Raw genomic sequence first — 111,530 nt, forward strand, 5'->3', positions numbered from 1 at the left:
CAAGAAATGGTTCCATGCACACCCCTATTTTGTAGCTCTGTTTCATCTCAGTGAAATTTGTGTGAGAACTTCTCTGTGGATTGTGTCCCTGATTGTTTCAAGAGTATTCTCCAAGGAGAATTTAAAAATTAAAAAACTTTTCAAAATTATAAAAATAATTCTAATACTGTTTTTTCCTGAAATTTTGAATTAATGCATTTATTCATTTCAGCTCTAGTGCCAATTTTATTTTTTATTTGACACAGATCAAAATCTAATCAACTCTCTTTTATGCTTCAAGCTGCAAAGCCATTCTATCTATCAGTGGAACAAAAAAATAGAATATGCTTAATACCTCAACCCAGAAAAATCAGAGAGACGTGAAAACATGACACACAAAAACGCTTTTATACACACAAGTATAAAAGGGACTTTTATACCTTGAGGCATGCAGGAGGTCTTGGGCGTATCACATGGAGTTTGGGAAACATTACCACTTTGCCAGATGCAATCCATTTTCCTGCTTCCTCTTGGAACATTCTGCTGCTGCTGCTTTTTGCAATTCATACCCGCACATGCAAAGGGCAGCATGGAAATTACTTGTGGATAATCATCTGAGCCTGCTTTGTGATTTGAAGTGGAAGACTGGGGTGCTCATTCCTGAGTAAACCCATTGGCGAGAGGTGCTCCAGACTGCCACTGAAAACCAAATCCTCCTCAGCTAGCAGATCTACTCCCAGCGGAGTCCAGACATGCTGGGTAGGAAGGTTCCTTTTCCAGCAACAGGCCTGGTCTGCCAATGGATCAGCTCGAGAGTAGGGAGACTGTGGCATTTCCCTGCCTGGATATCTGCAATAAAAAGGTTGGACAGGCATGAATTGAAGGTACTTTTTAATATCAGATAGGAAAGGAAAGCAGACACCCTCTTAGCTTCAATCCAATCTTGATTACGGTCACAGACCAGCATAAAGTACAAGGGGTGATTACATATTACATACTACTGCCATGGAATTATTTTTAAAAAACTATAAGAGGCTATAAGGATAAGTAGTAATAGTAGAATTTAGAACTATAACTGTCCAATACAAAAAAGACAAGACCTCAAACCAGTGGCCCCTCTAATTTTTTTCATCTGTGTGGAATGAGTTTTGTTCTGGGCCGCAGTATCAAGGCAGTGTGCATGCACCTGCATTTAGAATGGGGCCTTCCTGATTTAACCTGAGTGGGTTCTAAATTGAACTGAGCGGACATCCAAAAACTTGTAAGCGTGCGCGCGCCTTAGTGGGAACAGTGCCTCAAACTATGTGGCCAAGATCAAAGAACTGCAGTTATCAAAAGTTAATAACGGTTATAAGGAGGTTCTAAAAGACATGAAAGACATAAGGGCACAATAATCACTAATAGACATAAAGGCATAAAAGAAGAAAGGGCGGAAAGCATTAAAATGATATAAAAGGCATAAGAAATACATAAAAGGGCATGTAAAATCATGCAGGTGTATCTATAGGCATAATAAGATTTTTGTCAATTTAAGGCGAAGTGAGGAGCCGAGAATCTGAAGAACTGCAAAACTGTAAGAGCACTGGGCTGCCATAAGGTGCTCTGTGCCCTTAGCTTTCCTTTCTATGTTGACCCTTCCTTTGAAGCTTCATAGCAGGAAGAAATTCAACAGGAATTGCTATCTCCCCAGCAGGAGGATCTTCATTGGTTGAATTCCTTTCTGCCATGCAGTTTGCTACCATTTTGTCCTGGCAGACTGCCACCACTCTGTCCTTTCTGCTGTGTGGATTGCTACCATTTTTTGTCCTGGCAGGACTCCAGTGCTTCAGAGCCCAGGAACCCTGTCATGGGAGAACAGTGGCAGTCCTTGTTTTGTAAGTTTACCACATCCTATAGAAAACACAGGCCACCTAATGGCACAGCGGGGAAATAACTTGCCTAGTGAGCAAGAGGTTGCCAGTTCGAATCCTCGCTGGTATGTTTCCCAGACTATAGGAAACACCTATATTGGGCACCAGCAATATAGGAAGATGCTGAAAGGCATCATCTCATATTGTGTGGGAGGTGACAATGGTACACCCTTCCTGTATTCTACCAAAGACAACCACAGGGCTCTGTGGACGGTCACCAGGAGTCAACACTGACCCGACGGCGTGACTTTCCCTTTACTTTATAGAAAATACACCCTACTGCTACCTAAACAGTTGTCCCAAGAAGCCTTTGCTAGTGCTAAGCATTGTGATGTCTCTGACAGTTCTTGTTTTTCTGTTGTTTGCTGAACCAGATCCATTTATTTCCTGTTATTCCACATAGCAATGCTAAAAACCTCCCCCAGTGCCACAGGGAAATGGGTGCTAAATTCAAAAATGGAAAATAAAGGGAGGGAGGAAGAAACTACATGCCCAGGTAGCAGGGTGTGAGAAGGGTAATTTTCATAACCAAGTTTCAGTTCTGCTTGCCACATCCCACTCCTGCATTTAACCCACTACCTGTCCCTGGCTTTGTGTCTCTTGGTGTACTATGCATTTATAGCAGTTCCAAGAATGTTGGCAGTATATCACCTTTCAACAGGCAGTGATCTGTTAGTGGCAAAACCAAAATTCACCCAAATATGCAATGCAAACAGGGAGGTCATTCACACAATCAAAAACCGTGTTCTACCCGGGTTCGGGAGCTGTGTGTACTCCCAATTTTTGATTGTGTGGAAGCAAGGTTAGAGGAAAACCTGGGTAGAAGTGATTGTGTGGAAGCAAGGTTAGAGGAAAACCTGGGTAGCTTTTTCTCCTACCTTGCTTCCACACAATCACTTCTACCCAGGTTTTCCTCTAACCTTGCTTCCACACAATCAAAAATTGGGAGTACACACAGTTCCCAAACCCGGGTAGAACACAGTTTTTGATTGTGTGAATGACCTCAATATCTTCCACTTCTTTTCAGTTTAGACAGGTTTAACTTGAGCTGGGCCAAACAGACCCCAGAACCTGCTCTCTGCAATCTTACAACCAGCAGACAGGTAACAAGAAGCATACTCAGCAAAGCTCACATTTATTAAAAAGTTGTGGAGGTAGAAAAGGCAACATATACATGCTGAAAGGTATTCTGCTGTGACTTCACAGTAGGGGCATAGCAAAGTGGGACAAAAAGTGAAAGTATGGACCCTTGCCTCTCTCAGGGGCCAAGAACATTTGCTCCCCTTGTTCAAATGTAGCTACAATGATGCTTCACACAGTCTGCTCTGCGGCTGAGTTCTGGCATTGAAAAGAGGTTCCTTCCAGGGGTTCAACATCCTCTTCCTGTTTTGAAATCCCTCCAGACATTGCTGCCTCTTTTTGCTGAGGGATGCAGACACCCCCCCCGCAAACACTTGAGGAGTTCCCTCAAATCTGAGGGGATTTGAGGGGATTTTACTGAACTCCTCTACAAAGTGTTAGCTTTTAATCTCCACGCAAAGTGTTTTTCCTCTCTCCCAAAGTGTTTTTCCTTTTGCCAACTGTTAAACAGCGTTTGTTCTCCCCCCATATTAAAAGCAGAGGTGCACCTAAGTAATTTTGGATCCTGGACCTAAAGGCCTTTGGAGCCCCTGCCCCCTGGCAAATTAAGCATCATCATGCTTGGTCAGGTGACCACACCACCTGGGACAGACTAAAGAGGATTTGGGGGTCCCCAGGGGCTGTGGAGGCCCTGAACTTCGGCCCCAAAGTCCAAGGGTAAGAGCACCTCTGATTAAAAGTGCTTTCTGGCCCCCAAATATAGTTGCTTCCCCCAAAAGTGTCTTTCTTCTCCCTCTCCCACCCCTCAAACAAATTGAAGTGAGGAGTTGTTCCTCAAGCTTCCCCTCAGTGCTCTGCATCCCTGCTGGGCAAGGAGTCTCCTCCTTCGCTTATGCCAATAATGATGAAAGATTCTTCCCCAGGCTTTGCTCAGCTAGGACAGTGAGCTCATGTTAACTCATTTCCCCCGACCCCACTACTGGTCACTGCCTCTTGCATATGAAGATGGTGTTACATGCACATGGGAGAAATTACAAATTGTTTTCTTAGGATTTACTCACCTGATAATTCCACCCACCCATCCTCCCCCTCTTACCTGTAATAAGATACAGATGTGAGTGCTGTATTTGGATACATCAAATGAAAAACATGCAAGGAAGCAGATGGATGGGGCCCCCAAGTGGATGGGGGGCAATGAATGGAGCCCACCCCGACCCACAGTGGACAAGCGGTTGATCAAGGCCACTTAAAAAAATAAAGCCTTTCTAACACTTGTGGGGTGCACTTACTTCTGCTAACAGGAAATTTTAGGGCTGAAGTGAAGGCAAGGCTCACACCTGAGTCGAACACTAGCACAAATTTTCAGTGCTGCCACAGGCTTGATTTTTAATGCTGGACCTGGAAGAGGTGAAAACAAGGATGTCTCTGAGCATGGGCAGAGTGTATGTTCATCTGCACTGAATAACCATAACCAGTGCCCCCCTCCTCACATTTATAACTGGATCAGTGTTTCCAAGGCAGAAGTTGTTGCTTCCAAAGAAGCTTGAGTTCCAGCCCCTTTTATTTTAGAAATTATGTGAGGCAGGAAACAGACAAAACACATTTCCCAGTTCCTTGGTAGGCCTTGAATTGGAGTTGGGTGCACTTCTGTGAAATGGACTGGATGATTTGGCTTTTTTTAAAAAATTGCCTTTTTATTGATCATGGTCAACATCCAGCCTAAATTACTCCTGATTCATCCTGTTGAAATTAATGGGACAAGTTAGTCATCACTAATTTGTCCAATGAATTTCAATGGGGCTACCCAGGATTAACTTTGGATGTTAACCATGTGCAGTAACAGGTTTACTTGCAGTTTTTCACTTGTATGATACTGGTATATATTTCATTTCATATCAGGCGGACCACATTATTCACGGGGGTTAGGTTCAGTTTTAGCCGTGGAACCTAACCAGCATTCCTTCTAACAGGGATTCCCAGATGTTGTTGACTACAGCTCCCATAATTCCCAGCCAAAGTCCATCATAGCTGGGGATGCTGGGAGGTGTAGTCAACAACATCGGGGATTCCTTGTTAGTGGGAATGCTGGTTAGGTTCCGTGCCTAAAACTGCAAATAACGAAACTGTGAATAACAAAGCATTTTGTCAATTGGAATTTGGGGGTTATGGTCTGAAAAAATGGCCTGAAAACCCCCCCAAACACAAGTGGGGGGGAGCTGAAAAAAAAGGCTAGTGCACCACAGTGTACCTTGGCCACCTTGGATATTATGCTCTCCCACTCTCTAGATGTCCTGTACCGCCAGGACTGCATAAAGTACAATATAGTGCAGTAATATAAGATCAAATAATTTTTCTTATTTTTATTGATTGCTTCGATTTGTTATGTTAGTTTGATCTTTGTTTGCTACCTTGGCTTCTATTTTCCTTGGGCATAATCTTGAAAGGAAAATAGGCTATAAATACAAGAACAACAACAACATTAATAAATAACAATGATAAATGTTTGATTGTGTCCAGTGGTAGCCACCAGTAGCCACCACTGTGCAAGTGTGTGCAATGCACTCAGACCATGAATGGCTGCAGATGTCCCAGGGTCCAAAGCACTTGCTGCCGCCTCTTCCCCTAGGGTGCTAGCCTCCACCTTTGCAGCCCTGCTCCACCACCACGCCACTGGAGGAATATTAATAGTTTAATGAAATACAGGAGAACCCCATTATTTGCGGGGGTTCTGTTCTGCAGGGGGCCCCGTGGATAGTGAATCTGAGAATAATAGATAATGAGGGCTAGGGGAACTGGGGGGTTCAGTTCCCGGATTGCACCAAATTGCTGAAAATCAGCCCAAAATAGGTGTTTCCCCCTCCCAAAATAACGCCCTACCATGCCCTACCCAATAAGGCCCTACCATGCTCTCCAGTAGTCCACCATTGTGAAAATCAGCCAAAAATTAGTCATTCTTGCCCCCCTTTTTTTGTTAAAGTGAGCCATACAATGGCTCCTGAAAACAAAATTGTGGCGGAAGTCACTTCCAGATTCACGGGTTTAACCCTCCACACACACCTCCCGTTTTTTCCCACATATACCGAGGTCGGGTGCTAATTACCCAACCGCGGATAAACAAAACTGTGAGTGCTGGACCTGCAAATAACAGGGCCCTCCTGTAGATATTATGTACAGAGAGGCAAGTGCAGACTGCTTTTTAATGCTCTTGCTACTGGCTGTTTGTTAGCCCCACCTCTACTCCAGGACTGGAATACAAGTAGCGAAAGCCCCATTCAAAAAGCTAGCCTGGATCAAGGAATGGATTGTTTGTTTATTTATTTCATTTATATCCTGCTCTTCCTTCAAAGAGCCCAGGTTAAAAAGGTTGTACACCTTTGGGCTATACATTGTGCATGTATAGAGGCTATTGTATAATGTGTGGCTGGTTCAAACTTTTCTGAAGTGTTCTGAATGTAGATTCTCTGGTAGCATATGAGATTTTCAATGACAAACCATGAATCTACTCTCACTATATGCAGAACACCTCAAAAACTGCAAAGCCCTGTACCCCATGGGGTACCACCCAATGGGGGTGGTTGGCACCCTATGTGAACTACACCACCACTTGCTCTGGGCCACCCCAGGGCCCCCCAAGAGGGATTATAGGGCTTCTGAAACCTCTATTATTCCCTATGGGGACAAATCTTAAAAATGCATACACTTCAAAAAACATTTAAAAATCAGCCCTTTGCCCAATTCCTTTGAAATATTTCTGGTAGCTTCCTTGCCCCCATTGGGCACTACCACTCACCACACTGAACTCTGGGCCACCCCTCCCCTCCCTGACACGAAGTGATACATTTGCTGGAATCCCCATTATCCCTTATGGGAAAATTTTAACGATGCGTGGATTAAAAAAATTCACAAAAAATCAGTCCTTTGCCCAATTCCTTTGAAATTTGGGTGGTAGCTTCCACCCATTGGGCACTATCACCCCCCCCACTCATTTGGCCACAGACCCTTTTTTAATATGGGGAAAAATAATAAAGATGCATAAACTTAAAAAAATTCACACAAAAAACCAGCCCTTTGCCCAATTCCTTTGAAATTTGGGTGGTAGCTTCCACCCACTGGGCATTACCACCCCCCACTCCTTTGGCCCCAGGACCCTTTTTAAAAAATCCAAATCAATTCAGATTTGGAAAATTCAGTTACAAAATGAAATGGGGGTGTTTCAATTTGGACCCGAGTCAAAATGAAACGCACACCCCTAGAGTGAACACTGTAAGATATTCCCCTTAGGGGATGGAGCCATTCTGCAAAGAGCACCTGCCTGCTTATATGCAGAAGGTTCCAAATTCCCTCTGTGGCATCTATAGATAGAGCTGGGAGAGATTCCTGCCTGTAGCTTTGGAGAAGCCACTGCCAGTCAGTGTAGCTAATACTGAGCTAGATGGACCAATGGCCTGACTTGGTATAAGGCAGCTTCCTATGTTGCTTCCTATGATGAGTGCCACAGTCATCCCCTGTAAGCCCTTTGTACTTGGCATTTAGGCATACAGCCTCTAAACATGGAGGTTGCATTTAGCCAACTATAGACCAATCCACTGCAAAGGTGTTTAATCTCTTTTTAAAGCTAGTGGGTATCGTCCAGACTTGTAACAACAAATTGCACCATGTTAAGTTTGCATTATGTGAAGAAGTGACTCTGTTTGCTTGTCCTGAACCTACTGCCAATGATGATCCTGTTTTAGTATGTTGAAAGAGAATAATCTTTTTCTGCTACCTTCACACCCTTGAGACTTGCATAAGCCTATGTCATACAGCCAAGTTCTTTAGAGGAACTTGCATCGACCTCCTGGTCATTTTGACTGTCTTTTCTGGTCCCTTCCTGAACGCCGATACTCTTTTGAGAGGTTAATGGCCAGCATTTCATAAGGTATCCGCAGTTTGGGCATTATCTGCCAATAGTGATGAACCTGAAAACAACCCAGAGTGAAAGGGGGAAAAACACACCCAGATGTTGCTGCCTCTTCGGTTACTCGATACCCTACCTGGGTGGGTTGTACTCTTCTCTTTCCCCCCACAACTATTTTCCTGGGAGATGACCTTTACATGATGATACCACTGTGCCCATATGTGGCAAAGCCCACAACTCACCTTCCCAAATCCTTGTCTATTAATGGGGTGACATCAAACCTTTCCCTGAAATGTCACGAATCGGAAGAATCTGCAGAGGGTTGTGCAAGTCCCTGTGGGTGTGTTATGGACCAAGATGTCCACAACGCATCCATTGTTGACAACACATACTTGGGATCCACTGGTTGGCACAGGTATCATCATGACACAGAGCAAAACATTACCTTGAAAGGCAGAATCTGTTAATTAGCCATGCAGTTCTGATGCTCTGAGCTCCTTTATTTCAATAAAGCAAGCCTCTAGCCCTCAGTGTGATGCTTTACTAGGTGCTTACAGGTTTCTTTTCTTTTCACTCAGGCTGCTCAATACCCTCAGAAGAAATCCTCAGAAGAGGCAGGATTTCCCCATCACAGCATCTCTGTTCCAAAAGTGTTGACCTAATTCTAGGGCCAAAGGAAAACTCTCTTTCTCAGTGTCCATAGAGCTATCTATCTTCAGCACCTTCAGGTCTCAACCACACTCCAGTTTCTAGTACTGTTGCCAGGTGTGAGCTATAGCTACAAGACAGGACCCAACTGTTTCCTCTGGCATGTGCAGCATTAGAGACAGTAGCTCAGCTCCCATGCTATGGGGGTCCTCACCCACAGCTGCCATCCCCATCTGGAGGTGAAATGTGGTACAGCCACCAAGTGCAAGTATTTACTCAATTAGAATTTCCATACCATTTTCCATTTATAAATATAAAAAATAGTTTCTGTAGTTTTATTATATATATATATTTGTTTGTTTAACACATTTTTAATACTGCCCCAAACCCAAGTCTCTGGGCGGTTTACAACAAAACAATAGAAACAACAGATAAAAAGATTAAAACATTTCAACAATTAAAATTTAAAATGTTAAAACTATTAAAACCACATTTAAAACAATATCTAATTAAAAGCCTGGGTGAACAAATGCATCTTGACTGCCCTTTTAAAAGTTGTAAGAGATGGGGAGGCTCTTATTTCAGCAGAAAGTGTGTTCCAAAGCCTCGGGGCAGCAATGGAGAAGGCCCGTCCCCGAGTAGCCACCAGATGAGCCGGTGGCAACTGCAGACGAACCTCTCCAGATGATCTCAATGGGTAGTGTGGTTCATAGCGAAGAAGGCGTTCTCTTAAATACCCAAGGCCCAAGCTGTTAAGGGCTTTAAAGGTTATAACCAAAACTTTGTGTTTTGCCCAGGAACTTACTGGCAACCAGTGTAGATCTTTTAAGAAAGGAGTGATATGGTCTCTCCGACATGACTCAGAGACCAACCTGGCTGCTGTATTCTGGACTAACTGCAGTTTCCGGACTATGTACAAAGGCAGCCTCACACAGAGTGCATTGCAGAAGTCAAGTCTGGAAATATTAATTTTTAGATTCTTGTAATGTTTTAACCTTTTTATTTGTTGTTTTTATCGTTTTGTTGTAAACGGCCCAGAGACTTGCATTTTGGGTGGTATACAAATGTGTTAAATAAATAAATAAATAAATAAATAAATAAATGAATGAATGAAGAAGGCATTCTCTTAAATACCCTGCATGCATGCATCACACACAGAGAGAGCAGAGTACTTCTTATAGGGATGTTTGTGCCTAAGAGCATAGTTGGGCTGATGATGAGTCTAGAAATAGATGCTAAAAATGGCTCTAAGGAAAGAGATTATAAAATTAGGGGAAGGATGGATGACCATTCAGATAGCATGGCTGACAATGGAGGTGCCTTCCTTCAATCTTGCATACTTAATGAATTGACCTGCTGTGATGATTAAATTAAGACATGTTTGCAGCACTTTAAAAATGGAGGAGGCTCATGTAGCTTTGAATAACTTCTTAAGTATCATTTCTTTTGCCCCATGGATTCCATGTTCTTCCCAGGCCAGAGGCAATGTAGCAGTGTTGAGAAACCTATGTCTTCAGATAGCTTCCTGTTAGAGAGTCTACAGCTTTTGGTCATTTCAGCCCAATGCAAACCCATTGGCTTTTTCGAAGGCACTAAGATGCCAAATCTCACTGCTTGTTCTGTTCCTATGTCATGAGCTCAGGTGTTGTGTTCCATGGACAAGAAGTCATGAAACAACCAAAAGAGGGGGAGGCAGGCTCTCTGCTAAAACTACATATATACATTAATGTGATGCTCATGAGCCGTACGCATGAAAGACATCCATAAACATTTCTTAGTGTATAAGAACAGCTCAGAGAGGAACATTGGGCAGCATAGATGAGAGGAAGACAACTATCTCCAAACAACATCCCGGTGATTTTCCAGCTGGACATGACCTCAGGTATGCTTTTTTGTGTTAAGAAAAAGGAAGGAGAAGGAGAAATCTCAAATGCTTCTGGGATGAACTTCATTACTGATGCGTTTCTACAAGGTCTTTCTCAAAGGCTCTTGTTCCAACATCTCAGTGGTCAGATGAGGCTCCTTGTAGTTAAACTCTATGGAACAGCAGGTGTCTTTTCTTAGCCTTTTCTGATCAATGAGATATATTGAAATAAGAGCACTTGATAGACCTTGCCAAAACATGTCAGGCCAGTAATGAAGCTCATCACAGAGGCATTTGAATTTTTCCCTCCTTTTTCATTTGGCTTGGTGCATCTCCCTTTCCTTTTCCGGTCTGTTAAGAAAAGTCTAAGCTTCCCTAAATATTTAACCTCTTTCCCACTCCAGCAGCTTCTTATTCTAGGTATTCACCTGTTATAAACAGCCAGTTCTGTAGGAACTGCACCGTGGCTCTTTTTCCCAGTTTGACAAACCTGTAGGGAAAGAAAACTGCTGCTGTCTGAACTGCTGCTAAGCCTGCAATCAACTTAAGAAACTGCCCTCTTGAGTTATGATACTCGGGGAACAAGAAGACGATTATTTTGAAGGGGCGGTGAGCATGCATATTGAGAAAATTCTTGCTTGTTTCCATCCCAGCATCTCTGGCTAAAGAATCTCTGACTGTAAGTCTAGGAAAGGCCATGAACAAATAAGGATAGACTGTAGTAGGTTAGTGGGACCATTAGTTTTACAGGTCTCCCATGTTTAACAGTTGTTGTTTGCATGCGCCTTGAGAACCTAAAACATAAGGAATCCATAGAAAAATTGTGTTGAAAAAGACAGTTCCAACCATATTGTAAGACCCCTGCTTATAATATCAGAGATCGGTGTGATTTGAAATTATATTATCCAGTGACTGCTACTACCAATCTTACCCCCCGAAAAGGTAAAATGATCTTCAGATCTGGGCATGTGCTGAAGTTGAACACAAACAAAGATTGGTTAAATACCATGGCTTCTTCCCAAGAAACTCTGGGAGGTATAACTGGCAAAAATATGGGTTTCATCTGAGTTTAAAAGATGGTTTTGTGACTCCATCCTGAAGCAACGTATCTCTGTGTTATAAAACAGAATTACCCACGGCAGTGAATCCCCCTTTAAGCTGAAACTGAGAGGGTTTCCAGAACTGTAACCCAAAGGTTCAACCAAAGTAAGGAGATTATCTTACTATCCTAACTTACCTCAACCAAACCGAAAATTAACTTCTGGTTAGTCCCTTTGGCTTGTTGTACCCAGCAGAAAGGAGATCAGTCAATCTGAAGGATAAACTTTCTTCCCCAAAGATATGGTCATAACTTCTCCAGGGCCCAAACAATGACCAAGCATTCCTTCTTGAATGTAACCAAGTTCACCTCTCTGCGAAAGAGCTTCCTCCTTAGGTATGCTATGGAATGGAGCTCCTGGTTTGCACCTCACTGCATCAAAACAGCCCCTACTCCTCTCTGAAGCATCAGTATTCAAAACAAAGGGTTGTTTGACATCCGGGGCCTGTATAACGGAATACGTTGTTATCTTAGCCTGTAGGGTCTCTAAGACTTGTTGACATGCTTCAATCCAAACTACCTTGACTGGTATCTGCTTTGGTACAGATCAGTGAGGGTGGCGGCAGCAGGAACATGACAAAACTGCTCAATACAGCATCAATAATATCCTGCTAACCCACAAAAGGATTGGACTTGTTTTGTAGTAGTAGGAGGAGCCCATTCATAATAGCTTCAGTTTTAGTTTCCTTCTTGAAACTAGGGTTGATATTACCACCACCGGCACAATGTCCCGAGTATATAACCTCCTTTCAGTTCACCTGACACTTGAAGGCCTTGATGGTTAGACCTGCACTTTGAATGTGTTGTAAAACTTTCTGTGCATGCTCAAGTTGTCGTGAATTCTGCTGCCTTTGTCAAGAATCTTTTGATTGTTCCTTAACCAAACACTCATGAAGCTCATTCACACAATCAAAAACTGGGTACTATCTGGGTTTGGGAGCTGTATGTGCTCCCAATTTTTGGTTGTGTGGAAACAAGATAAGAGGAAAAGCTGGGTAGAAGTGATTGTGTGGAAGCAAGGTAGGAGGAAAGGTACCCAGATTTTTTCCCCTTCTTGCTTCCACATAACCAAAAATTAGGAGCACACACAGATCCCAAACCTTGGTGGGATTAACAGTTTTTGGTTGTGTGAATGACCTCATAGTCAGCTGTTTCCCTGTCCATCAGTTTTCCCCCCTGTGGATCCTTCTTTGCCTGATTCAGCTCTTGCAAGACTTTCTGAAGATGCATCTTTCTCCCCTAAAGTTGTGACTGCAGTTCTTCACCTTCTTTTACAGCACTGCTATGGTCCTTTCTTTTTTGTCTTGTAGGAGTTTTTCAGTCTCAAGTTCCTTGTCAATTTTTAGTCTTCCAAGTTTCAGTACAAGTCAAGGGGTCTTCATTGGCAGAGTGCAGCTGCTTTTGTTGCTGAGCTGAAGACTCCAGTTGTCTTTTTAAAGTGACTGCACCACTTTTTTTTTTTTGCTAGAATCCAATTCTTTCCTTAATTTCACAGCAACAGCTTTTCTTTTCTTTTATCTTATTCCCTTTTCTTTTGGGTGGTTTGATACAAGGTTTGACCTCTGGGCTTAGCTTCCAGGAATCATCTCTGTTAAATCCACCAGATCATTCTGCAGCAAAACAGAAGCTCTGGTTTTGACTTGTACGCCTACAATCCACATTCCAACTCATCTTTTTTAGGAAATTTGGGCCCTAGTCGTTGGCAGACTAATTCTAGGGGATTCAAAAGGTTCCACCCAAACTGACTGTCCAGGAAGAAGTTGGTTTTCATTTCGCCAGTCCTGGTGGACCACTGTAATGCCCGAACCCAGATCTCTCTGAGCTTCCAACTCCCTTCCATTGATATAAATTACCTCTCGATGTTGGGGAGAGATCCAGCTAGGCCCTTCTGTGGCCACAGACTGTTTAGGAGGATTCTCCTCCCCTTTCACTGAGTCTGTCACTTGTAGTATTTCTACCACTCTGATAGCCATGGCTTCTCAATCTCAAGGGGTATGAAAAGAACTTTGGGAGTCAGTCTACACTGTTCTGGTTCAAATCCAGAGGGAGGGGCACTTTTTTGCCTGAGACTGGGGGGTTGGTCTGCCGCTGCTACAATGAATCTGGGCATCTCCGTGGTGTCTGCTGCTGCTGCCAGCTCTGCCATCTCTTTTCTTGTCAATTCCACATGTACTGATGGTACAATCCATTGTACTTTGTTGGGGTTTGAAGGTGTCCCGGGGGGACGTTGGGGACAATCCCTTTTCAAATCCCCCGCCTTTCCTCAGGAGAAACAGATAAAACATGGGATGGTTTGCCTGGAGGCTTTACACACAGGGCTTCTACCCTGAATCTCCTTCAGAAGAGAGTGTGTGCGTTCACACACCAGCCAAACCTACCCCGAAGTCCCTTCGAGATGCTTGGACCCACTCCACACACAAGTCGGGCTTTGTCTTGCAAATTCTAGCTTATCTCAAGGTATTTCCGGGTTTTTAAAATGCTGGTTTTAGCTACTTTTTCTGAAAACAAATTGGGAGAGGCATTGACATAGAATCATTAGCATGATCAGAGGGATACTCTCTACAAATGCAGATGTAGCTCTTTACTAATCTCTCCCCTACCCACTCATTGGCCAAAAGGAAAACACGGATGTCTGCCATGTGAACTTGCATCAAAAGCAAACTTGAGAGCAGAGGGGAGGGGCTGCTTCCCTCAATGCCGCTAGTGTACTCCGAAGTGGCTTCGCTCAACATTTACCCCTCATCATGAAGGATGGAGCAGATAACTCCCTGGTAGAGCATTAGGAGTAGTTTTGTGATCTGCCCTGCCTTTGTGAGTTTGCTCAGGTTACTGGGAATAGTGGTTCCCAAATAGTGGTTTGTATCCCCTCTGAAAAGATTTCTGGCTTCCCACCATTCTTTCCTGTCACAAGGAGATTTTGTCTGCCAGGACTGCAGCCTCGGCGGTTATTCAAGGTTCCTGGTCCAATACCATGTGTTTGTGGGAAGTATATCAAGGAACCACTCCAAGCCTATGAGATGCAGAACCATCTCTATTTGGCCTTTAGCACCATCCACCCATAAAAACAGCTGTGTGTCCAAATGGTTAGCCACTTGTGCATATCTTCTCCTCTTTTCTTAAGAGAGTGGAAAGCCCTTCTGCTGTGTTCAGGCGTGAGAGCATTGTGTTGTTTGACCTCTTTGTACTTACAGAAGCCATCCACACAACCAGGCAGGTGGGGGAGCGGGTGGGTGGAGGGAAGACTGCACAGAGCTTACCTCCCCCACCCCCAGGGATGATCCATCTATTGTTGCTAGGAATGCAAACCATGCTCCCAGATGATCCTCTGCTGCGCTAGGCAGTGCTGGAGTCCTAGCCTCCGGGAATCCCACAATGCACCACGCACCAAGAGCAGTGCATCAGGGGATTCCCCCAGGAGATGGGCACTCTAGGTGCGGCCAGACAGGAAGCAGCCCAAGCTTGCAGACAAACAGCAAACCCATGTTAAGGGAGTGCTCGCTCCCTTAACCCTGGCTAAAAGCCAGGCTGCAAAGCCGGGTTAGGTGGTGCTATCGAAAGTAGTCTGGTTGACTACAGTTGTGTTAGTGACAGCCAGGAGGCTCACAAAACCGCTGCCAGTCTGTGTAGACAATGCTGAGCTAGATGGACAAATGGTCTAACTCAGTAGAAGGCAGCTTCCTATGTCCCTAAAGCCAGCCAATTCATGAGTGTTTCTTAAATGCTCTGGTCGGGATCAACCATATGTGGTGAATTCGGGGTGAGTTCCTAACCTTTCACCTTTTATTTCACTTAAATCCTGCCACCACCTTCCTGTTTCCCTAAAGTTTAGGAGGAACTTTACCCAAATGTATATCAGGGAACCTGTTACCACCAATCTCCCCCTGTCCTCCTGGGACAAGATTCAGCCAGGTTCTCTTTCATTTGATAGTATGAACAACTATAACTGAATATCCTTGTCAAGTAGCAGGCCCATGGGTAGGGTAAATTCCCCTTTCAGAATATATCTGCCACCAGGAAGCCATATAGACTGGCAAAGTTATCTATATTATTAATTCTCCAAGACAGGCCATGCGTGGCAGAAAGGAGGTGAGCGAGAGAGATGTGTGTGTGTGTGTGGGGAGAGAGCGAGAAAGTTGTGGGGCAGGAGAGAGCGAGTGAGAGAGTTGTTTGTTGGGGAGAGTGAGAGAGAGAATTGTGGGGAGAGAGAGAGGGAGAGAGTTTGGGGGAGAGAGCGAGTGAGAGAGTTGTGGGGGGGAGAGCGAGTGAGAGAGTTGTGGGGGGGGGGAGAGCGAGTGAGAGAGTTGTGGGGGGATGCCACAGATGCTCTGTGCAGGATCAGCTAGTTTTATTACTAAAACAGGAAGAAGGGACTAACAAAGGTTTGAGCATAGAAAGGGAATAAATTATAATGAAAATAGGATGATAAAAACACTATCTCCCCTGTGATTACTAGATACTTGATAACATAACCAACTGTTCCTCAGATTCCAACTGAGCAGGATCTCTACAGTAAGGAATTTCCCCCCCGTCAGTACCTGATACACTACTGGATTTGGATTCACCCACTAAGGCTGTGGACTGTTGCACTTGGTTGCACCCCAAAATTCTGAAAGATATTAATCCCCTTCATGGCACAACAATACACAGTGGGTATAGCCACCTGAACAGCTACCAGAAAGCAGTTCAGGTTCAGTAAATCTGCAAAGAAGCTGAGTCTTTGCAAAGCATGCTTGCAAGGTATTACTTTTGGACTATCTCAGGTTTAGTAACATTTCATTTCACTAATGCACAAAAGAAATGAGGTCTTGTCGGGACTGGTTGCAAGATCTAAAACCTGAGCTATTCAACAGTTCCGATTAAGTAACATTCATTATTAATTTGAAAAGATGCTGAAAACTTTAAAGGTCTGATCTAGCTGCTCAACTACAGCAAACATGCCAATGTGCAAAGGCCTATTTTGCAGAACTTTGTTTTCACCTATTGTTTAAGTGTTGCTTTGCTTTCTTTGATTAGCTTAGCTTGCAGCCTGATCTCACCAGTTTAGCCCTCTTCGCTTTCCTTTGCAGGATCTTCGCCCTCTCTGTTCGCTATTGCTGTGGTTGTCCTGGCCCTGCAATGGCCTCAGGAAACAGTGGCCTTCCCCAGAATTCCCTTCCGCACCCTGATTACCAGACTATTACAAAGGCTCGATGGTCTTCACACATTTGCAACAGATACCTTGAGGGAGTATGTGAGTACTGGGCTATTGTTCAGGATTGCCAACCATTTGTGTCAATTCTTGGAAATCACACAAAGACTTGGAAACTCCCCCTGACCAGTGTTTCCTCTAACAGAGATTCTAAGATGTTGTTGACTACAACTCCCATAATGAGCCAGCGTGGTGTAGTGGTTCGAGTGCTGGACTAGGACCAGGGAGACCCGAGTTCAAACCCCCATTCAGCCATGAAACTAGCTGGGTGACTATGGGCCAGTCACTTCTCTCTCAGCCTAACCTACTTCACAGGGTGGTTGTGAGGAGAAATTCAAGTATGTAGTACACCGCTCTGGGCTCCTTGGAGAAAGAGCGGGATATAAATGTAAATAATAAATAAATAATCCCCAAGCCAAAGCCATTGCAGCTGGGGATTCTGGGAATTGTAGTCAACATCTGGGAATCCCTGTTAGAGAGAACAATGGCTTCACACCCATACCACAGTAGGATTCTATTGTCTAAGCCTGTACTAATCAATACTTTGTCCAGACTGACACCTGGGTCCTAGTGCAGGGGTTCCCCAACCGGTGTTACTCCAGATGTTGAACTACAACTTCCATCATCCCCAGCCACAATGTATGATGGGAGTTGTAGTTCAACAACATCTGGAGGACCACCAGTTGGGAACCCCTGTCTTAGTGTGATTTTTCTTAGCGCCACCTGCAGACCAGCTTTAGCCTTCCGTGAAGAACCACCATTCACTATGAAAAAGGAGCCATCAGTTCTTCACAGAATACAAAAGCTGCCCAGCAGGTGGAGCTAAGAAAAAAATCTCTTGAGGACCCTGCTGTCCACCTGGACAAAGCATCAACTAGCCCAGGTTTGGGCAACAGATGCCTACTGGCGTGAGTGAGGTGAGTAAAATCATGCTTGCAAAAGCAACGTTCCAGCATGGCTCTTACTTTTACTGCTGTCTAGAAACACCCTTAGAGTGTCATTCATGGTGGCAATGTGGAAGGGGGACAGATCTGACCCATGGGAAAATCTACTGGGAAGTTTTTTCATGCAAGTCCCACTGAAGTGAACTAGGGAAGTGCACAGGAGTGCACTTGTGCAATCCCCATTCATTTCAGTGAGGTTTGGCATGAGAACGTCCCCATGAGATCTTCCCCACGGAGTGTCCTGCCCCACCTCACTTATTGGCAGTCGGTACTGGGGTGGGTGGGGGTGGCTGCAATTTGGATGTCCTGCCCCATGGATCAGAGAGCCTTGGGTTGGCCCTGTGCCCAAACTAACTTGAGCCCCAGCCCCTCTCTTCTGAGGCACTTCTCCCTTTCCCCCCTCTCCAAACTAAGTTGCCCTTCTGGTTTACTGTGGAAGGAGAGATAGTCCTCATGGAGTTTTGCGGCATTCTTTATAGGAAGCTTCCCTCTTGCCAGATGACCTGCAGTACGCCATGCAACATGCTCATACCACCGAATGTTTCTCTGAAAGCATCCCTGCACCCTCAAGCAAGTATGAAATCCAGCAAGCACAGGTACGTTGTCTCCCATGCATTGTGGGCACATTGTGTCCCATGTGTTGTGAAAGAGCTGCATGGATTTCCAAAATCTAAGCTTGTGTTTCATGTGTGGAGGTTTCCTGGGTGGTGGGACAGTACAGCGGTGTCATTCCTTGTGAGGAGAGAGGGCTGAAAACGCCAGACATTTTTGTGACCTGTTTCTTTACAAATATACATGCTGGGAATGGGAGCAGACACCCTGTTTGCTAGTAAAGCAGCATCTATTTCCTCCAAACCAACATGGTACATTTGTAGGCTACCCCCCTCCCCCCGCCCAATGCTCCTCTTCCAGGCTGCTGCAAAAAGGAGATTCCCCTTTGCGGGACACAGTGCAGCCAGTGGTGCTCTTACCTCTGGACTTTGGGGCCGTAGTCTGAGGGCCTCCACACCTCCTGAGGGCTCCCGAATCCTCTTTAGACTGTCCCAGGTGGTGTGGTCACTGCTGGCCTGCATTGCGCCAGGGGGCCGAGTGTGATTGTGACCTGATCCGAGTCCTTTAGAGACAGCGGAGGGAATGGAGAAAGAAAATTGTGGGATGGGAATATTTTAAGTTGCCTGTTGAAATGTTTCTGCTACTGCATATTTGCATAAATACACTCCACGTGTTAAAAATACTGTGTTTGTCACGGTGTGTGTGTGTATGATGCTTAACTTGCAGTGGGAGGGGGGCCTCCAAAGGTCTTTAGGTCCAGGCTCCGAAATTACCCAAGTGCACCTCTGAGTGCAGCTCCACATTTCTGACTCCAGCCCCCAGCTAAGCATGCAGTATATCCCAGCTATCAACAGCCTAGTCACAGCCTTTGAAAGACCATCTTCTAGCCATTAGTGCCCATTGAGGAACAGTCTTCAGCTAATTGAAGAATTAGCAACGGACCACCACTGCTCACTAGCAAGTTACCCAATGAAGTTCCCTGTACTGAGCACGGTGCTTTATCCCATAAAGGGCCTCTGGGGTGCATATTCTGATCTCCTCTTCTGCTGTTCTGAAGAAGAGCAAGGCTCAGTAGTCAGTACCTTCAGAAAAGGTGGAAAGAGGCCATGACTCAGTGGTAGCAGAGCATCTATCTTGCATGCAGGAAGTCCCATTCTCACACCACTAGGAAAGGTCTCGCGTAGAAGGACTGTGAAAGACCTCTGCTTGAAGTCCGTAGCAGCTCATTGCCTTTTGCTGCTTGGGGTAAATGGCACTGAGCTGCCTTGGCCGCCACCCCACATTGCCTCCCTCACCAGCCCAGATGCTTCTCCTTTCCCCTTCTCCTGGCCTCACCTTCTGAGGTGTGCTGCACTGCTTGCAGACTAGGGGTGTGCAATTCGGGTATTCGGTGATTCGGTTCGGGACCCGAACCGAATCACCCCTGTTCTGTTTTGTGCCCGAATATGGGCCACCCGAATCACCCTTAATTCGGTTCGGATTTGGATTTAATCCAAATCCGAATCGATTCGGGGGGGAAAAAAGGGGCCCAGAGGCAAAATTTTGGGGTGGGATGGTAGTGCCCAATGGGTGGAGTCTACCACCCCAATTTCAGGGGGATTGGGCAAAGGGCTGATTTTTGGGGAATTTTTGAAGTTTTAGTGACTTTGGGGCAGTTCGGGGGCATAGCATGGGATCTGGGCAAAAGGAGTGGGGTGGGGTGGTAGTAACTAATGGGTGCAGGCTACCACCCAAATTTCAGGGGGATTGGGCAAAGGGCTGATTTTTGGGAAATTACTGAAGTTTTCATGTCTTTGGGGCAGAAAGTGGGGCCTGGGGCAGAATAGTGGGGTGGGGTGGTAGTGCCTAATGGGTGGAGGCTACCACCCCAATTTCAGGGGGATTGGACAAAGGGCTGATTTTTTGAGAATTTTTGAAGTTTTAGTGACTTTGGGGCAGTTTGGGGGCAGAAAGTGGATCTGCCCCAAAGGAGTGGGGTGGGCTGGTAGATAGTGCCTAATGGGTGGAGGCTACCACCCGTCCCCAATTTCAGAGTGATTGGGCAGAGGGGTGAATTTTGGTGAATTTCTGAGGTCTGTCTTCATAAGGTGAAGTGTGCTAAATTGATTACTTCCTCATATTCATAGTAATTGAGAGTGTGAAAAAGTGAAAGTGGGGTCATGAGAGTTGTTTAATTGAAAAAAATCTCATTTGCTATGATAGAATGAGAATTCACACCTCAGAAAAAACTTAGGCACTACCACCCCACCCCACTATTCTGCCCCAGGCCCCACTTTCTGCCCCCATCTGCCCCAAAGACATGAAAACTTCAGAAATTTCCAAAAATTCAGCCCTTTGCCCGATCCCCCTGAAATTGGGGTGGTAGCCTGCACCCATTAGGCACTACCACCCCACCCCACTCTTTTTGCCCAGATCCCATGCTATGCCCCCGAACTGCCCCAAAGTCACTAAAACTTCAAAAAATCCCCCAAAATCAACCATGAACCGAATCACCCAAATTTTTCGGGCCCGAAATTCGGGTGATTCAGCTCGGGCCCGAAAAATATCGGGGGACATCGGGGGTGATTCGGTTCGGACCCGAATCACCCGAAATTGCTCGTTTCGGGCACAGATCGTTCTGTGCCCGAAATATTTTGCACATCCCGATTGCAGACTGGTGGGAGAAAAGCACAGAGCATGCACCCAGCAGCCATTTCACCGCCTCGTCACCAGTGTTCCCTCTAACAGGGCTTCCCAGATGTTGTTGACTACAACTCCCAGAATCCCCAGCTTCAATGGCTTTTGCTTGGGGATTCTGGGGGTTGTAGTCAACATCTGGGAATCAGTGGCGGAGCGAGGATGCTGGCACAGACACAGGGGGCATGGCCACGTTAGCAAACGCATGGCTCCATGCAATGGCTCTCTAAGGTCTCCAGTGGGGTGGCTTTTCTCATGAGGCCATGTGAGGTGATGGCTGCATTTGGCAGCCAGTGCGGGCATCCCATTTTTGAGAAGTTTCAGCCAGTGCTGGGCTTCCAGCCCGGCCGAGAATGCCTCTCCCTGCCTTTGCAAGTAGGGAGAAGCCATCCCAGCCATGCTGCAAATGCGGTGCTGGCCAAATTTTGCTCTCAAACAGGGTGTGCGGCCCTGTTTGCTAACATGGCCATGCCCGCTGCGCCTGATGTCAGATGCAGGGGCATGGCTGGGACACCAGGCACGGCCCCTGGTGCATGGCGGCCCAGGTTCTTTGAACCCGTTCGCTCAATAGCTGCTACGCCCCTGCTGGGAATCCCTGTTAGAGGGAACACTGCTCATCACCACTGTGTTGCTGCTTCTCTCTCTCTCTCTCTCTCTCTCCTCCAACACCGAACCTGACCAGAGTCAAACCAGACAAGTTTGGTCCTGGAGTAGAGGGACAAGAGGAGAGAGTGGGAGAGCTGGTGCCGGCATAGCAGAGCAGCAATAACAAGGCGAGAACAGCAGGCAAAGCTGCCACTGGATGCATGCTCCACACTGCCTCGCAAACAACAAGCAGCAGCATCACAGCTAGGGGCAGAGCAAGGGGGGGAGTGAGTGGGCCCATATCCACATCGTGAACACAGGTGGCCTCCTCACTTGTGGTGCTGCCTCCCCCACTGCCATGAGTGGGAGTCTGGCCGATGGAAGGAGAAGGGCCAGGGCACTGAGCGAGTGGCCAAAGGAGGCAGCTGGCAGTGGGAGCCCTGGCAGGGGAAGGGAGGAGTTCGGCAGTTCCTCCCAGATGCTTGGTGGCTCTGGGATGCAGGGCACGGTGGGTTCTTTGAAGCGGTCTGCCTTATTATAGTTTCACCCCTGAGCACAGCTCAGAAAGTGAGGCCAGTGGCAAGGGAGAAGAGGCGCAGTGCCTGGGGAGCAGGATGGGGCCAGTGAAGGGGCAAGGTGGTGTGGGGGCAAAGTGAAAAGATGGGCAGTGGAGAGGAGGTGGGGCGGCGGCAGCAAGCAGGTAGGGTGGTGCCCAGGGCAGGGGGTGGGGTGCCTGCACTGGCTGCCCCATGGGGCCATCACCTCACATGGCCTCATGAGAAAAGCCGCCCCACCTGAGGCCTTAGAGAGCCATTGAATGTCAAGGGGCCAAACTGGGCATGGTGTCGGATCTATAAGTGGGTCTCTCACTGTTTCTTAAAAGCTCAATAGTAGCGCAGAGGGACATGGATCTGCTGGGAACCTCAGTGTGTGTGTGTGTGTGTGTGTGTGTGTGGTGGGGTTTGAAAGCTCCCCCCTGCAGTTTTCTGAATGAAAATTGTCTGCCTCTCCAACTATGAAACTTTTAAAAAACAGCAGGCGATCCAGTTATGGATCACCCAACATCACGTGCAGTTGTGCTCATATCAGACAGTGCTGGGTAAGATGGAACAGTGTTCAGATGCCCCCAGAAAACATGATCTTTTGGGACTGTGAACATGGCGGGAAGGAGGGCTCAGCCCATGCTCTCCTCCTTCCCTCCTACCCCCCCTACCCCCTCCCCATTTCCTCTTCTCCTGGAAAACAAACATCCAATTTAGTTAAGTCACAGTTCTGCGCGTTGTCTGAACTTGGGAGCTGTGGTTTGATTGCAAATCAGGTACATATGAAACTTGTACCTGATCCTCATTTTATATCTTGGCTTGTAAAATGCAATTAAACCTCAATTCCCAGGATGGCATACAGAACTGTGGCTTAGCTCAGGGATTCCCAGCCTTGGGTCCCAAGACATCATTGTTGTTGGACTACAACTCCCATGATCCCCAACCACAGTGTCTATTGACCCATTTTGACAGTTTCCAAAAACTGACTCTTCTTCTTCTCCTTCCCACCATGCTAGGACTTGCAGCTGCTCAGGTTTTCCCAGTCAATCATTCACTCCTGGATAGGCCCTGTGATGCCATCAAGCGGGGAGTTCACGAACAGACTGGCCTTTGGGCCAGGAGTGAATAAAAAACTCCGAGATTTGGAAGAAGGTATCCAGGCTCTAATTGGGGTAAGCTGTCCCCTCCCAGGGTAACAAGGGTATAAACTGTCAAACAGTTACATTTAGAACACAGCTGGAGTGCTGATGGTTCTACCAGAAAAATTATTGTGGAATTGGAAAAGGTACTAAAAAAAGCAACTAAACTTAATATGGGGTTGAATAATCTTCCTGACAAAGAGACACTTTAGAGTGTAGGGATTTTTAAGCTTTAGAAAACTGTAAGGCTGAATAGGTGTGTACTTATTCAGATATATAAACACACCCCTCAAATCCCTGAGGGAACAAAATAAGCATTGTGTTTTGAGGGGCAAGAAGAAGGGACCTGAAAACCAACCAACCAACCAACCAACCAAACCTGAAAGGCAGTGGAGCAGGGAGAACAAACCAAGGAAATGAGAAGGATTGGAGAGAGGAGTCGATTTATTGATTTAATTTAAAACTGTTTAAAAATGATACACCGCATGGCAAACAAGATAGAACCTTGCAGAACATCCTAATCCAATGGCCATGATATTGGACAGATGTTCCCCAGCAGCACTGCCTCATCCCCAGACAGGAGTAGAGGCACCAAAATGCCATGCCCCTGAGCCCTCTCTGAGCCAAGAAGTCCATCTTTGATGGTATCAAAAGCTGCTGAGAGGTGTAATGGAACCAAGGAAACATTCCCCTTGTCCAGTTCCCAGTGAAGATAATCTATCAAGGTGACCAGAGCTGTTTCAGTCCTGAATCCAGACTACAAACTAAACTGAATTTGACCCATATAATAAGTGGCATTCAGAAACCCCTGGAATCGAGTTGCCTTCTCTCTCACCTGAGTACCTTGTCAAGAAATGGTATATTGAAGATCAGAATACTGGCTGCCCTAGAAAGAGTGAGACAGAAGCAGCCTTAGTTTTGACCTCCCCTCACAGAATGTACTTAGGCCACAGTTCTGGGGGAAACAGCCACTACTGCTGCTGTGGCCCACATGACTGCCTCAGTTTCCCAGCTCCACCATTATAGCCACCACCGCCACCACCACCATGCCTCAGCCATCTGCTACAGCGCTGGCTTTCAAAGGCCTGACTTGTCTTCAGCAGGTTGTGAGGATACTGAGAATTAAACAGCTTGCCAGTACCCACATAATAAAACTACAAGCTGCTTCCACATTTCTCCCATCCCCAATGGCCAATGCAAGGCCAACTCCTATCCATATACAATATGGAGGGGCAGGGGGCATAGAATGGTAGCTATAATCAGCACTGATGCAAATACTGGGGAATTATCCAAATCTGCCAAATTTTGGATTTTCAGCAAAATGTCATTTTAGCATTTCCCGGTATTCTCTTCCCACTTGCAACAATATGTTTTCACAGGACATGGGAGGGAACTCACGAAGCCTTCAGATACCCACCAATGACAAGTTGGATGTCAACCTCCGGACTGACGATTCCGTGGTGAGAAACTACGGCCTCTTTTCCTGCTTAAAGACAGACCTGCACAAGGTGGAGATCTATGTTACAACGATAAAATGCCGGCGTTTGGGGGGAAACGACTGTAACATCTCTGCCTTCTGAGTGCAGGAAAATTCTGCTGATGCCTACTCTGTGACCTCCTGTGCAAGGGAAAAATCTGAGCCAAGCTGAGACCAAAATGTCCTGCATATAGTAGCTCTGCTCTTCGTGAGGCCCCTCTATATTCCTTTGTGCTTCTTAAGATAAAAGCAGTTTCACCTCCGAAGAATAAACATGCTTTGCTTTAAGCCTACTTGAGGAGTGTTTCTTTCGTGTTTCTACTTGTGGCGTGTTTCTATCCTGCAACTAAAAGCATCACACCCCCAGGCAGATGGGTTTGGGGAAATTAACTGCACCACCTGAAGGCAGAAGAGATCTCTCTTCCACCCTCACTTTTCAACCTTTTTCTAAGGGTTGGTGATGGCCACTGGCTTACAGCTTTAAAAACAATTTTTAAAAACTACCCAATAAAATATTCCATTTCTGTATTACCTAGGACAGGTAAAAATAGTGGGGAGTCACCTGCTGCATGCTGTCAACATGGGAGGGTGTTACAAAAGCTTAATTTGTAAGAAGATAATTGCCATTTGGGCGTCACACACTCCAACCTGGAAATGCTTACCACCTACTTTCGGATGTATGTGGGCAGGTATGCTGCAGTTGTGCAGCAGTGAAGGTCAGGCACTCTGCTGATGCCAAAAGATACTCTCCTCATCTACATCACAGCTATCACCTCTGGAATGGGGCAAACAACATGTCCAGAGTTAAGTCCTCTTTGAAAACAAGCCCTGGCACTCTGCACATGTTTTAAAGCATTTCTTACATTCCAATCACTGGGAATGAGCTCTGTCACTGAAAACAGACTCAAAATTGAGCCATGACTCAATCTGAAACCTACTTTTACACATGACTTTTAGCTTGCAGCCCCTCCAGAACGGAGGGTGCGAGTCCACATATCAGCTGGATTTACCCTGAAGTCCCTGCGAGCTATCAGGGACCAGTACACACACAATTCTGCTTTTCCCCGAATTACTGCTGTGCATTCTAGCTTGGCCTGAATTATGTCTGGGGTAAAAAAAGCACCTCTGTTTGCAGCAGCTTTTTTTTTTTTTTAAACCAAACTTTCTGGTATGCCCTGCCACTTATCCCATGATGTGTGTAGGAGCCATTGCCAGTAATTCAAATCTTTTCAAAACTCACACTGGTCACCACAGAAGGGCAGCATGAGGTGATGAAGGCAGTCACAAAGTCAAGTTCATTTAAAAAATCAACAAAGACTTGGGTCAGATTTGTCAGGTTCGGGTTAAGTGTTCTGTGGTTTGATCCAGCTGCTTGACAACTTATCTCGCTGGTCTTCCGCAACTAGCTGTCAAACTAACAACAACAAAAACAGAAGGTATCAAAAAGGTATCGTGCCTCCTCCTCTGGGATGTGATTGGTTAGAGACAAAAATCCAGAGCAAGCTGTGGGAACGCACACAGGAAAAGGATCCGCAGGGAATGCTGACAAGAACCGACCCTATGTGAACGGCCCATCTAAACACCCAAATAAAACAGCTGCGAATCTGCTCCGAAGCAGATTCGCTCTTTGGATACCCCGAAGCATGAAGCCACGTCTGGATAACTCCCTGGAAGGCAGAACACAGGCTTCGCTTGCACTGATCCCCTCCCACTCCATGCTTCCTTCCTTGTGGCCGGGGTGCAGCTTGGTTGTTTTCCATCATGTTCATAATCCATTGTCTTCTCTTCATTAACATTTCTTCAACATGCCCACCCTGAGCCCCAAATTCTCCTTCAGGTACACAATTCCCTTCCAGTCAAATTATCACAAGTTTTATGCACTAAAATAATCAGGTGCAATGTGCAATTGACACAAGACAGTTTTCAAGGGTGGCTTTGGAGGGCTGCTTCATACATTTACATTTTGTTTTTGAGCTGTACACTTAAAAAGATGCATGTCTACCCAGACTGGCGGCAGCTTCTCCAGGTTGCAGGCAGGAGTCTCTCTCAGCCCTATCTTGGAGATGCCAGGGAGGGAACTTGGAACCTTCTGTGTGCAAACATATAGATGCTCTTCCCAGAGTGGCCCATCCCCGAAGGGGAATATCTTACAGTGCTCACACGTGTGGTCTCCCATGCAAATTCAAACCAGGGTGGATCTTGCTTAGCAAAGGGGGCAATTCATGTTTGCTACCACAAGACCACCTCTCCTCTCCTTGTACTATGACACTTTACAATATGGGAAGTATGAAAGAGATAAAACACCTATTTATATAGTTACGCTGATCAGAGTGGTAGAATGGGTTGCAAATCCTTGTCCAATGTTTGTATACTTGGTGGCAAATCCAGGTTTGCTGCACTGTCCTTTGTGGAATTACTTAGTTCTCAGCAGTGTTCCCTCTAAGGTGTGTGCATGAGCACATGCTCACACGTTTTTTGATGTTCGCTCAGTTTTAGATCCCGCTCAGGCTGAATCAGGACGGGCCCATTCTGAATGCACATGTGTACACACTGCCATGATACTGCCACCCAGAACAAAATTCATTCCACACACAAATGAAAAAAAAAAAAAAGTTTTTGAGAAGGAAACGTCCTGCGCCACTAGCGCATGTTTTGGGAGGAGATTGGTGGAGGAGAAAGAAACCCTACGCAGATAACGGAACAGAAACCCACCCAGCCACCTATCCCAGCGTGGCACATCACTCACCTCCAACACGTCCGTCGCCAGCCCCAGGACTAGGAGGGTCCATCCATTCCCCGTCGGGACACGGAACTCCAGCACCTCCGCCATGGAAGAGCACGAAGAGGCTGGGTTTGCCGCGGGAAATACCGCCCCCCAGAACTCCCCCTCCCTCCCGCAGCAGCAAAACGGGCCAGCCATCACGTGGTTGTGAGGAGGAGTGGGGTTTTTGTAGGCGCAGCCACCCCCCGCCCTCGTAGCCTGGCCCTGTGTTTTGGAGGAGTTGGACGCCGGCGGCCGGAGCAAAGTCGCAGAGCATATATGAAGTCGGAAGAAGCGAGGTGCGGGAAAGGCACAAGCTGTACTTGCTTCGGGACACTGTCACCACCGAGCAGCAACATCGTCTGAATAGAAGAAAGATAAAGGGGGGACGGAAAACCTTCCAGATCACAAGGGGGTGTTTCTAGATAAGATGACTTGCATCAGCAGCTTATCTCGAAATTAAGCACTAGATTTTTTCCCCCCTTAAGAAGGGCGTTTCATAAGCAGCATATTATAATACAAAAGTTCCTTCTGCAGGCAGCAGCCAACGTTTACAGACACAGGAGTTCCCAAATGTATTCTGCTTGCTTGGAGAACCACAACGCATAATAGTTGCCTCTCCTTCTCTTCATTCTCTACCCTGAGGACACACACTGGTCCTCGGTTTCTGTAACTTCACTGAGGGGTAGAGAATGAGAGGAAACACCCCCTTGTGATCTGGAAGGTTTCCCTTTCCCCCTTTCTCTTTCTTCTGTTCAGAGTCAGACTCTGTCGCTGCTCGGTGATGACAGTGTCCCTGAGCAAGTACAGCTTGTGCCTTTCCCACACCTCGCTTAGTCCGGCTTCATATGCTCTGCGACTGAGCGCGAGCTCCGGCGTCCAACCCCCAAACACTGGCTGCGGGGGCGGGGGGTGGCTGCGCCTGAAAAAACCCTTTCCTCACAACCACGTGGAGTTCTGGGGGGCGGTATTTCCCGCGGCAAACCCAGCCCCTTTTGCTCTTCGCGCTCTTCTATGGCGGAGGTCCTGGAGTTCCGTGTCCCGACGGGGAATGGACGGACCCTCCTAGTCCTGGGGCTGGAGACGGACGTGTCGGAGGCAAGTGATGCGCCACGCTGGGACGGGTGGCTGGGTGGGTTTCTGTTCCGTTATTTGCGCAGGGTTTCTTTCTTCTCCACCAATCTCCTCCCAGAACATGCGCTAGTGGCGGGGGAGGTTTCCTTCTCAAAAACAAAACCAGCGACCCACTAGGGTACTGCCTACGCGAGGTAATTACTACTACGAAATAATCGCCATCCCTTGGGTTCTCCTATGACTGGATCTCGAAATACTAGAGTTTATGAACCCACAGCAACCGTTTTGCTTCGAAGTAATAATTCGGGAGTAGCCACCACTCCAATGCTATCAACACACCCACACGCCACTTTTCATGGTTATTTACCCTTCTCTAACTAGAAACTTCATCCAGTGAAAAATAAATTGTTAGGACGTGTTGTGTTGGTGAAAGCTGTATATTGCTTGGGTGCAACCTGTCTGGAACGTAAAAGGTTTTATGCCAAGGACCTGCACACAGCACGTTTCCAAATCCCAATACCAGATTTGTGAAAGCAGGCTGTGGTAGAGCATATGAACTCTGCACCTACTCAGAGGCACTGGTTTTTCCTTTATTATATTCTATAGCTGAGGCTCCTCCTCACCACCGCCAGCTCTTGCCTCAAAATGAGCTCTGACCTGCATTTGACATTACTCGGGCACATCATGAATATGAAAGGAGGATTGACATGTGTTTAAAAGATAAGGTTTTTTTACACAACACAATCTAAATTATGTATATTAATCTGGAGTGGGTTGGTGGCAGATGGTTGAAAGATTGGAGTTTGCAGCAGGACCCTATTAACCATTGGGTCCTGCTCATGTAGATATATCCTTATCACGAAAGGAAAACAGAATTCCCTCCGTATCAGGGAATTGTTCAGATGCTACATCTGAGGGTCTGACACCTCTGAGTTTTTATTTCTGTGGCCTCCCATTATCCCAGGGCTACAGCAGGGTTAACTTGAACCTGCACTTGTTGAGGCTCGTCTTGGGAATCCATTTTCAGTGTTAGAGCTCAGCTCTGGAACATCTGAAAGAAGAACGAGAGAGGTGTGAAGAAGCATGTGCAGAGTGTCTTCCTCTCAGACTAAGGTGGGGGGGGGGGATTTAGCTTTTGTCAAGTCGGTGTAAAATACTGCCTGATATGTGCATTTCTAGGCGGTGCACAGAGTTAAAACACAACAAATGTAAAACAGAATAAAAACAGTTTAATTTCAGAAGACAAATTAAAAAATCTCACAAGAGAAAAACAAATTAAATAATTTTAAAATTATTTTCCATTAAAAGCCTGAGAAAACAGGTGCATCCTTGTTTCCTAAAAGCAAACAGAGAAGTTGCTCTTAATTGAACAGGGAGCATTACCACAGAAAAGGCCCGATCCCGAATTGCCACCAAACAAGCCAGTGGCAACCATAACCGGACCTCTGCAGATGATCTTAATAGGTGGCAGGATTCATGACAAAGAAGGCACTCTCTTAAGTACCCTGGACCCAAGCTGTTGAGGGCTTTATATTGGCAGCCAATGCAACTAACCCCTTGGGTTGTCCCAGAGACCAGTCTGGCTGCCGCATTGTGTACCAATTGTAGTTTCCAGACTATGTACAAAGGCAGCCCTATGTAGAGTGCATTACAGTCGTCAAGCCTAGAGGTCACCAACATATGCACCACTGTTTTAAGGTCATTTACCTCCAGAAATGGACGTAGCTGATGTATCAGCTGAAGCTGATAAAAAGCACTCCGGGCCATTGCCTCAACCTGAGAAACCAGAGAGAGTTTGGGATCCAGGAGCACTCTCAAATTACATACCTGAGTGTAACTCCATCCAGAACAGGCAGATCTAAATAATCTCTCCAGTTTTGCCCCCACACAGTCAGTACCTCCATCTTATAGCTACCAGTAGTACTGGAAAGGCTAAAAGAGAGTGGGAGTAGGGAGATGTCCACAACTTTGTCCACATTTTATTTATGTATTTATTTATCTATAATACTTATATATCATCTGATACGCACATCTCCAGGCAGTGTACATAATATAAACCACAATACAAAAATAAAAGCAAACAAAACACTTTCACAGAATAAAAACAATTCACAAAGTGAAATAGTTAAAATAATTTCACAGGATAAAAACATTTAAACAGTTTAAAATTAATTGTAATTAAATGCCTGAGAAAACAGCTAAGTCAAGGGTTGTTTTTTTAAAAGCAATCAGAGATGGAGAAGCTCTTCGTTTGACAGGGAGTGAATTCCAAAGCCCTGGGGCAGCTACAGAGAAGGTCTGGCCCCGAGTTGGCTCCAGACGAGCCAGTGGCAACCATAACCAGACCTTCCCAGATGATCTTAATAGGCGGTCAGGTTTGTTTGTTTATTATTTTATTTAGTGCATTTATATACCGCCCTGGGCAGCTCACGATATAAAAACCATTAAAACATTAACATAATTAAAACAATTTAAAAGACAAGAAAAACCTGTAAAAACTGAAACTTTAAAACTATAAACTAAAAGCCTGACTAATCAGGTATGTTTTGGGTTCCTTAAAAACATTCAGAGGTTACTCTAATTTCATTAGCAAGCAAGTTCCAGAGTCCCGGGGCAACTTTAGAAAAGGCCTAGTTTCGAATCGCCAACAACTGAGCTGGTGGCAACCTCAACTAGACCTCCCCAGATGATCTTGAGAGGCAGTGGGGTTGTTGAAGAAGAATTCTCTTAAATAGAGAGACAAAGAAGGTGATCTCTTAAACACCCTGGACCTAAGCCATTCAGGGCTTTATAGGTAATGATCAGCACTTTGTATTTTGCTCGGAAACATCGGCAGCCAGTGCAGTTCTTTCAGAATCAGTGTTATATGGTCCCTAGTCAAACCTAGAAGTTACCAGCATATGCACCACTGTTTTATGGTCATTTATCTCCAGAAATGGGCATAGATGATATATCAGCCAAAGCTGATAAAAAGCACTCCTGGCCACTGCCTCAACCTGAGAAATCAGAGTTTGGGATCCAGGAGCACTCCCAAGCTATGAACCTGATCCTTCAGGGGGAGAACATTGAGAACAGACAGATCTAAACCACCTCTCAGGTCCTGACCCCCCTCAGTCAGTACCTCCATCTTACTTGGATTCAACTTCAGTTTGTTATGCCTCATCCAGGCCATTACTGCCTCCAGGCAAGCATTTAGGAAAGCTCTACCATTTGCTGATGAAGCTGATATGGAGAAAGATTTGGGTGTCCTCAGCATATTGATAACACCCTGCACCAAATCTCCTGATGATCTCTCCCAGAGGTTTCATGTAGATGTTAAAGAACATTAGAGACAGTATGGAGCCTTGTGAAACTCCATATAGTAATTCTCGCTTTGCAGAACAACAGTCTCCAAGTGACACCATCTGGAATCTATCTGAGAGGTAGGAACAGAACCATTGTGGAACAGTGCCCCCTAATCCCACCTCCCTCAGGCGACCCAAAAGGATACCATGGTCACTGGTACTGAAAGCTGCTGAGAGAGCCAAAAGAGTCAGCAGAGTTGTACTCCCTCTGTCAGTTGAAGATCATCCATCAGGCTGACCAAGGCGGTCTCAACCCAAGCCTGCCTGAAAGCCTGTTTTGAAATGTTCTTCCTCAGTGAGTTCCTAATAAATGGGGGAAAATAAATGATATCAGGAATGGCTTAAGACATGGCTGCACAGAGCCCACTAGCTATGTATGGTGGCAAGAGCCAGGACAAGGCACAGCTAGAGTTGTAGGGGCCTCTGGGTTTCACAGAGAGAGCCCCCGTTTCTCTTAGGGTGTTTTTTTGGAGTCCTTCCTTTCTTCCTACACTCATAGCCTGATACAACACCTGGAGTCTTATGAGAGTCCCTCTTAGCCAACAGTCTACTTAGCCAAGTATCTCCTGTGTGGAGTAGCAGGAAGAAATGCAAGGAGCAACAGGCCTTAAAACACAACTGTTACAGCATGAAAGATGAAGCTTTGCAGAACTCCACCCCCAGCTACTCTCTCAAAACTATATGAGCTCCAAACTAGACTTGTAAAAGAATATTCTCCAACACATTTAATAGCATGGGTGGAATAATTCCCCAGAATATTCTCTCCTATGCCAAATAATCCAGAAGAATATTCTTTGCATAAAACAGCCACCAAATTCCACTTTGAGCACTCTTTCCAATCCTAGTCTTAAAAGATAGGGTTTTAAAATCTGCATTGGATAGTTGTATCCAGGAATTCTTTCTGACACCTGTGGCAATGGCAGTCCCTATGCGTGTTGCGATCAGGGCAGCTGCCTTGCTCACTTACCACTTGTCCCGGGTCAGATGATGGTCCACGAGAGCCTTGATCACCCACCTGGTTTTGCTGCCTACTTAGGACTGGCTCTTTCTCTCTCTCTCTGTGTGTGTATATGTGTGTGTGTGTGTGTGTGTGTGTGTGAGAGAGAGAGAGAGAGGTTGTTGAGCATCTGAAAGGCCACAACTGTGTAGGTTTGAATGAAGGGATGAGCACTCCCAGACTGGATCACTGGTCTTCTTTCTTCCACCCCGGCATGCAAGCTCTACAACTTTTAATTGATTAGATTAATCAGTCAAAATGGTGCCTCCAATTTAATTAGGCAGCAGATTTGTATATATAATTAACACTAGTCTTAACAATTGCAGAGAGCATGCACCACCTTAAAAGAGGCATGCTCCTTTTTCTCTTGTGTAGGAAGGAATGTCTCCTTCCCATCATCTTAGATTACGTCTCCTATGACACAAAAACAAAGAATAAATTCCTCAAAATCATTATGTGGAAGTAGTAGAGGTTCCTGCCCAGAACAAGACCAGATCTCTGTGAATGGTGTACCTCTCATGTGTGGAGAGGCTGGTGCAGGCATTTCACTCATTAAGAGGAGTTTGAGTGAAATGAATAATCCACAATGCATCATTGTTATTTCCCCTATATCTCAGTTGACATTCCTTGGTGAATTATTTGTTGGTTGAGCCCCACGTTGAGGGTATTTCTCTTTTCTTTGGACATCACTTCTCTCAAGCAGAGCGAGAACAAAAGGAAGAGGGTTATTGCTGCAGGACGCATTCCAGATTAGATCCTAAAACGGGGTCAGGACGTGTCTCTGAAGAGTGCTTCCACACTTCCTGTGTTGTGAGCCCCTGGTGGCGCAGTGGTAAAACTGCCGCCCTGTAACCAGAAGGTTGCAAGTTCGATCCTGACCAGGGGCTCAAGGTTGACTCAGCCTTCCATCCTTCCGAGGTCGGTAAAATGAGTACCCAGAATGTTGGGGGCAATATGCTAAATCATTGTAAACCGCTTAGAGAGCTCCGGCTATAGAGCGGTATATAAATTTAAGTGCTATTGCTATTGCTATTGCTATTGTGGCACCGCAGTCCCGACACTGACCGCAGGGTACCATTCATATGTCGGTTGCCTTGCTTCAAATTTAATCAATGTGATTTAGTGCTATGGCGTTGTTTATCCGGCGTAAAAAAGGTGACTTTTCCCCAGGTTGTTAGTTTTTGCGAGACTGCTCCCCCTGCGGGTTTTATGTTTTGACTAGTTTTCGCGAGACTGCTCCCCCTGCGGGTTTTATGTTTTGACTGCAATTTGCCTGAATGAGGCATCTATCTGCTTTTAAGTGGCTAATCTGGAAAGCGCCCAGGGGAACTTTGTGTGTGTGTAGCATTCACCAGAAACACCAAGCTTATGAGAATATACTTGGTTCTGCCATTTCAGTGCAGTTAATCAGGAGTGGAAGAGCCTTGCTCTTGGCACAATACATGTCTCTGGTTTTTTCCTATAATGAAATGTTTCTGTGTATTAAGAATGTATCCAGCACTTTGTTGGAACAGAGTTGAGGGTGTGATTTATGACGGCAAGTGGGAGAGGCTAAAACTGATGCAGATCAGAGGATGTGGCTTGTAGATTTCATTATTTACCCTTTTCTCTCCAGTAATTTGAGTACTGTGTTCTAGGAGGGAGGGCTTCTGAGTCAGAAGGTTGTCTTTCTGTGTACTGGATGAGCTGTGGAATACTGTGTGGAATAAGTTCTCATACAGGGTTATTACAGCAAATCATTGGGAGAGTGAGTTGAATATAGTTCACAGGCCACATTTAACCCCACCGAGGTTGCACCAGGCATACAAGAATACCTCCCCTAATTTCTAGAGAGGCTACAATACCATAGGGTCACTAATGTGACCGTGTATAGTAGTATTTGGCTTACATGTTTGTTAACATGATCCTTAATGCCAGTGGACTGGTTCAAATGATACAGACCAGTATCACACAGTAACAGGAAGGGGTGTGTTGAGAATGTGCCTTTGGGAACTTCTTCCCGAAACCCAGTGCCCTCCAGTCACATCCCTTAATGTGTTGGGACTGTTCACCTGAGTAATCGCTATACACGTTCTCCAAATAATAGTTTAAACAAAGGGAGAGTGCCAGGAGATCAGTGGTGGATGTCCCAATGAGCACACTCGCAGTGCGCCCCTTCCTGTTCATATGTGCTGCCAGGCCATATTGTTTGAACTGACTCGCTATCAGCGAAAACCCCAAACTCACTTTATCAAGTTTGTTAGATGATGAGCAAAAGCAAAGCAAATTAGGAAAGGTGTGGATGCTTGACCCAGGTGCAGTGCCCGCCACAAGCATGCCATCAAGCCTTCCCCCCACTCCTCCCCACCAGTATGCTCTGTAGCCCCATTCCTGTGCTGTCTGCGAGCCTTTCTTCTTCCAAATAGTTTCGTACCACCAGAAAAATATGTTTGTTTTTTCAGAAATGAAGTTTTTATTTTAATTTCTGTTATAATTCTCCTTCTGTATTATTTATTACTAGTATGTTAAAGCCCGTTTTAAATACGGGCTCTAGTTATGGCGCTCCTGGCCCCCCGCCGCCATTCCCCTCTTCGCCGCCCGTCCGGCCTCCCTCCCTCCCAGCTGCTTTTTCCCACCCATCCCCCACGTTTAAGGGCCAAATTGGCCCATTCACTCACCCCCGGCCGCAGAGAGCCAAAAAAGGGGCCTGACGGGGCCAGAGTGCTGCCGCCTCACCCGTACTTCCGCGGCAGCGGCCGCCGCCATCAGGGCCACTCGGCCTGCCGCTGCCTCACCCGCACTTCCCGTAGGGTGGTGGCCGCCGCCATCGGGGCCAGTTGCCCCGCCGTGGCCACTGCCACCTCTGGCCGAGGCCGCGGCTCCGCCGCCGCCTCGCCAGCACTCTATTCCCGTTGGCGGCGGCCGCTTCTCTGAGGCCGCCGCTTCTGGGCCCCAACATGGGCGCCCGTGTCTGGGCGCCCGTGTCTTTTTGGCCCGATCTGGGCATGCGCGGAGCGCATGCCCAGAACGGGCCAAAAAGACACGGGCGCACGGGATCACGCCATAGCCTTTTATTATATAGGATTGTATATAAAGGACAATCTTGATAAATTATTGGTAACTTTAAAAATGTATGCTTGTTCTTTGCCTTTTCTAATAGATTATTTTGTTTGCCTGTCTTCTCCTTCAGCATGCCCTATATTTAGCATTCTCTGCATTTGGGCCTCTTTATTCCATGAGGATTCACAGAAATGCTCCAGTCGCTGGACCTGGCTTTTATGCTCTTGTCAAGTTCTACTCGACTAGAGATGCCAACAGAGCACAGTGTGCTTGCAACCGGCAGTGCCTATTTCAAAAATCCCCTTTGAAGGTACTTTGCCTCATAATCTAAGACTGTTTCTGTGTTACAGGTGACTGGCCTTTAGAGTGTGTTCTTGTGAGGAAATTATTATTATTATTATTAATTCGATTTCTATACCACCCTTCCAAAAATGGCTCAGGGCGGTCTACACAGAGAAATAATAAATAAATAAGACATATCCCTGTCCCCAAAGGGAAATGGTGCTATGAGGTTGTGTCTCCGTTCCCCCTCCATCCTTCAGTGGTTAGAAGTATTCTTTTAAATACACCCACATGTTATTTTTAGACAACCATTTACCAGGTGACAACTTACCACAGTCTTTATGTGATCTCAGTCTTTGTGTGACCTGTTGGTGAGCTGGTTGACTGTAGGGATGTGCGAGCCGGCCATGAGACTGGCTCGGTTCGAATCTGGATTGGATTAAAATTGGCCCGGCTTGGGCTCAGCCGAACTGGGTCCGGTTCGACCATCAAATCAGGCCAAACTGACTTGTGGGGCAGCTTGGGGGGTATACTTGTAAAGAGGAACCCGGCAATAAGAGTTCACACACTGTTATTAATGTATAGAGTTCACTACTATGGCATATGGGTCGCTAGCTTGGATTAGTTTAAGAAGCAATTAATAATCTCAAAGAGTTGATGAAGAACCATTTATTTATATATAGAAGTTAGAAGCCATGATAGCTAAATTGAACCTCTACTTTCAGGAGCAGTCTGAATAGCAAGTCCTGGGGACAAACAACAGGGCACGTCTGCGGTCTTAATATCCTGCTTGTGGGCATGCTTTCATGAATCATCTGGCTGACCACTGTTGGAAACAGGATGCTGGACTAGATGCATCTATGCAATCCAGCAAAGCAATTCTTACATTTTTGTTAAGAAGTTGAAAATTGTCTCTTTATCATTTTGCCCCTTACCTCTCTACCTAGCAGGTGGTCTACAGTTCCAAATTACAGAAAATTTAATCTAAAATCCAATCTTCAGATGCAAAACAAAAACACTTAAAAACAGAAGTAACACCAGCATCCCTGCTAGCCTCTACTATTCAGCACCCCCAGTTTCTTCCCCACGCTTCTGAGATTTCACCAGGTACTAGACACACCTTTGAAGCCCATCATTACAGCCTTGAGGACTATAAATCTTTGTTTAAAAGAAAACATCTCAGGACGTTGAATTTCTGTCAAAAAACTGTGCTCGTGCAATGCAACGGTGGAATCAGGGAGCACATAGAGTTCTGGCAGTGGAGCAGTTGGCCTGCTGGATCCAAACACAGCTTTGATTTAATGCCTCATATGACCTCTTTAGCACAAGATGGAGCCACACTGCCGTAGCTCCAGTCATGCAAGCAAAGCATCTCTGATGGGTATGCCCAAGCACACCCACTTCTATACCATGTTCCAGGCAGGATTGAAGCACACCTTCCATCCCCACCCCTGGGAGAAGAGGTTTGTGCACATCTTCTAATAAAGGGTTCCCAAACTTTAAAAAAACAAGCATACACTTTCTGGTTGCACACCTTCGATTCAGGTACCCTGTAGAGAGTGTGTGTGTGTTTGTGTATATTGATTGATTGAGTGCCGTCAAGTCAGTGTCGACTCTTAGCGACCACATAGATAGTTTCTCTCCAAGGTGATCTGTCGTCACCTTGGCCTTTAAGGTCTCAGTGGAGCATTCATTGCTGTCGTAATCGAGTCCATCCACCTTGTTGCTATTTGTCCTCTTCTTCTATTTCCTTCAACTTTCCCCAGCATTATAGACTTCTCAAGAGAGCTGGGTCTTTGCATAATGTGTCTGAAGTATGGTAGTTTGAGTCTCGTCATTTGTGCCTCGAGTGAAATTTCTGGATTGATTTGTTCTATGACCCCTTTGTTTTCCTGGCTGTCCATGGTATCCTCAAGAGTCTTCTCCAGCACCAAAGTTCAAAAGCATCAATGTTTTTTCTATCTTGCTTCTTCAAAGTCCAGCTTTCACATTCATAGAGTGTCACGCGGAAAACCATTGTCCAAACGATTCTAATCTTTGTAGGTGTAGACACGTCACGGCATCTAAAAAGAGAGCCAGCGTGGTTAGAGTCCTGGACTAGGACCGGGGAGACCCGAGTTCAAATCCCCATTCAGCCATAAAACTACCTGGGTGACTCTGGGCCAGTCACTTCTCTCTCACCCTAACCTACTTCACAGGGTTGTTGTGAGGAGAAACTCAAGTATGTAGTACACCGCTCTAGGTTCCTTGGAGGAAGAGTGGGATATAAATGAAATAAATAAATAAATATCCTTTCCAAGGCCTTCATTGCAACCCTACCAAGTGCTAGTCTGCGGCGTATTTCTTGACTGCTGGATCCTTTACTGTTGATGGTTGATCCTAAAAGGCAGAAGCTATCCACCACTTCAGTGTGTTCATTGTCAATTCTGAGGCTGGTTGCTGTACTCGTTGTCATTGGTTTAGTCTTCTTTATGTTTAATTGTGGTCCCAGTTTTTCACTGTGCTCCTTGACTTCCATTACTAGAGCTTGCAGATCATCCCATTCTTAGCTATCAGAGTGGTGTCATCAGTGTAGCGCAGGTTATTGTGTATCTATGCACACACAAATTTAAATGCTACAGTTATGAGACAGGCTACTCCAGTCACTGCCTTACATCCAGACTAAGTTACTCAAGAGTACTACCACTGAAATTAATAAACTTGTCCCACTAATTTCAACAAGACTGCTGATGACTAACTTTAGTCACTGGATGTAAGCCTGTGGCTGGAGTAGCCTGTCTCATAAGTGTCGCATTTACACTTGGTGCTAATTTTCCGTCAGTCAGGCTGAGGGAAGGAGTACGCTGAGCTTCAGCATGTAGCCAGCCAATCAGAAGCACAGGAGGAGAGGCTTCACCCTCCTCCCTCCCCTTCTACAATAGATTCATCGCTGAGAACATGTTGGCTTCAAGCCGGCAGTCCTCAGATGGGGAACAAATAGTGTGGCAGGAGGTCTCTGCATACCCCTGGGAATCCTTCAAGTACCACTAGAGGTACTAGTACCCCCCGTTGGGAACCCCTGTTCCAATATACTGAGAGCTCTTTTTTTAAATTCATATCCAGGTTTCCATCTGTACCAGACAGAGGCCCTTTCCACAGCAAGTCTTGACTCTGCACAGCTACAAATGCCAAGAATTAGCCAATCACTATCTTGGCTTCAATGGCTGGTCTAGTCGCCTCATCACGGTAAGGATGACCTGCTGTTTTCACTGTCATTTCAGTGAAAATAAGCTTTCATACTAAATCTGCAGGTATTCATCATTTAAGCATCATTACTTCCCTCCATGTGTAGGTGAGAGAGCAAACCAGTAGCTCATTGTGTGCTGAGCGTAGACAAACGTTTGCCAGTTACTAATCACTCTTATAAATACATGGTCTGGGAATTCACTACCTCTGAGAAGTGATGAACTACTTTGATCTAACATATACGCAGCTGTCCACTGTTAATGTATTGGGTCTACACATGTGGACTGGCTCTGGTAGCCAGCTCTTAATAGTTGCCCCCTTGCTCCCCTAGGGATGTCTGCTTGCCCGGCACAAAGCCAGACGACTCCTCCCTCCAAATTCTCAGTGTGTAGAGAACTCAGGAGTTGAGAGGAGTCTCTCATTTTGTGCTCACCTACAGTATTGTTGCCAGAAATATTCCAAGTCACTAATGGTGACCTGCAAAATGTTGAGATACAAAGGCAGTTCACACAGTGCTCCTGTTCTATGATTGTGTGCAAGGGAAAGGTTGGAGAGGCAGAAGCGATTTCTGGGGGAGAGGAGCTGAGTCAGAGAGTGCCTTCCTACTCAGTTTCTCATACCCAGCACTTTATCCAGGTAGGAAGAAATATATCTCTATTCTAATCAGAGCCATGTGAACTGCCTTTTCAGTGTACCTTCAGGGGGATGAGGGTGGGAAAGTAACCATGGGATGGATGGAAGTAGTGGGACTTCTGCTCTCCCTTTCCCTCTATTGCTCTCACAATCCCAATTTGAACAGCTTCAGAATATATCTGGTTTTGAAGAGGAGGAGAACAAAGAGGAGGAAGTGAGGACTTCACCCAGGAGCCAGTGTCTGAAGTATCTGTGCATTCAGGAATTAATCATCCCCCAACATGGGATCCGTACCAGAGGAGCTGGTGTGGCTGAGCCTCATGTAGATGCCAGCCAAGGTACACTGGGCTGGTGGGATATCGGAGTGACAGAATGAAGTGGGCAGTAGGGATGTGCACAGACCTGGTTGGAGGCCCTTTTACGGGGGGATTAGAAGTTCAAAAGCATGGGGGTGTCTCACTTTAAGGGTAGGGGAGGGTGCGCTTACTCCTCCCTCTGCTTTCCCCCCGCCGGCGCCTGGTATTTTACAGGTCCTATGGGGTGGCAGTATACTTCCTTGCTGCCCTGTTTGCTCTTCGGCTGGAAGTAGCTGGTGTGTGGGTGCACGCTGGGACTTGTGTTTTGGGCGGTATACAAATGTGTTAAATAAATAAATATCCCACAATGCACTACATGCGTGTTACAATGGGGGATTACCCTGTCAGGTTCTGCCTCTTAGGGCTGAACTCAGCCCAACGAGACACACAATAAATGGTAGCCAGGTTAAGGGTGCGCTTGCAAAATCTCAGCTAACAGCCGGGTTGGTGTGAAGGGTTAGGTAGGCGGGAAGCATCGGGATCTGCGGGGACCCCGGTGCTTCTCATGACCAGCCTAACATCAGCTGGTCTGCCCTTGCCCGAGTTAGGCTGGTCATGAGAACAGTCCCATTGATTTTCAGACCCAAGCTACAGCATTCTTTAGACATTCACCCAGCTAGCATTGCTCATTAGCTCAACCATTTTCAGCAACAAATTGACATGCCGATATATCTCGAACCGAACTGTTTTTCTTATAACAGAAAGATATTGTCTTTCAGAGTTTCTTATGGCTGCCAACAGAGCCCAGAAGCTTGCAGCACAACGAGCACTCTCGGACGCATTTCAAAAGATCCTGCTTGTTGTTCTAGGCAAGGCCTTTTCCTCTTTTCCTACTTCTATCCCACTCTTACATGGAGTTCAGAGTGGTTTCCATCCACAGGACAGATCAGATCCTCACCTGCTTAGCTGAGTTTCTCCCCAACCATTTTCTGAGTCCTAGGTGGAAGAGCAGAGACACAAGTTACTGGCTTTAAAGCTTGGGATCTTCTCCAAGGATGGTGGGGATTGCGGAGGAGGAGACTCGCCATCCAGAAATGCATGGTGATGAGGGCCAAGGGCAGCAAATTGTGGGCTAAGGCATTCTTAATCCAGATGGGATGGCTCCCCCATGAGGCAAGGCGAGGTGACAGCCTCAGGTGGCACTTATACCATAGGGTGGCAAGTGTAGGCACTCTGCCCCCCTGCAGGTGTAGTCTCACCTGCCTGCTACCACTGCTTCCCCCCCCAGCTCTTCTACACTGTCAGCCTCCCTTTATATGCCCTCTTGTTTATCCTGGCCCCACTCCTGATGCAGACAGTGGTCTCTACCTCTTCTCCATTGCCCAGCTGCCTTATCTTTTATTTATTTATTTTATTTATTTTTACATTTATATCCCGCTCTTCCTCCAAGCAGCTCAGCATGGTGTACATGCTTGTTTTTATCCTCACAACAACCCTGTGAGGTAGTTTAGGCTGAGAGATACATGACTGGCCCAGAGTCACCCAGTGAGTTTCATGGTGGAATGGGGATTCGAACTCGGGTCTTCCTGGTCCTAGTCCAACACTCTAAACACTACACTATGTTGGCTCTTCTGGGCACGTCACTGATTTAAATTGCAAGTCAGGCGTGGAGGCAGAGAAAATGGTGCTTCTAGCATAGGGTGGTGGCCTCTCCTCATTGCTTCTGCTTTGCTAGATACAGTAGCTGGTTCTCTCCCTTCACCCCCATCGGCAGGGGAGACTTGTGCCTGGCAATAAAGAGAGACTGCTGCTCCATGCTAAAAGCGCCATCTTCACTGCCTCTGCCTCCGACCTGCAATTTAAAGCAGCAGTTTATCCAGGTCAAACAGAGATGTGATAGGGAAGAGGGCGGAGCTGGCAATGGAGGCAGGGCTGACGTCAGGGCTGGGACTGGCAACTTCTTGGCTTTCGCCTTAAGTGACAGAAGTCAGCAAGCCAGACCTGAATCCAGACACCAGCTTGCAACAAGCTGAGAGCAGGTGGACTGCGGATACTTGTTCGAGCTGACCCATTCGGTCACACATTGCAGCAGGAATAAGGTTTCAGTCCTCTGGAGTACAGGACTAGATGGGAGGTCAGTGACTAGCTCTCCTGAGGGTTTTTCACAGCTCAAAGCAGCCTGCATATCCTACTTACACATTTGATTCGTTAGTCAAGATGTCAGCCACTGTACCATAATTTGACTGGCCGGTTGACCAGATCTTTTTGGGTTGGCCAAATGCCCAAACCTGTGACGTCCACCATGTTGTTATAGCTCTAGACTTACAAGGAGCATAAGAAACAGGCTAAAGTCAATTGATTGCCTGTCTCCTAGTCTTTCCTCTACTCAACTGCTTGCTCTCTTGACCCTTTCCCTCCTCCTATCTAAAGTCAGCGGCTATTGCACCTTCTCTGCTTCCCTATCTTTAATTTGTCTTCATCTGGGTTATTTTCCTTCCTGCTGTAAGTGTACCCTTGTCTTGGAAATTCTTGGGGGGAAACATCCCTTGACCCTCCCTTTTTTATTAGCATCCTCTCTATTGCCTGGCTTTTTCAAAAATGACACCTTTTCTCAAGCCTTTAGATTAATCACTGAGAATTATTTCCTTGATCCCTATCAATCTGATTTTCAGCTTTCTCAGTCAGCTGACACACCTCTTCTGCACTTTGCATCATGGATCATGCTTATCTGCATTTTCCAGGATTCTCCGATTCCATTCTTTCCTGGCCCCGGTTGTATATTTCTCATTGCTTGTTAAGTTCCTGTTCATGGTAATTTCGTTCCATCTTTTCTGCTATCTGCTGGCATTCCCCACCCTGAATTCCCTTCTTCCTCCACTCTGCTTGGCTCTTATTATTCTCTCTTTAGATCACCAATATTTTTATCTGCTAATGACCTCCAGTCTGATCCTCCTTTTGCTTGATGTCCTTCCTTAACTAGGACTTCTGGTGCTTTAATAGGCTAAATAGAGTTCTTTTCTACTTCCTCCTGCATAACTTGTTTATTTCAATGCTGAATTCTAATAAAATCTCAGCGTTTTTCCCCCACCCCACCCCCAGGGCTCATTCTTTTCTTCTAGGCAATTCTACTTTTTCTTTTCCCACAAACTTGGAAAAGTCCACTGTTTTGCAATTCTACTGTTTCTAAGACCCCACAAACTTGTGAACTTAGTGTTATACTTTGCTTCTTCTCTTTCTCCTCACATATCCATTTAATTGGTCATCTTATCTCCTTTGTCATGTCCATCATATCTATAACATTTCCCGTTTTCCTTCTCTTGAAGCAACTGAAATTGTTCTTTCCTCCCTCATTCCCTCTTGTGCTGGCTTTTTACATCTCTTTTGCTGATCCTTGCTTCCTTATCTCAAATCTCTTTCCTCTGCCTAAAAGACTTCAGATCACCAAATCTTTTCTAGTCCTTACTATGATCATGTTGCTGCTCTCTTTGATTTCTGCATTAGCTCCCTCTTTCTTCTTATATCCTATTTAAACTTCTTCCATTGACTTGACTTTCAGATGCCTTCAGTTGCTTGTTCTCCCTCCATGCTCCTTCATGCTCTCTTCACTTATCTGATACCTTCAGTCTCCATGGAACCCTCCATGCCCCAACTCTTTGGGGTAGAAAGCTGGTCTTGTGGTAGTGTGCATGAATTGTCCTGTTTGCTAAGCAGGGTGGGTTTCCCTTGGTTTGTATTTGGATGAGTGAGCATTATGAGCACTGTCCGGTAAGGGTAAAATACTCCCCCTTTGGGGTTGAGGCTGTAGTTCTGTGGTAGATCATCTGTCTGCATGTCTACAGAGCATCTGCCGGCATGTAGAAATGCTTTTCCATTTAAATGAAGAATTTAAATGTACAAGTTCCCAAGTTTAATCCCTGGCATCTCCAGGTAGGGGCGTGAAGGACTCCTGCCTGGAACCTTGGAAAGCTGCCGGAAGTCAGTGTAGAAAATACTGAGCTAGATGGAGAATGGCCTGGTAGAGGCAGCTCCCTATGTTCCTATGACTCTGTCCATCATCTTGTGTTCTACCCTATTATTCAATCTCCTTACCTCCTGACTGCCCTTTTTCCTAATACAAACTCATGTCTACACTGGCATTTTGTAATTGATGTTGCACAACTACCTTTTCCCTCCTCCACTCCCCTTCCCTTGTGTGCCTAGTCTTCCTGAAGGCTAAGCCAGATGTGATATAGGAGTTCCTGCTGCCAGATCTCTTGTGTCCTATCTAGTTTGACTCTGGATTGTAAGCCTTAGATCAGGGCGTGTGACTTCTTTTTGTTGCATGTAGAACACCAAATAGCTGTTATGGACTCTTTAGAAAGACTAAGATAAAAATAATCATTTAATTCCAAATCTTTAATAAAGGTGAGGAATGTTACAAAATAATAAACAAAAGGATTTTTCTTTTAATTATTCATTTGTTAAAACTTGGCCTTGTTAACTTGTCTGTTTCAGAAAATGGGAAAGTGGCAGTGGAGTATAGCTCTCCTCAGGAAGACCCCATTGACTGTTTAACAGAAGAGGAACTGAAAGGTCTCATCCAGGTAAATTGAAGCCTAATCTCATGTATTCACAGATGAGCCTCATGTTGCTATGATCTAGCAAGCTCAGCTCTTGAACATCTTCGCTTGATGAGTTGGAAGGAGTGACTAGGGAATGAGCATTCTCTCTCCTTTGAATGCATGGACGTTTCAATTAAATGGGCTACCTGTATGATCTGAAGATTTGGTGATCTGAAGTCTTTTAGGCAGAGGAAAGAGATTCGAGATAAGGAAGCAAGGATCAGCAAAAGAGATGCAAAAAGCCAAGCCTGGCCCAGAAGCCTTTTTAAGAGACCAGGGGTCTCACTTGACCCACTTTGAGGCAGGGAAGCCACAGAGGCAAAGAACCCCCTACACAGGCTTGGACTTCTGAGATTTGGATTGATGAAATTTTGTTCTCAGTCTGTGAAATCTGAGTAATCCAGATGTGTTCAGACTCCACAGAGTAACAAGCCCTTTCTTTTCTCCCCAGGTGACTGACTTGTCACTCTCACAGCCAAACCCTGAAGGAGAAGAAGAGGTCTTGTCTGAGGAGTCCATGTATTAGGGGGCCACATTTACATCTGTGCTCAGTTTTCCTCTGTGTGCTTTGAAAGGGCACCTGCCCCTTCCTAAGCACTTTATGTTATCTGGAAACTGGTTCTATTGTGTTAAGTGGATTGGGGTGAAAATTTTATGAAATGATACTTCCCTAGCAGATGGCTTAACATATTTATGTAACTGAAGTTTGGGCTTGGGTGTTTTTCCTCCCACCCCATAATTATTCTGTTTTTTTCTAATAAATTTGTTACTAAAAAGAAAACCAGTTGTGTTTCCTCCATTTAAATGTGAGTTTTCTGTCGAAATTGGCCTGGTTATAAGCTAATCTAAATGATGCTGAGTGGACATTTCATGTTTTTTTGTTGTTTCTAATCTAATCTAATTGTAAGGCAACCACACTACTCACTTTATGCTATCCAGATCCCTGTATGTCAGTCAACAAGTGTTAGTATCACATTCAGTTCTCCACAGAGCAAACAGCTCCAAATAGCTCAAGCCCATCAGCTGATTGTCTGGGCCTACATTGTTGCCATGGCAATTCTGTGATGCTAGGAGTCCTGCTAAAATGATGTCACAACCAAGTGGAACGTTCAGAGTGTGCAGACACAGGCTTATGTCCAAAGTCAAATTTGTCAGGCTTTTGGACAGGCTTATGTCCAAAGTCAAAGACAGAAATGGCCGAAATGGCAGAACTGGATCCGCACTGTAGTACGGGCCCTGCTGCCACTGCTAACATGCACCTTTTTCTCGTGATCTTACTTGTGTTCTTTATGCAAGTTGGGCACATCAGCCGTAAGTTGGATGCAGCACCTGTAGGGAATAGGATGCAGTTGGATGCAGCAGCCGCAGGGAATTGCCCTAACCCATGCCATTGCACTGTGGAAGTTCTCAACTGTAGCAGAGTCACCAGCTCTCCTGGACTCCACCATGTGCCCGTTCCCAAGACAGCTGCTCATCCCTATGTTTTCTTCTTCTTGTGAGTACTTAAACCCCACTTCCAGAACTCTAAGGATAGAACCCTTTTAGGGAGAGCCTTCCATTAGGAGTGATGTGGGTGGGATAAGATACTTCTTATTTCGAGGTAGCTTGGCTGATGCCTTAAAAAAAAAAAATTAATACCCCTCTGTTCTTCCAAAGGAACCAGACCAGTTTACACCTAAATAATAATTTCAAAAAAGAAAGAAATAGGAAAAGCAGCATAAATTGTTTGAACCATAAAAACAGCCATAGATTGGGAAGGGGAGCCAAAGGGGTGGGGTAAACTGGGACCCCAGTGCTCTGTTTACAATGGGGAAATGGGCCCAATGCCTAGAGAGTTTCATCGCCACAGAACATGCACTTTAGATGTATCCCAAAAGAGCATTCATCAGAACCAAATAGCCAAACGAGCAGGCAATGGAAAAGAAGGTACAATGGGGTTCTAACATGTCATGTCATGTCAGTAATAAGGTTTCTATTATGGCCCCTTCCTTTGCCCAGGTTGACTCAGGCACACATGTTGACTAGGCACTCGCCTAGAGCAGCACTATATGAATTGAGCCTGCATAGGAAGAAGTGTACAAACCAGGGCTCTTGTATTGTTTCTGATGTGACCAGCCTCCTGCACAGAATGAGAGCAGCATGGCCCAGAATATTCTGCAACATCAAGATGCCCTGTCTTGCCCTGCCTGGAATAACAACAAACGGAGCTGGTGCTGCTCTGTGTGTAGCTTAGGATCTCTTGCACCCACTATCCTGATCAGCACAGAGAAACCAGGCAACCTTGCACAACTTTGGGGAGGCTGCATAGTAGGGATGCCATGTGTTTTGGTCCCCTCCCCCCCCGGCAGGATTCCTCTGCCTTTTAACAGCTGCAACTGGTAGAAATGTTGACGCGAACTTCGTTGCATTACTGTAGCCCTAGGCTTTTTAATTTTTAATTTTTTTATTTTTTCACCCTGCGAAAACAGCTTAAAGTGAAAAATCCATCAGAAGATACAACATAAGTAATTGTGTGTGCGTGTGTGTGTGTGTGGTGAGGAAAGGGGATGGGGTTCAGGGGATGGGGTTCACTTTTCCAGCTTCATATTCTTTAAGGCATCATTGCCTAGATAGGGGCTTAAATTTACTCACAGGTAGCAGCTCTGCAGGGCCATCATGTGTATCGGGACCATGATGTGGATGTAGAGAGTGTTTAACCCTTTCTGTGCCATTTTCTAGTTTAAAATTATTTATCTCAGTGGCTGTTTTCAGAGTTAGATAGCCATGGGGGTGCATTTTTGTTAGTGCAGAAAAAATAGATTAAACACCCCTACCTCTGAGCCATGGTTCTGATAGAATTTGCAGCTCCACAAAGCTGCTCTTTGTGAATAAATTTAAACCCCTAACTTGATGAAGACACATTTAATGTCTTGCCTAGTTTGGTCTGCAGATTTTAGTCTACCACTGTCTCCCCAGTCTTGTAGCTGGTGGTGGCTGCTAGCTGCTTTGCCATTTGGGGTCCTTGCCCAACAAGAAAGGCTTCTCTCCCAGAAACACACCCCTACACAAAATGAACTAGGCAGCACAGATAATTCCCCTGTGGAACACTGAGAAGCTGGTGCTGGCAGTTGCAGTTGCTGGAGATGGTGGAGAGGGGGAGTCTCCCAGATGTTACTTCAGCACTCTCATCCCCCAATCTTTCGGTGGCTGCTTGGTTTATGGCAGGCCTTAGCGCCCCCCCCCCCCAGTTCTTTTTGGACTACAGTTCCCATAATCCCCAGGCACAATGGTCAATAGCCAGGGGTTATGGGAATTGTAGGCCAGCATCTGCAGGAGGGCAAAAATTGAACAGGCCTGGCTTATGGTGTCTGCCTTATGAGGGCTTCCTTTCCAGAATCCTTCAATAGAAAATAAACCAGGGCAGCCTAAATCAAGGGGTTCCCACCCTTGGCTCCCCAGATGTTGTCTCCCATTGTCCCCAGGCCACCATGGTGAAGGCCATTATGGACAACACAATGGTGTTGTAGTCAAACAACATCTAGAGACCTAAGGGTGGAAACCCTTGGCACAGATGACCTTCCTCAAGAGGAATCCAGGGGCTGTTAGAGGCTGGTGGAAACACATAAGATGCACAGAAGCACAAAGACAAAATTTGTCTGACACTTGGGAATCACCTCTTGAAGGCATCCTACTTAGGAATATCTACTTCAACATCATTCCCCTGTCCCCGTCTGTTTTCCCCTCTAGGGATTTCACAGGGAATGCAATTTCTTCGATTGGAAAACAGGTGTGGAAGGCCTATCCTTGGGCTGAATACTTGTGAGTATATATAGCTCTGCCAGAAAGTAGGAATCTTTGCCTTGATGTAAGCCACAGTAATTGTGATTTTGTTAAAATGAAATTATTGGTTGTATGAAATAAGCCAAGAACTTAGCTGACTAGACCAAGACAAACACTTTGCAAGATAGCTCAGCAACAATGCAAGCTAATTGAAACCTGGACTGATGGGAGAGCTCCTTGTATGTTCTCAACAACTTTGTAAGTTAACCTTGATACATTTTGCTAAACTAAAGTTGGTAGATAGCTCAGAACTAATATTTTCTCGCTAGAATGCTGAGGAGATTACTAGATCGACATTTGCAGAGTAGATTGATAAAGTTTTCAAAGCATGGGCAACACAGAGAGTTTGAGCTTGGGGTGGGGGATACATTTGGTAATACAATAAGAATTAATGGAGATACTTAAATCTCTTTTGTCGTTTTTATTAGATATACATTCAAACTGGGGCAGGGGGTAGGGACTTCAAGATGAGATGGAGAAGCTTAAATCTCAGATTTTGTGTGGGGTGTTATTATGTAACCATACTATTTCCAAGTAGGGGTGTGCAATTCGGGATTTCGGGTGATTCGGCTCGGACCCGAACCGAATCACCCCTGTTCTGTTTTGTGCCCGAATCTGGGTCACCTGAATCACCCTTGATTCGGTTCGGATTCGGATTTAATCCGAATCCGAATCCAAATCGATTCGGGGGGGTAAAAAGGGGCCCAGGGGCAAAATTTTGGGGTGGGGTGGTAGTGCCCAATGGGTAGAGTCTACCACCCCAATTTCAGGGGGATTGGGCAAAATCCTGATTTTTGGTGAATTTTTAAAGTTTTAGTGACTTTGGGGCAGTTCGGGGGCATAGCATGGGATCTGGGCAAAAGGAGTGGGGTGGGGTGGTAGTGCCTAATGGGTGCAGGCTACCACCCCAATTTCAGGGGGATTGGGCAAAGGGCTGATTTTTGGTAAATTTCTGAAAATTTCATGTCTTTGGGGCAGATTGGGGCATATTGGGGCAGAAAGTGGGGCCGGGGCAGAATAGTGGGGTGGGGTGGTAGTGCCTAATGGGTGGAGGCTACCACCCCAATTTCAGGGGGTTTGGACAAAGGGCTGATTTTTTGAGAATTTTTGAAGTTTTAGTGACTTTGGGGCAGTTTGGGGGCAGAAAGTGGATCTGCCCCAAAAGAGTGGGGTGGGGTGGTAGTGCCTAATGGGTGGAGGCTACCACCCCAATTTCAGGGGGATTGGGCAGAGGGCTGATTTTTTGAGAATTTTTGAAGTTTGGGTGTCTTTGGGGCAGATTGGGGGCAGAAAGTGGATCTGCCCCAAAGGAGTGGGGTGGGCTGGTAGATAGTGCCTAATGGGTGGAGGCTGCCACCCATCCCCAATTTAAGAGTGATTGGGCAGAGGGGTGAATTATGGTGAATTTATTTGTATTTTTTCTGTTTTTTCTGAGGTGTGAATTCTCATTCTATCATAGCAAATGAGATTTTTTTTCAATTAAACAACTCTCATGACCCCACTTTCACTTTTTCACACTTTCCTTTACTATGAATAATATGAGGAAGTAATCAGTTTAGCACACTTCACCTTATGAAGACAAACCTCATACAAATAAATTCACCATAATTCACCCCTCTGCCCAATCACTCTTAAATTGGGGATGGGTGGCAGCCTCCACCCATTAGGCACTATCTACCAGCCCACCCCACTCCTTTGGGGCAGATCCACTTTCTGCCCCCAATCTGCCCCAAAGACACCCAAACTTCAAAAATTCTCAAAAAATCAGCCCTCTGCCCAATCCCCCTGAAATTGGGGTGGTAGCCTCCACCCATTAGGCACTACCACCCCACCCCACCCCACTATTTTGGGGCAGATCCACTTTCTGCCCCCAAACTGCCCCAAAGTCACTAAAACTTCAAAAATTCTCAAAAAATCAGCCCTTTGTCCAAACCCCCTGAAATTGGGGTGGTAGCCTCCACCCATGAGGCACTACCACCCCACCCCACTATTCTGCCCCAGGCCCCACTTTCTGCCCCAATATGCCCCAAGGACATGAAATTTTCAGAAATTTACCAAAAATCAGCCCTTTGCCCAATCCCCCTGAAATTGGGGTGGTAGCCTGCACCCATTAGGCACTACCACCCCACCCCACTCCTTTTGCCCAGATCCCATGCTATGCCCCCGAACTGCCCCAAAGTCACTAAAACTTTAAAAAATCGCCAAAAATCAACCGTGAACCGAATCACCCGAATTTTTCGTGCCCGAAATTCAGGTGATTCGGCTCGTGCCCTAAAAATATCGGGGGACATCGTGGGTGATTCGGTTCGGCCCCGAATCACCCGAAATTGTTCGTTTCGGGCACAGATCGTTCTGTGCCCGAAATTTTTTGCACATCCCTATTTCCAAGACCCCAAATATCTGGAAGAGTCATAAAGATTGTCATCGCAATTCAGCAAAGGAGATTGATACCCGTAAGCAGCCTTCTGCATGCGTCATTGACATGGAAGGAGGTGTGCATTCACACTATGACACTTATTCAGGCTGGATATTGAACTGGCTAGATCCTCTTTGTTTTTAGTGGAAGCGGATGCACATCTCTGTCCAGACTTGTTGCTCATGACAGCAGCTGGATTGGAATTTGAGTGCAGGATGAAAGTATTGTGCTTATGCCCAATCCATTAAGACAGAAAGCGAAGGTGTGATCCTGTCTGTGTGATGTTCTCAAACTTTCCTTCACCTCTCCAGGATTTTCAAGGGCAACAGTTTGACCAAACTTCAGAATACTTCTCTGGAGGGCTTGCTTTCACTTACGCATCTGTAAGTTCTCATTTCTAGGAGTACTGTGATTGCTGACTCTCTGAGTCAAAACTGCCCACCTATATGTGATTTTCTTCCTAGGGGAAACGGTGGCGGGGCAGATTTTTGTCAGCATAGGGGGCATGGGCTAAGCCCCCTCCCTCACTGTGGCCCTGATCCAGATCAGGACACACCTATTTCAGATGTAATGATAAGATTCATCTCTAACCTAGTCTGGCACTCAGTCTTGCAGTAAAGTGGCTAATATGTTGACTCTACTTATTGAGACCAAGTTGGAACTGTTGCCAGTCCCCAGGGCAATTTTTACATGGCCTTTCAATATTTTAATCAATGGGTGATAAAAGGTTTGCTGACAATTTCATGCATAACAAAAATAAATATATTTTCAACTCATAAGAAACAGAATTCTTCTATGCAATTATATCTGTCTCTGGATGTAGCATGTCTAGAACACATTAGTAGCTGACATACTGCACAATGTTGTATGTGCTTTCTCGTGTAATGTTTGAGCAGTTTCACAAGAGCAGTGCTGCACTAAATGCAAGAATTGTGCAAACACGGTTGTGCAATTGACAACCATTATTTCCTTTTTGTGCAACTACCTTTGTGTAGTTCTTGTGTGCATGAAAATTACATTGCAAGGCGTTACATTGCAACATTGTGTAGGATGCCAGCCACAGTGTATGTGTGTGTTTGTGTGTGTGATGCTGTGTCTGAATGCATCAGTTTCATAACTACAGAGCCTTTTCTGCTAGAATGATGCCAGCTTTATTTTGGAGCCTGCCCACTCATGATGGGATCAGGAGACTAGATTGGCCCTTGAGAATACAGAAGTTGGTCCCTTTCAGCTTAGAGAGAGTAATCCTGCATTGTAGAACTCTGGATTTCCATCTAGAAAATGCAGCTCTGGCACAAACGAACTGTTTGACCTTGGGCAAGTTACTCTTGGCTTTGCTTTTCCTGTTAGTTAAAATGGACTCAGCAAATGGGATTGCCAGTGACCCACCCTGACATGGTCATCATGAGGGTAAATTAAACTGTACATACCATACCAATTATGAATGATTATCACTAAACTTCTTTGTGGGTGTAAACCAAACTGTTGTTATCTTAGTGTGGATTTCTATAATGAAATTATATGGCTAGAGAACTTACAACAAAACAAAACACAAAAAACTATTAACGTTCCAGTCTTTCTTTAAAAAAAAAGTTTACTTAGAAATACATTCTATTGATTTCAGTGGAAATTCCAAATAAGATATGATTAAGATTTCAACCAAAACATGTATGATTACAATTGCCAAGAACCAATTGAAGAATTGTGAGCTGTTGAGGATGTCCTATATATGTTGGGGAGCTGGCTAATTGTGGGAGGCCAAGAGAGATTATTATCTCTTTCTGGTCTTGTTTATTTTAACATAACTCAGGGAATTGTTTCATTTTTCAAAGAACAAAAACAAGGGTGAATAGATTCTCATCACAACCTGAATTACAGCCACTTCACTTTAGTTATTTTGTAACTGCTAACATCAGTCCTCCTGGCAGTCAGTCATTCCTCGCTCTATTGAAACCAGTGGGTCTAACTGTACTCCACACATGATATCAGAGAGAGTGGCCAGCTTTCTTATTGTCCCTTGCTCCTATGCCTTTAACAGTGCTTGCTCTACTGACCTTGCAGGCAATGATATTTGTCTCCATGCCATTAAATGCTTCACCTGCTAATTTCTGCAGACCAAGCTGCTATTAAGAGTATGAGGCCAAGTAGATGTTTCCCCCCTGGTCAGTTGGCAGTGAGCATTTCAACACTACTGAGGTGTGCAAATCGTTTTATTTGGCTGGAGGCTACAGAGCAGAATTGAAACAAACTCGGGGAGAATTACATTCTCACGCCAAGCTCCCAAGTTTCTAGCAATGCCTTGTTTGCTGAGCCTCAAAGCCAAACTGGACACCCATACATGCAGTTTTGAGCAGGAACATGGAAGATCTGTTCAGTTTTGGGTTGTGTAGATCAGTGTTTCTCAACCTTTTTGGAGTCAAGGCCCACTAAATTCTTTGTGCGGAGTTTCAAGGACTGCTGCATTCTTCGTGCACAGTTTCCCGGACCAGCAGTTAGTAAAGGTGTTTCAAGTTTATCTGTTAGTACCATACTATGGGAGTGCACAACTCAAATCACCTGGTGGGCCAAAACTGACCATGACTTGGCTCATGGGGGCTGAGGTAAATTTTTAGGGTGATGATTATTAAAGTAACAATATCAATCAATTAATTAAATCAAATTAAAGTGAAATTAATTAAAATGAATTTAATCAAAATTTAACTTTTGGAGTTCTGGCTGGGCAAGATTAATTTAACTTAAAATAAATTTAATTAAAAATGCTAATAAAATAAATATAATGCAATCTGTACAAAATGTATAACAATAAAATGCATTGCTCTTCCTTTCCACCTCTGCGAAATCATCACACTTAACATGAAGCACTTGTAAGGAAAAAAAATAGAGAAATTTTTCTCATCGTTTTGGATAAGAAGATTACACTTTGATCAGAAGGGAGAGGGGAAGAGAAAGAGGGAAAGAAGAGAGAGAGAGAGAAAATGGAGGAGGAGAATAAAGGGAAAGGAGAGGGAAGGGGCTGAAGTCGAGAGAAAGTCAGGTAGAAGCAGCAAAATGAGGAGGAGGCAACGTCACTCAGCCAGTGTGCGTTGCTGTGCATGCAGAAAGGGAGTGAGGGAGCAGCAAGCACACACGCACAAGCCAAGGGTGAAGCTGCAAACAGAGAGTAAGGCTGCCCGCCGCTTGGCCAGTGTGTGCTACTGCTGCTGCCCAGCTCCTTGCATTCTCTCTTTTGGTGGGGGGGGGGGAGAAAGAGAGAGAGAAAACACATCACGTGCCCTACGCCATGGAAACCACAAGCGCAGGCACGAAAGCAGCTGCTTGGCAGAAGGAAGCGCGGCAGCAGCAGGCTGCTTAGCTTGCCTGGCCAGTGAACAGGAGGGCAAGTAGTAGAGAGAGGGAAAGGGGGATTGGCCCAGGGGCCTTGGAGGCTTGGACTGGCACTCAACTCTTCGCAGACCAGCAGTGGTCTGCAGACCGGCGGTTGAGAAACAGTGGTGTAGATTGTTGTCTATTAAAGCTGACAGTCCAGGCCAGTGGCACTGGATGAGAAAACAGATAAGCTGATTGAGAAAGGTGGAGTTGGACACACCTTTGTAGTCTCCCTAGTTTAATCATTGTTATGTGTTCTTTTAAACAGGGACCTGTCATGTAATAAAATCCAGACCATTGAGACGAATGCATTTGAAGCTGTCCCGTTTGTGCAGTTTATGTAAGTCATTAAGCATAAAAACAATAAATGGGGATGGGGTGGGGGAGCACGGATGGATTAGGTTTCCACCCTGTGGCTCTGGTCCTCCATCTCCCAAGCTTCTGCCCTAGAAGCAGTTTCCCTCCCACAATCATTTCTAAAACCACGGGGGTTCTGGGGGTCAGGCCTGCTGCTAGGGGCCACCATTTCTAAGTGTGGAAGCTTTGGCCCATAATTCCGGGTCTGTATGGAGTTGGGTTACTCATTGGTGAGTGATGCTGTGTACTGTGCATGTGCTTCTTTATAACTCGTTTACATTTTTCTTTACTGCATTCAGAGTTATAAAGGCAAGGCTGAGTCAAATCTCAGTCCTGGAATCTATTCTCATATGTGATGCCTTGTTTATAGAAATCTCTCTGCAAGAAGGCTCACTTGGTACCTGGTCTTGTGGTAGCAAGCATGACTTGTCCCCTTTAGCTAAGCAGGGTCCACCCTGGTTGCATCTGAATGGGAGACAAGAAGTGTGTGCACTGTAAGATATTCCACTCAGAGGATGGAGCTGCTCTGGGAAGAGCAGAAGGTTCCAAGTTCCCTCCCTGGCATCGCCAAGATAGGGTTGAGAGAGATTCCTGCCTGCAACCTTGGAGAAGCCGCTGCCAGTCTGTGAAGACAATACTGAGCTAGATAGACCAATGGTCTGACTCAGTATATCACAGCTTTCTATGTTCCTTGTCCTTTAACCAGGGGCGTAGCAAGGTTGGAGGGGGCCCAGAGACAAGATTTTAAAATGGGCCCCTCGCTGATATACACACACAAACACATTTCACAATCTAGTTTTTTTAAACTCTCTGCCGATCTCCAAGAGACTCAACATAATTCATAGGGGGTGCAACATGGGTGGGTGGGGAGTCATGTGATGTGCCTCTGGGGGGCCCCTTGAGGCAGTGGGGCCCCAAGACGACTGCCTCCCCTTGCCTAATGGTAGTTACGCCCCTGCCTTTAACCACCAGGCAAAGACCATTATGTTTTCCAAGGCCTGACTTGTTTTTAGCCTGCCTAGTTCTGAAATTTTATTTTATTTGTATATTTATATCTCGCTTGTTCCCTAAGATGCCCAGAGCAGTATACATGGTTATGTTTATCCTCCCAACTGTTGGGAATTCTCTGTGGTGAGAGAATCCCTTTTTCATTATAGCAGAGTGCACAGAGGCACAACACAGCGGAATTTACTTAGGCATGCGTGTATGCTGAGAGTAAAGTAACTTGGAGCCAATTCATAGTTTCAAATCAATACACAAGGCATTTATTAAGGAACTCCATTCTAGATAGGAAAGTGAGGAGTTAGGATCTCTGATCTATCTATCTACCTGGATGCAGATGGATTCTGCATCTTCTCTGCACACATGGTACAGGGAGAGGAGCTTGCCATGTTGCAGGGTAGAAAGATAGGTAGGGAAGAGAGAGGGGAAGGAAGTCACTGAGATTAGCAATCTACATTTCAAAGGGATAGTGTCAGAGCAGTAGAGAAGGGATGACCAGTGTCTTGACCCTCTAGCCCTCTGACTCACTAGTCTGTCTTCCACTGTCTGAGACAAGAGACAGCGCTAAGTCCTTAACTTCTAACACCAACAACCCTGTGAGGTAGGTTAGAGTGAGGGAAAATTGACAGCTCAGAATCAACCAGTGAGTTTCATGGCTGAACAGGGATTTGAACCCAGGTCCCTCCAGTCCTAGTCCAGGGCTTTAACCACTGCACTACACTGGCTCTCCCACTTCACTGCTTTAATCTTGTGATTCCCCCCCCACCCCGCTGTGTTTAAATTGTTTTATTCATTGTAATTGTTGCCTTGAAAACATCTTTTTGTGGAAGAGCAGGTTATACATTTAACTAACTAACTAACTAACTAACTAACTAACTACTCTCAGTGCCAGAGCTGAGCCCTGGGGAATGGGAAGTCATACCAAAGTGTTGCTGAGCATCTGTAGAAGGCAGGGCTTACCGTGAGCCCAAGATTTCCAGAGTCAGAGAGCCTGGCTTCCAGGCCAGCTTAAACAATGGCCCTCTTCTTCATCTTAGAAATAGGCACTGGAGCTTTAGACAAGAGATGAATTAGCACGACTAGCTGAGGGAGTTAGGAAAGGGTCTTTGGACATAAGAGTTGAGAAGGCCAGCTGCCCCACTGGAAAGGACACCACCCTCATACTTTGCTGCAGGGGCTTCATGTAGCAATTTGACCTCCACCATCAGACAGGAATATCAAAGGAAGGATAGTTTTTCCTACCCCATCTATCTTAAAAAAAAAAATTAAAATGTAATGCTTATTTTGTACGATGCAACATCCTGTGCACAATGCTTATTTCCAGAGACCTCAGCGGCAATCTTATTGAGAAGCTCACTCCTGGGGCATTCAAGGCCTGGCATGGAATGCAGTTTTTGCTCAAGATGTAAGTGAATGCAAATGTCAAAATAGCTAGCTTGTTATTGCAGAGTAAGGTACTTTTTTGGACCCCAGGGAGGGTTCAACCCCCCCAAACTCTTCTGAATGGCAGAGTTCAACCCTAGAAGATGTAGCATATGGTTCTCTCGTTCTCTCTCTCTCTCTCTCTCTCTCTCTCTGTATATATGTATATAAACATTAAATACACACACACATAATGTTTTTATACTGCCTGATATGTATCTCTCCTGGTGTACAGATATGAGATAGATAGGTAGAGATATGTATATCTCTAGGCGGTGTATAATGAAAAGAGGGCCTCTGAACTTGTGCGGGGAGCAGCTCTCTTGCCACTCAGTAACCACAGTCTGCCTGGACAAATGGGAGGTTAAAGAAAAGGGTTTTTCAGTCAGAAGCTACAGCTTTGAAGGAGGCTTCCTCCAGTGCTTCTCTCTTTTGAGAAGTTATTGACCGCTGATGCCAGGGCTGTAAACCTAGGCTCGAAAATGATGCGTCAAAACCTGCGATGTGGGTATGCAGGCATCAGCTCAGAAGGAGATTGACTAAGCATCTGGCCCAGGGACGTAGCCACCATTGGACAAGGAGAGACAAATGTCCCTGTGCCACTGTGTCTGGGGGCCACCACGTTGTCCCCCACCCCCTCTTACACCTAGCCAGTGAATAAAGCTCTCGTTCCAAGTGAGAGAGAAGAAGAAAGCATCCAGCTGGTGAACAAAGTGCTGGCTGGGAGCAGAGAAGGCACCGCATGTCCCCCCTAACCACATGGGAAGGGGCCAGCTCTCTGTGGCCAACTCACTGTGGGACACCTCAACACAGCCGACTCACTGCAGGGACAACTCAATGCGAATCTCCGACAAACACTTCAAAGCAGCTCTCTGTTCTCTCTTCGCAAACAAACAGCCCGCCCCGTACTTCAAAACTGTCCCCTCCTCTCTCTCTATGGAGCTTGAAAGTGGGAGAAGGAGGCACAGAACAGCCTGTTCCTGCCAGCAACTAGCAGACACACAATTATTACTTTATTTGAATTTGAGTTTAATAGGATGTCTCCTCCTACCTCTGGGATACAATACATCAGAAGGCAGCTCACAAAAAGGGTAAACAAACCCATAAACAGTTATATGAAAATATTTGGTCCAACATGCTAAAACACAAATGATACAAATCAAGTTAAACTTAAAACAGGGGACTAAAAACAAAGTAAATTAAAAGCCTAATGAAAGGTCAATATTTGTACAGCCCTCTTGAATGAGGTCAGGGACTAGACTAGCATTTTGCTAGTAATCAATAAGTAGCCACACTAAACAAACCACCACCACTTATAGGCCCATATAACTGCATGACTATAACCCCTCCCCCCATTATCATAGAGTTTGCATACAAATCATTTGTGTAAAAACAGTTATAACTTCAAGCAAACACTGTAAATTTAGACATAAGAATAACAGCCAATTATGAAACTGTAAGTGTTCATAAACAGCCCCTCAAATTTGGAAAACCACACCAATTACAAGGAGAGCCAAACACTAGCATGGAATTCCATAGTGCAATAAAATGCTAATGCTATGCAAGCTCTGGAAATAACAATGCTACATGGATGATAAAATGTATGAACAACAACGCACCAAGCTGAACTGTCCTAGACCCATTTCTGCTTGATGTGACAAAAATGCACTAGTAAAACATCAAAGAACATTTTTGTTAAGCTATTTGATAATTGTGAGCTATGGCACACAAATATTCTATGCGGCTTCTATTGCCGTAATTGGACACAATCTTTGAAAGACGCTCATCAGCTCTGCTGTATTTCTTCTACTTGACCGGAGGACTGTGGTCTGAAATGAGCTGTTCTGCCCTTCTGCACTTTTCTGAGGCCATCAATGAACTTTCAGATCGTAGGATGGCACGTTCCAAATTCAGCTCGGAGGCGACTATGAGCAGCCTCCGAGCGACTATGAGCAGCGGTATGGTTGTTAGTGCGATCATCGCCATTCAGTGTTCTATCGAACAGATTCCACATTGGTGGAGGAAACAAAGGACCCAGTCTACCGTGTCCTCTCTTGCTTGGACAATTGATGTAGCTGTCCTCAAAGCAGTTGGATGCTAGGAGATATGCTCGTTTTCAATATGCAGAGCCAAGCTGCATGAATACTGGCATATCCAACGCTGCATCTGGCTCGCTTCTCCAAAGCCCTTTTTGTCTTAATGCAGAAATCCTAATCAAGGAGGCTTAGAGCCAAGTTCAGCTGCATGAGTACTGGCATATCCTGACAGGAGTGCACTTCCCATCCCTATAGAGAGAGAAGGGAACTGTTTTGAAGTGAGGGGCACTATCAGGCTTGCTGGTTGCAACTCAAATCCAAATTAAGTAATAATTGCGTGTCTGCTGGTTGCTGGCGGGAGCGGGCTGCTCTCCACCTCCTTCGCCCACTTCCCATCCCTATAGAGAAAGCAGGGAACCGTTTTGAAGTGTGGGGCACTATCGGCTTTGTTTGTTTGTGAAGAGAGAGCTGGGAACTGCTTTGAAGTGCGGTTTGTTGGAGAATGAAGAGTTTTGGAGTGTTTGTCAGAGATTGGCATTGAGTTGTCCCTGCAGTGAGTCAGCTGTGTTGAGTTGGCCACAGAGAGTTGGCCACAGAGAGTTGTCCTAGACTCTAACCACATGCCCCCCCCTTCCCAGAGCTAGCATGTTCCCTGTGTCACTGTGCATCTGACGCTGATACAGGGGGCATGGCTGGCACACCTGCAAGGTCAGCAGCCTGTCCCTGAGCCCCCAGCTTTAGTGATCTGGCCAACACTGATCAAATCTAGGGAGGATGTAGCTTATACAAGGCTCTTGCCTGTCTGTGGGCCTGTGTGGTGTGCCTGGCTGGCTTTCAGTCCTCAGAAGTCACTAGCTCACAAACACATTGCTGGCCCACCTGCCCACACACACCTTTGGGCTAAACTACATGGCGTGGTGGGAAAATGACTTGATTAGCAAGCTAGAAGTTGTTGGTTTGAATCCCTGCTGGTATATTTCCCAGACTATGGGAAACACCTATATTGGACAGCAGTGATATAGGAAGGTGCTGAAAGGCATCATCTCATACTGCGCAAGATATGACTATGGTAGCCCCATCCTGTATTCTACCAAAGAAAAACATATGGCTCTGTGGTCGCCAGGAGTCAACACCAACTCGATGAGACACTTTACATGTTATGTTTGGTGCTGGGGTGTTTGTTTTTTATTATCTAATTAGCACCTGGGAGTGGGAGTGGGGCTGGTCCAGAAATGGATCATTCTGTTGGGGGTGTGGTGGGGGGCACTTATAACCTTTTATCCCCACTACAGTCCCAATCTGGATTGGTCTATACACACACACAGAGGCGTAACTAGGGAAAATAGTGCCTAGGGCAAGCACTGAAATTGCGCCCCTGTCCAAACAGGAATGATGGGACTTGTAGTCAACAATATCTGGAAATCCTTGTTAAAAGGAACACTGTACCATCTAGACATGGTTGTTGATCGAAATCTGAAAACATGAGCCATCTCTGTAAAAGACTTAGAACAACAGTCAGGAGTTATGCGAGGATTCCAAGTGTCATTTTCTCTGTCTCATCTCATTCTTTTTTAAAAAAACATGACTTTGTCCTAGAGGATCACCTGCCCAAATAGCCACTAGCAAAATAGGGGAAGAAGAAGGTGGTGGTAGGGGGTGGGTGGGTTTAAATGATCCCTGCCAGCCTTTGTCTTATGATGACTGTTGGCTCATGATGGGGTATATGTGCATTCACCACACCAGTGCTTACTTTGACATCAAGAGGTAGGAGGATACATTAGTTTGCCACACTAGATAGAGGCAGTTGAAACAGCAGCAAGACAGCCAAGTCCTGCCAGGGCCAAAACCAGCCCCTGCCAGACTAAGAAATTATTGTAATTTGCCCCTTCCTGTCACAAGCAGTGTGCTGTTCTTTTATTATTGACTCTAACTCTCAAATATCCCAGTCATGGATGGAAAATTCAGGGTCAATTTACAAGAGACACATTTTCTACATGGAAGTTTCTTCTGTGCAGTTGTTGTGCAGAAACCCATGTGTAGTGATCGCCAGGGGCATAGCAAGGTTGGAATGGGCCAAGATGAGATTTTAAAATGGGCCCCCAGCCCCTCAAAGTCCAGGGCCTCCACACATCCCAGGCCCCCAAGGATTTAAGTCTGATATTTCAAAATAAGTATGCTGCCTGGAAATACATTTCACTGAATACACACATGCACACTTCACAGTATATAGTGATATACATTGAGTACTATATATTTGTGCTACTTTTAATGCCTAGAACACACTAGCAACGCTAATTATTAAAATGACCCCCTCGCTGCAGATTAGCAAAGGAGACTTTCAACCATGCAGAGTGAGCCTATGTTTGTTTTCTCAGAATTCTGAATAAATTCAGTCAAGTTTGATTCCAGGAGGTTTTTCACAAGAGGCTTTTAAAGCCCTTTAACACACATCTCCTCTGGAATGAAGGTGCTGCATTCACATGTTGGCCAGATTTACCCTGAAGTCCCTGCAAGTTATTGGAGAGCAGTTCACACACAAGAAAAATAAAATAAAATAAAAGCACAAGACATGCTTCACAGTTCTCACTCAGACCTTCTGGGTTGCAAAACAGCTTGAACATAAGTGCATTTATAAATGAATGAATGAATAAATAAATAAATAAACATTTGTTCCAGAAGTTTTTGTAATTTTCTGACATGAAACAAGCCACTTATAGGCCTTTTTAGATAGTTTTTGTTTTTAAAGCCAGCACATTTTTCTGTCTGTTTTAAATTAAATATTCAGAGACTTCTCAGTCTTGCCCCATCACCCATATCAAAGCCCTATGGCAAGCAGATCCCTATATATGGGGGTAACCACAAAAAGGAATTCACAGCCTACCTAGCAATAGCTGTTCTGGATGGGCTGGTCTGGGCAGAGGGTCTGCTGCCTGCTTCCTCCCTCCTTGCTTGGGGCCTACTCGAGTTCAGGCTTCAGGGAGGCCTACTGGGAGGCCTCTCTGGAAGCCCCGCCCACCCGCCGATCAGCTGAGAGGCGGGGAGAGAAGAGCTCTGCAGTTTGCAGGCGGCTCCGATCTTAGGCCAGAGCTGGAGGCAAGTGGCTGAGGGGCCCTGGGGCTGGGCAGGTGGGCAATGAGGTGGGGGTGGCAGGAACTGGCATGGCGCCCCCCCTCAGTGGCGCCTAGGGCAGGTGCCCTGCCTGCCCCCCCTAGTTCCATCTATGCGCACACACACACACACACACACACACACACACACACTTGCTATTTGCCCCCCAACGTCTCTGAAGATACTGGGGAGAGACATTTGATCTGCACAGTGCATCTAATTGGGGCAGGGCAACATACTGTATCTTGGACTAGCCTGCCATTTGTAACCTGCTGGCAGTGGTGGATTAACGCATCGGCAAAGTAGGCACTTGCCTATGGCGGCAAATTTTGAGGAGCAGCAAATTTGCCTACGCATTAATCTGCCACGTGCACTTGGGGGGCAGGGGAACGTTGAATCTGCTTTGAAAACTTTTTAAACCACTGCTGTGCGAAGGCAGCAAGAGCTCCTAGTGGGCCCGCCTGCCTCCCAAATCATGACAGGTTGTCAGGCTGTCTTCGTAGGTGCATGTGGCAGGATCAGAGGTGTAACTAGGGAAAACGGCGCCCGGGGCAAGCACTGAAATGGCGCCCCCCCCCCGCGCCCCCAACATACTACATTATACTTAGGTTTTTCCTCACAAGCTCCCACCGCCAAGCCAGGCCACTGACTGGCCGCCAGACGACAGCAAAGCAATGGGGGGGCGCGGGCGGCGTGGAAGGGACCGCTCATGGGGGAGGGGGCACCGACGCGCTCCCTTGACTGCTGCAACGCTGCTGCACTGAGCAGGAAACATTTGTATTAACAAAAAATTAACAAATAAATAAATAAATAAATTTGTCATGGCGGCGCCCCCCACATGACCAGAAAAGATGGCGCCTGGGGCACGTGCCCCCCCTGCCCCCCCTATAGTTACGCCTCTGGGCAGGATGGTGGCGGAGATGGCAGTGAGAGCTCCTCCCACAGGCCCACCTACCTCCCAAGTGGCACGTCCGGTTTGGGGGCCTCTGCGCACACGCATGCAAGGCCTGAAATGGGCTGAAAATGTTTTTAAAGTCGATTTAATTCCTCCCCCCACCAAGCCCTTTACTTGTAAAGAGGAACCCTTGCTGGAGTGGCAAATCTCTGGTCACCTATGGGCTGCATATAGCTTAATCCACCCCTGCCTGCTGGAGCTTATTCCTGCATTTTGCTAAGCTTGTAACCAGTGGGTCTAATTCCTCCCCACTACAGGGTTCTCAACAATAATCCGCTGAAAGTCATTGATGATACCTGTTTTTACAAGCTTCCCTCACTGAAGCTTCTGTAAGTACCTGAAATGAATTAATTATTACCATGATCACTGATTTTTCTGCATCTTGGACAGACACTCCTCTTCAGGGCCACTGTGTGGTCCAGAAGAACTCATCAGACCTTTCCCATATTTTTTTTTGTCATGGTAAAATCTGAGGGTACATTTCTGACTATGTGAAAGTACCTCTGAGTATATGCAGAGTATAGGGCATTTCCCTGTATCCTGTTTTTAATGCAGGACTTCAACTCTAAAATGTGTGATATAATTAAAAGAAGAAGAGAGTTTCTTGGAGTATGTCCAGATTGCCAAGTTTGATTTGAGCCAAGATTTTGTGCCTGGAATGTAAGAATTAATGATAACGAATTAAGCTCCTTTGAGCATGTGCAGGCTGCTTTTGTGTCATCACTGAATAAACTAGATCAGCCCTCATGCATTTGGTACTGGAGGTCCAGCTTGCTGGTCGGAGGCATGATTTCAGGGCAGGCTGAAACTAGTTACTCAGTGGTGAGAAAAATACACTCTGAATGTGCTTTGAAGCACTATTTTCTTTAGTACTGTTGACTAAACAGTACTCCAGGGCTAAGACTCCAGAGCTAAGCCATGATGCTTTCTCCCTTTTCCATTCTGCCTGATGTGGAGTTGTGTGGTTCAAAAGCGGCAAACCCAACAAGCTTCATGAAATTGAGTCTCCCTAGACATTACTTCTGCTACACCACACTGGCTTTCTCTTTCTCTTTTGTATCTCATGATATCTGGCATTGGCATTGCAAAAAAATTCTCTGTCCTTATTTCAGAGACCTTAGTTCTACAGAAATGACCCCCAAAATATTGGAGGACCTGCTCCAGACCTCCCTGCAATTGAAGACTCTGTAAGTACTATCTACACTCCTTTTCCTTTGCTGGTTGCCAAACGAGAGAAGAAAAGAGACAATTGGAAATGGGGAGTCAACCTTGTTCTAACCCCCTCCTACTCCTCAGCCCTCTAAGTAGGTAGATAGGGGCAACTTCAGAGGCTGTAGTTTTTCCTGTGAGGAGGACGGCTTACCAATACTCACACTGCTAGCAAGTTGTTAGCCAATCCACACTTCTTGCCCAACATGCTATCAAGTTTTGCTGTAGGAATGGAAGTCATGCAAGAGTGGTAGTTTAGGGAACAGGCATTCCTCAGAAACTTGACAGGGGCTTCTCAGCGAGGTGGTCAGAAATGAGAGACAAGCTTCCCTGAAGCCAGGGGTATAGTGGAGGGGGGACGCGCAGGGACGGAGTGTAGGTACTTCCCGGCTTCTCTGACCGTTGGGGTGTGCATGGCCATGGGGGCTGTCATGGAGAGTGCCTCCACTTCTGAATTTGCAATGACATCACTGCCTGAAGCTTGTCTACCACTACCAAACTTCCCCCTGAAATATGGAGCTACAGGATTGTTGGGTGTGTTCTAAGCTGTACGCTCAGTCCGTGTGGACCAATGGTGAGGGCAACAGCCCTGGCCAGCACCCTGTGTGGGTTGAAGGAGTGCAGGAACATTCCCCAGAATCCTCTGCAACACACAGGAAGTGGCAGATATGCAGGGAGTCTGTTGCAGACAAAAAATCGGAAAAGATTCCCTGATGGTAAAAAGTTTGAAAACCACTTAGCTAAAGTAATGAGTATCTTTGGGCATCATGTTGAGACATCTCCCAGTTCTGTCTTCTCCGGAAATATCTCTTCATTAAAAAAGGGTTCCTTCCTTCTTCTCCTTCACAGGCTGTGTGCTTTCCCTCACCAGCACTCAAACACAAATGGAGTGGGGCTATAGCTTAATGACAGAGCTTTGCACATGTGGGGTCCCAAATTCACTCTCTGGCACTTCCAGTTTAAATAATCTCAGGGAACAGAGCTAGGATAGACCTCCATCTGAAGCACTGAAAAACCATTGCCAGTTAGAGTTAGAAAGCACTGAACTCAAGGGGCCCAGGATTTGCCACAGTATAAAGCAGCTTCGTACTTCTTCGTCAAGTAAATATTTCATCAGAAATTATTATCTCTCACAGCAAAGGGAGAATATTATCTCCCTCACAGCAAAGGGAGGAAGATAATATCAATTATCTCCCTCACAGCAAAGTCAGCTGCATCTTCTTCAGTATATGGAGATGGGAATATCCCTTCATAGGGTAGTTTGGAGTTAGAACTATTTTCTGAAGAGATGTGGGGAAGAGGATATGTGGAGAGGCCCAAAAGTGCGGGTTGGCATGGCACCCCCTTAAAGGACTGGATTTGGTGTGGGGGTTGCTGGTTACTGTCCTCTTCTGCAAGAAATGCCAAGAAGTTGTGAGGAGTTCTGTCTTTTTCCTCCACAGCATCTTGCCTAACAAGATGTCCTGCTGTCTTTGCGGTATGAAGGATGACACTGAAGTTTTGTCTGATACGATTAAGTTGGACTGCACCGACACATGTACCACAAACGAAACTCTCTGTGGTAGGCCAGCAGTAGTTTATGAAATTCTGTATTGTTTGAATGTTAAAGACGGGCATAACTATAGAAGGGCAAAGGGAGACAGTTGTCGTGGGACCCATTGCCTTGGGTGGGGGCCCAGAGGCAAGTCACATGACTGACTCCCCCAGCCGCGCACCCGCCCGGGCTTCCTTCAGTTGTATTCATCCTCCGAAACTGATGTGAGTGTTAATATCTGGAGCTACCAGAACAGCATGTCTTTCTCTAGTACCATTACATGACTTGTATTGTCCACAATTTACAAAACCTTTTTAAAAATAATTGAGGATGGTGTTCTTTTGTGGGACATATATACTTTTTACTATGCTTTTTGTTACCACTATTTAGCCTCATTTAAGATTTCTTTACTTCATGAGCTGAGCTTCAGTGAGGGGGGGGGGCATTTTAAAATCTTGTCTCTGGGCCCACTCCAACCTTGCTACACCCCTGGTTAAAGAGCATTTCACAATTTTCCCTTTAAGCAGAAAAAGAAATGTTGCAAAATGAGCTCATTGGCAGAATGTACTAATAAAGAACACCTCACATGGCAATGACCATAACTGCATAAAATTCAAAGCAGATCTGCGAATGTCTCCTTTTGGAGATAAAATAATTTTTGGACCTTTACAGATCTGCTTTGATTTCTGGAGTTCTTCCCCTGGTAAAAAATATATATCCTTCCTCCTTGTGTTTTGTGCAGAGTGACCTCTGAAAGTGTAAGGGCAATACTTTCTAGAGGCCCTTACTATCCTTTTCTGGGGGGTGTCAGCTGCCTGGGACTCTAATTATTTTTCAGCTTCGATTGCCAAACCAGTAATCGTACTCCAGAGAGCAAGAGTAAGTTCTTATTAAAACAAGCAAACAAACTTGTTAATACTTACTGAAGAACTGAAGGGTGAACAGATATTAGGGCAGCTCACATGATCACTCCTTGGGTCAGAGAAGCAACCTACCTATATTCTGTAACCTTCCACGCTCCCACTTACTGATCATGTGTCATTAAAAAACAAGGTGTGGGGTGAGGAGTGATAATCTGCTAAGCGATATCTGGGCAGGAGAGCTTCATCCTAACCAGCAGGTGTAACGTAAACGTAAAGTTGCTCCGTCGAGTCAGTGTTGACTCCTGGAGACCTCAGAGCCGTGTGGTTTTCTTTGGTAGAATACAGGAGGGGTTTACCAGGGCCATCTCTCGTGCAGGATGAAATGATGCCTTTCAGCATCTTCCTATATCGCTGATGTCTGGTCTGCTGTCAAGGCACATGTTTCTTTGCTGCTCAGTATCCCCATGCATGTTCTACCTCTGTCCACATTGGCCATGCTGCTTGATTCAGCAGTCACATGCGTATTGCTTTTGTTGGACCAGGATCCATGAAACTACAGCCCTGGGTGCCCTGGTCTCTCTGGTTCCTTTGACCACACTCCTGTTCTCTCTTTTCCCGGAGAGAAAACCGTCTTCCCCACTATGCTGTTGAGAGACAGAATGAGCAATTGGGGAAGAGATGGCAGGTGGCGCTCTCTCTCTCTCTCTCTCTGGACATTGTGTTAATGGAGCTACAAGGCTCTTTGTTGTGATTTTGCCAGTCACACTTATAGATTTTCAAACAGCTAGAAACTTCCTTTAAAAGAAATAAAGCTGAGATTTATGCTGCTTCCAGCAGCAATAAATGGTACAAATTTAAGTGGATTCTTACTGACACTACACATACTCCCATAGGCTTCCATGCTGCTTCTTAGTAGCTGCTTCTTATTCTCTGGCCACACACTGCTCACAGACCTTGTGCTATTTTCTCAGCGCCACCTGTTGGCCAGCACTTGCATTCCATTCTTTTACAATGTGGTGACTGCAAGCATTGGCTGGCAGGTGCTGCTGAGAAAATAGTGCAAGGTCTTTGATCAGTGTGTAGTCAGAGAATAAGATCTTCATAGAAAGCAGTTTAGAAGCTATTGGGAACATTTGTACTATCAGTAAGAACCCACTCTGAACTTATGCAGAAGCTTTCAGCATCACACAGTTGATTGTGTCTGGAAAGTACCCTATGTGCACACTAAGACTGCAACCTGGACATTCTCACAGAAGGCATCTTTCTTGGAATGTGGGGGTCACTTAGCGGGGTGCAGAAGCAAGCACACAGAGATCACAAAGCAAGCACATAGATGCAAGCAGTGCTGGATGTACAGGTGAAACTCGAAAAATTAGAATATCGTGCAAAAGTCCATTAATTTCAGTAATGCAAATTAAAAGGTGAAACTGATATATGAGACAGACACATTACATGCAAAGCGAGATAAGTCAAGCCTTAATTTGTTATAATTGTGATGATCATGGCGTACAGCTCATGAAAACCCCAAATCCACAATCTCAGAAAATTAGAATATTACATGGAACCAAGAAGACAAGGATTGAAGAATAGAACCATATCGGACCTCTGAAAAGTATAAGCATGCATATGTATTCAGTACTTGGTTTGGGCCCCTTTTGCAGCAATTACTGCCTCAATGCGGCGTGGCATGGATGCTATCCGCCTGTGGCACTGATGAGGTATTATGGAAGACCAGGATGCTTCATTAGCGGCCTTCAGCAATTCTGCATTGTTTGGTCTCATGTCTCTCATCCTTCTCTTGGCAATGCCCCATAGATTCTCTATGGGGTCAGGTCAGGCGAGTTTGCTGGCCAATCAAGCACAGTACACTGTATACTTTTCAGAGGTCCGATATTGTTCTATTCTTCAATCCTTGTCTTATTGGTTCCATGTAATATTCTAATTTTCTGAGATTGTGTATTTGGGGTTTTCATGAGCTGTACGCCATGATCATCACAATTATAACAAATTAAGGCTTGACTTATCTCGCTTTGCATGTAATGCGTCTGTCTCATATATCAGTTTCACCTTTTAATTTGCATTACTGAAATTAATGGACTTTTGCACGATATTCTAATTTTCCGAGTTTCACCTGTACAGTAACTTTGGCCCCAAAGCAAAACATCACCCTGAAACCAAAAACTGCTTTTCTCCAGAATCCTCTTAGGATCTCTGCCAGCCAGCTCCAAACTCCAGCCATGGTGGGAGGGGGGCATAGCTTGGTGGGAGGGCACATGGCTTACATGCAAGAGGTTCAGTTCCTGTCTTCTCCAGTTAGAAGATCTTAGATTAGGCCTGCTCAACTTCGGCCCTCCTGCAGTAGTAGTTGGCCTACTACTCCCATAACCCCTGGCTATTGGCCACTGTAATGGGGAATTATGGGAGCTGTAGTTCAAAAACAGCAAGGGGTCCAAAGCTGAGCAGGCCTGACTTAGATGGTACGTCTCGGGAAGTGCGGTTTGCTTGAGATCTTGAAAATCTGTTAATCAGAGTACTCAGTACTGGGCTAAATAGACCAGTGGTCTCAACTCCATATGAGGCAGCCTCCTTCATATATTCATAATGTTTCCAGCTCTCCTTGTACCCTAAATCCCACCGCCACTTAGACCAGGCAAACGAGTTCCACAGCTTCTTCCTCCCTTGCAGATCAGTTGACCATCCAAAAATCCAGGATGATTTGCTGCACTGACTAGCTGACACATAGAGCAAAGCTGCCCCAGTGCAGCAAGAAAGCAGCCTAAGAGAACTTCTCAACTAACTGCAGTGGGGAAACTGCAGTTTTTGATGTCTTCCCCTGGAAGCCCTCTGTGCCAGTTGAAAACATGTCCCTGAGGGCTGTGCAATTCTCAGGGACATATTTCTGGGTGTCACAGAGGACTTCCTGAGGAAGGGGGAGGGGCATCAAAAATTGCAATTCCCTGCTGCACCGATGCAATTGGTTGGGAAATCCTGTTAGTTTGTTTTCTTGCTAACTGTTGCATCCTTGCTCTGCATGTAATTGACAGGATGATATGCACTAATACATTTGTCCCTTTACAACCTCTCTTCTTGCAACGTGCTAATCTGAGCATCAAGTGCCTCTGGACTTTGGATGATAATGTTCCTTTCTTCTTTTTTCTGAGCAGAGAAAGATGAGGCTTTGAACAGGATGCAAAAAGAAGTAATAAAGGCGTTGGAAATCAGGAAGCTGAATGCCAGCAGTACACTGAACATTGTGCCTGAGAAACTTTTACACAGCAACATAACAATGAAGGTCACCGTGAGCCAGAGAAACACCAATTTACGTGAACTCAACCCACACCTTTTGAAATCGGTCCAGGAATTAGGTAAGCTGAAACCTGAAGAGGTCCTGCAAATCAAGTGGAATGACACGTCTGAACTGAAAAAGCTGTACATGCTGGCCAATTTGCTCCAGATGGCACTCAGAGAACAAGTTACAGAAGATAAAAGGGGCAGGCAAGGGGGACCTCGCCAAATAGCACGCCGGTCTGCTTGGAAGCGGTCTGTTATGCAGTCCACAACTAGCTTCCCCTTGTTGACAGCTTCCATCATGGTGGATAATGACGCTGCTGACTTGACTGGTCGAGTACTTATCATTCTGAAACATGTCAATGAGTCAAGCCAGCAAGACCACTCTCTGCATGAGGAAGAAACAGCAGCTCCCAGTACCACTACCACCACCACTACCACCACCACTACCACCACCACTACCACCACCACCACTACCACTAGCACCAGTAGTCCCACTAGTCAGAGTTTGCTGCTGGAGGGTACGTCTGGCTCTTCCCAAAATGAACCTAGTGAAGGAAACTCAGACCAGACATCAGAGAATGCACCATTAATGGCAAAGGAGGCGCTGCTCAACCAGCTCATGCATGGAACTCAGGAAGGTGGTGTGCCCCAAATCCCAGGAGATAATGCAGAGGCACCCCAAATCCCAGGAGATGACACAGAGGCCTCCTTAAACGAAATCTCCCCTGATATAACATTGTCCCATGAGACACACTGGGAGCATCATGAAGTGAAGACCACTGCTCGCCACAAGCTGAACATCTTGCCCACTGATGATGACTACTTGCTTCAAGGGGACCTTTTTGAAGCTGAGCTGAACAAGCAGCTATCGCCCCTTATCCCAAACACACCAGTGAGGAACCTCATATCCCACACACTCCGTATCCTCAAAATGGACTGCACAGTGTCCAAGGTCCAGCTGGCCTGTGCTAAGCTAATCTCCAGAACAGGTCTCCTCATGAAACTATTCAGTGAGAGAGAAAACTTCATGGATAACTCCGCCTTGTGGAAGTCATACTTCTTGTCTATGAAGAATGTCTCCAACTTGACCACAGGAAGTCCAAGAAAACTGGGGAAATCTGAGGTAAGAGGCAAACCTTGTCAAGCCTGAGGGGTTGTCAAGACTACTAATGGGTTGTCGGGAGCTTGGGCAACAATCAGCTGACCTGGATGTGGCTCCAAAGCTGCTCACTGGGTGTGAACAATGGGAGGCAATGGGAGTTCACCTGGCACTGGCTTCTTGAAAGCATAGAGTCAGCCTATTAAACATTTGGGGTTGTTGTTCATGCTTTATTTTAAAATTTCAATAAACGCAGTTCTGATCTAGACACTGCCTTTAAAAAGTGGTTTGGTAACTGATTCGGTCAATTTGAATGGGTTTTGAATCAATTTAAATTTATTTCATGCAGAAAATACCAAACCCTTTTTGCAGAATATATTTCATGCAGAATAATGTCAAACTCTCGTGCAGAATAAGAATATCAAACTCTCACTTGTATCTGTAAAATAAGTACCATGATATCACTTGAGAAACAATGAGGTCATTCTTACGACCAGGATCGGTCCCAATCCCAGCAGTCCTCGACTGGGTAGTCCAGGTGAGGTAGGAGGGTGTCCATGCACCCTCCTCCCTCACCATCTGGTCATGTGGGCAGCTGGGCTGCTGACAGCTCCTTTCAGGCTGCTGGCAATCATTTTAATGATAGACACCAAGGGAAGGAACCAGCCAGGCTCTAGAGTTTCTCAATGCACAGTGCTGCTCGTGTGGTGCACTGTGGAATTCCTGGAGGCCAGGTTTTGCTTTCCCAGCCTCCAGATTGCTGCACTGCTCATTGCAGTGGCGGTCATGTGGACAGGCAGATGAATGGTGAGCCTGGGAGGGAATGGAGGTTGTGCAGGGAAAGGTAGTTGTGATCCTGCCTCTCCCCCCGCCCTCCCCATCCCCTGCCCCAGTGGTTGTGTGAATGATATATTTTTAAAATATATTTTCATATATATTTTCATATATATATATATATATATATATATATATATATATATATATATATATATATAATTTTTAAATATATTATCTTTTAAAAATTTTATATATATATATAATCTTTTTAATGTATATTTAAAATTTTAACAGAATTTTTCATTTCTGTTAATGGTTTTTACAAACAAAATACATGGAACAGGATTAAAAGAACAGGAAAATAAAATATAAAACGTACAATTAAATAGGTTGTTTTGAACCACATTATTTAGCCACTTTTTTTTTAACCAAAAGCCTTTTGTTGAAATAAGAGCCTCCCCATCTCTGGCAACTTTTAAAAAGTCACTGTGAAGACATATTTATTCGCCCAGGTTTTTAGTTAGATTTATAGTTTTAATATTTTAAATGTGGAATTTTAAATGATTTTAATGTTGATTTTAATGTTAATGATTTTAATGTTTAAATGATTTTAATGTTTAAATGATTTTAATGTTTAAATGATTTTAATTGTTTAATTGATTTAATTTCTAAATGATTTTAATTGTAAACCACCCAGAGTCACAAGTTTGGGGCAGTATAGAATTATGTTAAATAAATAAATAAACTAGTTGCCACTTTTTGTGATAAGGGGTTTGGCTCCAGTTCAAGGCAACCAAGAGTTTAGATTTGGGTGCAGTTTTGGTACACTGAACACAATTCTGAACCAGTTTTTCAGTTTAGGTTGGGTTTTGGTTTGACTCCTTCCTGGGAAATGGCTGAAAGTGGTTAGTGGGCCACTCAGCTGTGACTGGGTAGGTGCAAATTGGCTCAAGGGATCAGCATCTGTGGATATGGCCTGCAGCCAAGGGCCACAGCATGTAAAGAAGCAAGAAATCAAAGGCAAGGAGAGGCAGAGTCAGGTTGATCTGGGTTGAAAGGGACAAAGTAGAGTGGAATGAGGTTTTTGCACATACTAGAAAGCTGATAATATGGTTTTGAAGAGAACTCAAGGTGGAATGAAAGAATCCACATGGCCTGTGTGCTCTCATGCTCTCTCTCGCTCATTCGCTCTCCCTTTCTCACACTCACACATAGCTCCCTTGAATGGGGGTGATTTTTGCACCTTGAACTATAAACACCTGCAAAACCTATTTGAACAAAGAAGACACTGTGCCATAAAAACGACTTTGCACAGCATGAATGACAATGGCTCAATCATACCACTTTCAGCTCTCTGGAATCAGAAAAAAAAATCTTACATCTATCTTTATCCTGGATTGTAGGATTTTGTAAATGTTCAGTATTTGCTTTTGAACTTTGGTTTGAGAGGTATTCTAAGAAGGAATGCAAATCTTAAGCCTTTTTCTTGTATGCCTGTTTTTATAACATAGTAACATAGAGACTAATGGATGATGAAGAGGAACAAATTAAAATTAAACAACAGCAAGAGGAAATTAGCAGAAACAGAGAAGCTCAGGTGCAGGTTACAAACTGTGGTGCTGGAGCAAAGAAGATTCTTAATTATACGTTATGACATTTAATAAGGAAAACAGAGGCCAAAAAGTTCATTCTCTAGGGCCTGCAAACACCCTGTGGCTGCATCTGAGAGGAAGCATGTGGCTGAGAGGCAGATCATGGGTGTTTCCAGATGAAGAAATATTGTGTTTGAAAATGGAGGTTCTTACCACTTCTGCATGATGCCTTCAGATGATGTCACTAACCATCACACAATTTCACAGCACCACCTGCTGGCCATTTGCTGCCAATCTGTGATGGTCTCAAAAGACTTGATTTCCGTCATAGATTGGTAGCAGATGGTCAGCAGGTAATGCTGTGAAATTGCACGATGGCCAACAAACTCGGCAGATCACCCCGTGAAGAAATTGTGTGAACTTCAATTTTCAAATAGAGTGGTTCTCTGTTGGCAATTCCCCATGTCTTGCATTCAGGAGAGCTCAGGTTTAATCTCTAGCATCTTAGTTAAGGCTTCAGGGCTGAGAGCAGCTGTAAAATGGAGTAGACAGTACTGGGCTGAATGGACCAATGTTTGACTTGGTATAAGACAATTGCATATGTCCATATGAGAGCAAGCTCAACAGAGAGCAATACAAGTGGTGTTTTTTTATTCTGAGGGGACTAAAAGCAGAAACACAAAAAAGCCTATTTTCCATTTTCCTTCTCTTTGTCCCACCTTGCAGACTGGAAGCCAGGGAATCCCAGAATATGGCTATGGCAAAAAGCTGTTGTTTGCTATTTCAGTGACTGCAGTGATAATAATTATCATTTCAGTAATTGGGCTGATTGAGGTAAGCTACAAATGCATTTTTAAGTTGGAGTTGTTAACTGCCATATCCAAGGGCTTGGGATGGGAAGCGAATGTCCCCCAAAGACACAGTCTCCTCCAGCTGAGGAAGAACTACTATCACATTGGATATGCCAAATACTCATGCTTTGTAGAGAGCTTTAAATTGAGCCAGAGTTCATCCTGCCTCAACCTCTGGTGGACTCAGCTGCTGTTTCTAATCCCAGAGCTCAGATCTGAAGCGTGCAAAGACAGTAGGGCCTCTGAGCACGTTCAGTGTCATTCCCTTACCCCTGACTAACCACAGGCATTTCCTCACAACAGGGATTAGAGTTGGGAGATCCAAGCAACAATGAGCTCCAACACCTCTCATTTTTAGGAGGACTATAATTATAGGAATGCTAACCAACCAATGTCTTGGTTCAAAACCCAAATCATTGGCTCTGGCCAGCTGCGGGAAATCTTTACGTGGTGGTTGGTTGCTCATGATCCAAGCAACAATGAGCTCCAACACCTCTCTTTTTTAGGAGGACTATAATTATAGGAATGCTAACCAACCAATGTCTTGGTTTCCCACCCAAATCATTGGCTGTGGCCAGCTACGGGAAATCTTTACGTGGTGGTTGGTTGCTCATGATCTTTCCTCCCCTTTTCTTGACAAACAGATCTGCTCTCAGCGTTCTGCAGCTAAGCATGGCACCCCTCAAGAAAAACGGTAAGCCTTGCTCAGGAATGCCTGGTCTTCTGTGATTCTGCAGTCTTGGGATTCTAGACACAGGACCTGGTCTCAAATGCAGGATTTGGGTGTCCACTTCCATGTTGAAAAACAAAACAATTATTTAGCCTTTAAGGCAGTAGATGAAAAGTTGAAAGTATGCGAATAGTATCTGCCAAATCCTCCAGTGTTTAATGGGCAGAGCTTCTGTATGCTGCATAAGCCTCTGGCCTATTCATCTAACCACACACTCCCCAGCCTTCATATTCCAAAACCTCTCCTCCTATTGTCATTATGCCTTTTCCGTTTTTGACATTTCAGTGTACAAATCTATCCCATGTGCGCAATTTGCACAACCTTTTTCATGTGTGGGAAAAATTGGTACACCAACTGTGACTACCACTAAAAATCACGTATCACCCATTTCTTTGCGATAACGTTTCAGTTTGTTCCATTCTCTCCCTCCTCCATCTCCAAGCATTCCAAGGCAAATGATCAGGCCTGGGTGTTAATTTCTTCTTTTTATTCTCCTTCAAAGGACGTTTCTAGGCAGAAAGAAGAAAGGAGCAGAACAGGTAAGGAGATAGCTTATGTTCTCCAGTCATCAACAGGAATATGGATTTTCTGGAAACGTTTGTTGAAATTTATCTGAAAAAGTATCCCATGCAAATGTCCCCACATTTGCCTAAAATTTGTGGGGGGTTTTCTCTAAAAAAATAAATACCGTAGAAATGTTCCTGATGCCCTAAATAGATTGAGATCTAATTTTGCGTTATTTGATCTGATTTTGCAGGTTATTGATATAAAAAACCAACAACTCTACACCATGTTAATTTCCCTTCACTGTCCCTCATATGATTTTCAAGTAGCCAAACAGAAATTTTAGAAATAGAGATTTTTGTCTTCACCACAGCAGTATTCCTCACTTTACCTTTCTCTGTAGGAGGCTATCTTCCATTCACTTTTCTGTGAAAGTGCTTTTTTTGTGCATTTCTAAACTATTTTATGATGAGAACTAAACCTGCTTCTTGTCCCAGTGATTAAGACTCATCCTCCTTCCCACATAGCCATGTTTCTTCATCTGTATGGCCCCATTCTGGGTTTTTCTCTTTGGCATTCTAATGTAAAGAAATGGTGGGCGTTACTATCATATATCTAGAACGTTTTCTAGACGTCAGTGAAAGATGCTATATATAGAACTTGCGAATAAATACAAGCCAAGAGTTTACAGAGAATCCAGACCCTCCCCAAGATTGGTGCTGCTTTTTCTCCTGGGATCTGATAGGGAGGTCACATGGGAAGAAGGCCCTTGGTGCAATTTTTGCTGCACCCCGCTGTTGGCCACTCCTTGCTTTTTGTGATTAGCTCACATTCACCAGAAAATAAATTTGAGAAGGGGTGGATTAATAACGAGAAGCAAGAGGTGGCCAGCAGGGGGCGCAGTGAAAATTGCACCAGCAGCCTTCTCCCCATGTGACCTCCCCATCAGAACCCAGAAGAAAAAAGCAACAATCTGCAGGAGACTCTGGATTCTCTGTAAACTCTCAGCTTATATTCATTTGCAAGCTCGGTTTGTAGCATATTTTACTATCATCTAGAAAACCTCTAAATAATGGCATGATATCAACCCCAAAGCCTGAAGTTGGTTTGTTGTGACCCACTGACACATCCCCTTCTTCTGCTCAGTCTTTCCGTGCAGGTTCTTCAGTGCTCGATAAGCCTCTTTGGCTCAAGGATATGTACCAGCCTCTGGATGAAGTACGGAAAAAGAGCATGGTGGACAACATGCACGATGAAGAATCCTCTGAAGACGAGGGTATATTCAGCTGGGCAAGGTATAAATGAAAGGAATATTCTCAGATCTGCATGGGTTGCATAACATCTCATCTTTGATTGCTCCCACACTAGCCCTTCCCTTCAGAATCACTATCTTTCATTCACTCACTTGGCGCATGAGGAGTGGCTTTATGACAATGTGGTTGATTATGATGCTCTGCCATTTTCTGGTCCTGGTGGCCACTATATGTCCTGCAGTGTCTCTTCCACAATTATTTTTCAAGAGAGGTTTGCCAGCTTTGAGGTGCTGATGTGGGAAGTCGCAACAGGGGACTCCTTGGGCAGTTTGGTATTGTTTTGTTCTTTAGTTTTTAAAATAAAACCTTTCTCTAATGTGCAATAAAGTTGGGAAATGGAGGACAAAACAGTGGAGTTGCTAGAGCAGATTGCGATCACTCTCTCCCATCGATCACTCTCTCCCACCATTTCCCAGAAGGAGCCTGCAAATGAGCTTTTCCTGACTCCCGAACTTGTGCTGGTTATAAACAGCGGCAATCCACATTAACCCTATGCCTACATATATGTAGGAGTAAATGCCATCAAACGGAATGGGACTTACTTCATTCTGAGTAGACATGCATAGGAATGGACTGAGCTTAAGATCCACTTTCATAGCCTGTGCGCTTTCCAGACGATACACTACAACAGTGTCACTACTGTCCATTAAGTGTGCTTACGTACTGCCTGTATTTCGACATCGTTGTCCTTCCGCTGTCAGCAAGGTGCCATTCACATTAGGGATGTGCAAACAGGTTTGGGGGTTTGCGGTTTGGGTTTGGGGGTTCAATGGTTCAACCCCTGGACCACACACCCCCAGTTCGGTTCTGCCTAGAACCAAACCACCCCGATGGTTCGGTGGTGGTTCATGAACATTTTCAAGTTTAAATTTTTTTTTTTAACCTTAAAAGTGATCATCGAGGTGGTGGTGGGGATGGGTGCGCAGAGGTCAAATGCCCCCCTCGAGCCCTGTAGGCCTGTTTTTTGGCCTGTTCATGCCTTCCTAAAATGGCACGGTGGCCAAAACGTCAGCCGCCAAGCATGCCTGGCATGGCCCACAGGGGCCGTTTGCTCATATATGGTGGCCATTAAAAAAAAAATTAAAAAAAATAGCTGCCAAAACAAAAATGGCCACCTCGCATGTGCAAATGGCCTTTGTGAGGCCGTGGGCCATGCCAGGCCTCGCAGAGGCCATTTGCACATGCACATTGGCTGCCATTTTGGCTGCCACGCCATTTTAGGAAGGCCTGAACAGGCAAAAAATGGGCCTAAAAGGCCTGAGGGAGGCATCTTGAAGGCTGGAGGAGGGAGGGGGAAGCTCCACTCACCCCCCTGCCATCTCAACAATCACTTTTAAGGTTAAAAAAGAAATTAAAACTTGAAAAGGTTTCTGAATCCCCCCAGACCGAACCAAATGGGGGGGGGGTTCGACGGGTGCTGGACCAAACTGGCTCGGTTGGGTTTGAGGTGAGTTCAGCTTCAAAGCAAACTGGGCCAGTGGGTTTTGTGCACACCCCTAATTCACATTTCTGATGTCCAGGGGCGTACCATTAATGAGGCAAAGGGAGATGAATGTCTCCTGGCCCACAGCCTCTGAGGGCCCCCCCAAGGCCAGTCCTTGGCCTCTCAATTCTGCCATGCAGTATGCCTGCAAGGGAGAGCAAAGGCAGCTGCCTGCCTGACATATCTCTCCCTGCTTCCCGGCCCATGCAGCATGCTTGCGAGAGCGAGAGGGAGCTGCTGGGAGCCCGAGGTGATGGAAGGAGGGAGACAAGCAAACTTCCGGCAGGCTGAGGTAGCTGAGAATAATTGTTTGAATCGCTGCTGAGCTCTGTCCTGCTGTTGGGGGAGGGAGACGGTTCTATATGCCTTCTATTGCCCAGGCTGGACCTGGAGGTGGAAGAGGACAGGAGACACCACAAAGAAGGCAAGAACAAGTAAGCCCCCACCCCACCCCGTTTTTGGGGTATTTTTTGCAACTTATGGAGCTTGGAGTTCAGTTTGCAAACTGTCTCTCTTCAAAGGGGAAAGGGGATGAGTTTCATGTGTGGGTGTGTGTGGAGAATGGAGCACCCTTGTGGAGATCGGGTCTGTCTTGTGTATGTTTCCCTTTTTTGTACCAATGTCTGCTCTCTGTGCTTGCAAAACTCCTGAACTCTGCAAATGTCCTGCAAAAGCAGAAGCAGCAGAAGCAGGAGGGAAGCTGGGAGAGGGGAAAAATGCCTTCCTTCCAAACACTCCATTCAGCGATGACGAGGGAAAGAGTGCAAGCCAGGAGAGAGAGGCATGAAGGAGCAGCTAAGCACTCCTGCTTTTCTGAATAGTGGGTCTCTTTCCCACCCAGCCCCCAAGTTGCATTAAAAAACAACAAAAATTCCAAGGTCTATCACATCCTCGCTCAAAAAAACCCATTACCTTGTGCGTAGGGGTTTTTTTTACATCTTTATATTGTTAGGAATTCAATTGTTTAAATATTCAAATATTCAAAATATTCAATAGGAATTCCATTGTTTAGAGACAGAGAGAGGAGTGGATAAAGAATTATGCAGGATGTGGGAATATGTTAAATTGTGTGTTGAAATGTTTCTGCTAATGCATATTTGCATGAATATACTTGTTTTATATTATTACATTATTGTGAGTTCAGTTGTTGTTTGTGCCCTCAAGAACCCAAGTGTGCCATGGTGTGTGTGTGTGTGTGTGTGTGTGTAAAGATGCTTGACTTCCCAGTCAGTGTACACAGGATTGCAGTTTTATTATAAACGTATGTCAGCACAAAATCTCAGGTGGTGTGGTTGTGTTTTGAAATAAGGGTCAAGGCTTTCAAACTGAGTCACTTGGTGACAACCCACAGACTGGAAAAACTCCGAAAGAACCACATCCAAGCACTGGTTTGCAGGATTGTATGGATGTTTTAATTGTAAACCTCCCGGAGCCATTTTGGAAGGGCAGTATAAAAGTTGAATAAATACATAATAAATAAAAATGTTAAATTAATTTGCAGTGCTCTTTAAGGCTTGTTGTTTTACCATGGAAAACCTCTACTGTGAAAAGCCAATATACTAAAAACGCAGCATCGAATTTCAACAAGTTGCCTTCCCCATATTTTGCAAATTGTTTTGTTGGGTTTGAGAACAACTCCCCATCATTGGGTCCATATATCTTGGAGTGGATTCAGATGACAGTTTGTGTTGTCTCTTTAATGTTCTTCTGCAGCAGAGTCATGGGTCCAGGAGAAGGAGAGGAAGGCAGCGAGGGGCCCATTTTAAAATCTCATCCCTGGGGCCACTCCTACCTTGGTACGCCCCTGCCAATGCCTTATTTCGGATTTCATCCTTCCATTTTAGTCCTACAGCGTTGCATGTGTGTCACAAATATATAGTTGTATTTTCCCATTCTTCCTGGGGCCTCTTTCCCCACTCTTCTCTGGGGCTGATGGAAGGGCAGAAGGAGCCTTCTTGGAGATTCTAGCCCTCAAAGCTAGTAGGAGAAGAGAAGGCAGCTCCAAGCAACAGCATCCACTGTAGTGAGGCGAGAAGGGGGATCCAGCCAAAGAGGTCCCCCTTTCTCAAAAAGAGGCTCCATCTCCAGCCCTAGTACCTGAGGTCTGAGTCATTCTCCTCCTCCATTCTCTCTTATGGAAAAACATTTTAAAAGCCCAGTTGGTTCAATAAAGCAGGATTGCACTCCTGAATTTAAGTAACATTTAAAATTCAGAAAGTGGTGCTTCCTTCCCAATTGCTTCTCCACAGCAGGCATTTTCCCCCATTTGTCATGTGGATGGGAATTGTAAATCTATATTGCTGCACAGAACTTCTAGCCTATGGCCTTATGAGGACCTGGTGCCTAAATGGCTGTTCTTTCTTTAAACATAAAAGCAAATGCCAAAAGACAATTTTCTGTGACTTTCGGCTTCAAGCAAAATCTGCAAAATGTATGGAGGATTCCTGGAAATTATCCAGACATGGCTTCATGCCACGGGGTATCTGAAGAGTGAATTTGCTTTGTAGCAGATTCGCAACAGTTTAATTTGGGGAATTAAATTGACTGTTCACATAGGGTCAGCTCCTCTCTGCATTCCCTGCAGATCTTTTTCCTCTGTGTGTTCCCACAGCTTGCTCCTGGATTTCCCCCCCAACTAATCACCTCCCAGAGGAGAAGGCGAGAGACTTGTTGTTGTTGTTATTGTTGGTTTGTCAGTTGGTGTTCTGCAAGATTGACTAGTCAAAACAACAGAACGCTAAACCCGAAGTATTATCTCAGCGAATGTTTCTGTGTGGATGTTCGTAGAAACCACTCCCAATTTCAGGGGCTCATTTTTATCTTTATAGCATGCATAACAACTGAAGGATCCTCTAGGATAACTTATTTGTGTGAACAAAATCAATGGGCTCTATTTTTTCAGCGATTCCTTCCACACCACACACATGAATTATCCCAAAGTTTTATTTCTCGACTTGCAAAAATGAATGAGAAGTTGGAGAGACGCTTGCCTGGGCTGACTTCTTGTCAATTCACATCTTGAGAGGGCTTAATTAGTACTAGGGCCCACTTAGAACCATTCCAAACTATGTGAAGCAAGAAAAAGCCCCTTTGAGCATGTGCAGAGTGCTGTTGCGGTCACAACCAAAATTCAGACTTATTAAAAAATTTAAATGAAGTACAAAATTTGGTTAGTAATTGGTTTCAGTATCATCAGCTAAATGAAATTTATAAAAAGGATCTTAAAGTTGGATTTGTGGATCAAATGTTGAGATTTGAGAAGGAGTTGTGTGAAAATGACGAAAGATGAGTCTCTAAGATGTATAAGTAACTAACTGGGCAAAGAGGAACCTTTTACCGTGGTGATTTTCTTTATTTAGCAGGGGGAGAGTAACTGGCCCTATCCACCCCCAGCACAGTACCTCCAGTGACTGTTGCTGGTGTCTATCGTGTTTTTTTAGAATGTGAGCCCTTTGGGGACAGGGAGCCATCTTATTTATTTATTATTTCTCTGTCTAAACCGCCCTGAGCCATTTCTGGAAGGGCGGTATAGAAATCAAATTATTATTATTATTATTATTATTATTATTATTATTATTATTAATAAGTAGCTTTTGGAGGAGACAAGAGATAAAGTGGTTAAAACGACTATGAAAAAACGGGCTCAAGATGTGGGTCATAATATAGATATGGCTGCTTGGGAAAAATTATGGAAAACTGATTTAAAGTTTACTGCATGTTATACTTTTAAAGAAAATTATTATAAGATGATGTATAGGTGGTATCTGACACCAAAAAAATTAGCATTAATGTATAAAAATGTTTCAAACAAATGTTGTAAATGTGGACAATGTGAAGGAACTTTTTTCCATATGTGGTAGTCATGCGGGAAGGCAAAGGCTGTTTGGGATATGATATATAATGAGTTGAAGAAAATTTTTAAAAAGACATTTCCTAAGAGGCCAGAATCCTTCCTGCTGGGAATAACCCAAGGAGAGTTTTCCAGAAGAAATTTAACATTTTTTAATGTATGCAACCATGGTGGCTAGGATAGTATATGCGCAGAAATGGAAAGACACTAAAATGTCCTCAAAAGGAGACTGGTTGATAAAAATTTTGGAATATGCTGAGTTGGCAAAGCTTACAGCACTTATAAGGGATGAAAATTTGGAATCTTTCAAAGAAGATTGGGAACCATTTTTACTTTACTTAAATAAATATTTTTCTAATATGGACTTTTCAGCAGGGTTTGAAATATAGTAATAACAGTAGGTTGGGTTTGGTAAAATCGAGTAGTAATATGGAGTATCTATATTTTGAATTATTATAGCAATGGTTTATATGTATAGTTAACGTGAACTGTGCAGATAGGTAAGCGGGAAGTCAATATTTACTTAATTGTAAGCTGTTGTAAAAGCCAATAAAAATTTAAAAGGCAAAAGAACAACAACCAAAACCCAGACTTGAGTCCCGGCACCTCTAATTTTTGAAAATTAAGCTCTGAGTTTCCAACACACAGTGAAAAGCCGCCCTCTGCATTAACCACCCCCCACAAACGAACCTTGCACCAATCCTTTCTTTATAAGGGTCCCCACCACCACCACCATTTGCCAACACTGTTCTTTGAGCCCAGCCTGGGACAGATTTTCTAGGTTCACCAAACTTCGTTAACACAGCCAGAAGCAAATGCGATCTCCCCCTGCCCAAAGACTACTCGCGAAAGTTGTACTCCATGCACCACAACTCTGCCTCCCCATTGCCAGCGAAAGCATGTGTGGCTGGCTCTATTTTGCCCACACTCCATCCTAGGTTTACACTGCTAGAGCTGCATGATTGATCACAGGTAGTTTCTCACCCCTCCAGCCTTCTGTTTCCAGCCAACTTGCTGGGAAAAGGCAGGCTACGGGGTAGGGAGGAGGAAGGCAGTAGGGTTGTGCATTTTGTTTTGTTTTCTGTTTTGTTTTTGGCCCGAGGAAGGCAGCCTAGAAGAAGTACATAGCAAGCAGTACTTCCAGTGGCCAAAGCCCTTTGCTATATTTCTCTTATTACACTTTGCAAAAGGGCACTGGCTCTCCATTTAGCCCATTTCAATAACAGCTTGGATTCTTCTCCAGCAAAGCTAGCCACAGTCGGGAAAGCAGACAGACAATAAGGAACACAGCTATCAAATTCCCCTTCCTTGTGGAAGACCAGTGAGACAAGTTGCCAAGTAGCCACCTCTGTTGACTCTTGGCATTCCGCAAATCCACGCAGCAAACATTTTTTAACCCCCCCCCCGAAAGTACTAGGGGTTTTTTTTAAGAAAAGCTGATTTATTGGCAATGGTCCCTCTGCACATTGTGGAGAAGCGTCAGGGCATACCAGAAATCCCCCCCCCCCGCCGAAAAAGTTGCCGCAAATAGAGGATTATTTTACCCTAGACATAATTTGGGCTAAGCCAGAATGCGCAGCCCTAACTCGGGGAAAGCCAGAATCGTGTTTGAATTGGTCCCTGATAGCCCACCGCGATTTTGGGGTAAATCCAGCTGATATGTGAATTTGGACCCTCCATTCTGGAGGAGATGCGAGCTAAAAGTCATGTGTGTGAAAGTCCCTGGTGTGAAAGTTCCTGTGCCAATACAGGAACTAGCAAAAGCACCACAAGCCATAGAATGAGTTGTCACCTTTTTCCTGGCATAGCCTGGCAACTGTGTAACCTGTTGAGCAGGCATTCAGGAGATGCACTTGTAGTCTCTTAGCTTCAAGATACAATTAATGGCTTCCCCATTTGAACAGTTTGCCTGTCATTCAGCTGTTAACCTTAATCAAATGTGGGACTTCAGCACTCGGCATAGATCTTTGTGCCCTCCCTCTGGCTAGTAGAAGCAGAAGGAATTATGCAAACATGGAAAGACATGCCAAACTGATTCATGTACATAATTTATTCCTGTTGCAGGATTTAGCCTTACTTAGCACACAATTTGGATTTGCTCTTTCTAAATGTGTAGCCAGTACTCTGTTCTCGATACAAGCGGTTCATAGCTAAGGCTATCTCTTTTCGACCACTAACACAATCTTGGCCATGATATGAACCACTGCAAGGCAAATTTGTGCAGTGTTGCTTTGCCAATACAGCCAGGCTCATAACAGCCAAACAGTCTTGGATAAATGATACCAAGTTGGGAAACCATTTGAGACCCTATTACTCTTCTGCAAGCTCCACATAACTTTGGCTCTTCTCTGTTTGTCAGAGTTCCCGGAGCTCCACCAGGTCCACCAAGCCCATCACCGGTAGAACAACCGACTTCAAGAAGGCCCAGCCCAAGAAAAATGTAAGTAATGGTTGTATTCTGTCCAATGAGTCTATTCTCACAATGGGGGTAAACGGGGCTAAAGGAGCCCAGCCCAGTTTTCTATCATCGTGAGAACCACCGGGCTTGCGGGCAAGCCCAGTGATTCTCTGGCAGCTAGGCCGTCAAAGTAGCCCTCTCCTTAACCCAGGTTAGTGGAGTGAGTGCTCCGCTAACCTGGGTTTTCTGATCGTATGCCACCATGGCACGGCACTCCACCATGGCAACACACAAGGAGACCTTGGCCAGCAGGCTCAAACAAGGCTCCTGGTCCCGGAGGTTTCTCCAGGATGCCCCACACTCTCGCGTGGGGCATCCTGTGACTTCTGAGGGGCCGCCAATGTCCACCACCCCAACCAGAGCCAGTAATTGTGTGGGCAGCCAAACGGCCGCCCAGGGACGGCTTATTGATCATCTGCAGGGAGGTGTAAGTTAACCCGCTCTCCCTGCAGACCTGCTGGAAGCTCTTCTCACTGATTGTGAGAAGAGCTTCAATATCTGTTATGTTTTGTTGTTTAGAAGTTTGTCCCAGTGGGGATCCTGTAGAGATTATGTGGGGTGGAGTCAGAAAGGAAAAGGGTGGGGAAGGGGAAGGAGAAGGAGAAAATGGAGTTATTTCTGAATAAATGGTTTTATGTATGTATGTATATATGTATCAAACCTTTGTCTCTGGGGGGTTAACATAAAACAATTAAAACACATATAAAAAGTTAAAACAATTCAACAATTTAAAATCAACCTTAAAATTAAAACAGACAGTTTTTAAAAGCTGGGAAAACTTGGGTGAAAAGGTGAGTTTTCAGATGTTTTTTAAAAATTGCCAGAGATGGGGAGGATCGTATATCAACAGGGAGCGCATTCCACCATCTCAGGGTAGTAACCGAGAAGGCCCATCACTGTGTAGCCACTAGAAGAGTTGGCAGCAACTGGAGACGGACTTCCTCAGATGACCTCATTGGGCAGTGTGGCTCATAGTGAAGAAGACGCTCTCTTAAACACCAAGGGCCTAAGCCGTTTAGGGTTTTACAAGTTATAAGTACTGTAGCACTTGTGTTTTACCTGGAAAGCAATTGGCAACCAGTGAAGCTCCATCAGCAAAGAAGTAATGTGGTCTCTCCGAGATGACCCACAGACTAACCTGGCTGCCGTATTCTGAACCAACTGAAGTTTCTGGACTACGTACAAAGGCAGTCCAACATAGAGCGCATTACAGAAGTCAAGTCTGGAGGTTACCAACAAATGTACCACTATTTTGAGGTCACTGATCTCAAGAAACGGGCACAGCTGGAGTATCAACCAAAGCTGATGGAAAGCACCACTGGCCACCGCCTCAACCTGAGAAACCAAGGAGAGCTGTGGATCCAGAAGTACTCCCAGAGTAATGTCTGCGAGCCATGCAAAAAACCAAGTGTGCCTTAATATGCACAGCAGTAATTCCCAACCAATGTTTATTTGACGTATTTATTTGATATATTTTATACTGCCCAAACATATGTCTCAAGGCAGTTTGCAAAAGGGTTAAAGTACAAAAAAAAACACACATTAATAAGCATGTGCATTTTGAGCATTTTTCTAAAGGCTACCAGAAATGTTGACGCTCTTGTTTCGACAGGGAGTGCATTCCAATGTTTTGGGGTGGCCACAGAGGGGGCCGGACTCTTAGATGCCACCGGACACGCCGGTGTCAGTTGTGGGCCGACCTCCCCAGATGATCTTAATGAGCGGTGGGGCTCTTGAAAAAGCAGGAATAATGTGCCACAAAGAATAAACTCATGAGAATAATTACAGCTCCTGAAGCCCCAAGTGCTTCCCTGCAGAGAATCTGCTGCACTCCTACATGACTCACTGCTCGGGCACTGCCTCTGGGGAGGGGAGACCCCACTGAGGGCAGGCGATCCTGTCATGTTGGAGCTGTGTCACTCCCAGTGCAGTGGCATAGAAGAACTCCCCAGCCTGAGAGGGGCTGCCTGCTTGTTGCATCTCCGCAAGTCACCACTCTGAGCTTCCAGTCAGCAGGCTCCCCTAGCCACTAGCGTCATGATACAGGCAGTGGCCCATGGCCAGATTTTTTTATGCCTCTCACTGCCACTGCAGCTAACCTCTGCCTGCCCGCCTGGCTGCCACCCTCTCTCCCTCCCTGCCTCCCTCCACAGCTTCCCACCCACTTGACCACCTGCCTGCCTCTCTCCCTGTGGCTGCTGGCAGCAAAGAGCCAGCATGTGGGCAAATGATGGCGCATGTCACTGAACTGTGATGTCATTCGCCCATGCGCCAGCCTTTTGCTGCTGATGGTGACGGAGAGAGAGAGAAAGAGAGAGAGGCAAGAGGGAGAGGGAGAGGCAGGTAGCGCGTGGCTCCCCTAACCCTGGTCCCACTGAGTGACGTGTTTTTGCTCCACACAGTCGCCCAGCGGCAAATCTGCCCCTGCCCCCATCTCAGTGACTCATGGTAAACACCACATGGGGTGGGATCCCTTGAGGGCAGGTGGCTATTACGCTTCCACATTCTAAAAGTAAGCCTTTGCAGACCTAGGAAGAAAGTGTGCCTCTCACTTTAAATCAGAAAAAAAAAGTATGACTCCACTACTAGAGGTTTGGGGAACATCAATCCATGGGAAGATTCATGCCTTCCTTCCATTCAGCCTTTGGTTTCACCGATAACACAAGAAACCCTGAACAAGAGAGAAATAGGTACACACAGCATAATACAAAGAATCAAAAAGCTGAACTATGAAAAATGTAAGTTCAGTTCCAGTTCAGGTTCTTCAGTTATTTTTTAACTTGTCCATTCAGGAACTAACTGTAAATACTGAGCACCAAGCTACACATGACATTAAACCTGGCATTAGTAGACAGCCTTAACCTGGAAGGCGCTTTCCAGATTAGACCCTGCAACAAGGTCAGGACGTATCTCTGAAGTGTGCTTCCACACTTCCTGTGCTGTGACACCGCAGTCCCTACACTGACAGCAGGGTGCCGTTCATATGTCGGATGCCTCGCTTTGAATGTAATCACTGTGATTTAGTACTATGATGTTGTATATCCGGAGTAAAGAAGTTGCTGTTTTGGGGGGTTATTATTATTTTTTTAATTACTACATGTATAGCCCGCTCTTCCTCCAAGGAGCCCAGAGTGGTGTACTACATACTTGAGTTTCTCTTTCACAACAACCCTGTGAAGTAGGTTAGGCTGAGAGAGAGGTGACCTGGCCAGAGTCACCCAGCTAGTTTTATGGCTGAATGGAGATTTGAACTTGGGTCTCCCCAGTCCTAGTCCAGCACTCTAACCACACTTGACTAACAAGCAGAAGGTTGCTGTTTCAAATCCCCGCTGGTACTATATCGAGCAACAGCTTTTTAGCAGAAGATGCTAAAAGGCCATAATCTCATACTGCATGGGAAGAAGCAATGGTAAACCCGTCCTGTATTTTACCAAAAGAAAACCACAGGATTCTGTGAGCGCCAGAAGTCCAAATTGACTTGATGGCACACTTTACTTTACTTTACTTTTCGTGAGACTGCTCCCCGTGCTGTTTACGTTTTGAATGCGATTTGCCTGAAGGGAAGCATTTTGCTGCAGGAAAGCGCCAAAATGGTTCCTTTGCAAATCACCACTTTGGGGGCAAATGGCCACTTTGGTGTGGTGGGGAGAATTTTCACGTGGATAGAGCACAGGAGGAAAGTCTTGACTCTGCCCCTCGTTTCACAGCACCTTCCCAGATTGGGGCCCCCTGTGACTGATAGTTAAAAGGGTCTGCTTCCAGGTTGCACCTGTCTTCTAACCATGGATCTCATGTCATGTGCAGTTTGGCCATCATTTGGTCACTAGGGCGCTTTACAGATTGTGAGCCTTACACCGCAAAAAGCGGTGTAAACTGGAACGTTTTGTGGCACCAAATTCAAACCACATTAGAGATCCGTTATAAGGGGGCAAGCCTCCTACAACAGGCAAATACAGCTTTTTTTTTTTTTTTTGCAATATAGATGCAACGTTATAGGGCTGTGAGACAGCAATAAAACCCAAAAGAAGGCACTGGAAATATGAAAGGCACCTTCCTTACAACACAGGGGCTGTGATGTCAAAACACAGGCAGTACAGAAGCACACTTAAGGGACCCATTGTGACACCCTGATAGCGTGCAATCTGGAAAGCGCCCTGTCCACACACTTTGAATAAGTTATGCATTTCAAGCATAATGACAGCAAACTCTTTTGCTTGCAGAATAACAGTATTGCTTAAGTGACCTGCCCTTCACCGGACAGATGTCACGTAACCTGCCTGCCACTCCTGGCTCCCTGCCACCCTCCCTTCCTGTCTCTATGACCTTCTTCGCTCTTCCCCATTGGGGATGGGATTTTAAACTGCAGGTTCAGCAGTGAGGAGGGTGAAAAGAGAGCTTGTTCCTCCCACACAGCTGATCTGCAGTTCAAAATCCATCCGCATGGCAGTGACGAGGAATGGGTGCATGAAAGAGGCAGCTCTGGCCTTGTCCCCTGATGCTGCTGCCAGTGTCAAGGGTGTGGCCAGCAGCGCATGGACCTCACCTCGGGCAGCATCAGCACTGGAGCTGACACTGTATATCTAGCGCTACAGCTGAGTGACTGTGAAAAAGCTGCTGTCTTTGAGAAGTAATTGCAATGTGGTGACCAAATGACTAGGGAGGAGAAGAATGCAGCCTCGAACCCCATTCATTTCTCTGACTTCTGCTTCTCTTGCTTTGACAGGTCACAAATGACTCCACCGTCCCCTGCTAGAAAGCCCAGTTCGAAGACACTGTGAGTAATTGCAGAGTTCCTTATTATAGGCTATTACTTCTTCCCTTTCAACTAGTCATTTGGGACTACTCAGTGTAGTGACCTACACTTATTGGCAGATCCATTGACAGGACATTTAACTGGCTCAATATATTCATTATATTCTGCAAAGTATGTAAACCATTGCTCCCAAGCTAAAATTTGATGCTCCCGATCTAAAAACGTAGTGTAGAATACTATGTGCATAAGAGGAGAACTGGTCTTGTGGTAGCAAGCAGGGTCTGGCCTGGTTTGGATTTGGATGGGTGACTACATGTGTGCGCTGCCTGGTGTAGGGGAGGAGGCCATAGCTCAGTGATAGAGCATCTGCTTGCATGCAGAAGGTCCCAGATTCCCTCCCTGGCATCTCCAGATAGGGTTGGGAGAGATTTCCAACCAGAAACCTTAGAGAGCTGCTGCCAGTCAGTGTAGACAATACTGAACTAGATGGACCAATGGTCTGACTCAGTGGGAGGCAGCTTCCTATGTTCTTATGTAACTAAGTTTAGGCCTCTCTTTAAAAGGGAGGAGAGAGCGTAGTGGGAAGGCACTGCAGCCAATTGAATTGAAAACTGTGACTGACATCCAGAGCAGCAAGAGGCTGCTCCAGGGGCGTACCTAGGGGATAGGGATCCTGTGTTCATCCCTCTTTCTGGAGGCCCTCCAGATTGAGGGAGATAAAGAAGAAAATAGGGAGGGATGGAGCTGGAGGGTTCTCAGGAGCTGGGGGCCCGTGCTCTTTGAACCCTTTCGCTTAATTATAGCTACGCCCCTGGGCTGCTCCTAACTCATCCAGAATCTTCCCAAGCAGCAGAGTGTGCATGCAGCAGGAGGGAGGAGCAATGTTCACTGTCTTCCCTGCCTCTGTTAGTATCCTTTGCCTTCCAAAACTATGTCCTTGAGGGATTTTTGGAAGGTAAAGAGCACTTATGGAGACAGGAAAGAGCAGCAAAAATTGGCAGCTATTCTGGTTGCTACTCTGGATATCAGCCAGTAATAAATGTAAGATGATGATGATGATGATGAACAACTTTGTTAGCTACCCCATAACAAATTGTTCTCTGGGTGGCCCGCAACATGAAATTAAAACATAATTAAAACACATAACACATTAAATCATAATTGACCAAAAAATAAGGGAGACCGCCTGTCCTCCTCCCACTGCCCGTCATCCTCTCACTCTCCTGACGTATGTTCCTTCCTCCCGCCCTTGCATGTGACACCCCCTCTGGGCCCGCCATTGGTCATGGCTGCAGCGGGGGCAGAGCTTGCCACATCCCCACGCATCCCCTCTACAGGAATTAATTATATAGATAACACATTAAATCATAACAGACCAAAAAGGGGGCGGGGGAGAGAAAATACAAAATACAATACAAAGCAAAATACAATACAAAGCAACTCTTTTAAAATCCTTTTAAAAAACTCAAATTTGAAAATCATAATTTAAAAGGCTGGACTAAACAAAAAGGTCTTTACTTGGCATCTAAAAGAACAAAATGATGAAGCCAGGCGAAGCTCACTCGGGAGGCTATTCCATAAATGGGGTGTAACCACCAAGAAGGCCCTCTCCCTAGTAGCCACCCGCCTCACCTCGTTTGGCAGGAGCATTCAGAAGAGGGCCTTTGAAGAAGATCTTAAGGTCCTGGTTGGGACATAGGGAGCAAGGCACTCTCTCAGGCAACCCGACCCCAAGCCATTTAGAGCTTTAAAGGTTAAAACCAGCACTTTGAATTGGGCCTGGAAACGGACTGGGAGCCAGTACAGCTGATGAAGCACTGGCGTAATGTGCTGAAAACGTCCAGTCCTAGTTAATAATCTTGCAGCCCTATTTTTTACCAGCTATAGTTCCTGGACCATTTTAAAAAGCAACCCTACATACAATGCATTGTAATTATCTAAGCAAGAGGTTACCAGATACAGATAGAACATTAAAAAGTTCTACTGGAGCAGGTGAAAGATTCATCTAGTCTAGCTTGCAGTGCCCACCACTGGCTAGACCACAAACAGAGCATGAAACCAATAATGTTTGCCCAGTGTTTGTCCCTAATATCAAGTATGCAGAGATATACTGCCTCTGTATGTGGAAGTTCAATTGAGCTATCTTGATTGAGCTGTCAGTGGGCCTCTGCTCCATGAATCTGTATCCTCTCCTTTCAAACTCATCCAAGCCTGTGGCTATCGCCACATCTTGTGGCAATGAATTCCATGAGAATATGCATTGTATGATGAAGGATGTTCTTTGGTTTGTCCTGAAGCTACTGTCAATATACTCCTAGATGCCTCTGATCAGTGGTGCGCTCTTACCCCTGAACTTTGGGGCCGAAGTCCAGGGCCTCCACCAGTGTTCTCTCTAACAGGGATTCCCAGATGTTGTTGACTACAGCTCCCAGAATCCTCAGCCAAAGGACATTGCTGGGTGTTGTAGTGAACAATATCTGGAAATCCCTGCTAGAGGCAACACTGGCCTCCACACCCCTTGGGGGCCCCCACATCCTTTTTAGTCTGTCCTGGGTGGTGTGGTCACCGCTGGCCCACACTGCACCAGGTGGTCAAGTTTAACTGTGACCTGTGCCAGGTGCTTTAGAGACAGAGGAGGGAGTGGGAAAAGAAATATGTGGGATGGGAATATGTTCAACTTGTGTGTTGAAATGTTTCTGCTAGTGCATATCTGCATAAATATATCTGTTTTATATTCTGACATTCCTGTAAGTTCAATTGCTGTTTGTGCCCTCAAGAATCCACGTATTTAAAATATTGTGTGTGTCACAGTGTGTGTATGTATATGTGTGTGTGTAGGGGGATGATGCTTAACTTGTGGGGCAGGGGCTCCAGAAGCCTTTAGGTCCAGGCTCCAAAATTACCTAGGGGCACCGCTGCCTCTGATAAACCACAGACTGTTTGGAGCAAAGGTGTATATGGTTGGTTTGTGTAGTGCTGTAAGCAAATGTGCTCAGGCTGGCCTAGATGCAGCAGATTCTCTATAATGTCTGCTTTCATTCTGTTAGGTCTGCACATCCGTCCCACTTTGCACCTCAATCCGCACCTCCATCTGTACCTCCATCAATGCCCATGTATATGTCTCCGTCCGTACCTCCATCCGTACCTCCATCCGTACCTCCATACATAACTCCGTACGCCCCTCCATCTGCAACTCCATCTGTACATCCATCCGTACCTCCATCAGTATCTCCATCCATGCATAAATCCGTACCTCCATCTGTACTTCAGTCTGTACCTCCATCCGAACTTCAGTCTGTACCTCCATCCGAATATCAGTCCGTACCTCCGTCTGCACCTCACTCCGCACGCCCGTCTGTACAGCAGTCCGCACCTCCGTCCGCACCTCCCTCTGCACCTCACTCCGCACCTCACTCCGCACGTCCGTCTATACCTGCACCTGTGGAAGGAGCTCCGCACACACCATCACCAAAATCATCATTGACAAAGCCCCCCAGTGAAGCTTCAAAACGAGGGTAAGTACATGTAGAGGAATCTGGGCCTGCTTCTTCCTCTCATTAATCTGGTCATCTTAGAGCTGGTCTTTAAGACAGCCTAGTACAAAGTAGGATTGTCAGATACATTTTTTAAAGGTAGCTAATTTGCACAACCTTTTACTTATGCCAGTTTGCTCTACCCTACATCCACTATCTACTCCACCTTTGAGCAGACTTAATATAGGATGCTCTGCATGCATTGCAATGGACTTAGGCATAAAACAAACTAATCAGTTCCCACTAAGACATAGTCAAAGAAGAAATAGAATCTCTGCTTGTTAAAGATTGGCCAGAGAAAGTTGTTTTGAGTACCTCGCCCACTCCCAGTCTCTGTCCAGGCTGTAGGAAGGCTGGCAGCAACTCTGGACAGGTAGGTGCCTGCCCTTTTCCTGCCAATGCTGCCAGGCCTGTCCCCCTGCCACCCGACGATGTCTCCTCTGTCAGCACCGAGTCTCCCCCCACACATATTGCTACTGCCACTGCCTCCTCCTCTGATGCCAGGCTTGTCTCCGGCTGTGCCATCCCCTGCCGGCCATACCCCTTCCACCCTGTGTCAGTACACCAATGCAGGAGGCGTTTCTGGGGCTGAGCAAGATGTATGGTGCATCCAACTGGAGAACGCTTTCTGTGTTGACCCAGCTGGGGGCTTCTCTCTCTTGCTTGCCAAGGAGAGGAAGGAAGAACCCTACTGGGCCGGCACAGAAAGCACTCACTGATTGAATGGGCCATGTCACAACGGGAAAGAAGATAGGTGCAGCATCAGGTAGCAGTAGATGGGGAGGATGCCCTGGTGGGGCCCACGGCCCAGGTACAGTCCCCCCCCCCACGCTACTACATTATCCCTACTCACCTGGTCTCTGTGATTGAATTCTCAAACAAAATTTATGGGGTGGAATCCAGAGTTGCATTTCTAGCACCTGAACAGCCTTTGGTTTTTTCAGACCTGAGGACCAGATCTGGGAAGGGAAGAGAGCAAGCCTGATTGCCACAAATTGTTCTTAAGTTTTGCTTTTCACTCTCTTTAACAGATCGACGGCAGAAGGTGGCGCTAGCACAGAGTCAAAGAAAGAGTGAGTAGCTGCAAAGTCCAAACCTTTGCTGTTTCTTCTTCCCTCTAGTGTTGATCTGCTGCAAGATTGTGATCTTAAGAAGACATCTGCTTTTGAAAAACATTTTTCTGACATGTGTTTAGTTATTAACGGAAACGGGAGCACACACAGCTCTCAAACCTGGGTAGGACACGTCTCCTGCTCTAATTAGAATTGTATAAACCAGTCCACTATGAGGAATTAAGGTTTTGCAACCATTTTAGTCTGTAGGAGACCAGGTTTAGTGTGGGAATGCTGCAAGACACCTTGTATGTGTACCTGCAATCCTGTAAAAGAAATGTGAGAGCCAGAATTGGGCTGTGCTGGCAAACCACAAAGCAAGGTTTGAAGGTTATGGAAAAACAAGAAATACCAAAAGAGCCAGAAGCTCAAAGGACCTAGAATGGCTTGGTAGGCTAGGTAAGATCCACAGTTTCCCTGTTGAAAACAGGTATGTCTATATGGAAAGGTGCATCCTGATCCTATCCGTCAGTTGTGAAAACCAGCCCACAGTTTCTAGTTTGCCATAGTAATGGCAACAAAGAAATGTTTCCCAGATTCACTGGGGGGAAATCCAATTTACTGAGTGCATTTTAATTTAATAATTTTATCTACTTTATATTTTCAGAAGTTCGGGTGCAGGAAGCCAAGCTGGAGGAAGCCAAGCTGGAGGAAGCCAAGCTGGAGGAAGCCAAGCTGGAGGAAGTGAAGCTGGAGGAAGTGAAGGGGGAGGAAGCGCGACTGAAGGGGGAGGAAGTGCAACGGAAGAAGATTGACCTTTGTTCATTTGTAAATAATGTTATATTATCTGTAGAGCTCTGTACAAAGTTCTGTTATTATTACTATTATAATACTATTATTATTATTAAATACATAACTCCAAAAGACACACCTCTTCTGCTTCTCCATGGTCTCTGCAGCAAGAGTTCTGCTTATATACAGAACAACATTTGGAAGTTTTGGAGGTTTTGTAGAGCATTCTGGTTCCTGTTCTGAAATGGGGAGACCTGTGCACCATGCGTGCCTCTAGGGTAGGAAGAATACTCCTGTCCCTCAATTACTTTTCAATCATAACTCTAGCAGCAGCAGGGGCAGATCCGCCATTGAATACCTGTGTGCTCTGCACATGGGCTGCCGAGGGACCCTCAGGATGGGTGCTGAGGGGAGAGGCCTTGCTCAACCACCATTTGCTGCCTTTTGAAGGTCCAGTGTGGATACGCCCACCTAACTTTTGAAAGGCTTTGGTATATGGGCTTAAGGAGAGGAGGCTGCTTGCTGGCAGCAGTTTCTTATTGCCCAGCCCCCTTGCCAGTCTTGAAAGGTGGCCAAGGTAATGAGAAAAGACTACCAGCCAGGAAACAGTCTCCTCAACCTGTGCCCCTTTAAATGCTGTGGAGGGTGTGAGGCAGTCACAGCTTGCTTCAGGTGTGTCATGGGCATGCTGTCAGACTCTGAGGATGAGGAGGAGGCAGGCAGTGTGACAGTGGAGGAGGGAGTGCAGCTACATCAAAGGCAAGAAGTTGCAGAAGCAAGCAGGACCGACTCACGGGACGTTGAAAAGGAAAGAGAGCCTAGTACAACAGCTCCTGTGGAGGAGGCGCAGCCAATCTCAGCTGTAGAGAGGCATCAGTTGAAGAGACAGGATGAGATGAGACGCACGTGCAGAATGGCTCGACTAACAAGGAAAGCTGCTGACTCAGGGACCCATGATTGAGAGCACATGGCTTCAGCCTATTTAAGATGGCTTCGCCACAACCACATTGCTGGTACCAACGTTGTACTTTGGTGAGCTACTCAGCTGTGTCCCCGCTTGTTTGACTGTGCATTTGACTCCGGACTGTTTGGACTCTGTTTGTGGAATTCGACTTGGACATGGTTTGACTGACTGGATATTGTAACAACTCAGACTGGCTATGGTTTGGACATTGCTTACTGTTTGACTCTGACAGGAAACAGTCTCCTCAACCTGTGCCCCATTAAATGCTGTGGAGAGTGCAAGGCAGTCACAGCTTGCCTCAGGTGAGCAAGAACCTGGGGATGTTCCTACTTGGCAGGGAGACAGTCCAGGAGGAGTAAGCTGAGTTTAGAACAGGGATGCTCAACTCTGGCCTTCCTGCAGATGTTGGCCTACAATTCCCATAATCCCTGTCTGTTGGCCACTATGTCTGGGGATTATGGGAGTTGTTGTCGAAAAACATCTGGGGGGCCTAAATTGAGCAGGCCTAGCTTAGAGGTATTAAGTGTTCACAACACCTCTGACCACTGGCAGAGTAATTTGTCCCTCAGAGTTATCCCATAGCGCCATGCCTTGACTTGCCCTGCTGCCACAGGATCAAAAGGAGAGCCTCGCTCACGCTAAACATGAAACATGCTTTCTCGTGCTACTTGTATAGGGCTTCATCATGCCAAGTCAGTAATAGACCGTCTGTTACCAGGGCTTTGTTTCTTCACTGGCTAAGAAAACATCACCAGAGTGGTCTCTCATCCTCTATGACTAATTTGAGAGGCCTCCTTTTTTCTGAGCTAGACAAACTAGACTAGCCAGCTATTTGGTCAACACCCTCAGCAGGGGCGTAACTAGGTTGGAGTGGGCCCTGAGACAAGATTCTTTAATGCCACCCCCCCCCCCCCCGAGAAATTTTTTTTTAATGACTTCAAAAGGAAGATCGGGTAGGCACTGGGGGCGGGGGGAGAGCATTGAACTGGTTTGTGCATCCCTAGTTTCCAAATACTCTTTGAAGGTAGTCCCACAGACAGGGCATTGTGGTAATATGTCTCTGTGGACATATAGAGTGAATGAGAGCTTCTGCAACAGTACATTTGTTTGGTATTGAAAATGCCCCAGGCACTCCTGTGTGTTTGTTACGTACTGGACCGCTGATAAAATGTGGTGGTGCTCTGAAGAGAACAGTGGCTGATGTGAGAAATCCAGGAAGCACCAATGCAGTGAGAGAGAGAGAGCAGGCTAATAGCACTTCCCAACTTACTGGATCGGTGCACAGGGGAGGGCAAACTTTTGATAACCCCTTCCCTTCCTCCGGTAGCCCTTGGGGACATACTTCTGGGTGGTGCTCAGGGGGAAAGGGTAGACTGTAAAAAATTGCCCCCTCCTCAGTGCAGTCAGTTGGAAGGCGGGAAAGCGACCTTTCGTGTTTACATCTGATGGATGCCTCTGAGCGGGAAGAAGGATCTGCATGAGAACTCTTGCCCGAGCTATTCTTTCCCCTGCCTTTTCTCCAATATATGCCGCAGTGCCTTTATATTTCCCCATTCTAACCGCAAGGGCTCTGGATATCTCAGTGTCCCTCTTCTCTCCTTTGTACTAGAATGGATGATCACCATGATCAGTCACAAGAGCACTTTGGGGACAGCACCACCCTTCCCTGCACACTTACACGTGTAGCAAGGGTAGGTAGAGTAATGATCTTGATGCTAATTCACAATTACATTTGAAGGGCTAGGAAGAAGGAAGGAAGGATGGACAGACTCATGTCAGGCGCATTCTCATTCTAACCTCCACTCAGAATGCCCCTTGCAATTCCCTTGTGTAAAAAAAACACACACACAAAAAACCCCTCAGAAAACACGAAGGGGGCAAACTGCAGGCGCCGAAGAGTCATGTGCGCTGCCGGCAGGACACACTTCCCTCACACCGGTAATCTGTCATGACCTGTTTTAAGCGGCACAGAGCCAATGGACCCGACTGGCTGAGGTGAAAGGTTCTATCCTGCGGTTCTGTGCTGGCTTTGCAGGTGTCTGTATTTCCTTCTGCAAGGCGGGAAAGCGACCCACCAACCACTCGAACCAGTTGACCTGTTCTTGACCTCGCCTTGTAGCCTTTCGAAACCAACCGCTGGTTTAAGCGGCGGGCGGATGATACACAAAAAAAACCCCTCTGCCTTCTCACTTCCTGGGAACTGGAGAACTCAAGAAAATTGGCCAGGGCAGGACACCGGACCACGGGGGTGTGGGAAGAGCGAGAGAGACAGAACGGTGTGGCGCGGAGAGGCAAGTGAAAGGGAGTTGGTGTGCACCTCGGTTTCGGCGCAGGCAAAGGCTTTGCGCTCCTCCTGAGACGCGCGGTGAAGTGACTGACAAAACGGTTTCCTGGCAGGCACAGGCGAAAGCGGGGGCGCCCGTTCAGCCTCCCGGGCGCTGCGCCTGACGCTGGCTTTCGGGGTGTCTCCATTCCAGGCCAAAGGAAATTACACTGCTTGCTGTGGCTGGGAGGCGGCTTTTCTCCACCGCCGTCATGTTTTGTAGATTTGAGAGGGGGACGTGTGCAGCAGCCAGAGGGGAAGGCGCCGGGGGCGGGGGATGTTGAGAAGATCGGGTGGGGGAGAGCCTCTGAGGCCCCCCCCCAGTGCGGGGCCCCCGAGACAACGGCCTCCCCCTGCCTAATTGTAGTTACGCCCCTGACCCTCAGCGTTTATTGAGCGCTATGATTTGGGGAACAGGGTCAGAGCAGATGCCCAATATGGCTTCTCTGTCTTACAAAATATATTCTCCTAACCTAATTAGTAACCTACCTTCAGGTGCAGTAAGCTTGCTAGGCTCCTATATGCACAGAGACTGCACAGAGACTATGAAGAAAAACAGGTTGCTTTACGAGCTTCAAATGTCCATCTGTGTAGACACACAACTCATCTGTCTTCCCACTCTGCAGTGATAGGGAAACAGAGCCACGTCACAGGGATACAGTACTTGCAAATCTATTAATGGAGCAACTAACAAACCTGGAGATACAGCAAAGCTAGATGATATACCTAGAACAAATGGTTTCTCTTAAACCACCTAGCTGCATATGGAAAAATATTTTTTTGAATATTTCTAGTTAGGGTTGCCAAATTACTTTTTAGTAGGGCCGCTCTGAAGCCGCAGCAGAGAAACGCAGCAGAGAAATGACTTGCCTAGCGCGCAAGAGGTTGCTGTTTCGAATCCTTGCTGGTGTGTTTCCCACCTATATTGGGCAGCAGTGATACAGTGGGTATAGGAAAGAATCACCCCCTTTGATAGACCTTAAATTCTGGTTCCCTTACATCCTGAAATGAAAACACAAAGAAAATTCCCTTCACCAGCTGTACTTATCCAATGCAACCTATAACATCCAACTGAAAAACATCACAATTACAGTCCAGAAAAAGTGTCAGAAATAAAAAACAAGAATTACTGAGATTGAAAAAGGATCACCCCCCCCATGTCAATATTTTGTTGAACCACCTTTTGCTTTAATAGCAGCCTTGAGTCTGTTGGGATACTTCTCTATCAACCTTGCACATCTAGACGGAGCAATATTTGCCCACTCCTCCATACAGAACTGTTCAAGTTTGGTCACATTGGATGGTAGGTGTTGGTGGACTGCTATCCTCCCTGGATCCGGTTGGCCCTCCAAACTGGATGGAAGAGCAAGGAGGAAACTGGTAAGAGAGGTTTCAGTTGGATGTTATAGGTTGCATTGGATAAGTACAGCTGGTGAAGGGAATTTTCTTTGTGTTTTCATTTCAGGATGTAAGGGAACCAGAATTTAAGGTCTATCAAAGGGGGTGATTCTTTCCTATACCCACTGTATAGGAAGGTGTTGAAAGGCATCATCTCATACAGTGTGGGAGGAGGCAATGGTAAACCCCTCCTGTATTCTATCAAAGAAAACCACAGGGCTCTGTAGTCACCAGGAGTCGACACCGGCTCAACTGCACAACTTTACCCTTAGGGCTGTTTTGCTTTAGATATTTGCATGACAGCTACAAATCTGACAGGCACAGCTGCTCTTGTGGCCAGATTTCCATGCCACAACATTTGCATAATTTAGACTCCTGCCTATCCTACAAACTCTTCAAGACACAGGACCCTCAAGGTTGAGGGGAGAGAATGACAGACCCTAGTGCATAGTGAGTTTCACTCATTAATTTAAAAGTGCTTTGTCCTTTTTTGTTATTATTTATTGAAGAATTGTAGTAAACCAATCAAACAGCACAACACAAGTTGTGCATATTATAGTCACTAGCCTCAAAAAGGAAAAAAAGGAGCTAAACATAAATAAATACTTTAACAATAAGAAGAAAAACAGCTCTCCCATGAACCAAACATTGATTGTGTGAGTATGTACTCTTAGAACCCAAATAAGTCCATAGTTCTGGAAATTTGAAGGATTTGTCCATCTTCCTGAAGGTGACTTCCTCCTTAGCTGCAAGCTCCACCACATCTGTCAACTAGTCATCCAGATGTGGTCCAAGGTTGCAGAATTAGTCCCTTTGGGCTACTGATAAATCTGTAATCTGAGAGATTAAACCTAGAACAATTGCAATTTTTGAAGATTTAAAGGGAACAGTTGAAGCTAAGTTCATTCGCTCAACTATCTCATTCCAATATAGGTGTATAGTGATATATTCCCCCAAAAGGTGAAGTCAATGTGTCCTGGAACACTGCATACTCCAAAAGGTAAAGTGGTGCTGCCTAGACAGTGTTGACTCGGCTTTACACACATGGCTTTTGGTTCGAATCTCCTTCGGGATGAAGAGTGTGAGTTCACATATCAGCTGCCATTACTTCGAAGTCCCTTCGGGCTATCAGGGACCTTTACCAACAGAACTCTGTTTTTCCCCAAATTGAGGCTGCACATTTTGGCTTAGCCCAATTTATGTCTGACTTAAAATAGTCCTCTATTTTCAGTGGCTTTTGAAAAAAGCCTGTTATGCCCCACCACTTTCCTTTGATGTGTGGAGTGGCATTTTCCAAAACTTGGCATTTTTCAAAACTCAGTGAAGTGGAGTTTGACAGCTGTTGAGTATGGCCTGCTCTGAGTATTTGCAATTGCAAGCACTTGGGGGGGTGGATTTTTTTTAGCAGATTGGTTAAATTCTGTGGAGGGAGTCCAGGAGATGGGGAGGGAGAAATTCTTGTAGAAAAATCCAGAACCAGCTGGTGGGAACACACAGGAAAAAGATTTCTTGGGACCACAGAGCCATGTGTTTTTCTTTGGTAAAATACAGGAGTGGTTTACCATTGCCATCTCTCCTGCAGTATGAGATTATACATTTTCCTATATCGCTGCTGCCTGATATTGGTGTTTCCCGTAGTCTGGGAAACATATCAGCAGGGATTCATACCAGCAACCTCTTCCTCCCTAGGCAAGGTACTTCCCTGCTGTGCCATCATCATCATCATCATCATCATCATCATTATTATTATTATTATTATTAATAATAACATTTTATATCCCGCTCTTCCTTCAAGGAGCCCAGAGCGGTGTACTACATACTTAAGTTTCTCCTCACAACAACCCTGTGAAGTAGGTTAGGCTGAGAGAGAAATGACTCGCCCAGAGTCACCCAGCTAGTATCATGGCTGAATGGGGATTTGAACTCGGGTCTCCCCAGTCCTAGTCCAGCACTCTAACCATTACACCACGCTGGCTCTCCAAAAGGTTGTGATCCCCAATCTAAAAAATCTGTCCAGGGTCCGATAAGAATGTAATGCTAGTTGTTTCTTCTTCTTCTTCTTCTCCTTCTTCTTCTTCTTCTTCTCCTCCTCCTCCTCCTCCTCCTCCTCCTCCTCCTCCTCCTCAACTGGAGTTGAATTATCAAGAGAGGACTTCAGGATATTCACTACAACCGCTTTCCAATGGACCAGAAAGATTTCCTGGACTGAATTCCTATTCCAATCATTCTTTCTTCAAAACATCAAGATTGGTTGCTCTTAGAACACTGCATCAAAATTTGTGAGCCATTGCCAACTTAGAGACTGATTTCCGAAAAGCTAGAATTTCAGGATGCTCTGAGGCTCCAAGGGCATCAGGACTGAGCCAAACTGCTATACTGTGATACAACTGTAGGTATTGCCAGGGTGCTTGTTGTTTTAAACCATATTCTTCTTTTAACTGCAAATGATTTAAATTCCAGTGAAGGACATCTTAGTTGAGGTAAGATAAATAGCCCCTTCTCAGTCCATTATTTCCATAAGAATTATTGTTTGGCTATCTTTATTTGGGGATCACTGCACAATGTTAGTGAGTCATGTGAGTAAAGATTCAGAGGTGCATTAAAAGGAGATTCCCATGCACTGCATGTTGCCACAGTTGTAAGGGGGAAATCTCTTGGGATCTTTCAAAAACTTAGAATTTAGGGCCAGATCTTTTCTAAGAGGTGCTAAATATTGCATCTCAAGGTATGCCTAGACAGGCATCTATATATTTATTTCTCCTAGGCGTACCCTGTGCTAATCCCATGTATGGCAGCTCTCGCAAGAGTTCGCAAGCAGCTGCCGGACTAGCAATGGGGACGGGAGAAAACGGCTGCCGGGATGAGGAGGCGGCAGGCAGGAGGAGGGGATGGGCTGGCTTGAAAGCCAGAGAGAAACCATGGCTGGGTGGGAGGGAGAAGCGGGCCGGCAGAGACGCAGATGCTCTGTGCCCAGCCCAGCTAATAGCGTTTATAGTTTTATCCAACATCCAATTATTTCAGTCCAAAAAGGCATTATGTTAATACCTGCACTGTGGTAGGTTAACGCCTCCCTTTTTGAGGGGAAGGTGGAGCTTTTGCAGTGTGAAGGCAAGCATATGAAGGTAAGAAACATCTTCTCAATTTTCATAAAATAAGTTTGTGGTACCTTCAGCGGTAAGCCAAGCAAAACACAAATCATTCTAGATATTACATTAGATTTGAGTGCATTAATTTTGCCCTGTAAAGTGTAATTTGCCCTGGTGTTATACATTGATCTCAATTTTATTAAGAAGGGGGTCTAAATTTAATGAGATCACTTGACATTTTACTTATTTATTTACATCTATGTAAACCACTTTGGAAACTTCTGTTGAAAAGCAGTATATAAATAGTAATGCTCATTCATTCATTCACTCACTCACTCATACAGTCTTTGGAATTAGTAACACTCAAGTATGTAAACTGATATTTCTGTCAATGGACACCCAACATAATTAAAGAAATATCTTTTGGCAAGGACCCAAATTGTTGGAAGTGAAGGACTCTGTGTTACCTAATGCCTCAATGACACGACAGACTAGTGAGTCAGAGGGCTACAGGGATCAAAACATTGGTCATTCCTCCTCTCTACTGCTCTGACACTATGCCTTTAATTTGCTACTCTCAGGGACTTCCTGCCTCCCCTCCTTCCTACCTTCCTTTCTTCCCTCTATCACCCACAGGCTTGCCTCTCTCTCTGCACCATGTGTGCAGAGATGCAGACAGCATCTCTCTGCACCCAGCTAACTAGCTAGATTAGAGATACTATCTCTCCACTTTCCTATCTAGAATGGAGTTCTCCAATAAAGACTCATTGATTTGAAACTATGAACTAGCTCCAAATAATTTCTTTTGCTCTCAGCATACACGCATGCCTAGGCAGACTCTGCTGTGTTTTGCCTCTGTGCATGCTGCTGTAATAAAAGGGTGTCTCTTACCAGAAAGACATTCCCTACACAAATATAGTGCATCAGATTTTGACCAATTAATTTTTCATCCTGAAAGAGAAGCATATTTAGCAATCAGTTTCATCAAGGGAAGGGCAGAGTTAGCTAGGTCCGAAAGTGATATTCATTCCTTCCTTCCTTCATTCATTCATTCATTTGATGAATGAATATCATCTGTATATAAAACCACTTTAAGCTCATCCTACAGCTTTGACCTTCTTTAGTGGAAGCAGAATGTTTTCTACTATGATTTCTGCAGCACTTAGATTTTAGAGTACCCCGTGTGCTAGATTGTTTCATTTGTGCTCCCATTGCCTTATGACAAATGTTTCTCAATTCAAGACTTGAGGAAAGGCTGACTAACTGGGATGTCCAACTTGGAAGGGGGAAAAGTAGCAGTGAGCACAAGATACAAGCTCAACTATATAGGGCCGGACTGGGGGCACTGAGAGGGCAGTGGGAAGTATGTGGGGAGAGTGCCAGGTTTTGAGCAGAATGGGTAGGTTTCACCATACCTTTTGGGTTTCATTTAATAATTATTTTTTTCTGTTAACTTTTGATATCTGACCTCTGTTTTCTGTTACTTATAGGTTACTATAAATACTTCAAATGAAATATCACTTGTAACTATTAAGAAAGTACAATTCTATACTAATAAATTAGTTTGGATATATGTGTTCCTATGTAGCCCAGTTCCTGCAGGATAGTTAGAAACGGAAGCAGATGGCATCTTAATTCACTCTATGAGTCACTCCACAATCTCCCCTTCAGTCCTACAATAGCACTGTTTTAAGTTCTCTCTCCCCACCAGTTTCCACGAGCTGCCTGCCCTCCCACCAGTGTTCCCTCTAGTTCTTACCATCAGTGAGTGGGAAGAGTTTTGTTCTGGGCAGCACTATCAAGGCAGTGTGTGCAAATCACTCTCTCTCACACACCTAAATAATGCACCATGCGCCGTGTGGCACACAAAAAAACATTTTCTCTCACCCCCTGCTCCCTACCTTTGGCTCTGACTTTATAAGAAGTAAGGTCTCCAGGATAGCTGAGGAGATAAGTATCAGCCTCTCAAGCTGTGTTATTTTAAGGCATATAGAAGAACAGGCTCATTTCACATGGGGTTATGAAATCTCATGGCTCCTCTCTGTCCCTTACAGATACATTTATACACATGCTACATGGAAGATGCTGAAAGGCATCATCTCATACTGTGAGGGAGATGGCAATGGTAAACCCCTCCTGTATTCTACCTAAGACAACCACAGGGGTCTGTGGTTGCCAGGAGTTGAAATCGACTTGACGGCACACTTTACCTTTACATGTCCAGAACTGAGTGAGTGTCTGTGTGGTGTGGTGGTGGGGGCGGGATTCGTATGTATATTTTAACATATAAGTAAGGTTTGCATTTCACAGCAATTCACTGGCCAGCATGAACAACCACCTTCACAAAATTCTTCTTACTCCCCTCCATCTCATTATTGAAATTTACACAAGATCACACACAGGCTTTTTACTTTGTGCCAATTAGTCTCGAATAACTACCATCGAGGATCTGTCTTCGCAATTGCTAATGCAAATTATATTTCCCACTTCACTCTAAGCATGCATTTAAAAAGTGAGGCAGGGACACACACACTTCTCTCATTCCTCAGCCACCATGACTGCAAGTACAAGGTAGTGGGCTTGGGGTGAGGAGGAGGAGGTAAAAAGTATGCATTAAGTCATCTTGAATATGTGATCCAAGCTGAAATTTGGATCCAGGAGAGAGAGCACGTGCCAGATTTCTAAAAAGGCTGTCCTTTATTTTTGGGACGACATAGATCTGCAGAATACCGGGGTGGGGGTGGGGAGCTCAAATAGAGTGATGGTGACTAGCGACCAGCTCATTGACAGCCTCTTTAATGGAAAGGCATTTCAAAAGTAATCTCTTGGCTACAACATGCTTTTTCTCTCTCCCTTAGGTGGCTGGGAAGAGCAGGCTTCATTAAGATGAGTTTCCCCAGTGGAGGTGCCATAGAATTTGGGCAATGTATGTTCAAACTATTTGGGGGAGAAAGAAGATGGAGAAACCCTACAAACCATTAAAGCCACCCAGAAGAGCCTACATGCCCCAAGGCAGGGGAAGTGGTGTGTGTGTGGTGGGGGGGGGAGGATGAGACAATTAGCTACTGACCCCCCCCTCCCCTTATCTGGCACATACAGGAAAGGCAACCAGGATAGGTGAGATGTCCCCCCCCCCGCCCCTGATCCTTCTCTGTTGTTCTCCCAGCGCAAAGAGATTTTGCTTCGCGGGGAGGGGTCTGTGCATGAAAAATGGGAAAAAGAAACATAAAGGGTGGGGCACTGCAGTGAATGTGGGGCCACAGGATACTCACCCTCTCACTCTCTTTTAGTTGGAAATATGTATCCAGCACATACACCCATTGGTGCTCAATCCCTCCTCCTCCACCTCGTCTGGTGTTTGGACTTGGGAGTTAAAAAGCTTCCATTCCAGAGGCGTATCTAGGGAAAATAGCGCCTAGGGCAAGCACTGAAATTCCGCCCCCTGTCCAAGCATCTGACACCCATCTTTCAGATAACTTTACCATAATATCAGCTGAAAAATACAAGTCAAGCTCATTAATCTTTTAATATTTTAAAAAAATATTTAGCAGTGGACATAGCCAGACCAAAAAATGCTGGAAAACTACAAATTTCAGTATGCTGGGGCTCATGAAATACCCAAATACTATGTGGAGGTGTACTTGGAAAATTAAACAGAAGTGCCTGTCTAATTCTCTACTATGCATTGTAGCATCATTATTACATAAGTTTTAAAAATAAATGGAGAATTTGAATTTGGGAGAATTTCCCAAATACTCTGAAAATAATTAAAGGATATGCAGAGTAAACTGTGTCACTGCTTGGAATATATTCTAGTATTTTAGAAAGACAGTTAAAATGAGAGAAAGAGAGCAAGAAACTCCCAGTGGCCTTAATAATAAGGATTTCACACTGATTCAAAGACAAACTCACCATTAATAGCCATATTATTAAGACTCATTTAACTCACTTATCACAAGAAGCAAAGTAAGAGCAAATAAATACAATCCTAGCTCATAAGCTTCAGCTCAGTATTCACAAACCCTGATTCTCTGTACAGAGTGCCAAACTAAATATGTGTACAGTGGCATATATATTATTAAAAAAAATAAAAATACCTGTAGCCCCTTCAGGGGGCTTCCTAAAGGCTGTGGCGGGGATCTGCAAAAGTTCCCCCTCCCCCTGCTGGCCTCTAGAGCCTTGCAGGGACCATTTGAGCATGTACAATGGCCGTTTTTTAAAATATATTTTTTAAAATAGTCGCTAAAAACAAAATGGCCACCGTGCATACTCAAATGGCCTCTGTGAGACCTGACATAGCCTAGGGCCTCACAGAGGCCATTTGAGCATGTGTGCTGGCCATTTTGTTTTTGGTGGGCATTTATTATTATTTTTTTAATTTTTAAAAATGGCGCCCCCCTTCAAGTGGTTTCTGGGGCACGTGCCCTGCCTGCCCTACCCTAGATACACCCCTGCTTGCCCCTCTTTCTTTGCAGTTTGCACGCCGGGTTGGCTTTACTGCCTTGCACCATCTCGTTAGGGCTTGTTGGTTTGTGGCTGTTGTTGTGTAGTCTGTGCTGTTGTTTGGTGTGGTCCCCCTTGGCTTTGAAGTTGTGTTGGCACAGCAGCAGGTCTGTTTCTGTGGTGGCTTTTTGGTTTCTTCTTAGTTGTGTCACTGTGTGTTGGTATGGTGGCCTGCTAGCGTCACAAAACTGGGGTGGGTGGTGGGCACCCAGAGGTGCCAAGCACTCACAGAACCCCAAATCAATCGGACATTTCTGTGATTTTAGATTTTTCCATTTTTTGCATTCCTCCCATAAAGTATAATGGGTATTTGAGGCAGCCCACCCGGCCCATTCTCCCCCTTGGGGGGTGCCAGGGCACCTCAAAGTGGGTCTGGGGGCATGACAGGTCTGGCCTCAACTCTCCCCAGGCAGACCCAAGTTTGTAGGATTTATTGCTTTTAAAAAATATTTTTTTAAAGAATTTTTTCCTTTCATTGCAATGCATAGGAGTATCTCCCCATTCATAAATAGAACTGTGTGTGACTTTAATTGCTGTGAACTTTGAGTTCAGAGTTCACAACAATTAGGGACACTCTCACTGTTCTACTTATATGAATGGGGAGAAACTACACATGGGTTTCTGCACAACACCTGCACAGAAGAAACTTCCATGTAGAAAATGTGTCTCTTGTAAATGGACCCTGAATTTTCCATCCATGACTGGGGTTATGGATGGAAGTTAGAGTCAATAATAAAAGAACAGCACACTGCTTGTGACAGGAAGGGGCAAATTACAATGATTTCTTAGTCTGGCAGGGGCTGGTTTTGGCCTTGGCAGAACTTGGCTGTCTGCTCCTGTTGCAAATGCCTCTGTCTAGTGTAGCAAACTAATGTATCCTCCTCCCTCTTGGTGTCAAAGTAAGCACTGGTGTGGTGAATGCACATATACCCCATCATGAGCCAACAGTCATCGTAAGACAAAGGGAGGAATCATTCACTGGTTTATAGACAGACAGACAGACAAACAGACACACACACACACACCAGCACCTTCTTCTTCCCCTATTTTGCTAGTGGCTATTTGGGCAGGTGATCCTCCAGGACAAAGTCATGTTTTTTAAAAAGAATGAGATGAGACAGAGAAAATGACACTTGGAATCCTCGCATAACTCCTGACTGTTGTTCTAAGTCTTTTACAGAGATGGCTCATGTTTTCAGGTTTTGATCAACAACCATGTCTAGATGGTACAGTGTTCCTTTTAACAAGGATTTCCAGATATTGTTGACTACAAGTCCCATCATTCCTGTTTGGACAGGGGTGCAATTTCAGTGCTTGCCCTAGGTGCTATTTTTCCTAGTTACGCCTCTGAACGTTTCAGTTTGTTCCATTCTCTCCCTCCTCCATCTTCCCTGCTATCTTGGCAAAGAGGCCCCTTTTAACATGATGGTTCTCTTTATTTAGCAGGAGGAGAGTAACTGGCCCTATCCACCCCCAGCACAGTACCTCCAGTGACTGTTGCTGGTGTCTGTCTTATGTTTCTTTTAGAGGGTGAGCCCTTTGGGGACAGGGATCAATCTTATTTGTCTGTTATATCTCTGTGTAAACTGCCCTCAGCCATTTTTGTAAGGGCGGTATAGAAATTGAATAAATAAATTAAATTAAATTAAATAATAAGCATTCCAAGGCAAATGATCAGGCCTGGGTGTTAATTTCTTCTTTTTATTCTCCTTCAAAGGACCTTTCTGGGCAGAAAGAAGAAAGGTGCAAAATGGGTAAGGGGATAGCTTATGTTCTCCAGTCATCAACAGAGATATGAATTTTCTGGAGGGAATTTATATGAAAAAGTTTCCCATGCTAATTTCCCCTCATTTGCTTAAAATTTGTGTGTGTGTGTGGGGGGGGGGTTTCTCTCTCTCTCTCAAAAAAAAAAAAAAAAAAACCCTGTAGAAAATTTCCCGATGCCCTAAATAGATTGAGATCTAATTTTGCAAGTCATTTGATCTGATTTTGCAAGTTATTGATATAAAAAACCAACAACTCTACACCATGTTAACTTCCCTTCACTGTACCTAATGGTGGGCATTACTATCATATATCTAGGATGTTTTTTAGACGGCAGTAAAAGATGCTATATAGAGAACTTGCAAATAAATACAAGCGGAGAGTTTACATAGAATGCAGAGCCTTCCCAAGATTGCTGCTGGTTTTTCTCCTGGGATCTGATGGGGAGGTCACATGGGAAGAAGGCCCTTGGTGCAATTTTTGCTGCACCACCCCATTGGCCACTCCTTGCTTTTTGTGATTAGCTCACATTCACCAGAAAATAAATTTGAAAATAGGGGTGGGTTAGTAATGAGAAGCAAGAGGTGGCCAGCAGGGGGCGCATTGAAAATTGCACCAGAAGCCTTCTTCCCATGTGACCTCCCCATCAGATCCCAGAAGAAAAAAGCAACAATTTGCAGGAGGCTCTGGATTCTCTGTAGACTCTCAGCTTGTATTTATTTGCAAGTTCTCTATATAGCATCTTTTAGACATGCATAGGAAAGGGCCGTGCTTAATATCCACTTTCATAGCCTGGGCGCTTTCAGAATATATGCTACAAAAGTGTCATTACTATCCACTAAGTGTGCTTCCGTACTGCCTGTGTTTTGGCATTGCAGTCCCTGCACTGTCAGCAAGGTGCTGCTCACATTTCTGATGTCCAGGGGCGTACCGCTAATATGGCAAAGGGAAACGAATGCCTCCTGGCCCACAGAGTCTGAATGGCCCCCCAAGGCCAGTCCTTGCCCTCTCAATTCTGCCATGCAACAGAACTGTCTGTCTCTCTTCAAAGGGGAAAAGGGAAGAGTGTTTTTTTTGGGGGGGGGCGTGTAGAATGGAGCACCCTAGTTTAGATTGGGTCTGTCTGGTGTGTTTCCTTTTTTGTGCCAGTGTCTGCCCTCTGTGCTTGCAGAACTCATGAACTCTGCAAATGTCCTGGAAAAGCAAAATCAGCAGGAACACGAGGGAAGCTGGGGGGGGGATGCCTTCCTACCACCTACCTGCCTCTGTCCCTGTTGCTGCCGGCAGCAAAGGGCCAACATTTGGGCTAATGATGTTACCTCTTGGCACATGTCATTGGCCTGTGATGTCATTTGCCCATGCCAGCTTTTTGCTGCTGATGGTGACAGGGGGAGAGAAAGAGAGAGAGGCAAGAGAGCGAGCGAGAGGCAGGTAGTGCATGGCTCCCCAAAACCTGGTCTCACTGAGTGATGGGTTTTTGCTGCACACAGTCGCCCCGTGGTAGATCTGCCCCAGCCCCCAACTCAGTGGCTCATGGAAAACACCACATGGGGTGGGCTCCTGTGAGGGCAGGTGGCTATTATGCTTCCACATTCTAAAAGTAAGCCTTTGCAGACCTAGGAAGAAAGCGTGCCTCTCATTTTATATCGGGGGGGAAAGCATGCCTCCACTACTAGACGTTTGGGGGACATCAATCATGCCTTCATGCCTTCATTCATGCCTTCCTTCCATTCATCCTTTGGTTTTACCGATAACACAAACAGCCCTGGACAATAGAGAAATAGGTACACACAGCATAATGCAAAGAATCAAAAACTAAAAATGTGAGTTCCGTTCCAGAACGGGTTCCTCAGTTATTTTTTAACTTGTCCATTCAGGAACTAACTGTAAATACTGAGCACCAAGCTACACATGACATTAAACCTGGCATTAGTAGACAGCCTTAACCTGGAAGGCGCTTTCCAGATTAGACCCTGCAACAAGGTCAGGACGTATCTCTGAAGTGTGCTTCCACACTTCCTGTGCTGTGATGCCGTTCATATGTCGGATGCCTCGCTTTGAATGTAATCACTGTGATTTAGTACTATGATGTTGTATATCCGGCGTAAAGAAGTTGCTGTTTTGAGGGCTTGTTAGTCACCTGAAGTGGCGCAGCGGGGAAATGCTTGACTAACAAGCAGAAGGTTGCTGGTTCGAATCCCCGCAGGTACTATATTGGGCAGCAGCAATATAGGAAGATGCTGAAAGGACGTCATCTCTTTTCCCCCCCCCAAATCAATTTTTATTTATTTTAACAATAGTATTATTATCATTCATAACAAACAGAATAAACGAAACTGGACTTCCCGCACACCTCTCTTCGTGAAACATCAGCTATAAAATTTACCCTTGCTATATTAATAATTCAAAACATAAATTTAGACCCTTACAAACACAGTTAATCTACCCAACCTGCATTTTTTCAAAACGTTCCAAAACCTGCTGTAAGATCCATA

General features: G+C 45.4%; 2 protein-coding genes and 2 long non-coding RNA genes across 15 annotated transcripts; 2 read left to right on the top strand and 2 right to left on the bottom strand.

Moving 5' to 3' along the window:
- Positions 1–340: 340 nt before the first annotated feature.
- Positions 341–27,539, bottom strand: LOC128332045 (uncharacterized). Its single transcript, XR_008310534.1, has 6 exons — positions 27,327–27,539; positions 24,521–24,602; positions 23,939–23,989; positions 18,581–18,723; positions 4,259–4,367; positions 341–828 (listed from the first exon to the last, which is right to left on the bottom strand). It is a non-coding gene; the product is annotated as an uncharacterized LOC128332045 (long non-coding RNA).
- LOC128332037 (somatotropin-like) lies at positions 17,498–24,742 on the top strand. The gene is made up of 4 exons (XM_053266256.1): positions 17,498–17,582; positions 18,089–18,205; positions 22,981–23,136; positions 24,483–24,742. Exons 1-4 carry the CDS (start codon positions 17,562–17,564, stop codon positions 24,681–24,683), a joined length of 495 nt encoding a protein of 164 aa, XP_053122231.1. The 5' UTR covers positions 17,498–17,561; the 3' UTR covers positions 24,684–24,742.
- Positions 27,540–27,644: 105 nt separating the features above from the next.
- On the top strand, positions 27,645–95,131 carry LOC128332032 (RAD52 motif-containing protein 1-like). Of its 12 annotated transcripts, XM_053266225.1 has the most exons (18): positions 45,766–46,327; positions 48,559–48,630; positions 51,379–51,450; positions 54,702–54,773; positions 57,117–57,197; positions 63,571–63,642; positions 64,426–64,500; positions 65,965–66,083; positions 70,084–71,333; positions 74,405–74,512; positions 75,174–75,223; positions 75,762–75,798; positions 76,910–77,058; positions 84,769–84,849; positions 89,591–89,641; positions 92,668–93,135; positions 94,185–94,226; positions 94,873–95,131. In XM_053266225.1, the coding sequence occupies exons 1-18, from the start codon at positions 46,026–46,028 to the stop codon at positions 95,018–95,020; spliced, it is 3,249 nt and encodes a 1,082-aa protein (XP_053122200.1). In that variant the 5' UTR covers positions 45,766–46,025; the 3' UTR covers positions 95,021–95,131. The 12 variants fall into 12 exon arrangements, 8 of the variants coding, with proteins under 8 accessions (XP_053122207.1, XP_053122206.1, XP_053122205.1 ...); XM_053266227.1 differs by lacking the exon at positions 54,702–54,773; XM_053266226.1 differs by lacking the exon at positions 51,379–51,450.
- On the bottom strand, positions 58,220–62,307 carry LOC128332044 (uncharacterized). Its single transcript, XR_008310533.1, has 2 exons — positions 62,132–62,307; positions 58,220–59,499 (listed from the first exon to the last, which is right to left on the bottom strand). It is a non-coding gene; the product is annotated as an uncharacterized LOC128332044 (long non-coding RNA).
- Positions 95,132–111,530: the final 16,399 nt, after the last annotated feature.

Source organism: Hemicordylus capensis, chromosome 6 (genome assembly GCF_027244095.1).
Source record: "Hemicordylus capensis ecotype Gifberg chromosome 6, rHemCap1.1.pri, whole genome shotgun sequence".
In the NCBI taxonomy this organism is placed as follows: Eukaryota; Metazoa; Chordata; class Lepidosauria; order Squamata; family Cordylidae; genus Hemicordylus; species Hemicordylus capensis.

Bases quoted from the DNA above. Each gene is read 5' to 3' on its own strand.
- LOC128332037 (XM_053266256.1), top strand. From the start codon at position 17,562: ATGCCTACTGGCGTGAGTGAG. The intron at 17,583-18,088 runs GTGAGTAAAATC...CATTCTTTATAG, and splicing joins TGCCTACTGGCGTGAGTGAG to GAAGCTTCCCTCTTGCCAGA. The intron at 18,206-22,980 runs GTACGTTGTCTC...CCACCATGCTAG, and splicing joins ATGAAATCCAGCAAGCACAG to GACTTGCAGCTGCTCAGGTT.
- LOC128332032 (XM_053266225.1), top strand. From the start codon at position 46,026: ATGGCCGAAATGGCAGAACTGGATCCGCACTGTAGTACGGGCCCTGCT. The intron at 71,334-74,404 runs GTAAGAGGCAAA...CCCACCTTGCAG, and splicing joins GAAAACTGGGGAAATCTGAG to ACTGGAAGCCAGGGAATCCC. The intron at 94,227-94,872 runs GTGAGTAGCTGC...TTATATTTTCAG, and splicing joins AGCACAGAGTCAAAGAAAGA to AAGTTCGGGTGCAGGAAGCC.